Source organism: Ursus arctos, unplaced genomic scaffold (genome assembly GCF_023065955.2).
Source record: "Ursus arctos isolate Adak ecotype North America unplaced genomic scaffold, UrsArc2.0 scaffold_5, whole genome shotgun sequence".
NCBI lineage: Eukaryota > Metazoa > Chordata > Mammalia > Carnivora > Ursidae > Ursus > Ursus arctos.
Window position 1 is genome coordinate 37920676 of NW_026623067.1, and position 136798 is coordinate 38057473.

At 42.8% G+C, this 136798-nt stretch overlaps 11 protein-coding genes across 18 annotated transcripts; 8 read left to right on the top strand and 3 right to left on the bottom strand.

The window, feature by feature from the left end:
* The first annotated feature begins 1661 nt into the window (after positions 1-1661).
* On the top strand, positions 1662-7854 carry TMCO6 (transmembrane and coiled-coil domains 6). Of its 4 annotated transcripts, XM_026508147.4 has the most exons (12): positions 1662-2560; positions 2737-2849; positions 4561-4676; positions 4781-4964; positions 5205-5309; positions 5464-5549; positions 5781-5897; positions 6117-6228; positions 6343-6529; positions 6690-6784; positions 7176-7343; positions 7586-7854. In XM_026508147.4, exons 1-12 carry the CDS (start codon positions 2476-2478, stop codon positions 7697-7699), a joined length of 1482 nt encoding a protein of 493 aa, XP_026363932.2. In that variant the 5' UTR covers positions 1662-2475; the 3' UTR covers positions 7700-7854. The 4 variants fall into 4 exon arrangements, with proteins under 4 accessions (XP_026363932.2, XP_044243397.2, XP_026363931.2 ...); XM_044387462.3 differs by having other exon boundaries at positions 2356-2560; positions 6466-6529; positions 7176-7854; XM_026508146.4 differs by having other exon boundaries at positions 2359-2560; positions 7176-7854.
* Positions 7855-7920: 66 nt separating this feature from the next.
* NDUFA2 (NADH:ubiquinone oxidoreductase subunit A2) lies at positions 7921-9905 on the bottom strand. Its single transcript, XM_026508155.4, has 3 exons — positions 9730-9905; positions 9501-9607; positions 7921-8126 (listed from the first exon to the last, which is right to left on the bottom strand). Exons 1-3 carry the CDS (start codon positions 9828-9830, stop codon positions 8035-8037), a joined length of 300 nt encoding a protein of 99 aa, XP_026363940.2. The 5' UTR covers positions 9831-9905; the 3' UTR covers positions 7921-8034.
* A 91-nt stretch (positions 9906-9996) lies between these two features.
* Positions 9997-22239, top strand: IK (IK cytokine). Its single transcript, XM_026508145.4, has 20 exons — positions 9997-10160; positions 10692-10758; positions 12650-12742; positions 13233-13292; positions 14337-14504; positions 14675-14789; positions 15246-15316; positions 15414-15460; positions 16331-16494; positions 17856-17964; positions 18317-18356; positions 18517-18736; positions 18988-19006; positions 19684-19762; positions 20029-20109; positions 20358-20415; positions 21362-21450; positions 21649-21757; positions 21930-21964; positions 22052-22239. The coding sequence occupies exons 1-20, from the start codon at positions 10145-10147 to the stop codon at positions 22077-22079; spliced, it is 1668 nt and encodes a 555-aa protein (XP_026363930.1). The 5' UTR covers positions 9997-10144; the 3' UTR covers positions 22080-22239.
* Positions 22240-24382: 2143 nt separating this feature from the next.
* On the top strand, positions 24383-29295 carry WDR55 (WD repeat domain 55). The gene is made up of 7 exons (XM_026508157.4): positions 24383-24662; positions 27512-27612; positions 27695-27782; positions 27873-28052; positions 28149-28248; positions 28330-28499; positions 28584-29295. The coding sequence occupies exons 1-7, from the start codon at positions 24472-24474 to the stop codon at positions 28903-28905; spliced, it is 1152 nt and encodes a 383-aa protein (XP_026363942.2). The 5' UTR covers positions 24383-24471; the 3' UTR covers positions 28906-29295.
* Positions 29137-32178, bottom strand: DND1 (DND microRNA-mediated repression inhibitor 1). Its single transcript, XM_026508158.4, has 3 exons — positions 31608-32178; positions 30757-31218; positions 29137-30069 (listed from the first exon to the last, which is right to left on the bottom strand). The coding sequence occupies exons 1-3, from the start codon at positions 31879-31881 to the stop codon at positions 29618-29620; spliced, it is 1188 nt and encodes a 395-aa protein (XP_026363943.1). The 5' UTR covers positions 31882-32178; the 3' UTR covers positions 29137-29617.
* Positions 32179-32278: 100 nt separating this feature from the next.
* Positions 32279-45797, bottom strand: HARS1 (histidyl-tRNA synthetase 1). The gene is made up of 13 exons (XM_026508156.4): positions 45581-45797; positions 45212-45301; positions 39619-39738; positions 37437-37532; positions 36689-36814; positions 35912-36019; positions 35662-35760; positions 35337-35430; positions 35025-35152; positions 34689-34931; positions 33346-33462; positions 33025-33171; positions 32279-32683 (listed from the first exon to the last, which is right to left on the bottom strand). The coding sequence occupies exons 1-13, from the start codon at positions 45668-45670 to the stop codon at positions 32612-32614; spliced, it is 1530 nt and encodes a 509-aa protein (XP_026363941.1). The 5' UTR covers positions 45671-45797; the 3' UTR covers positions 32279-32611.
* On the top strand, positions 45794-52958 carry LOC113261837 (histidine--tRNA ligase, mitochondrial). Of its 3 annotated transcripts, none has more exons than XM_026508160.4 (14): positions 45794-45874; positions 45983-46133; positions 47346-47420; positions 47686-47805; positions 47931-48026; positions 49109-49234; positions 49340-49447; positions 49708-49806; positions 50096-50189; positions 50524-50651; positions 50745-50984; positions 51156-51272; positions 51479-51625; positions 52160-52958. In XM_026508160.4, exons 2-14 carry the CDS (start codon positions 46026-46028, stop codon positions 52217-52219), a joined length of 1518 nt encoding a protein of 505 aa, XP_026363945.1. In that variant the 5' UTR covers positions 45794-45874; positions 45983-46025; the 3' UTR covers positions 52220-52958. The 3 variants fall into 3 exon arrangements, with proteins under 3 accessions (XP_026363945.1, XP_048076821.1, XP_057163107.1); XM_048220864.2 differs by having other exon boundaries at positions 45798-45874; positions 50745-50849; XM_057307124.1 differs by having other exon boundaries at positions 45804-46133.
* On the top strand, positions 52259-61369 carry ZMAT2 (zinc finger matrin-type 2). 2 transcript variants are annotated; one of them, XM_048220866.2, is made up of 6 exons: positions 52259-52346; positions 54194-54287; positions 55558-55681; positions 57091-57164; positions 57622-57767; positions 58477-61369. In XM_048220866.2, the coding sequence occupies exons 1-6, from the start codon at positions 52308-52310 to the stop codon at positions 58618-58620; spliced, it is 621 nt and encodes a 206-aa protein (XP_048076823.1). In that variant the 5' UTR covers positions 52259-52307; the 3' UTR covers positions 58621-61369. The 2 variants fall into 2 exon arrangements, with proteins under 2 accessions (XP_048076823.1, XP_026363946.1); XM_026508161.4 differs by lacking the exon at positions 52259-52346 and adding an exon at positions 53751-53858.
* A 41870-nt stretch (positions 61370-103239) lies between these two features.
* LOC125282950 (protocadherin alpha-1-like) lies at positions 103240-119770 on the top strand. Of its 2 annotated transcripts, none has more exons than XM_057307127.1 (2): positions 103240-108124; positions 119570-119770. In XM_057307127.1, exons 1-2 carry the CDS (start codon positions 105734-105736, stop codon positions 119768-119770), a joined length of 2592 nt encoding a protein of 863 aa, XP_057163110.1. In that variant the 5' UTR covers positions 103240-105733. The 2 variants fall into 2 exon arrangements, with proteins under 2 accessions (XP_057163110.1, XP_048076819.1); XM_048220862.2 differs by lacking the exon at positions 103240-108124 and adding an exon at positions 112491-115933.
* A 61-nt stretch (positions 119771-119831) lies between these two features.
* Positions 119832-122352, top strand: LOC125282951 (protocadherin alpha-4-like). The gene has a single exon (XM_048220863.2). The coding sequence runs from the start codon at positions 119832-119834 to the stop codon at positions 122256-122258; it is 2427 nt and encodes an 808-aa protein (XP_048076820.1). The 3' UTR covers positions 122259-122352.
* An 8397-nt stretch (positions 122353-130749) lies between these two features.
* On the top strand, positions 130750-134871 carry LOC113261498 (protocadherin alpha-5-like). The gene has a single exon (XM_026507612.4). It carries the CDS (start codon positions 130987-130989, stop codon positions 133501-133503), a length of 2517 nt encoding a protein of 838 aa, XP_026363397.3. The 5' UTR covers positions 130750-130986; the 3' UTR covers positions 133504-134871.
* Positions 134872-136798: the final 1927 nt, after the last annotated feature.

Consider the following 136798-nt stretch of genomic DNA (forward strand, 5'->3'; position numbering starts at 1 on the left):
GTTGGGCATGCCCTGATACCCCTAGCCATGCCCCAAGACCAGCCAGGCCAGGTCACTGGAATATCCCTGAGGACCAAGAATGTGAATATAACTCAGTGTTAAATATGCTGACTCTGTGGTCAGACAGCCAGGCTTGGAATCCCAGCTCTACCACTGAGGTTGTAATACTTGGGCAAGTTCGTGGGCCTCAGATTTCCGGGCTCCAGATTTGTAAAATGGAGATAATGGTAGTACTTGTCTATGACTACAGAGCCATACCTATTAAGAGTAGTTCTGATTTTTTTGTTCTTCATCAATGCCTCTGCATTCAGAAGACTCAGGCCACTGAAGCGTGGCTCCTTAGCAAATCCCATTGTTTTAAGGGAGGCACTCAGGATGACAGTTGCAAGCAAAAAATGCTTCTTCAAGGATCCCCAACTCACACCTCAATTCAACAAATATCTATCATTTGTCTACCAAATGTCAGGGCTGGTACAAAGCCCAGGGATGCAAACATGACCATTACACCATCCCCCCAAGTACTCCAGTAGGTGGAGGAGGCAAACGCAGATTCAAACTACAGTCCATAGGGAAGAGGACTCACAGATGAGAAACTAAGGACTTGTGGGAGCTTTGGAGAAAGGAACAGCTAGCTCTGTGTTAGAGAGGACATGGAGCTGTTTTTTACAGGGTTGACAGTGTTGTTGGGCAGGTAAGTGCAAAAAAACAGAGTGGGCAGCTGTAACTGTCTGGGCAGACATTTTGCCTGGTGACTTGGATTACCTTCCCCATCAGGGGAAATATGTGGGTGTTAGAAGCAGCCTGTCCCATGACAAAGGAGATAAGACCCAGACTCTATCCCCAGCCAGAGCATTGTGCATAGCAGTTGCTCAGTAAATGGCTGTCCCAGAGCTGGGTGCATGCTGGACCTGGAGAGATGTAGGGGCAGGATAATGGTCTGCAGATATTTAACTAGGTGGTTTGTGCAAGAGATTAAAGGCAATTGACTCCAAGAGGTGGAATTAAATTCTAGGAAAGGAAGTTGGTTTGAAAGTGCTCAATCCTAACCACTAGACCACCAGAGGAAGTTGATTTGAAGAACAGTTTCCTTTCTTGGATTTGTTCTTACTTGTACATTTCCCTAAATAATAGCTTTCTAAAAATTAGAGACCTCCAATAATTTTTTTTTTGTTTTATTTTATTTATTAGAGAGAGCAAGAGCACAAGCGAAAGCAGGGGGAGTGGGAGAGGAAGAAGCAGGCTCCTGGCTGAGCAGACAGCCCGACTTGGGGCTCGATCCCAGGACCCTAGGATCATGACCTGATCAGACAACAGACGCTTAACCAAGACTGAGCCACCCAGGCACCCCCTCCAATAAAAATTCTTAACTGTTACCAGGACTCCCCACTCTCTTGGAGCTGTGAAGGGCATTTGGGGAGCAGAGGACATCAAACAATTACACTATAACTTCATGACAGTAAAAATGGTTATGAAGTATATGGTGCTATAGGCTCTCATGACAGGGACAGAGGTCCAATAGCTCTGAGTAGGGGACATTGGAATTGAGATCTTGAGGGTGGTGTTAATTAAGGGAAGGGTGCTGGTTGGGGGGGGCGGGGCGTGTCAGGCAGAGACAGGGCTCTAGGCAGAGCAATAGCCTGGCCAAAAGCCTGGAGGAGGAAAAGAGGAGGGCTTGTTCAGGGAACAAAGAGAAGATCCCAGGAGAGATGAATAAGGTAAGGTGCCCTTCCAGTGAACACTGAAGAGGTATGCAGGGATTAGACCATGTAAAGCTTATTTTGCCACAATTTGGATTTCAAGGGTGAGGAACACGGTTTTTTAATTCACCAGTGTTTCCCCAGTAGTTAGTGGCGCTTAAAATTTGGTTTAAGAATTACTTTATCCCCCAAATACTGAAATTCACTTTTATGCAGAACAGTGAAATAATTATATTTGTCTCATTTTCTTCATACACGCATAATGGGGATAATTATCGTTGTGGAGAACATTCAATAAGGTAATGCAAATCCAGCGTTCATCAGTGGGAGCTGAGTTTTTGATGAAATCTTCCTAGAACTCGGGGTAGTTTTGAATGTTCGTCTACGGTGTGTTAGGTGTAGGGAGGCTGTATTTGTTGAGCGCAAGTTGACGCAGCGGCAGTCCCGGTGGGGGTTGAGTTTCTTTCCTGGAATTGGGAAAGAGAAAGAATTGGGAAGGAGAAATACCAATCAGAGGCAGAGCGGATGCGGCCCTCCGCCGCCCAGGTCCAACCCCGCCTCTGGCTTTTGCCCCGCCCCTCCCTGCCCTTACCCCACCCCATTCTACTCTCCCTTCGCTCCGCCCCTCCTTCGGTCCGCCCGCCTTCATTTTGCACTGTGCTCCGCCCACTCGCCCCTCTTCCGCTCTGCGCTGCGGCTGCGCGGTCCGTCACGTCTTCTAGGCTCGCGGACTGGTTTCCTGGCTCTGGGCTCCGTGCGACTTTTTTTCGGCTCTGCCATGTGGAGCGGGCGGCAGAGCCGCCTCAGGCCGGTGGGCTGCGTCGTGGAGGAGCTACGGTGCCGTCGGCGGGAGCGGGAGGCAGGTGCGGAAGGGCAAGGAAGACGGGAAGATGCCGGCGGGGGCACCGTAGCTGCTCCACTATGGAGGAGTGGTGTGGTGTGGTATGGCGGTCGGGGATAAGATGAGGCCCCCGGGTCGCAGACGGGATTCAGGGTCCTAGATGCACCTCCTACGTTCAGCCGGCTCCTTTGCCCCCAGCACTGCGGAAGGCGCGGAGGGAGCAGCAGCTGATCAGTAAGAGGCTGCTGAGAGACGACGTTCTGGTGGAAGCCGAAGGGGGATGTGTGGCCATGATCCTCGGAGAAGCTGAGGTGAGGGGACCGGGTGCGCGGTGAGTTCTACGCCTACGGGCGCCAGATTCCTTTTGAGGTCCGCGCCAGACCTGAACGCGGCCCCTCAATACCTCCATTCATACAGTGGGCCAAGCCAGAAACCGGGGAATTATCCTCGAGAACTCTGCCCCTCATCCCCACATCAACACATCAAGTCCTAACCGTTTTTCACCTCCTGAAGAGCTCTGGCGTCCTTACGATGGTGAACATCGCGGCTACCACCATCCTCTTCTCCGTACACTCACAGTAGCCTTCCAACAGGTCACCTGCATCTATGCTTGCCGCCTTCAAGTTCGCATCAGTCAGATGTGTCTCTTAAAAATCCAAAAACCAGGGCGCCCAGGTGGCTCAGTCAGTTAAGTGTCTGACTCGGGTTCAGCTCAGGTGATGATCTCTGGGGGGTGAGATCCAGCCTCCCCCCCTCCCCAGTCAGGCTCCGTGCTCAGCATGGAGTCGGCTTGAGATTCTCTCTCCCTCTCCCTCTGTCCCTTCCCTTGCTTGTGCAGGCTTTGTCTTTCTCTCTTTCTTTCTCTCGAAAATTAAATAAATCTTTAAAAAAAATCCAAAATCCTTCCTTCCTAGACGGATGGCCTAACGTTTGTCTACCTCCAACCTTGTCAGTTTACTCATCTTAGCCAAAATCCTCCCTTTTCAGTTTTTCAAAGAATATACTAGGCTTTTAACTGCCTCAAGATCTTTACATTTGCTTCATCTAAAAGTGGGTCCCTTTTAATATTCTGTCTTGACAGCGTGCTTGTTTATCGTTTCTTCAACTGGACTTTAAATCCATGGGAATCTAGACTCTATCTTATTTGTTGTCATTGAAAACTCAGGTCCCCTATAGTATCTGGCATATAGTAGATAGGTCATTATTGAATAACTGAATGGCATGTTTAGTTTTAGCTGATTTATTCATTCAGCAAGCATTGGGCATCCCTTTTGTTTATTTTGTCTGTTTTGTACATGTTGTTTACAAAAGCCCTTATGCCTAGGTTATACCATTGGTTCATTGGTTCATTGTGTGCTTACTTTATGCCAAGACACTGTGCTGGGGACTGAGGTACACAAAGATGAGGGAAGTCCCTTTCTTTGTGGTACTTGCAGCGGCCCAGTGAAAAAGACTGGCGTGCTACCACCTGTCATGAAGGAAACATGAAGCACAACAGAAACCCCTAAGTCTGTGAAAGGAAGCCAGAAAGAGCTTACTTCCCAGAGGCAGTAATAGGAAGGGAATGGAGGACCTGGAGAGTATCCCAGGCAGAAGGAGTAGATTGTGCAAAAGCTTGGAAGCATTAAAAGACAAGTCATGTTATGTTGGGTGGTGTTGGAGTATAGGTTCGCAAGGGGAGAATGGCTAGGGGGTAGGTTGTGCCAGACTGAAAGGTTTAAATGTTATCCTTGAAATAACTCTGAAAGAAGGCAGGAAACATGTTATTCCCATTTTTCAGGTGAAAAACTGAGGTTTAGGTTCCTTGTAAAGTAAGTGGCAGGACTGGTATTTAACCCAGTTCTGATTCCCTCTTCTGTCTACTGCAAGATTGATGCTTATTAGCCATATTAGTGTGAATGACAAGTTCTAGGGATGGTGGGACATTAGAGTGCTCACAGGTGAAGTGGGCAAAGTAGGACTCATGCTTGCTTTCTGGCAACTTTGTGTTGCCATCGCTCCTCTCCCTGCTCTGCGCTCCAGATCCAACAGTTCCTCCAGCTGGCGCAGCGGGGGACAGAGGAAAAAGAGAGAGAGAGGGCTCTGGTCAGCCTTCGTCGAGGCTTGCAGCACCCTGAGACACAGCGGACCTTCATCTGGTCAGTATGGGTGGTGAGTGGGGGCCTGGGCCTCTGAGGGATGGACAGGAGTGTGGAGGGGATGGGCCACAGGCTGAGCAGGGCTCTGGTACTCACTCATGTAGGCTGGAGGGCAGCATGCGGACCTTGGTCGGGCTTCTGACCAGCAACCAAGCCCTGTTGCAGCTAGAGGCCGCTCGGTGCCTTCATGAGCTCTCTCATTCTGAGCAGTCTGCGGTGGCTGAGGCCTGCCTGCCAGCCACTTCCTACCTTCTCACCTACCTCTCCGGTCACAGCTCAGACTTTATAGTAAGCCCTGTCCCTTCCTACCTTGTTCTTGGCTTGGATTTAAATATTGTGCTTTTGGGTCCAGTTTGAGCTGGCACATAGGGGGAAGAAGAAAATTTGTTTCCCCTAATGTTCATAGCCATTATCTTCCGCTCCCTTTTGCCCAGAGCCTCAAGGGCAAGACTGTTCATCCTCTGCACTCCCACCCCCACCTTAGCCTGAGACAGTCCATGCCCCGTGCTTTTGTTGTCCCACTCTCAGGAGCTCTGTCTGTATACACTGGGTAACCTGATTGTGGAGAGTGAGGCTGTGAGAAGGCAGCTCCTGCCACAGGGCATTGTTCCAGCTTTGGCCGCCTGCATCCAGGTAAGCATCCGATTACTTTCTCCGTCCTTGGGCAGCACCCCCCCCCCCTTTGTTTAGGCAGCTCCAGCCTCTGCCCTCTGCTAGGGGGTTGAAAGTCACAGGAAATCTTATGACCCAGCTTCCAGAGTCAGATCTCTACCCTGTCTACTTCTAGTCCCCTCATCTGACTGTGCTGGAAGCCCTTGGATATGCCTTGTCCCAGCTCCTGCAGGCTAAGGAAGCTCCAGAGATGATCGTCCCGTAAGTAAAATTGTGTCTCCAGATGTGGAGGCAGGTGTGACCCATTTGCTAATGTAGTCCCTGGACACCTGATCGAGTCTTGTTTCCAAAACTGTTGAACATTTTAGCTCGATGTATCTGGTTGGGAAGAGCTGTGGATTTGGATACTTTCCCACCTGCTGTTAGGGTTTGGGAGGAATGTCTGGCATTCTTGCCTTTTGTGGTTCCAACTCACAACTCTCCTGTTGGCAGCTCCGTCTTGGGCTCCACTCTCCCCCAGAATATCCTGCGACTATTGCAACCTGGCCCAAAGCTGAACCTTGGGGTCGCTGTGGAGTTTGCCTGGTGCCTGCACTACATCATCTGCAGGTAACACAGACCATTTGCAGAAGTGCCACAGACTTGCCCTGGGGCTCCCTTCCAGACACTTGGGTTTTTGAACTTTGGCTTCTGGAACTGCAATGAGTTTTCTTCGTTCTGTGGTCTTCTCTGCTTGGACCCCAGGAAACCCACTGGTTTCCTAAAGGCCATTTACCATCCTAAAGGTGGGATTGACTGAGTAGTGACTACTTGCTTTCTATTGCCTAGCCAGGTCAACAACGCCCTGCTTATCTCCCATGGGGGTCTGTCCACTCTGGCGATGCTGCTATTGGACGTGGCTGGGGCTGTCCAGAGAACTGAGGATGCAGGACTGGAGTTGGTAGGTGAAAAGGACAGGTGAAGATCTGGGCTACCTTTCTTCCTTCTTTGCTCCTCCTCCACTATGTAGGTAGTCCCTTCCTTCTTACACTGTACTCCCAACTTGTCTCTGCAGCTGGCATGCCCTGTGCTTCGGTGTCTAAGCAACTTGCTAACAGAAGCAGCAGTGGAGGTTATGGGAGGGCCAAATCAGCTCGAAGATGAGCGTGTTGTGGTGGCCTTATTTATCCTTCTGCAGTTCTTCCTCCAGAAACAGCCCAGCCTACTTCCTGAGGGCCTCTGGCTCCTTAACAACCTCACTGGTACGTACCATAATGTGCATAGGCCTAGACTTTTAGATTCTGGGTATGCTTCTTCACTGCCTGGGCTGAGGTGGGTAGGATTGGGGCCAGGGGGAGGGGTGGGGGCAGCCAGGTTCGGGCCCCAGTTTGAGGGACTTTACCCTGACATTTTCCCTTCCAGCGAATAGTCCTTGTTTCTGTACCTCCTTGCTCTCTATGGATCTGATCGAGCCCCTCTTGCAGTTGCTTCCAGTTTCTAATGTGGTCAGCGTATTGGTAGGTATTGGGGTCGCTTAAGTCCAGGACCTGATGGCCAAAGTAAAAACACTGGGAGGAGGCTTTGTACTCAGAAGTACCCTTACCTGTGGACTCGCAGGTGGTGTGGTATGGACGGCTTCAGGGCCAGACCAATCTAGGTGTGAATCCCTAAACTGTTTTACTAGTTACTAACCTTGGGCAAATCAGCTTACCACCTTGAACTTTAGTTTCCTCATGTATAATTTGAGAATAGCAGTGCTACCCGAGGCCAGCTGTGGGGATTACAAAACATGCATGTAAGTGCTTGGCACAGTGCCTTACCATGTGGTCAGCACTCCTTGTATTGTAGCTATCATTAGCCTTTAGTTTTCATCCTCTGTGGGGACTGTGTATACACGTCTCTCTGCAGGTGCTCACAGTTCTATGCAACGTGGCAGAGAAGGGTCCTGCTTACTGCCAACGTCTGTGGCCAGGGCCCTTGCTCCCCTGCTTGATGGGCACGCTGGCCTCCTCTGAGACTGAAGTAGTAGGTCAGAGTTTAGAGCTGCTGCAACTACTGTTCCTCTATCGGCCAGAGGTGAGTTTTGGCCCTGGTACCCCTGTTCTGAGGCCTCTAGTCTCCCCATGGCCCCTTGCCTTCCTATCCTATAGTCACTTCTCTGGGCCTGGCAAGCCTGTGTGGACTCCAGGTCAGAACTTCCAGCTTCTTGTTGGGAAGGCACTCTTCGAAATAGAGGTGGGCTAACCTGTAAGGCTGTGGGAATCGAGTGTTGGGGCACAGGGACCCAGGTGTGGAATCCTATCCTTCCCTGTCCTCAGGCTGTGGAGGCCTTTCTGCAGCAGTCAGGGCTGCAGGTCCTAGAAAAGCATCAGGAGGAGGCACAGCTCCAGGAACGAGTGCATGCTCTTCAGCAGACAGCTCTTCACAGGTGACCTGGCTTCTCGATGTCACTCATTCAACTCATCACCTCCCCTGCTCTCAATTGCTTTGCCCCTGGATCCCCTTTTGAGGATTTAGAACCATAATGACATCTCGTGCTCTCTGCTCCTATGTCTGGGACAGAATAAAGTTTTATTTTTATATTAAACTGCTTTGCCTCAGTGGCTGCACGATAAGTGGCGGAGGGTAAAACGAGGACAAGAACATCCAGAGATGGCATTTTTCGGCACAAGCTTTATAAAGAACAAATGAACGCTTTTTTTATATTGTACTCAGTCCAAAAGAGGCCAAGCTGTAGGGCTGTTGCTGTTAACAATCAGTGGAGGCTTCAGGCCTTGCTACTTAGCACATTCTCCACGGCTCTGGTTACCTGATCAGCACTGAAGTTGTTCAAAGAGACATTCTTCTCTTGTCCAAATGCTGAGGAGAGAAAAAGGGGACTAAATATCTAATATGCACCGTGGGGGTTACCAAAATATTAAAAGATCTTTGTCTTCAACTTTGTCTTGTTAGAATGGAAAAAGTAGTATAGAGATATGACCGAGGTGTATTTGGGATGCCTAGAATTTATCCAGGGGGTCTCAAACACATCTAGGAAGCCCAGGTCCTAGGAAGTCTAGAATTGTGGCTGATTCTGGGTGGCAGCAGTGGGAAGGAAGGTGTTTCAGGGAAGTTTTTATTAAACACTATGAACAGTGCTTTGCGTGGGCCTAGCCTTGGCTGGGTGCCAGTTCTGTGGCTCCTGTAGTACTGGTATAATACACTAATTTGCGTCCATCTCCTCTAGTCTCCTGGCTTTTCCCTCCTCCAAACAATTTTTAATGCATACTGCAATTATCTACTGTTAGAACCAGACTATCTTAGGTATGACTTCTTTTCTCCCGGCCCTGACATTCCTAGAGGAAGGCCTACTATGTGTCAAGCAACATAACCGTAATTTTCAGACTGTGGTAAACTTGGAGGATATAATAAAAAGGAGCAAAGGGCAACGTTACATAATTTGCCAGGGAATGCCTTATTAAGGAGGTGATATATAATTTCAGACCTGAATAACAGCATAAATTCTAACCAGCTAGCCATGAAAATCTGGTAGAAGTACATCCTAGGAAGAGAGGACAGGTGTAAAGGCTAAACCCTGCTGTATCCTACCTACATAACATTAAGTATATTCCATAAAAAATTTTTTTTGGTAAGCTCTATGCCCAACGTGGGGCTTGAACTCATGACCCAGAGATCAAGAGTTGCATGCTCTACTGATTGAATCAGCCCGTGCCCCTGTTCCATAAAATTTTTGATTCGCCTTTCTAACCTCCACAATGAGAAAAGAAAGACTCCAGCCCCTCATATAATTAATGAAGATTAAATGACATTTAGGCAAGGAAATACTCAATGGAGACCTTAACATTAAGTGCTCAACAGAGTCATTATATGCTTGTATTATTGAGATTCTCACACTACCTGAAATGGCACTGTCCACAAATCATGTGTAAGAACCCGCTTCGATAGAAATTGAGCATCTCTTTCTTTTCCCTATCTGAACCCTGTTCTGAGTTATGAAACCGACAGCTCCTGGTCCCTATGCAGGACAGGGCCCACCTCCACATTGGTATTACTCGAGAATCAGCATTCTAGAACACCGCGAATGTAAGTTTATCTGAAACAACGTCAACAGCAAGGCCTAAGTTCCGAGTTCCAGTCTCCCTACAGGTTTTTCTGTGACCCTGGATGGCCCTTCATCTTCTCCAACCCCTATTCTCCTGCCGGGTTCCCAGATCGCCCGCTTCCCCGGCTTACCGTAGCGGGCCCAGAGTTTGGGCTGCACATCAGAACACTCGCGGATTAGAACGGGCAGGCCAGGGTTCGCCTTCTTCAGCTCCACATAGCGTTTCTCGATGAATTCCCTATGGGGCGGGAGAGAAAGCCGTGCGTGCTGTCTACGCGCGGGCCTCCCCAAACACCCGGAAGGTAGAGGTCATGACCTAGGCGCCCCGAAGCCTACCGGCCCTACCATCTTGCGCCTCACCTGACGCCCTGGCTGCCGGGCGAGCGCTGGCACAAATGGAGGCGAATCTCACGCAGGCCAAGTTTGGCCCCGATCCCGCGACTCGCTGCTGCAGCCGCCATCTCCGCGGGAGCCTAAGTCTCCAGCCCGGGACTTCCGGCCAAGCTCTCCAAGAAGACCAATCGCGGCCCCTCCTGTTCCCGCGATAGTTAGATGACGTGAGGGGGCGGGGTAAAGTTTAGCCAATGCCTTAAAATCATTGCAGAGGAAGCGCTCCACTTCTTCCCATTTTCTCCGCGAGCGGGTGGTAGCGGTCGGTCTACGGAGCGCAAAGCACTGTGGGCTTGTTCCTGAGGTGCATCGTGGGAAAAATCTTGTCCCGGCTGTGTTGTCTTTGGAGCGTCAGTCCCGCCGGCGTTGAAACACCGCAGGCGAGATGCCAGAACGAGACAGTAAGGCTCGGGTCATTTGTCCTTTATTACCTTCAGGACTTGGGACACTTGGCGCGTTGTTTTCGCTTCAGAGTTTAAGCCCTGTGTAGGTGGTGTGACGCTGGAATCTGGCGAAGCCGTTTGGTCTCGAAGCCGGGCAGCTCTGGACTATTGTCTCTAAGCTTTGTCCTTGCCCCAGTGACTACGGGTGTGTTTTGTCTGCGAACTACCCCCTACCGCCCGCATTTAATCTTGGGTTGCGCCGGTTTATCTTACTCGTAGTATCTTGGATGTCGTTTTCCGGAAGTATTTGCTGATCCTCCAGCGCTGGTTTAGGGGCCGCCTCCTCTGCACCCACAGCTCCTTGTGTTTTCTCACTTGGGCGCTTACTACTTTGTGTGGCCACTGTCGCTGTTTTTGCCTGTGAGCAGTTTGACGTGAAAACGTCAGTATTCACTATTATAGTCCCAACTTTCGCACAGGAACTGACACGAAAGAGCTTGATTAAATTAATGCCCTTTTTTTTTTTTTTTTTTTTTTTTTTTTTTTAAGGCGAACCTTTCTCCAACCCTTTGGCTCCAGATGGCCACGATGTGGATGATCCTCACTCCTTCCACCAGTGAGTATTTCAGCCTAGGACTACGGGCATGAACTGGGGGATGAATAGAGTGGTGTGGGAATGGTGAAGGAATTCTAAATGTCTTGTCAACAATGATGGTGAGAAAAATTGTACCACTTGACCCTTTATCTCTAAACTTTAGCTGGATCAGGTCAACTGCATAAGAGTAGTAGAGGGGGAAGTTCTGGCTGAGAGGGTGCTAGTTTTTAAAGTTAATGTTTAATTATACATGATACAGGAATTGATTCTTGTAGAAAATTAAAGTAGAAGTAAGGGTAACGTTCTTTTTGATAACATCCCCAGTTCCAGTCCCTTTCTTAGAGGTAACCACTGTTCGTTTTTTACATGTGTCTTCTTTTCCTACTTTAAAAAAAAATCCATTTATATACATACATGTATGTCTGAGGAAGATATGTTACTATTTAGTAAGTTGAAGTATTAAAATTAAATGGAATATATTTATATCATTTTGCCACTTGCTTATTTTCCCCACTCATTGTTTGGGAGATTATTTTCATGGCAGTGACAAGGACTCCATCCTTTTTTTTTTTTTTTTTTTTTTTAAGATTTATTTATTTATTTTAAAGATTATTTCAGAGACAGAGAGAAAGAGTAAGTGCGTAAGCATCAAGGAGGGACAGAGAGAGGGGGGAAGCAAACTCCCCACTGAGAGGAGCCCCGGGCAGGCTTGATGTCCTGTGCCTTGATCTCTGGATCTGGAGATCACGACCTGAGCCAAAACCAAGAGTCAGACACTCAACTGACAGGTTGCCCAAAGGACTGCTTCCTTGACTAGACTTTCATCAGGCTTCTCTGGGGCCCATTTTTGTCTAGGCCTGTTGGGTTCAGTTTTAGCAAAGAATGCTACTAAGCCATTTTATGGAGTGTCCCTTTAAGTAATCAAGTAGATCCAGTCAAGCTCTTTTTCCCCACCCTTGATGGCTAACCAAGTTCCTATTAGTAATTTTTTTATAAATCCTCAGTTGTCCCAGTTTTTTTTACAGTTGAGTTTCAGTCCTTCTCCCCTATGGCAGTAGTCTTTATTCCTATTACAGTAATCTTGAACAGTGTCTTTCTTGGGAACACTTAGCAGGATTCTTTGCTAAAACTGGGCACAGCAGGCCAAGGACGAGACTCAGTCAGAAAAGGGCTCAAAAGGGCGTGACTAAAGTTTGGTCAAGGAGTCTTTGTCACTGTACTGATGAAAATTGTATCTTATACCATCATTGCTGTTTGCCGCACATTTGGAAAACACTATCACAATCTAGTCTCTGGTTAATGGACATTTAGGTTGTTTCCAAGTTTTTATTATTTTCAAAGCTGAAATTGAGGGGTGCCTGGGTGGCTCAGTCCGTTAGGCATGTGCCTTTGGCTCAGGTCATGATCCGAGGATCCTGGGATCAAGCCCTCCGTTGGGCTCTTCGCTCAGCTGGGAGTCTGCTTCTTTCTGTCCCTCTGCCTGCCGCTCTTCCTGCTTGTGCGTGTTCGCTCTCTCTCTGTCAAATAAGTAAATAAAACCTTTAAAAAAAAAGCTGAAATTGAACCGTTTTTACATGCCTTTTTATACACCTATGCCAGTAATTAAGAAAGCTGAATATAGGTGAGTGGAGTTGCTAGGTCATAGGATATACACACTTAAATTTTGATATAGCCAAATTTCCTTCACATTGGGTATACTGACTTACGTTCCCTTTGGCAGAATATTCACTTTACAAATTCTCACACATACTTGATTTATCAGACTTTATAACAGTCAACACTCCGATGCATTAAAGGTGGCATGTTTCTGTTTTAATTTGTATTTTCCTGATTTCTGGTAAAGTTAACCATGTTTTTTACATATGCCTTTTCCAATTATTGGGGACTAATTTTTAAAATCTTTGCCTTCTAGATCAAAACTCACCAATGAAGACTTCAGGAAACTTCTCATGACCCCAAGGGCTGCACCCACTTCTGCACCGCCCTCTAAATCACGTCACCATGAGTAAGTTCTGGGGTCTTTGAAACTTTCTCCCATCTCCTTCCTACAGAAAATCTACTGAACTATATGTTGTAGGAACTGGAAGGCTACTTCTTTTTTGAAGCCTGTGATTCTGCTTCTCTTCACTGGAGATAGAAGCTCCAGTGAAGACTAGGGCATGCTAAGATCTCAGAGTATGTTCCACACACCACTTGTACTACTAGAGTTGCTGCTAGTTCTTAAATGGGCAGATTTCAGGTCCATTTGAGCCGTAGGGACTCAGATAGTGAGGTAGATATTGGGGGATATAGAATTTTAATAGTGCTTCAGGTGGTCGTGGTGCTTTCTAAAGCTTAGAGCCACCTACCTACAAATAGAGATCTGGATCTCTGCATGGTCAAAGCTGTTGCTTTGCTCCGTATTTTAGGCTTTTCTTCAGTCCTCAAGGCCAGTTGTTGGGGGTTTCTGGGGCTGTGGCAATATTTTGATATCACTGAATTTCTTTCTCTTCTAGGATGCCAAGGGAGTACAATGAGGATGAAGACCCAGCTGCACGAAGGAGAAAAAAGAAAAGGTGAAGGAAGGATGGAGAAGTGTTGGACTGTAAGGTGGATAGTGGTTTTTTGAAAGGAGTAGGGTCTAGGAGTTATGAGGCTGGAGATTGAGGTATTCCTTTATTATCTTGAGGTTCTCTGCTTTAGTGGAGAGGAGTGATAGGCAGAGTGGCCATTTAAGACTGGGGTCAGTGTGCAGTATTTTAATCTCATCTTTACCACTTCTTAGCTGGATAACCATGGGCATATTCCCTAACGTTTCTAATCGTCAATATACTCATGGGTAGAACAGAGTGATTTCATAACTTTATCAGGTTGTCATGAGGATCAACTGTGATAGTGTGTGTAAGCACTCAGCACCAGCGCCTGGCATGTTGTAACCACCCAGTAAATCTTGCCTGTCATTACCACCATCATGATCGCCATTATTTATAAGATACTAAAATTTCTGGACCTGGTATTTTGCTGTTCCTCTCTTCTGGGGGAAGACCAGCAAGGAATGATTTTCTTTCTTTCTTTTTTTTTTTCTTAAGATTTTATTTATTTATTTTTGCGAGAGAGAAAGAGAGAGCAAGCGAGTGCGTGCATGAGCATGAGTTGGGGGGAAGGGCAGGGGGAGAAGCAGACTCCCCACTCAGCGGGAACGTAATGCAGGACTTGATCCCAGGACTCTGGGATCATGACCTGAGCTGAAGACAGACTGAGCTTAACTGACCGAACAACCCAGGGGCCCAGGAATGAGTTTCAGTTGAAATTTGGAAGGTGATAAAAATTTAGATAACTTCCTAGTTGCGCTTTGGAAAAGTCTCATACCTCTTAGAGACTCGGTGATACAGAGTTGGGTGGCATTAAAGAATTCTGAAATGACAGATGGAGTGTTCTGAGGTGGCATTGAAAGTATATCTGGGAGCTGGAAGATGCTATAATTCTGATTTTGAGGACTATCCGGAGGTGGCCAGCAGTTCTATGAGGACATGTATGAGCTTTCACCAGGCAGGAACAATTCTGCTGAACTTGCAATAGCAGCTGGTGAGCCTTACACATTTGTTTTTCTCTGGTCACAGTTATTACGCCAAGCTCCGTCAACAAGAAATTGAGAGAGAGAGAGAACTAGCAGAGAAGTACCGTGACCGTGCCAAGGAACGGCGAGATGGCGTCAACAAAGATTATGAGGAAACTGAGCTGATCAGTACCACAGCTAACTACAGGGCTGTGGGCCCCACTGCCGAAGCGTGAGTACCCAGGCGGCCAGGGCACAATTCCCTCAGCATCCCAGAGTCCTACAGTCACAGTGTGAATTCTTCCTAACACTTTCCCCACTTTGGAACCCAAGTTGAGCCATTTCAAGAGGGACTTGGCACTCACAAAGGACTATTCTAATGTGGCTTCTTTCATTATACAGGGATAAATCAGCTGCAGAGAAGAGAAGACAGTTGATCCAGGAGTCCAAATTCTTGGGTGGTGACATGGAACACACCCATTTGGTGAAAGGCTTGGATTTTGCTCTGCTTCAAAAGGTGAGCTGTGGTGGGTGGGTAGAGAGTAATCCTAGAATGCTGAATCCTCTCGTATGGGCCTTTCAAGGTGAAGGAGAGAGACTGCTGTCAGTCCAGACCATATAGAAGGGCTAATGGTGGCTCTTCCTTAGGACTAATTGCTACTCATCCTTTAAGTCAGCCTCAATTTTAGTTTGCGGGGGGAGGGGGGAACCTTCCCTGATCACCCAGGTATGGTTAAACCCCATTCCTCATTTCCCACTTCTTGTACCATTGCATAGCTCTTTTATTTCACATATCATAGTTATCACATTTTGCTCGTTTGTCTCTTCTGCTGTAAGCTCCATTAGGGCAAGGACTATATTGTCTTGTTCAGTATTGAGTTCTTAGTTCCTGGCACAATGTGGTAAGTAGTGGTGTTAAGTAAAAAATAATGTAAAATGAATAAACGTCTAAATCTTCGTGCTTCCCTGTTAGGTACGAGCTGAGATTGCCAGCAAAGAGAAAGAAGAGGAAGAACTTATGGAAAAGCCCCAGAAGGAAACCAAGTAAGTAAAAACCGGGAAAAGCTTGAGAGTTTAGGTAAGTGGGACCTAAAGTAGGAACACATTTGGCAAAAAAGAAAAAACGTTTTTGTCTTTTCAGGAAAGATGAGGATCCTGAGAACAAAATTGAATTTAAGACACGTTTGGGTAAGTACAGAATTTCTACACTAGTGGTTGTGTATTTTAGGTGAATCGTAGGGAGTTTAATGCTCTGAGCAGGATATGCTTTCCCTTTCTCTCAAACTGCTTTCCTCTCTTTCTTTCTCCCAGATTAGCTGGTTCTCTTAGAGTACTCTACCAGAACTTAGATGTGGACTTAGTCATTTCCTGTATGTTATTAATGTCTCCTCAGGTTGGAAGCTCTTGCAGATTGTGGCTTATGCACTAAGGAAGGTAGCTTATAGCTTATGTGTTAAAAGAGGTAGCATGGTTGGTGATTAAAAGTTCAGAATTTGCATTCAGAGACCTGGGTTTGAGTCCCGGTGATGAAACCACACTAGGGATGTGGTATTAGGCAATTGACATCACATTTTCAGTGCCTGTTTGTCTGCAAAAATAGGGTTAATTAACCTCTTGGGATTATTGGAGCAACAAAAAATAGTATCTGCAACATGCCTATCATATTGAGCATGTAGCTGACCTGGGTTTTCCATCACTGTCAATATACCCTTAAACCTCATCGTTCTTGGGCCTAATACAATGCGAAGCCCATAGTGCCCTTGAGAAGACAATGTAAAAGAGTGGGTGGGAGCTCAGGCTTTGGAGTTAGACAGGCTGGGTCCCATTGTTTATTCTCTTGCTTAATAGCTGTATGTCTTTAGGTAAATCACTTCACTCTCAGCTTTAGTATTCTGATCAGTTAAAAAGAGATAATAACGTGTACCTTAGAGGGCCTTTGTGAAGATTGAGGCAATAGTATTTGGTGTGGTGGGTGGCACAGAGTAAGCACTTACTAAATGGCTGCCATTATTGTAGAAGTTTCTCGGTGGCTATGCTTGCTCCTTCCTCTTTTCATAGGCCGCAACGTTTACCGCACACTCTTTAGGAGCAAGGCGTATGAACGGAATGAACTCTTCCTCCCGGGCCGCATGGCCTATGTGGTAGACCTGGATGATGAGTATGCTGACACAGACATCCCCACCACACTTATCCGCAGCAAAGCGGATTGCCCCACCATGGAGGTAAGTGATCTGAGTCCTGAGAGCCTGTCATGTGGGCCTCAAACCTGGGCATCAGCCTGCATTCCGCCTGGACCACATCTACCACATTTGACCCATCACTAAGTCCTGTCCACTTTTTACTTCCTAATTTCAATTGAATCCATTCACTTTTACCTATTCTATCGGTAACATTCCAGTTGAAGCCATCATGTCTTGCTGGACTATTAAAAGATGCTTCTATTTTGTTTCCTCACTTTCACTCTGGTTTCTTTCCAGCATTTTATTTTATTTTTTTATTGAGTTGTAATTCATGTGCCATATAATCCACCTTTTGAAAATGTACAGTTCAGTGGCTTTTAATATATTCATAGAATTATGTAGCCATCACACAATTTAAAAAAATTTCATTCACCCCCCCCCCAAAACCCTCTGTACTCTAGTCATAAGCCCCACAATTGTCCTATCCCCTTTTCCATTGTGATTTTTACATATGGCCAGTGTGATCTTTTCAACATGGGAATTTTTGTCTCACCACACTTGAGAAGCTTTCAATGATTTCTCATTATTAGGATAAAGAGTAGAATCTCTGCAATTTGTGGCCTTCCAAGCCACTTTCTCACCACGATTCCCTGTTTGTTCTCCAGTGAATCCCAGCTTTCTTGAATGTGCTAGATTCACTTTTCTTTCTTTCTTTCTCTTTCTTTCTTTCTTTCTTTCTTTCTTTCTTTCTTTCTTTCTTTCTTTCTTTCTTTTTCTTCCTTCCTTCCTCCCTTCCTCCCTCCCTCCCTCCCTCCCTTCCCTTCCCTTCCCTTCCCTTTCCTTCCCTTTTTTCTTTTCTTTCTTCTCCTTCCTTCCTTCCTTCCTTCCTTCCTTCCTCCCTCCCCTCCCCTCCCCTCCCCTCCCCTCCCCTCCCCTCCCCTTCCCTTCCCTTTTTTCTTTTCTTTTCTTTTCTTTTCTTTTCTTTTCTTTTTCCTTCCTTCCTTCCTTCCTTCCTTCCTTCCTTCCCTCTTGCTTTTGTTTTAGGAGAGAGAGCATGAGCAGGGGTGGGAGGGGCTGAGGGAGAGAGAGAGTCTGGAGCAGACCTATTGTGGAGCCCAGCTCAAGGGGCTCAGTCTCATGATCTTTAGATCATGACCTGAGCCAAAATCAAGAGTCAGATGCCCAACCAACTGAGCACCCAGGGGCCCCTAGATTCACTTTTGACCCAGACCTTTGTATATATCATTCTGTGTGCCTGGAATGTCCTATGACACCTCCTTCCCTGTTTTTTACCTAGTTGGTTGTAATTTATCCTTCAGTTGGTTGAATGAATGAAGGAAGGGGGGAAGGAAGGAAGAGATTCTTGCTCTGTGGATAATATCCTTGCTGCTTCGGGTTTTCAGGCCCAGACCACACTGACCACAAATGACATCGTCATCAGCAAGCTCACCCAGATCCTTTCCTACCTGCGGCAGGGTACCCGCAATAAGAAGCTCAAGAAGAAGGATAAAGGTAACCTGGAGGGTTAGGAAGAGAAACCTGAACTCTGGAGGGGCATCTGAGGGTGGAACCAAGGTTTCCTGGAACTTTCTGTGTGTAGAACATTGGGAGGCTCTTGGGGAGCAGAAAAAATGGGAGCAATGGAGCATTAACAAGGAGATGGTTGCATCCAGGTTCTGTCTGCTTGACCTACCCAGGAAGCAATTGGTCAGCTTTAAGGCTTGAGAAGGGAGAGTATGGGGAGCTTTTGTTATCCCACCTTCTAAACAGATGTTTAAATGGGCATTCAGAGCTTGAGAGCACGGTTAGGCTGAGTGGGAATCAACTCAGGAATGTTTTCTTCACTACTCTTTTTATATTTTAGGGAAGATGGAAGAGAAGAAACCCCCTGAGGCTGACATGAAGTATGTATCCTAGCCCTGTCACCTCCTATGTGTGAGGAAAGGGTTCTGTGTTCCTTGTCTTTGGCATTTTGGGGAGGTCTCGATGTGAGAATCTGGAGAAATGGCCAGGGAAAATGGAAGTGTGTATGACTTTGGCAGCTAGTGATCTCTCTTTTTCTAGTATATTTGAAGACATTGGGGATTATGTGCCTTCCACAACCAAGACTCCTCGGGACAAGGAGCGGGAGAGATACCGGGAACGGGAGCGTGATCGGGAGAGAGACAGAGACCGTGACAGAGAGCGGGAGCGAGAACGAGATCGGGAGAGGGAGCGCGACCGAGAGAGAGAGGAAGAGAAGAAGAGGCACAGCTACTTTGAGAAGCCAAAAGTGGATGATGAGGTGAGATATGGCCCTGGTACCAAGTGGTGGAGCTGCCCATCCCTGTGCCTGCTCCGCCAGATACAAGACTTGTCATATAGGTGCCTGATGGTTCCGTAGCAGCAACTGGGTCCACTAATCCAGGGTGGAAAGCATCCTGAAAATGAGGCAAGAAGTGGGTAGGGAATTGAATCACAGATCAGTCAAGTGGGGGAGAGATGAGTACGAATCCCTCGTGGCAATACTCACTTCAGTTTCTGTTTTCTTTCCAGCCCATGGATGTTGACAAAGGTGGGTGATATGTGAGACATCTTGCATTCGCTCTGGCAGTCTTGGGCTGAGAGGCTGTCCTAGAGCTCAGAGCTGGCAAAGGTTGGGATTGTGGGACTTCCTGGTCTGAGTTCTCATTAAGATCCACGTCTTGCTCCGTGATATAGAAAGAAGATGAGTCTGGAATTACCTGCATCTTCCTGGGCGATGGCAGGGCGTATTTGCTGTCTTAGATAGAGTTCCTCCAGCTGGGGGTTTCTGAAGACATGAGGGAGGTCGAACTGGCAATATTCTGTGTACATAACCCCATCTCAACCAGAGTAGCTCATTATTTAAGGATTCATTTATTTTCGAGATAGTGCACGCATGCACACAGAGTGGGGAGAGGGGCAGAGGGTGAGGGAGAAAGAAAATCAAGCAGATTTCCCACTTAGCAAGAAGCCTGATGTGGGGCTTGATCCCACGACCCTGAGATTGTAACCTGAATGGAAACCAAGAGCTGGCTGTTCAACCCACTGAGCCACCCAGGCGCCGTGGAGTAGCTCACTATTAGTTGGAATTTGATTAAAATTTTGTTAGCTAAAAGTTTTTTCTGTTGCTTAAAAAAAAGATTTTACGAAAACAGGTTGGAAGTATGTGTGGGGGGCAAAGGTAAGTTCCTTGTTTTTCAGTCTGAACAGATCTGTCTTTCCCCCTAGGACCTGGATCTGCGAAGGAGTTGATCAAGTCGATCAATGAAAAGTTTGCTGGGTCCGCTGGTTGGGAAGGCACTGAATCATATCCTTTATTTCAGTATGTTGCTGGATTCTAGAAAACTGTTGTCCCGTTTTCTTTCTAATTCTACCTATCTCCCTATTTCCCTACAACCCCCGGCCCCCACCCTGCTTCTTACCTTTTATAGTAAATTTTGACAGGGTTGTGGCCATTTCTCAGATGACCATTCAGGTCCTTAAGAGTTTTCATTTTGGGGCTTCTGGCCCTTGGCCCTTCCTTCTTGAAGCTTTTCTACCATAGGTAGAATTATTTTCTTTAACATAGCATATGCTGAAGAAGCCAGAGGACAAGAAGCAGCTAGGAGACTTCTTTGGAATGTCCAACAGTTATGCCGAGTGTTACCCAGCCACGTACGTGAGACTGTTAAGGGAGGCTGGGATGGCTGGAGAACAAGTTGTGGGGAGGCATGAAGTGGAAATTCGATTACCTGGGACAGGGGTACTTCTTGGATGAACTGTTCTTTTAGGCGCTTAGTGGGAGGTCTCGGGTGGAGGGGGCTTGGTCATTTTTAGGCATATAGCATCTTAGTTGGGTAGGTTTCTGGATAAAGCAGAGGGGTCTGGGTCTGCACCATCTGTTTAACTGTTGTGTCCCTTAGGATGGATGACATGGCTGTGGATAGTGATGAGGAGGTGGATTACAGCAAAATGGACCAGGTATGGAGTTGGAAGGGTGAGTGGGGAGTCTTGGGCAGTTACTCTTTGGCACATACCCCCTTCCGCATTTCCCAAAAGATCTGTGTCTCATTTTCTGGGCCTTAACCTTCCGTCAGCTGCAACAGTAAGAGCAGCAGCATTGTGGAGTCATGGGAAGCTTAACTTTTAAAGTGCCTGTACAAAATCAAATGAGATAGGCCAAAAATAGATTTATTTTTATTTCCTACAAAGTGCCAGGCTTTGATTTCCACAGTAGGCAGTAAGCAAGCCTTTAGTGCATAAATAGAAAGGGTAGAAGGCATTTCAGTGTAGAAAATAATTGAATTGTATTCTAACCAGGATTGAAATATTCTTCTCTAGTCTTAAAAACAAAAATACTCTAGGGGTGCCTGGGTGGCTCAGTCAGTTAAGTGTAAGACTCTTGATTTCAGCTCAGGTCTTGATCTCAGGGTCATGAGTTCAAGCCCCACGTTGGGCTCCATGCTGGGTGTGGAGCCTACTTAAAAAAGAAAACAAAAAAACCACAAAAACCCTGACACAACACCATTAATGAAGAAATTTCATCTACTTTTTCCTTGTTTCTCTTTACTGCAGTGATTGAGCCTGGTTTAATTCCATCTTGGAGACTTGCTTAACCCTGGTTCTGCCACTTACTAGTTTTATGACCTTGCCAATTTATTTTGCTCGTGCCCCAGTTTGCTCATTCATCAGGAGAGTGGAGAGGAATATGGTTCTCTTTTAATAGAGTTTGAGAGAATTAAATACACGTTTAGTGTTCAGAGTAATGCCTAGTATGTAGTAAGTACATAGTAAGCATTTATTATTTATCAGGGTGGGATTTATGAATAAAGAAACAGGATAGTGGGAAACCTGGCTTTAGTAAGGGCTAAAACTCTGTTTTCACTGACATTTCTTCCTTCCCTATCCCCATTCTGTCCTCCAACAGGGTAATAAGAAAGGACCCTTAGGCCGCTGGGACTTTGATACCCAGGAGGAATACAGCGAGTATATGAACAACAAGGAGGCTTTGCCCAAGTGAGTCGGTACTAAATATGGCCAGAGAGTGAGGAGAGGGATGATGGGGTGGGCTAGCCTTCACCAGGTTAGAGGGTGTAGTCTGGCTGAGACATTCCTAAATAGATTGTTTAGTCACAGGGCCATCCGGGAACACCTTGGTACTGCTATGCAATCTCTGGTGCCTTCTTTCCCCCAACTGTCCTTTATTTTTCTCAGAGCTGCATTCCAGTATGGCATCAAGATGTCTGAAGGGCGGAAAACCAGGCGCTTCAAGGAGACCAATGATAAGGCAGAGCTTGATCGCCAGTGGAAGAAGATTAGTGCAGTAAGTGAGATCACCTCTTGGGTGGACTTCCGCTGGAGGAGACACTGGCCCACAGATGCAGGAACAGGCAGAGGGTTGGAGAGCCAAGGAAGTAGGAGAGAAGTCAGGCTTGTGCCTCAGGTGATCTTAGACTGACAGTGTAATTCTTGGTTATAACTGTTCTTTTTTGTAGATCATTGAGAAGAGGAAGAAGATGGAGGCTGATGGGTGAGCACCAGCATTCTTCTTCTGGGGCACTGTGGGAATTGCTTAGAGTATTGATTTTATGCTGACTCACTTCTCCTTCCATTTCAGAGTTGAAGTGAAAAGACCGAAATACTAATCTTCAGTTCCAAGTCCAAAAAGATTCCCCACAAGGATGGGCTCACCAGTGCTTGCTTTCTACAACGCCCCAAAAAAGTTGTAAGATCTCTTCTTGTGAATGTATATAAAATGTTATTGTATAATCATTTAGTTCCATTAAATCTGGTTAACCTACTAAATCATGTCTTCTCTGTTTGAGCATCATCCTTCCCGGGCCCCTGAAGCACTAGGAGGGCTACTAATTCCACTGATGTGTAAAACGCCCATGCAGAAAGTTAGCCCAGTCCTTCTCTGAGCTGTGGTTTTAGATTCCTAGACAGTAAGGATCCTAGCCAGGATTCCTAGTGGAGAAGGAAGTAATGACCTCACGATGGGCAAGAGGTAGATAGAGGAACGTAAGGATGATTGGTCTCCAATGTCAGTCATTCAGGCCCATTTGGGGGCCTGTTTTTAGCATAGAGATTCCAGGGGAATTAGGGTCCACCCAGTGGGCTGCCAGTCTGATCCCAGGGTTATGCAGGACTAGGCTGTAGGTGAAAGCAGCTGATGAGAATCACTTGGGGGAACGAAAGTGCATTTATGCCCTCCTGAGAGCTTTAGTAATTCTAAGCACAAATTGCTGCTTCTTTGGCTGAAGGGATAACCTTGGGGAAGTGCCTTGGGGGATTCCTATGCTAAGCCAGCAGGGTTTGGTGCCCTTCAGCACCCTGAAATGTTTGCCAAGGCCTAAGGCAGATCCCTTGGCCTCTGAATCATTCCATCCCCAACCTTTTCCTCCTCTCTGCTCGTTGCCAGCACTTTGGTCTAGTGCTCATAAGGGTCATCCCTTTTTTTCTGGCTGGATCCCTAGCTGCCACTGCCTGCCCTGAGCCTAAGACCTGTGGCATCAGCACATACAAGGGAAGCTAGAAGGCCACCTTAACCTTTGCCTTGCCTTTGGTCACTTTCAGCTTGAGAGGGCAAGAGAATTTGAGGAAGGCAGCCTTGTGCATGGCATGTAGGAGGTTGAAATTGGGCTCTGTCTGCAATAGCACCTAGAATGCTAATATCAGACAGTAAAGGACGCCCTGGTTTCATGGTTGTAGGCATTGGTCCCAGTTAACAAAAAGGTCACAGTTAACAAAAAGGCTTAGATGAAGATACCTAGAGGGTCATTAAATTTAAGGCCTGGAGGTTGGGGTGTGTGGCTGGCTCAGTCTGTAGAACATGTGACTCTTGATGTCAGGGTCCTGAGTTCAAGCCTTGGGCAACATTGGGCAGAGAGCTTACTTAAAAAACAAAACCAAAAAACCTGGAGTTGACTGTCCGTTTAAAAAATCTGTTTCTGCAGGGGAGCCTGGCTGGCTAGCTCAGTTGGCAGAACACGTGACTCTTGGTTGTGTGTTCAAGCCCCGCGCTGGGTATTGAGCTTAAAAATAAAATCAGTTTCTACAAATACTACCAAGCCTGTGGACATGCAAAAAGTCCTGTGGTTGGCCACATGGTGAATGACAAGGACCCCCAACACCACACGGCAACTTTTCCATTCACACAGGACATACAGCTTCTCTGAGGTTCCTCACCTCACTTTCACTTCACATTGATTGAGGGCGCTGGGCATCAGCATAACAGATGTCTTAGAAGGCTCAGAAGAACAGTAAAGTGAGTAGCTTCTTTTCAGTCGCAGGAGCTTGTGCTCCTTCTTTGCGGCACCAGAGCCCATCTTTATGGAACCTGTGATAACCAGAATGTTCAGAACGTCGACTGTTGTGGCCATTTTCCTCTTAAGCAACTCCTTGCCAGCTCTGAGTACTGCTGGCCTAGCCCACTGAGGGTCTGCCGCCAAACCTCAGGACCCGGCAGGGCGCTGTTCCTTTGGCCCGAAGATGTTGCGTACAGACCGCAGCAGTTGAGGCGCGTGCTTGGGCTGCCTGCTGTCCACGACCTCCACTAATCAAATTCTCGCGGTGTGGGCTTTCGCTGCTTCCGGACTAACCTGGAGGCTGCTCTTGGGTGTCACCAAGCCACGAAGGACTGGCGTCCCCCTTTCCTATCCTGAGGGCAGTAAATCATCCTTACTAGTTGCTGGAGGGAGTCTAAAACTGTCAGCATCGATCAGGATGAGGGGAAAGGACTTAAAAAGTTCCCAGCTTTACGTGACGTGCCCAAGGTCAGCACTGACAGTCGCGCCGTCTACCTAGCCCAGGAAAGAGCCACGGTAACGCGGACAAGGATAGGGGGCTCACCTTTAGGGCCCGGCCCCTGGGATCCACCGCACCCACTGGCCGCGGCGGACCCCGCCTTTTCCCCCGTCTGAGCGCCACTTCCGGCTCCGCCCACAAGCCGGAAGTGGCTCTGGGCCACTCCTCCAAGTCAGTGGGAGGGTTTCGGGTTCACCGCGCGACTGTTGAGCAGCTCGAACCCTTCGGTGCATGGACCGCACGTGTGAGGAGAGGCCCGCCGAGGATGGGAGCGACGAGGAGGACCCCGACTCCACGGAAGCCTCGGTCCGCATCCGAGACACCCCGGAAGACATCGTGCTGGAAGCACCGGCCAGCGGGCTTGCGTTCCATCCGGCCCGTGACCTCCTGGCGGCGGGGGACGTGGACGGGGACGTGTTCGTGTAAGTGCGGGGCAGGGTTCAGGGCTGCGGGATCTGGAAGCTCCCTAGAGATGGAGGTGGCATGAGGAGAGAAATGTGCAGGGAGACAAATCTTGCAAGACTCATCTGGTCCGATTCGTTCAGTAACATTTGGTTTTAAGTCAGTTACCACACAAATCTCTTGAAATAACTGAAAGGAAAACAAAGTGGCTGGAATATCCTGACGAAGCCCAGAGACAGGAGTAGGACAAGAAGGCATTCAGGACACTGTTATTTTTCATTGGATTATTATTATATTGAGCTTGAAACGGGCTGAACGCCCCCCACCCCCGCTTTGCTTCTTGCCTGCTTTTAATTGATCTTTCAAAACCACAAATCCAACCACCTTTCTTAAAACCCCTCACTAGTTTACCTTTGTTTTTAGGATTAAGTCAAAACTCCTTAATCTGGTTTATAGGGTTTCAGCCATCTGGTCCTCGCTCGCTTTCCCCTTACTTTCTGTGCTCATTCATTCTTACCTTTTTAATATATCTTAAATCCTCAACTCTTTTGCAGGTTATTTCTTCTGCCTAGAAAACCCCTTTCCCCCACTTGTACCCACTATCCCTGAGTTCTCAACATCTCTACACTCACCCTCCATTCCCCAGACTAAATTAGATTACCCATTAGATGCTGCTGAGTTGGCACCAGAGAGCTTTCCCTCATAAACTTCCTAATGATTTTTAATCCTACACCCATTTGTGTCATTATTTGAATGGTTGTCCCCTTCACTTAAAAAAATGTTTTTCAAACTTTTTTGACCTCGCCCCACACCAAAAGTAATTTTTATGTGTGATGCACCCTGATATTTTCTGGTTTATTACATTGTTATTGCAGGCACACAGACATAAAATGCTGATCGTAGTGATCGTAGCTCACTAATGGGTCGTGACTGGAGTTTGAAACACTTTTCTGTCGTCTGTTTTGTTCTCCTTTGTATCTCCTGCTTCTAGACGTCGGTCGTGCTCAATACAAACTTGATTTTGAACGAGAGAAGTAGGCTGGGAGCAGTAAAAAGTCATTGAAGGTTTCAACCAGAAGAGTTGTGCTGTCAGATTTACTTAATGACATTTAACCTCAGTCTCCTCCTTAGCTTCAGTCACCTTGGGCAAGTTAACTTCTATATTTTCATATTCAAAAATGGGAAAAATACAGGCTCTGAGATATTGCAGGTTTGGCTCCAGACCATCGCAGTAAAGTGAGTCACACAAATTTTTCGGTTTCCCAGTTCAAATGAGTTAAGTACACACTATACTGCAGTCTATTAAATGTGCATTAGCATTATGTCTAAAAGACAATATACATACCTTAGTTAAAAAATAGTTTATTGCTAAAAAATGCTAACCATCATGAGTGAGTCATAGTCACTGGGCACAGATCACCATAACAAATATAATGAAAAAGGTTGAAATATTGTGAGAATTACCAAATGTGACAGAGACACAAAGTAAGCAGATGCTGCTGTAAAAATGGCACCGATAGACTTGCTCCATACAGGGTCGCCACAGACCTTCAGTTTGTAAAAAATGCAGTGTCTGGGAAGCACAATAAAAAGAGATGTATCCGGATCTACCCTGCAGAGCAGTCAGGCGTATACGGAGTTCAACAAATGTGGGTGCCTTTCTACTACTGTTCATACTTACTTTACTTCATGCCAGACAGTTGGGAGACACTCTGGACCTCCACCATTACTCACATCGCCATTGCTTCGGTTTGTCTCCTCTTCCCTTCCCTCAGCCACTGCCTTTTGTCAGGCTTCTGACTTCTCCCATGATCATTTCAAAGAGGTTCCTTTTCCCATAGGATTAAATTCATACTTCTGCTTGGCCCATATGGTGCCAAGTCCAGTCCAACCCATCTTTCCAGATTCAGCCATTTCACTCTCCTGCCACTAGAACCCTCCTCATTCCCTGTCTCTGCCCTAGAAGGGACACTGATATCTGCCTCACTATCTGCCAGGTTAACTCCCCAACTCTTCATGACCTAACTCACATTTTGACCTTAGCTTTCTAGGGCTCTTTTCTCATGCTAGGCACTGGGACAGAGCAAATAAGCAGCCCAGTTCTGCTCACCTCAAACTCCCTGGCAATAAAGCACTTTGTCATCTGGCCCTTTTTGAAGATCTGCTCTGAGGTAGGCGCTGGGGATATACTCTGGACAAGTACTTGCCTCAAAGCTGAGCTTCCAGGCTGGCCCTTCTCTGTTCCACCTCCATTTTGATCCTGCCTCCTTTCCAGCATGTGACCACACTGTGCTGTAATGAGTTTTAACTTTCTTTAGCTCCTACAGACCTGGAGCCTTGTCTTATTTTTTGTTTGTCAGTTCAAACTCCTGGGGCTGTTTGTTTTTTTTTTTTAACATTTTGTTTATTTGAGAGTGAGAGACTAAGAGCACAAGCTGGGGGAGGGAGAGAAGGTTAGGGAGAGGGAGAAGCAGACTCCATCCCAGGACGCTGGGATCATGACCTGAGCCAAAGGGAGATGCTTAACTGACTGAACCACCCAGGAGATGCTTAACCGACTGAGCCAACCCAGGTTCTTCTGTCTTTAGCACGTATTTCATGCGCTCTGTAGTAGTCCAGACCTAATCTAATCTTTCCCCAGGCTGGGGCTTTTAAGGATGATGTGGGGTCAGTTCACAAAGAAGTCCTGAGCAAATGTACTTTGAATTAAAAAATGAACATTTGAAAATGGACAAATGGGATGGTAAGCTCTTTGGGTTTGGTGGTATACATGCAGCAGTTCCTAGATAGGCCGAACGTTGACTAGTTGGCTTTTATATTTCATGCTGGCAGGGTGTGGAGTCATTCACTCTCTTCCTCCTCCCCCTAGCTTTTCCTACTCATGCCAGGAGGGAGAAACGAAGGAGCTCTGGTCTTCAGGTCACCACCTCAAATCCTGCCGAGCCGTGGTCTTCTCTGAAGATGGACAGAGTGAGTATTGGGCAGGGCAGCCAGCAATTTGGTGGCAAGGGAGCAGTGAGCAGCACCATGACCTGGGCACCTTTCCCCCCAGAACTTGTCACTGTCTCCAAGGACAAAGCCATCCATGTTCTAGATGTGGAGCAGGGCCGACTGGAAAGACGCATTTCCAAGGCTCATGGGTAAGGGGAGCTAATTGTGTGTTGAGGTCAAGGGTAAGGTGGTAGGTTCCTCCCGGGACAAAGATGCTTCAGGAAGCTCTGTATCTCTAGTGCCCCCATCAACAGTCTGCTGCTGGTAGATGAAAATGTCCTGGCCACTGGGGATGACACAGGTGGCATCCGGCTCTGGGACCAGCGGAAGGAGGGCCCCTTAATGGATATGCGGCAGCATGAGGAGTATATTGCCGACATGGCTCTGGACCCAGCCAAGAAGCTGCTGCTTACAGCCAGGTACAGCCTCAAAGCTGCTTCCCTTTCCCTTCCCTGTTAAAGCGCCCTCCTTCAATGGGAGCTTTGGCCAAGCCTGCTGCTCTGCTCTTTCTACAGTGGGGATGGCTGCCTGGGTGTCTTCAACATCAGGCGACGCCGGTTTGAACTGCTCTCAGAGCCTCAGTCTGGAGACCTGACCTCTGTCACTCTCATGAAAGTACATCTGGGTATGGGGGTTTGGGAGTATGATAGGATCTATTCTGACAGGGCTCCACAAACATGGTTTTATTTCCTGCAGTATGGGAAGAAGGTGGCCTGTGGCTCCAGTGAAGGCACCATCTACCTCTTCAACTGGAATGGCTTCGGGGCCACAAGTGATCGGTTTGCCCTAAGAGCAGAGTCTATTGACTGCATGGTTCCAGTCACTGAGAGCCTGCTGTGCACGGGTTCCACTGATGGAGTCATCAGGTGAGAGAAGCCAGGACAGCCCTGAGATCACACGAGGGGCAGACCCAACCAGCCAAGATCCAACACTCTTTTCTCCCTGCCCAGGGCTGTCAATATCCTGCCGAATCGTGTGGTGGGCAGTGTGGGCCAGCATGCTGGGGAGCCCGTGGAGAAGCTGGCCCTCTCCCACTGCGGCCACTTCCTGGCCAGCAGTGGCCACGACCAGCGCCTCAAGTTCTGGAACATGGCCCAGCTGCGGGCTGTGGTAGTAGATGACTACCGCCGGCGCAAGAAAAAGGGAGGGCCACTGCGGGCACTGAGCAGCAAGGCCTGGAGCACAGAGGACTTCTTTGCAGGACTGAGGGAAGAGGGTGAAGACTCCACAGCTCAGAAGGAAGAAGAGGAGAGTGAGGATGATAGTGATTGAAGAGATGAGCTGAATCTCAAGATAGGTCCTCACTGGGCAAGTCTTGCTTCCAGGCTGGATACCCAGAGAGGCTACGAACTTCTAATCTCTTGCGCATGTGCGGAGATGCACAGCTGGAGGCTCAGGACTGAGGGTCCTGACGGGAGGAAGTACTCGCTCCGCGGCAGCCGCGCCCTCTGCCAGAGTCAGAGAAGCCCACAGCTGGGGCAAGACAGCACGGACACAGGTGTACACCAACCAGGGGTTTAATATAAATACAACCAGCATAGAAAAACCCAAAATCACACATACACTATAACCAGAATGTCAAGTAGTGGGGACAAAAGGCAGATTTCTGACCCTCTGGCTCAGCCAGCCTCCAAATAAAATCAACAAAGATGACAAACCAAAGTAAGAAGTGAGATTCATACTAAGCTGTGGGAGAAGAGGGGGTGTTTGTGTGTCTATCACACACAGAACGGCCAAGGAATCCCACGGGGCCAAGTCAGAGCCTGGGCCAGGAGGGGGAGAGCAAGGTCCCTCACCACAACTTAGCCAAACCCGAGCTTTCCCAGGTGTGCTGGGGCCCTGCCCCAGCGGGAGGCTGCGTCAGAGGTAGGGCAGGGCCCGGCTCCTCCTCTTCGAGATCAGGTTGTGGCTGCCTAGGCCTGCTGGGCTGGGGACTGACACAGGTTCTGCCAACTCGTTCAGGCTGCCTGTGAAGAGGACGGGGTCACTGCTTAACCATGGCACCCGCCTCAGCCGGCCGTAAAAGGCTGGCTCCGGACTCACTCAGCGCCTCTAGCAGCCTTGCAGACACCGCATCCTTAGCCACCTCGTGCCCATCCTGCCCATCCGGGGCCAGCACAACCCAGATGAGGCCGCTGAAGGGCACCGGATGCCCAGGGACCACCACCTGGTACCAGAAGCGGTGCCAGCCGGCAGGGCCTGTGCCCAGACACTTGGTGAGGAACACAGGGCTGCCCAGCTTCATCCGTTGGCACAACAGCTGCAGGGCAGCCCGAGCCCCCTGGGACTCTAGCTTGTCCCTGGCTGGGGCCAATCGACTGCCCTCTGGCTGTAGGCACTGCAGTGAGGGACCCACAAGCTGCTGGCGGAGTCGCTGCTTCAGGTCTGGCTTAAGCCACTCCACCGCCACCTGTTCTCCGCAGAGGCGTGACTGCCCTACAGGAAAGAGAGACAAGGGGAGGTCTAAGCCCTGGATCCAAGCTCCCAGGCCCTGGGAACCCTTTGGAGTCTACAAGGCCTGTTAAATTTCTAGCCTTCCCGTTTCCTGGTGGTGTGACCTTGGGCGAGTTAACTTCTCCAACCTTCATTGTGTTTCTTTGAAAAGGGGGTGTAGTAGCTGCTACCTTCTAAGTTTCCGTACTGGAGTGCTGGGGGATGCAGGCTTTGTCTACCTCATAACCATCATAATAGCTAACCTTTACTGTGATTACCTTTACTGTGAGCCCTTTTCACGACTCAGGCAATGTGCTAAATGTCACCTAATTCTCACAACAGCCCGAGGTAGGAAGTTCTATAGTACATAAAAGGTAGACTCAGTAGGACTGCCTAGGGCGGATTTAATTTCTCTCCAAACCCTCTCTTCATATCTAAAGAGGGAGATAATTCTGTTTCCTGGGAATGTTGGAGACTAAGTTATGAGATAATGCATGGGAAATGTTAACGTAGGTGGTACCTGGTGGCACCAGTGGAAATTAAAAATCTCAGGTCATATATAGTATGACGTCGAAAACTCAGGCATTCTTAACCCTACGATCTTGCTTTGCCCTCTATGCTGACGGGTAAAGTTCATGGCGAAATGTGTGCGGCCCCTACCAGCGGCCCCCCGCAGCCTCGCCCCCCTACCTTCCACCAGGGCTTTTTTGGCCATGGCGGCCGCGCGGTGCGAGTTGAACTTGAGCAGCGCAATCTGCGCGGGCGCCGGCCCGGGGCTGGGCATCAGCAGCGCCTCCTGCAGGCCGGAACCCAGGGGCTGCAGCGCGAGCAGCAGCGCGCGGCGGCTCAGACCCGGAGGCAGCCCGTCCACACTCAGCTCGCACTTCTCGGTACTGCGGCACACGAGCAGCGGGCAGGACGGCCGCAGCGGGTGGTTGTGCAGCGTGGCGATGGCTGCCTGCGCGCCCCTCCGCGAACTGTAGCGGGCGTAGGCGAAGCCGCGGTTCAGGCCGCTGAAGGTCATCATCAGGCGGAACTCGTAGAGGCGGCCCACGCGCTGGAACAGTGGGATCAGCTGGTGCTCGTAGACGTCCTGAGGCAGCCGCCCGATAAACACCTCCGACCCGGCCGGCGGCGGGCTGCCCACCCAGCCTGGGGAAGGGGCGGGAAGGGGCACCGTCATCCTACGGGACGGTTCCGGGTGCGGGCCCGGGAACCCAGCGCGAGAGGGCCTGTGCGCAAACGTCTGTGAAATGGGTGCAGCACTCGCACCCCGTGTCGTTGGCGTAACCGGGTGCCTGAGCTAACAACGGGGCTGGCACAGAGTAGGTGCACCTTAAGGCTGGCTCCCTCCCTTGAGGAGGCTAGGTGGGTGGGCGGAGAGCCACAGACAAGTTTCCTCAGCTGTTTGACTGGAGGGGGTGCAACGGACAGAGACTTCTGCCAGCAGAGCACTGGGACAGGCCCCTCCCCCAGAGGGTGCGGGTCGGGACCGTCGAGGCTGGTGGAGCCCGGCCGAGGTAGGGCTGGGGCTACCGTACCTGGGGGTGGCCCGCCATACTTCCTCTGCCCGTTCACCTGCACCAGGCGGATGCCCGTCTCCCTGACCCACGCCTCCAACGCCGCCTTGTTCTCTGGATTCACCCTCTCACACCACAGCTGAAGGCGAAAGGGCAGGTTGGAATGGCGGATCGCCGCGCCCGCCCCACCTCGCCTGTGCAGCCGGAGCCCAAGGGGCCACTTCTCCCTGCGCAGGTGGCACTTGTCGAGCCCCTCTTGCCATCCACTTACCTCACACTCCCGCTTGGACTGCATGGCTCTCCCTCCTGCTCGTTGGTACCCCCTTTATAACCTCCTCCGCATCTGCCTCTGGAAGCTTCCCTACTCCTCCTCCCCCCAAGCTCTCATTGGCTCTGAACGCGACCCCGCCTCCCAAGGGGGTGGGGGTATCCACTGCACGTGCGCCGCGGGAACCTCGGACCCTCAGATGAAAGCTGGAAACCTTAACCGGTGAGTGTGCCACAGCCCCACCTCCTAGGGCATGGATGTGCGCTGGAGCCAGGAACCTCGGCGGCGCCCTTGACCCTGGGCAAATGCCCGTGGGGCCTACTGTAAGTCTTTCTCCCCACTTTCCCACCGCTCAAGCGGTTGGAATGCAAGGCCCAGGCTCCCAAAGGGAAGGCAGGGCTAGGCAACAGCGACGCAGGCAGGCTCCAGTGATTGAGTCATTTTATTGGACCTTTAAGGATTGGTTGGGGGAAGCATTCCCTCCATCTGGTTAGGGTCCTGCAGGGGAGACCATCTTAGGCTCGGTCCCTGGAGCACAGCCTGGACTAAGCCTCCAGGACCTCCTATGGAAAAATGGTGTAATCCCTGGCCATTTTTGCCAGTGATTACCAATAAAATACTTATAATAAAAAGTCTCTGTTCTGACCACTGTTCAGGTCTTCCTGCTGGAACAGAAGTGTGCAAAGCTAAGTATATATGCAGAGTCTTGTCTTAGTCTCAAATAGTGCCAGTCCCACTTCCCGATAGTTTGCTCAACTCAGCAGATGCAAAGGGGCTGGCTTGTTCTCCTTTTGATTTCTTCCACAAGATCTTCTCTTCGGACGTCCACCTGGCCAGGATGGGGAAAGAAGGTGGTATGAGCATCTCAGACTCCATTGCTCCTAAGTGCCCATTCCTTCCTCTGGTCATCAGGCTTGGCTTAGCTGGGAGCAGGAACGCAGGCAAACACAGGCAAAAAGTAGATAGTCCTTCTTGGGGGAGCCAGAGACACAGGGTATAGATGAGGTGGGACTCCTACCCTACCACGACCATAGTAACAGGTGAACCCTTCAGTCCTTTCCAAGTGGGTACTAACATGAGTGCTAGGCTTTTGCTCGGGCCTTGATTGGGCATGGCCTGCCAAAATGCCATACACTCCCTCTCCCTAAGCCCTCCTGCCCACCTACCTACCTCTTCCCTGCTGGCCACTGAGCGGAGCTTGATGACCCCGTCCTTGAGCTCCTGCTCACCGATGATGGCCACCAGTGGGATGCCTGCCTCCTCACAGTATTGCAACTGGTTCAGCAGCTTTGGGTTCTTCTTGTAGAGCAGCTCTGCCTGCAGGGGATCAGGGCAAAAGATGAAGGATGGCTTCCACCATCCTCAGGGACAACTTCCTTGGGGCCCAACTGCTCTTAGTTCTCCTCCATGAAGTTGCTATGGATGAGCTTTTATTTAGTTTGTTCCCCTCACTCCCAAGTTTGCTGCCACCCTGGGGCTGGCCGCCTCTACCTTGATGCCAGCATCCCAGAGCTCCGAGACGAGCCTCAGTCTCTCCTCCAGCAACTTCTTCTGTGCAGATGCTACAAGCACTTGTGTCTCTGTGGTCCGCACCTTCTCCTCCAAAGCCTGGGGAAGGGGCAGGTAAGAGTCAGAGAGCTGGGCTACTTCAAGGAGCAAACAGAGCAGGCTGTTGTCAGGATTCTGAGACATCAGGCCCAACTGCATGAGCTCCGCCAGGACAGGGGCCCAGTCTTCTGCCCTAGCAACTGGGAGTAAGGTTGCTCCTGGAAGTGAGCTGACTGGCTTGTACATGACTTGCCAGAATGGGTAATGTAGGGCAAAAGCTAAGGTGGTTTAGGTACAATAACTTCAAGCTTGTCTCCTTTCAGTACCTTACAGGTCCGCAAGAACACTCACACAGAAGTGATACTGTGAGCTCACCCGGTTCCCACTTGCTGTCTGCCCAGTCAAGAGACTGTGCCTCTTACACTTCAGCCATAGGGCCCAACCCAGGGTGTGGGCGGACAGGAGGAAAGGGAGAATGCTGCTGCTGCCCCTTGTCTTTTTCTGGAAAACTATTTTCATAGTTCTTAAGAACATAAGATGCCTACTGGAACAGTGACCTCAAATGGAAAACATGGGTGGTTTTGGCTCCAGAGAAAAGGATGGGAGCACTGGGAAGATTACTGCTAGAGAATTCCCCAAGGGATGAAATGCAGCCAGCCAGATAAGAGCAGCAGCAAAGGAGGGCCTGAGCCATGAGGACCTTCCCTGGTGTTACTCTAGGGACCAGAGAGTCAAGATAGCCATCTGAAGGACCCCAAGGCCTCAGGTACATGCTTACCACTTAGAGAAAACATCAGAGGAGTTACGAGCAAGACTTTGGAGTTAGACTGCCTGAATTCGAATTCTGACCCTGCTACTTAAGAGCTGTACCACCTTGGGCAAATTATGACCTGGAATGCTTCAGTTCCCTTGTCTAGAAAACGTAAATAATACATTTACAGGGCTGTGTAAGAATTTTACTAGATAATGCATTAAAAGCAGTAAGCATTAGTAATAAAATATTAAGCATTCTGTATTCTGAAGAAGTTCCGGGTCTTTGGTTATACCAGCCATGACTTCTGACAGCACTGAGGGAAGCAGGGACCCAGAGGAAAGAATTCTGTGAAGAAAGAATGATCAAAGATCCATAAAGCTGGCCTACAATGGGGGTGGGAGTCTGTGAAAGACAGCAACCATCTTCTCTCCATTTCTTTCCAAAGACACTCCTTGACCAAAACACTACCATTTGCTCCCTTGATCAAAGAAAACAGCGCACATGCCCCCAGTTGCCCACGCCCAGAACGTACCTCTAGCCTCTGTTCCACAATGGAAAAGATCCGCTCCACCCCAACGCTGAGCCCCACGCATGGCACCTTGCGTCCTTTAGGGTCGAACATGCCCACCAGCCCATCGTAGCGTCCTCCAGCAGCCACACTGCCCACCCCCAGGGGCTCTTCCCCTGCCCGGACTGGGGTTTGTAGCAGCACCGCCTCATAGATCACCCCAGTGTAGTAGTCTAGCCCTCGAGCAAGGCTCAGGTCAAAGGAGATCTGTGGAGACAAGATCACAGTCAGTACCAGATGAGGATCAAGGATGTGAAACCCTGGAGCTCAGCTAAGGTGTCCACCCCCAGCCTGACTCACCTTGTCAGCGATGCCAAACAGGGTCAGGTACTCAAACAGTAGTTTAAGGTCTCCCAGGCCCTCCAAAGCCTGTTTGTTTTGGGACAGTTCAGGATCCTGGAGCAGCTGTTCCACCAGGGATACCCCACCTGGGGAGACATCATTTGTGAGCCAGACTGACTGACAAGAGCAAAAAGGTAGAGGCGCTCTCTACCTTTTTGCCTGGACTACACATGTATCCATGCGTGTATATACCACACACACACACTCAGTTTTGGCCTAAGATTTGAAGCCAGGTAGATGGCTGTTGGAGATGCAGGGTCTGTTCCTCACCATGCTGCTGGACATAGTCCCCAATGCGGTCAGCCACCTCGGGTGCGAGGCCCTTCTCTCCCACCATCTCGTTCTTTACTTCCTCCCAGGACACCTAGGCAGACAGATAGCAATAAGGGACCCCTGGGTAGTTCCCCACTGCAGAGCAAGTGTGGGCCCTCCTGAGGGGGCAGTTTTGGAGCAGAAGCTGCCTTTCACCCTATATTCTGGCGCTAATCTTCCTTTGGTGAGCACAGAGGCAGGCTCCCCCCTCCTGATCTTGTTTTACGTTTCTCAGAGCAGGGTGGGATCTGAGAAAAGAAGAGTGACGTGTTTAGGTCATTACCTTGTCCAGCTTGTCCACTGAGGAGCAGATGGTCCGGAACTTGCTGTCAGGAACACCACAGACAGCAAACATCCCATCTAGGATGCGCCGATCGTTCACCTGCAGGGACCCAAGGCACAGTGAGGAGAGAATCTCTTAGTGTGACCGTCAGTAGTCTTGGTCACTTGGGCTACTGGTCTCTCTGCACAAGGATCTTCTCCTATGAGAAGCTAGGCCCACCTGTGCCCTCGCAAACCCATTCAGCTCTGACCTTGACCAGGAAGTCGCCTATCTGAAGGGAACTCAGGATCTCACACATGATCTTCAGGCACTCTGCATCAGGGATCATGGGGTCAAACTGTCCAGCAATGTCGAAGTCCTGCAAGGAGATGGGTAGGTACAGTCCTCAGGGTTTTAACCTTCTTAAGGGTGGGGTGGGGAAGGGGGTGAAGACAAGGCCCTGGGCGCTCTGCTTTTTCCCTATAAAGGCCTGTCTGCACTCTTGCACACACCACCTTCTTCATTATCTGTGCGATCACCAACCTAGAGGAAACTCCCAGCATCCTGGGGTCTCTTACCAGTCTTGGTTTCCCTTCTGTCTACATTCCTTCATTATCTCACTCATCCACTTTTCCTTATTTTCTCCTAGCATTGTGGGGGCAAATATATGTGGCCTTACTCCTTAGCCATTTTCTCTATTTATTCAGCAGCTCTGCCACCACTCTGGATGATCTGCTACTTCCAATCCAATTTCACCACCCTTTGCTGTGATCCAATCACTGTGGTTTAATATAAAGAAAACTGGCCCAAGAGTTCCACTCCGGACTTTGGCTTTCTTATCCCTATGATCTCTTAATCCTGCTCAGTCTCAAGTTGACTGGTAAGTAAGATGGGGAGGATATGCCCTATCCTCTACATGAAAACACTCAAGACACCTGAGGGTTAGCACCGTGCGGTGCGTCCAGTTTGTTCAGTACAATATAAATACTCAGTAGATTCTGCTACATTGAGGGAGGGCCAAGTAGCCCATCACGCCTCACATACTCACACACTGATAGAATTCCCGATACCGGCCGCGGGTCATGGCTGGGTTATCTCGCCGATATACTTTGGCTATGTGGTAGCGTTTAATGTTGGTCAGTTTATTCATTGCCAAGTACCGAGCAAAAGGAACCTGATAACAGTTAAGGAGAAAGCCCCCTCCTCACACAGTTTTTCGGCGGTTGATTATCACCACCAACAGAAGCTGGGGTCTGTGTGTGTGAGTAAAACCACAACCTGTAAGATTAAGAGCATTTCTGAACATCAGAATCGACTTTGGCAGCACAGCAGAAGTCTCAAACAAGATTAGGGTTCCTCTCTCTTTGGTTAGTGTCTCCCCTGGACTATGCTGAGCACAGGAGGGGGCCGGGCAGATAGGCCAGAGAGCAGAAAAAGGTCTCCATGTAGGATTTCTGAGCAGAAGATTCTCTGACATAGCTTGGAGATAAAGGAAATGTTCTGTGGGTCAATTAAGGAGAACTCTGTCCATTGGACAGGGCAGGGGAGAGATATTCTGGAGCCAAGGGATTATTGAGTTGGAACTGGTTCCCACCATAAAGCTGAGGTCTCACTCAGGATTCTGAAGACTTTTAATACGTTCTGTTTGGCTAAAGTCCCATTTCTGGTTTAAAGAAATAAGCATCATATTTAATCCCACCTATGTGTGGCTATCCCCAAACCTGAGGCTAGAAATAGCCCCAGCCCAATGAGAACCACTGATCCAAAGTACCAAGAGCCCAAGTTTAGAAAGATACAGTGAGGTCATAGCGAAGGGACAGGAGCTCTCCACCCTGGTCTTTCAGGTCATAGATAAGCTTAGAGTCTTCTCCATACTTTCCAGTCAATGTTTCCTGGAGAAAATATAAAGAAAGGTGGTCACAGTGATAAATATAACAATTTAAAAGGAAGTTTTAAAACAAAAACCCACCATCCTAACATGACTGATCCCAACTTTCTATACTTCTGCTCTCTATCCCAGTGCTTATGTATTTGATATTAACTATAATAAATAGGAAAGACCAATTTCATTTTCTGCTTATCACATTTCCATTTTGTGTCACAGCTAAAATATTATTTTTAAAAGCTGCATAATACTTCAGTGAAAAGCAGCTCTGTATTTCCTTCCTTCCTAGTGTTACACTGTGAGTTGGTTAGGTTATTTTTTTTTAAAAAGTTTCCTAACATTTCAATAAATACACTTCGGTATATAGTTTTTTCTTTGGAATATACATTTTTTGAGGATTAACTCCTAAGAGTAGATTATTAGATCAATAAACTTAAATGTTTTTATGATGCCTAAAGTTTGAACAATGTCAAAAGGCAAAACTGAGATAGCAGTTCTTACCATGTGATGCCTTCAATAAGGTGATAACATATTTCACTTACCAGACTGGCAAAGTTTAAAAAGCCTGAAAATTCCTGGTGTGTAGAATTAGAAAGACTCATACACTGGTGTTATGGGCTGAACTGTGTCCCCTTCAAAATTCATATATTACAGTTTTTTTTGTTTTTTGTTTTTTTAAAGATTTTATTTATTTATTCAACAGAGATAGAGACAGCCAGCGAGAGAGGGAACACAAGCAGGGGGAGTGGGAGAGGAAGAAGCAGGCTCATAGCAGAGGAGCCTGATGTGGGGCTCGATCCCATAACGCCGGGATCACGCCCTGAGCCGAAGGCAGACGCTTAACCGCTGTGCCACCCAGGCGCCCCCATATATTACAGTTCTATTCCCCAGTAACCTCAGAATGTGACTGTATTTGGAGACGGGGTCTTTGAAGAGGTAGTTAAACTAAAATGGTGTCATCAGGGTGGGCCCTAATCCAATATAAGTGGTGTCCTTATAAAAAAGGAAAATTGGCCACAGACAGGGAAGATGATGTGAAGACACTGGAAAGACACCATCTACAGCCAAGGAGCAAGGCCTGAAATAGATCCTTCCCACATGACCCTCGGAAAGAACCATCCCTGCTGATACCTTATCTTGGACTCCTAGCCTCCTGACACTAAATTTGCTGCGTCAGCCACCCCGTCTACCGTACTTTGTTATGGCAGCCCTAGCAAACTAGGAGAATTGGTAAACATAAATGAGTACAATCTTTTGACCCAGCAATTTCATTTCTATGAATTCACCCTGCAAATGAATGCCCACCAGTACTAGACATTGTTCTAAGCACTGAATATATATCAGTGAACAAGACAAAGGTAGTCTATACCCTCATGGATCTTTCCTACTAAGGAGAGGAGACAGGCAGTAGATTAAGGCAAGGAAACAAATTAACAGATAATTTCAGTTAGTGTTAGCTCCTCTAATGGAAATAAAACAGGTCAATATGATAGACAAGGGATACTTTAGACAAAATAGCTGGAAAGGACTATTTGAAGAATGGCATTTTAGTTGAGATCTGAAATTAAAATCTTTAATCTCTACTTTAATCTGAAATTAAAGTCAAATAAAGAGCCTGGGGCAAGGGAGTTCAGGAAGAGGGAAGAGCAAGTACAAAAGCTTTTGTATAAATGGATTTTGTTATAAATGCAATGGTTTTTAACAGGGAGTGATGCAATCTGTTTTTTTTAACAGTAAAGAACTAGAAGCAATATCAGGGTCCATCAATTGGAGAACAGTTACATATTTATTTTTTATATGTATGGTCTGCATGTATCTCAAACCATCTCAAGTACAGGTACCAGGGAATTCATCGCAGATAGGACCATAACAACGTCCACTAACAAGGGCTCTCTTTTGGAAGCCACCAGCCATGACCGCGGCAAATAAAAAGCAGGGCCTCTCCTTCTAAACCAGGCCTGCCCTCCTTCTCATTGGAGAAAATACTGGTCTTTGTCCCCAACAGGAGAGACACCTCTCACTCTCTTGTCCTCTTCTTTGTTGTTTGTATATTCACTCTCCCACCACGCAGTTTCTCCTCACCCATCCCTCACCTTTAGTTCAAACACAGGCGTATCGATTACTTCTGCACCATGACGCTTGAAGCAGCTGACAATTACATCAAACACCTTCTCTCGAACGGCCATCTGCCGGGGACTGTAGTCTCTTGTACCCTTGGAGTCCAAATCAGCCAAAGAACCAGAGATGGGATTTAAAAACAAACAGGGAACATTAAGGTCTAGAAATATAAAAGCATGACCTCGAAGATAACAAATGCAAACACCACCCCAAACTTTTTTTTCTAGGGGCTATGGAGTTGTAAAGCAAGCACAACCAATTCCCTAGTAATTATCACACCCATTTGCTATCACCCTTCTAAATTCTATCCCCTTTTTAAAGATTTTTTTTTTTTTTAATTCGACAGGATAGAGATAGCCAGCGAGAGAGGGAACACAAGCAGGGGGAGTGGGAGAGGAAGAAGCAGGCTCATAGCAGAGGAGCCTGATGTGGGGCTCGATCCCATAACGCCGGGATCACGCCCTGAGCTGAAGGCAGACGCTTAACCGCTGTGCCACCCAGGCGCCCCTATCCCCTTTTTAGAGTGGTTCTATTTTCTAGAATTCTTAGGCTATTTTCTTTCTTTCTTTAGAACACTATTTTCTGAGAAGTTTTCCTAAAAACTTTTTCTGTGATACCAGAACATTTTCCTTCCTAAGAAAAAACGTCTACCTGATGACAGGTATATAACCAACTCAAACTGGCTTAGCTAGTTGAATTCCAAATTTTATAAGTAACACTTTCCCCCAGCATAACTTAAAAAAAAATTCTAATAAATACTATTTGTTCTCTAATTTGTTTCTAATAGGCCTATGACATAGGCTGGGCAGATGCCTTTTATGGATGAATTACAGGACACTGAGAAGTTACATCATTACCTAAGGCTCTCAGCAGGTTCGTGGCAGTCAGGACTAGAACCCTGTTCTTCCAGATCAGACCTTCTGATCTGGGTGTTTACACCATACTCTCAAGTCTTTGGTCTCAGGACCTCCTTAAACTTTTATTATTTATTAAGGACCCCAAAGTGGGTTATGCCTATCAAAGTTTATTGTATCAGAAATGAAAACTGAACATTTAAGAATATTTATTAATTCACTTAACAAATAGTAAATCCATTACATGTTAACTTAAATAACATTTTAGGAAAATGTAACTACTTCCCAAAACAAAAAAAATTTGATTTAATTTTTGCAAATCTTTAATGTCTGGCCTAACAGAAGACAACTGGGTTCTTATACATGCTTTATGCATTCAATTCTGTTGTGATATGTTGTTCTGGTTGCATAAAGAAAATCTAGCCTTACAAAGATGTGTAATTGTAAAGGAAGGAATATTTTAATAAACTTTTCAGCTAACTGTAGATATTCTTCTTAAACTACACCAAAATCCAACAAATGGTAGTTTCTTAAAGATTGGTTGCAAGGTGGAATCTGAAACTTCTTTATCAATGAACTTTTCCTACTGTTACATTAAAACCCATTACTTATATATGGTAACCAGAATTCAGAGAGACAGAAAGTAGAACAGTGGTTACCTGGGAGCTGGAGGGAGGGTAGAGGGGGGAGTTACTGCTTAACTCATATCATACCAGGTTGGTATGATAAATAAAGTTCTGGGGATGGGGGCGCCTGGGTGGCACAGCGGTTAAGCGTCTGCCTTCAGCTCAGGGCGTGATCCCGGAGTTATGGGATCGAGCCCCACATCAGGCTCCTCCACTGTGAGCCTGCTTCTTCCTCTCCCACTCCCCCTGCTTGTGTTCCCTCTCTCGCTGGCTGTCTCTATCTCTGTCAAATAAATAAAAATAAAATCTTTAAAAAAAAAAGTTCTGGGGATGAATAGTGGTAATGGTTGCATAACAATGCGAAACTACTTAATGCCACCAAACTGTATACTTAAAAATGGTTAAAAAAGGGACGACTGGCTGGCTCAGTCGGTTAAGCGTCTGTGCTCAGCCCAGGTCATGATCCCAAGGTCCTGGGATTGAGCCCCACATCGGGCTCCGTGGTCAGCGGGAAATCTAATTCTCCCAGCTTCTCTGCCCACCCCCCCGCCCAGTGCTCTCTTACATACGCTGCTCTCTCGCTCTCTCTCTTTTTTTTTTTAAGATTTTTATTTATTTATTTGACAGAGAGAGAAACAGACAGCGAGAGGGAACACAAGCAGGGGGAGTGGGAGAGGAAGAAGCAGGCTCCCAGCAAAAGAGCCCGACATGGGGCTCATTCCCAGAACTCCAGGATCACGCCCTAAGCCGAAGGCAGACGCTTAACGACTGAGCCACCCAGGCGACCCTGCTCTCTCTCTCTCTCTCTCTCTCTCAAATAAATAAATAAATAAATAAATAAATAAATAAATAAAATCTTTAGAAAATGGTTAAAATGGCAAATTTCATGTTACATATATTTTACCATAATTTAAAAAAATATCAATTACTCCATCTTGTACTTTGAGATTTTTTATTTATTTATTCGACAGAGATAGAGACAGCCAGCGAGAGAGGGAACACAAGCAGGGGGAGTGGGAGAGGAAGAAGCAGGCTCACAGCGGAGGAGCCTGATATGGGGCTCGATCCCACAACGCCAGGATCACGCCCTGAGCCGAAGGCAGAGGCTTAACCGCTCTGCCACCCAGGCGCCCCCCATCTTGTACTTTGAATCTTTTACCCATGCATGATTTTAGAACATTATACATTGGTCATGTGGAAAATATTGGTTCACTGATCAATTATACAGATCTGCCAAATATTTACACACTTCATTATATCCGAAAACACATTTGTTAATATCAATACAGATCTCACCTGGGAAGTCTTTAACTACTATATTGAGAAGCCGTCTAGATCATGGAGAAAGATACAAGTTCCCTAAAATCCTAACTTTCACTTGAATGCTTGAATTTTATCACTGGCAACAAATATTGTCAGATGTTTTCCTTGAGGTGACAAAGCTCACTTCATTTTCCTCAAGACGTCTGCCAAATACCCAAATCTTTAAAACAACAGTTTGTCTTTCAGTTTTTCTTTCAAATAAAAAATGTCTTCTGTGAAAAAGATAGCTAGTTAGCTTAAACTCATGCAACAGCACAAGCGTTTTTCCTACTTTGAAATGCAGCACAAGTGCTTTATGTATACTTACAATTACATCACACAGGATACTACAAAAGAGAGTACTCAAGGGTTGAGATTCAATAAAATGAGTAATTTTTACTGTTTTATCAAGGACATCCCTAAGTAAAACTGGTTTATTTTTATTTTTATTTATTTTACTGCGAGTGCATGAAAGTAAAGAACATAATGGCTATGAGAATAGTGTAGCGCCACTGTCATGTTTCATTCTAAGACACCAGCAGTTCTACTCGCCAGTGCTTTTGCATCTTCATAGCAAATGTGGTCACAAAGGTAAATAACGTTTCAGTTTAATCATAAAAATACTTTTGACCATAAAAACCTCTTGAAAGAGTCCTGTCCCCATGATACTAGGTTTTCTGTTAATATAAATCACGCATTAAGAAATGTGTTTCAACAAACTACAGTGGATATTAACTCTCCAGTATAACTTCGTTTTCTTTTAAAATAGTATAGAAATTTTCAAACACACATTATAGAGAATAGTATCATACACCACCACGTTATCGATTACCCAGCTTCAATAACCATCAGCATCTGTTATTTTTACTTTAAGCCCCAACATTTTTTTTTTTCCTGGAGTGTTTCAGAGTAAATCCAGACATCATATCAGTTTGCCCCTAAATATTTCAGTCTGATTCTCTAATGCACAAGGTTTAAAAATAGCCAAAACACTACAATACCTTTATTACAACCAACAAAACAAACAGCAACCCTTTCATATTATCTAATACCCAAGCCATGTTTAATTTTCCCCAATTGCCTCAAGAATACTTCTTTTTTTTTTTTTTTAAAGATTTTATTTATTTATTTGACAGAGAGAGAGAGAGACAGCCAGCGAGAGAGGGAACACAAGCCGGGGGAAGTGGGAGACGAAGAAGGAGGCTCCCAGTGGAGCAGGGAGCTCGATGCGGGGCTCGATCCCACACCCTGGGATCACGCCCTGAGCCAAAGGCAGACGCTTAACGCTAAGTCACCCAGGTGCCCCTCAAGAATACTTTTTTACGGTTGACTTGTTTGAATTATATTCTAAATGAAGCCCATTCACTGTATTTGCTCTTGCCTGTTTAATCCACAACAGCTTCCTTTCCTTTTTTTAAAAAAAATGTCATTTATTCATTGAGGAAATTGAATCATTTGTCCCAAAGAACTTTTCATATTCTAGATTTCATTAATAGTATATTCAATGTGTCATTTAATACATTCCTCCATCTCCCATATTTCTGGTATACTGGTAGGTCAGAAGGCCTGATTAGATTCAGGTTCAATTTTTCTTGGCAAGAATACTTCATAGGTGGTGCTGTGTATTTCTTATTGCATCACAGCAAGAGAAACATAATGTCTGGTTGCCCTACTTTTAGTGATGTTAAGATTGATCATTGGGTTTAAGTGAGGCCAGCCTGATGTATCACAAATTCCCCATTAATTTTTCACTAAATAGTTTGAAAAACTATTGATAATCACTGCTTTGTGATTTTACATGTCTCTTTAACCTCTGAAATTATCTGTGTGAGAAAGCAATAGCTCAATGAATTTAGGAGCCCAAAGAATGAACCTTAAAAGGCGACACATCAACACAAGGAAGACCTCTCTCCTTTGGAATCCAATTTCACATACAAATATTCATCGAATTATCTGTTCAGTTCCAGACATCCAGTCTCAGCCTCTCAGGGTAAATAAACCATGTGAACAACTAAAACTCACCAAGAAATGCAATAATAGAGATATATATGAAGTGCCAAGGGAACCCAGATGGAATGGTGAATAGTTCTGTTTACAGAACTTAAAAAGACTGACATCTGAACTGAAATCCTAGAGACTGGGCTAGTAATCTCCAACGTCATTCCACTCCATTCCACTCCACTCCACTCTCTGTATTTGGTTCTACTCAAACAGGTCTTTTTCTAGTTCCTGGAAATTACCAGGGTTCCTTTCTCCTTCAGGATTTCCATACTCTACCTGAACCTAGTTTCATCACACTCTTCCCCTGGCTATCTCCCATTCATCTTAGGTCAATTAGTGTATCACTTCTTCAACGAGGCTTCTTCAGACTCTCTAGTTCTTTCTTATTTGTCTCAGAGAATTCTTATTATTTCTTTATATCATTTATCACACTTTATAATTACATATTCAAGAGTGGGATTTTTTGTCGTAAGTCTGTTTCCTTCAGTAGAAGGTAAACTCCATGAGGGCAGGCCAAATTGTTCACCATGGCATACTCACTGCTTCCTACAGTGCTAGGCATATAGTAAGCACTCAAGAAACATTTACTTAATGAAAGAAGGAGTAGCAGTAGCTGGCATATTCCCTAAGCATCCAGCTGGTCTAGTTTCTGCCATCACTTTGCTAACCCAGAATGACTCAGACTCCAATTCAGCCCAGCGCCCAGAGCAACTGTTCAGAGAAGCAGGGGCATCCACCCTTGGGAGAAGGATTAGGGGCTTTCTCCTTAAAGGAATTATATTTACCTTGGGGGTTTTGAGCACAAACTTCTGTTTCCCTTCATCAGGGCCCATCTGCGCCTTCAGTTTCAGTAGTTTTGCCAACTCCTCCTCGATCTGTGGAGGTAAAGTGGGCGCTGAGCTCTCACGTCTGCCACTCCCTTCCCTCCTCAGCCATTCATTTAGTATCCCTCCCCCATCAGAATCTGGGGCAGATCTCTCTCCCCAGGCCCAGCTTCGCTTCTCTCGGGTCCTACCCCGGCCACCTGCTGACCCAGGCCCTGCCCCTCCCTACACGCCCGGTCGCTTTTACCACATCTTTCCTCTATGCAGACCACCCAGCTCTATGTTCTCCCTGGCCCTACTTTGGCCTCTTCCCTGCCACCTAGGTCGCACCTGCTCAGCGCTGGCCTTCTGCTGCTTGAGGCCCCGCACGCGCTCTCCCTGAAGTCGCACTAGCTCCTCCAGTGCTGCACGTTCTGCCATACTGCGGCCAACCCGCGCTGAGCGCTGTCTAGATCGGCCGTCGTTACCGCAGCCTCAGCTCGGACAACTTCCGGCTATAGAGTCACCGGTCCGCACGCCTAGAGAGCCTCCGCCGAGCACAACAACCACTTCCGTCTGCTACCGGAAGTGCTGAAGCTGAAACGGAGCCTGAGGGGTCCGGAGCTAATCCTCAGGGTTGGGAAGGTGCGGAAGTGACCACCTTTTCGTTGGTGCTACGGGTAACCTCTACAGTCCTCTGCACCCTTACTGGGGTGGGCTGAAATCCTGAAATCCGACCTGCCTCGTTCCCAGGTCCTTTGGCTCCTGTCCCGGAAAGGCGGCTTCCTGTTACACGATGCCCCCGTTGGGACTCCTGCACATGAGGGCCTGGGCTTCACTGTTTAGCCGGCTCCTGCGGCCGCCCGGTGTTGTGTGCATCAGGGAGGTCCATTTTCATAGCCAGGTGAGCCAGACTGTGTGTTCTGTTGGGGCAGGATATCCAGGTATGAAACATGGACTCGCAGCCTGCAGCCCTGTAGTACAGTCGGGTTTTTTGAGTAGTTTACCGGTCCTGAGCTAAGCATTTTAGATGCTTTGTCATTTAATCCTCATAGCCGTTTTGAGAGGTTAGGATTATTTCCGTTTTACAGTTTAGGAAACAGTCTGCAAGGTAAAATGACTTACGTACGGATACATAGTAAGGGAGCATTTTTAATAGAGGTCCACAATCCCTTATGTGAACCTTTTGGGGTCACATTCTTAACCAAAGTATATGAATATCCCCATTAAGTGAGATGACTGAAGACCCCAGATAGACTGAGTTCACATTAAGAGTTTACCTCAAAATGAGCTTCAAAAAGAAACCCCACAAGAAACCACTTTTCGGTTTTTAGAGATTTTTGGATTTTGGAATTGCAGAGGAAGGACTGTGGACTTGAACTGCCATTCTTTGGAGGAGAGAATCCCCCAAAATATGGAACTGCCACACCCTTTGTATCTCTGGAAGGGCATACAGCCTGCTGCTAATAAACAAAATTACCAATTCAGTTTTACTTTGGTAAAGACCCTAGCAGATGCTTTGTGCTATCATGAACAGCAGGCTTCAGATCTTTTGTTACTAATTTTCAGTTACAGCATCCTACCAGTCTGATTTTTTAGTTCAATTTGGATATCTGTTCCTGTTCACTCCACAAGTATGTTGTGTGCTTTGGGCTTGTTCTCTTCTGTCTTTAGATTACTTTTTCCATGTCTCTAAGCCTAATGACCATTGCTATCTTATTAAAAATTCATGTTTCTGCTCTTTGAGTACGAACTAAGAATTGGAGATCATACTAATCCCTACTCCTAGATGGTTGGTGGCGGTAGTGGTGGGTTGTTCTGTGCCTTCATTGTTCTCAGGTGCTTAAACTTTTCCAGACATTTAAAAACTCCAAATACAGGGTATACATTTAAAAATGCCAAGTATGATAAAGACCTGATCTCATGTGTATTAAGTATATAGTGCAAGTACGATGTATGTTTTGGAGGGAGGCTGAGATTGAAATAGATAAAACAGTGTTCAGGTTGACTGTTGCTCAGGGCCAGATGTCTCTGCAGGTCTGGCCATAGGGCCAGAGATGTCCCAGGTCTGGCCAGTCTTGTGACTCACATCTCACATTCCTTTTTCTTTTGCCAGGTTTCAGAGGCAGTGTTAACGTCCCAACTGAAACCACAGCACGAGAAATCAAATTTTATTATCAAGACGCCAAAGGTAATGCCCTTTTCCCCACCATGTCCTATTAGAGTGCCTTGGACGACTGCCCTCCTCTCTGCCCTCCACTCTGCTTGTCTCTTCCTAATCCCTTTTAATGTCTTTTAAGACTGACTTAAAAAAACTTAACTATTCTTGAGATACTGATCAGGCTCAGTCAACTGAACTCAAAGAGATTTCAACTTCAGACTTTCGATTATAGATGTTGTCTTAAATGGCCTTGTTTTGGGTCTGTGTTTTCACTATGGCTGCTTTTGGTTTCTAGGGCACCAGAGATCTTAGTCCCCAGCAGATGGTTGTGAGGGAGAAAATTCTTGATATGGTTATTGGCTGCTTTAAACGTCATGGAGCAAAGAGATTAGATACTCCAGCATTTGAGCTTAAGGTAAAAGGAGAAAAGAGAGTGCTGGAACTCCATTTCTTTACCTGCCTTCAGTTTCCCAAAGAGCTTTTAGCCTGTGTTCTGGGTTCCTCCTTTGAACTGTGGTGGTTTTTGTTTGATCCCTGCAGGAAATGCTCACTGAGAAGTATGGAGAGGACTCTGGGCTAATCTATGATCTGAAGGATCAGGGTGGAGAGCTGCTGTCCCTGCGCTATGACCTTACTGTATCTTTCTGAGTGTTAGAGACTGACATCTCTTTCTAAACCCAGAGGGCTTTCTTTGACAAAAGCAACAGCAGTGCCTCTGGGATCCCGTAGGTCTGTTTGCAGCAGCCTTTACTTCCAGTTCCTCCCAGAAGGCAGTTCTGCCAGCAGAGCTTGGCCTAGAGCACTGTCATTTACCTTTATTGTGTATCAGACTCCCTTGGCGAAGATTGCAGAAATACAGATTTCTGGCCCTTAGCCCCAGATATTAATTCTGTACGTGGAGTAGAGTTCAGCAATCTGCATTTTTTTTTTTTAAGATTTTATTCATTTATTTGACAGAGAGAGAGAGACAGCCAGTGAGAGAGGGAACACAAGCAGGGGGAGTGGGAGAGGAAGAAGCAGGCTCCCAGCAGAGGAGCCTGATGTGGGGCTCGATCCTAGGACTCCGGGATCACGCCCTAAGCCGAAGGCAGACGCTGAACAACTGAGCCACCCAGGCGCCCCAGCAATCTGCATTTTAAATAGTCACCAGGGGTCATGAAGAGGCAGGTGATCCTCAACCTATACTTTAAGAAACATTGACATTAAAAAAAAGAAGAAAGAAAAGAAAGGGAGGGAGGGAGGGAGGGAGGGAGGAAGGAAGGAAAGGAAGGAAGGAAGGAAGGAAGGAAGGAAGGAAGGAAGGAAGGAAGGAAAAGAGAGAAAAGAAAAGAAACGTTGACATAGAAGTTGCAGGCAAATCCAGGTTCTGAAACTTGACTGTTTTGAAGTGGTTGAGAATTGATCTGAATGGGAAGGAATAGCCCATACTTGGAGTTCTTGGGTCATTTCTGTCTCATTCAGTGGGCAGTAGGCCAGCTTCCCCTGCTTTTTTACTGAGCTTGCACTTTTGCTTGGTGGGATTCCTTCATTCCTTTATATATATTGAATGTCAAGCACTGCTAGGCCTTGGGAATAGTGGGAAACAAGGCAGAGAACGTCCTTGTTTTCACCGTAATTGGTTGAGATCCAATTGGTAATGGCCCAGTTCTCCCAAATGTCCGTACACTGGGCCTAAGCTTTGAATGCAGTATGCTTTCTCCTTAACCTGTTTATGTGAGGTCCCTTTTGCTCGTTATCTGGCCATGAATAAAGTGAAGAAGATGAAACGCTACCATGTCGGAAAGGTGTGGCGGCGAGAGAGCCCAACCATAGTCCAAGGCCGCTACAGGGAGTTCTGCCAGTGTGTAAGTGACCAGATGTGGGCGGCATGGTTTGATAGTTTGGGGAGTTACAACCTGGGAACAGCTTGCTCAGTGAAGATTTTTCTTTTCCCTTTTTCTTTGCTGTAGGATTTTGACATTGCTGGTCAATTTGACCCTATGATCCCTGATGCAGAGTGTTTGAAGATCATGTGTGAAATCCTAAGTGGGTTGCAGCTTGGGGACTTTCTCATTAAGGTGAGACCAGGGTTGAAGACTGAGGGGAGAAGTCTGGATTTGGCCTGACGCTCTCCTAAAACATAGGTGAGCCCGGCCTTTAAGCCTGTAGACCTGGGACTTTCTCAGTACAGCTGTTGTGTTTCATCTATATCTATATACTCATGCTATGATATTTTTTTTTTCCTGTCCTTTTTATGAGACAGGCTAATAGGGACTGCCATTGTTTTGAGGGAGAGGGCATTGACAAGGCACTTGGGTTATTTCCATTGAGTTCATAGGTCAACGATCGGCGGATTTTGGATGGGATGTTGGCTGTCTGTGGTGTTCCTGAAAGCAAGTTCCATGCCATCTGCTCCTCAATAGACAAACTAGACAAGGTAACTAAAAAGACATGCTTCAGTAGACGACATCAGAGTCTCTGCCCTGCCCTCAAATCTGTACCCCTAGAGAAAAATAAGGAGAAGGTGACTGGAAGTGAGCTTTTTCTGGGGAAGGTAAGGAGATATTCCAAAGCAAGACCTGAGATTCGTTGTGCAGTGGGTTGACTGTGGCTGCATTTCCTAAGCTGCCTCTGACTTTTTTGAGTATAGTGTTAGCTACTCGTGACATTTCCAGTTAGATGAAGAAGGATCTTGGAACTGGGCTAATGTTTGGGTGTTTGCACAGATATCTTGGAATGATGTGAGACATGAGATGGTGGCAAAGAAAGGCCTGGCTCCTGAGGTGGCTGATAGAATTGGTGACTATATCCAATGTCATGGTAAGAACCAGCATTTTCAGAGCTGTGTGATAGAACTGGAGTGAGGGGGATGTGTGTACAACTTCTACCTCTGAAACAGCTCCTTTCCAAAGACAAGCTAAGCGCCAGAGCCTGACCTGAATTTAATTTCACTTTTACTTAGTGTAATAACCACTTTATGTTTTCAGATGGCAAAGGCAGAGGAAGAGAGTCTGGTCATAAGAGATCAGAATTTTTTTTTTTTTTTTTTTTTAATAAAATGAGGAGGATTAGCTGGAGCATATTAAGAATAAATTTGGGTAAAACACATCTGTGTGAGAGCACAGACCTGATTTCTCCCCATATGTCTCCCCAGGTGGGGTGTCCTTGGTAGAGGAAATGTTCCAGGATTCTAGACTATCCCAGAACAAGCAGGCCATAGAGGGCTTGGGGGACTTGAAGCTGCTATTTGAATACCTGACTTTATTTGGAATTGCTGAGAAGGTAAGCTGAGTTGGGAGTGGACTTCCTGCTGAACTTTGGGATTCTCAGGGTCCTGAGTCTTTTTTTGGACTTACTATAGTCTTGTTCCCACAGATCTCTTTTGACCTAAGCCTAGCTCGGGGACTGGACTACTATACTGGAGTGATCTATGAAGCAGTGCTACTACAGACCCCAGCTCAGGCTGAGGAGTCCCTCAATGTGGGCAGTGTGGCTGCTGGTGGACGCTATGATGGGTTGGTGGGCATGTTTGACCCCAAGGGCCACAAGGTGCCATGTGTGGGGCTCAGTATTGGGGTGGAGCGAATCTTCGCCATTGTGGAACAGAGGATGAAGGTAGGTCCTAGGTAGGGGTGGATTGGGCCTGGAGACTAAAAACTCATGTTTGTGGATATACAGTTGGACTGTTTTTCTGATGATTCTTTTTGTCTTTTTTTTTTTTTTTTTTAATTACTGATGCACAAGAAGTTTTTTATTAGTTTTACTTTCTTTTCTCTCTTTAATCAGACTTCTGGTCAGAAGATACGGACCACAGAGACCCAAGTGTTTGTGGCCACACCACAGAAGAACTTTCTTCATGAACGGTTGAAGCTAATTTCAGAGCTTTGGGATGCTGGGATCAAGGTATTGTAGAACCTATATCCAGGTCATCTAGGTATGTGTAGCCATTTCAGGTGGCCATTTCTACCTAAAGTCTAAGGTGGAACTCAAGACCTTTCTAGTCTTCACTTAAGTGTCTTCTAGTAGGAGGGCTAGCTACTTATTTCTTTGGAAATGCTTGAGGAGTGTGGTTACTCCTAAGCCCCTTATTCTGACTTCACCCTTTTCAGGCAGAGCTGCTGTATAAGAACAATCCTAAACTACTAACTCAGCTACACTACTGTGAGCACACGGGCATTCCACTGGCGGTCATTATTGGTGAGCAAGAATTGAAGGAAGGGGTAATCAAGCTTCGTTCAGTGGCCAGCAGGGAGGAGGTGAGTGGGGGAAATAGAAGGAATCAAGTATTTTACCTTTCTTAGATTCTTTAAGAAATATGTGTCTTACGGCTGAGGAAATATCTCCAGGGTTAATAGTGTTAAAGATGAATGAAGACCCACGCAGGCAATCCTTTAACCAGTGAGTATTAGCGAGGTGGGCAGAAGGACCGATGAAATCTTAATGGGTATTTTGAGACCAGTCCAACAAAATAGACGTAGATCAGGTGTTTATAAACCCCTCTCCACCGCCCCCCCCTTTTTAAAGATTTTATTTTTTATGTAATCTCTCCACCCTGCTTGGGGCTTGAACTCACAACGCCAAGGTCAAGGGTCACATGAGCCAGGCAAGTGCCCCAGATGTTTGAATCTCTTTAGTGTTGAGGGCATACCTTCTTGAAGCCCACACTTCTTCCTACTGGTTATATAAGTAGTGGGAGCAGATGCAGGGTAAAATGAATCTGGAAAAGCAGTGACTAAGAAGCTAGTATCACTCTTTATAGTTTGCCACATGAGGGTTCTCTTATGTTACAGGTGGCCATTAAACGGGAAAATCTTGTGGCCGAAATTCAGAAGAGACTATCTGAGTCTTGATCGTTGCCTGCTTGCCATCTGCTGCTCTTTCTAGAAGATATTTCTTTTAGGACTAAGTTCCTGATGGACTTCACAACTGCTGGCCAGGATGGGTGACATGTTCCTCTGCCTCCTCCATCCTTTCTGGGTACAGAACTGTAGGAGGCCCTGAGGACTCCTGGGCTAGTGTGAGCAGCTATTCTGCATGGGTGCAGATGGCTGGTATGTGAAAGAGATGTGTTCTAACTGCAGAGACAGATGGCAGATTTGAAGTGCCATTGAATGCTGCCAAGAGGTGCTGAGATGGTTGCTTTGAGCTCAAGGCTCTAGGAAAGTTGCCTCAGGCTGAGACCATTGAGATCAGAAGTCAGATACTTGACCTTCCACTACAGCTTCTGAATCAGATTCTTGGAAGTTTGTCCACAACCTGCCCTTGGCTTGTCCAGGGAGTTTTGGGAGACAGCAGGAAAGGGGCAAATGGCTGCTTTCTCCTTTGTGAGGACGAAGATGCTATCCTAAGGGCATAGCAGTGCTCATTTTGATGTGGTATCTCTCTAGTCCATCTACTCTTAATAGAGTGAGGCTGTCTGTTTAGTAACCTGAATGTTGAATTTAGTAGGTGACTGACAAAATGGTCTAATCTTTTGAGATTTTGGAGACCATTTCCTGTGCCAGAATTACTGCTCGACTATATTCCGTGTTCTATGGAAGTGGCTGTTCTAGAAGTGATTGGATAATATATTAAATAAAATATTAAATGTAGTAGTTTGGGTGATTTGTTATCAGGAGATTGGTTTGCATAGGCCGTAGAAAACGCTGGAGTGTACACTGGAGAATTCTGAGAGCTAGGAGAAACCTCCCAGGGGTGATGCTTCTGTATTCAGTGAAGGGAGCAGTCACAGTTCCCCAGTGCTCCCCACTGCCCCCCCCCAACTTGGAGATACAGTCATGTTGAAGTCAGCATATAGTGAGCCATCTGCCATAGTTCTTCACCCTACCACATTGCTGATGACTGGCCTTTCCAAGTCCAATCATGTTGATTAAATTGTGCCCTATAGATTGAATGACTATAAAGTTCCTCACTGAAGGAAAAAGATGAGTTAAGCGAAGGGTGATAGCATTGCTTCCAAATAAAGAGACAATGTGCAAAAAATGATTTCTATATATGCGCTGGGAAGGCTGCAACTTAAAAACACTGGTGTTGGGGCCACATTTTTAGTGCATACAGGTAAATGGGGCAGCTAGAGGCTCCCGATAACCCATTCAGCCTCAAAGAAAATTTAGAAACTCTTGGCAAACGCACGCAAAATTGATTAGACTAGATCAGAGGGCACTGATTTGAACCGTTTCCTTGTTTGTAAAATAGACGAGTTGAAGCAGATCAGCACTTCGATGCTTGTTTAGAAAGCCAAGGCAAAAAACGTTTGTACGCGCCCTTACTTCCGTGTTGCTTCATACTCTCCGTGCGCATGCGCCATTTCCTCGGGGCAGAGGAGGGCCCAACAAGCCTGCTTTAGAAGCCCTCCAGTCCTTAGCTCGTTTAGAACGCGAGACTCTCAGCTTATTGGAGGGCAAGCTTGCTTTACGGCTCAGGGTCGCTTTTTACGTCATTTTCCGGCTTCCCATTCACTTCGCAGTGAAGATGGCGTCGGGCAGCGGGGTAGGTGTTGTGTGTGAGGAGGCTTTGGTCGGGGGGCAGGGGGGTGGCTTCTCAGCGCGGAATATCCTGCACCCGACTGGCTTCTCAACACCTCCTTGCGGTCCAGTGGCCCGGGTTCAAGACCTTCCCCGTGGAGTGCGGGCGCAGGGTCTGTGGAATCGCGGAGGTCTCTCGGGTTGGGGTCCTGAGGCCACCTCAGCCTCCTGGTGCAGTCCGGAGAGTCTTCGCTCTCTACAGGTCCGGGGGTCGCCTTGCCAGCGTGGACGCGGTCCCCTCCGTTCCTCTAGGGGTCGGATATGATTAGCGACGAATCTTGAGCGCTTTTCTCCTTACAGACAAAAAACTTGGACTTTCGCCGAAAGTGGGACAAAGATGAATATGAGAAGCTCGCCGAGAAGAGGCTCACGGAAGAGAGAGAAAAGAAGGATGGTGGGTGCCTACTCCATCAAGGGCTACGGGTATTGTAGAGGCGAAGTCACAACAGGAGAGCGGGTTGGGTAGTTGAAATGAGATGTCCTCGTATCCTGTGTAACCCCTGGCAGTGTTGCCTCCCTGGTTCTCGATTTCTTAATGTATAAAGTGAGAGCGAGGAAATGGAGTGAGGCGGTTTTGAGGTGTTCTCCAGCTCTGTTTCCTCTGCTTTCTTGCTCTCCTTTTGCTTAGCTCATTTCCTACTTTCCTCAAGTACAGAAAAGAGAGTAGAATCCTTAGTACAGAAATGGAGTATTTTGTTGCTGTGCATTACTGCTACTCTTTTCCTTGAAGTCACTTAAGGGGAAGTAGAACATGACTGGCCCAATAAAGACCTTCCCCTATAGTCTGGGAAGAGCAAGGGTACTCACCAAGAAATGTGTGATTGTGTTCAGCTGGTGGTTAGTAGTACTGTTCTCTGTGTTTTGTACAGTGTCAGGGAGTTGGTTCTCCTTTCCTAGATAGGGAGTCCCCTATACAAAAAGAAATTTTGTTTTTTCATCTGTTTTCAGACATATGCATTCTTCTTTCACTTTACTGTCACACCACCTTGTATACACTAATCCTTTTAGTTTTGATGTAATTTGTACAGTAGTGCCAAGTATGTAACAGGTATTTCCTGAATGTTGGTCCCCTTTTAAAAATTTTCCCAGCCCTCTGAAGATTCCTTTTCTGTTATGCTTGGGGTGCCTGTCTGAAAGTATTACTGAATATTCTTGATTTTATTTTAATTTTTTTTATCTTTTTTTTTTTTAAGATTTTATTTATTTATTTGAGAGAGAGAGCATGAGCGGGGTGGGGGCAGAGGGAGAAGCAGACTTCCCGCTGAGCACGGAGCCTGATGTGGAACTTGATCCCAGGACCCTGGAATCATGACCTGAGCTGAAGGCGGATGCTTAACCGACTGAGCCACCCAGCACCCCTCCTTGCTTTTCTTTTAAAAGTTTGCTTTTAACTTCAATTCAGTTAATCAATAAATAAAAATCTTTGCTTTTAGATTTGTTGGTTTTAAAGTGATAAAAGCCTCTAGAGAGTTTAGGGATTGCTTATCATTTTTCCTATGTTGAGATTCTCCCTAGCTGCTTCTAGAAGTAGTCATTGTGTCCCTTGGTTCAGGCTCAAGAAAGAAATGAGAGTAGACATCTGTATTTCCGGTTTCATGCATTTTTTTCCTTTCTGCTTAAGGAACTGTAATATTAAAGGGACTTCTTTCTCTATTATATTTTAGGAAAACCAGTGCAGCCAGTCAAACGGGAGCTTCTCCGGCATAGAGACTATAAGGTGGACCTGGAATCCAAGCTTGGGAAGACAATTGTCATTACCAAGACCACGCCACAATCTGAGATGGGAGGGTGAGTGACTTTTCGTCTTTCTCAGGAGCCAGGAATAGGTCAAATAAACTGTCTTCGTTGGTTTTAGCAAGTGTTGAGGAGGTTCTCTGGCCCCAGGAGAACAGCCATGTTACCCTATAATTCTACCTTTAGATTTGTCCCCCCACCCCTCCCCAAGGCCTCAACTAAACATTATAGTGTCTTTAGGAGGGACCACTCTGTAGGCCTCTTCATATTAGCACTGTAACTACCTCTTAATATCTTAAGAGGACGAAATGAAGGAAAGGACTACTGAGGACATTTCGAGGGGAGAGATTAGGTGGAGCTAGAATGGAGCCTGGGAGCTGTTGATGGTGAATAAAGGGAGTTGAGGTTCCAGATTCCCTGCAAAAAGTACATTGTAGTTGTTATGGATTGCTTGATCGTACACCTTCCTCCTAGACCAAGACCCATAACCCGTGGGAAGAAGTGTCCTGCAAGAACTGTAGTCTTTTGCCTACCAATACTTCTTTGTTCATTTAGGTTTTCTAGTAGGGCAAAACAGCAGTGAGTGACATGTCTCTGGGTTGCTTAGAAAACCCACTAACATCATTTCTCTCTGTGTTAGTTATCTGTTGCTGTGTAAATTAACAAATTCACCCAAAAGTTAGCAGCATAAAACAGCAGATAGCTTACTATTTCTATGGGTAAGTAATCCGGACAAGACTTAACCTCTGTGGTTCTGGCTTAGGGTTTCATAAAGCTTCACTGAAGGTGTCTGCTGGGTCTGCATTCATCTGAGGCATAAGTGGGTGTGATTGATTTGATTGAAAGCTCTTTCATGTGATAGTTCTTTGGAGGCCTCAGTTCTTTGCCTCATGGGCCTCTCCATAGTGATGCTCACAGTAAAGCAAGTGACATCCCCAGAGTAAGACATAGACAAAGACCGAAGCCACTTTTTTTTTTTTATAACCTAATCTTGAAAGTGCTATAGCATCACTTTTAAACTTTTCTTTTAAGATTTTATTTATTTATTTGAGAGAGAGAGCACGAGCAGAAAGAGGGGTAGAGGGAGAAGCAGACTCCCTGCTGAGCAGGGAGCCTGATGGAGGGCTATCGTCCCAGGACCCTGAGATCATGACCTGAGCTGAAGGCAGATGCTTAACTGACTGAGCCATCAGGCATCCTGAAATATTCTTTTGGTCACAGACCAGCCTTGGTACAAATTGGGAGGGGACTGCCCAAGGTACGAATACCAGGAATTTGGGGATCGTTGTGGGGCCATCTTGGAGGTTGGCTACCGTACTCTTTCAAGAGGTAATGCTTTATGAATATGAGAAGTGCCTTCTTTGTAAAAAGAAAATTTACCTAAAAATATGAGTTTGTTGGTTGAAAACATTAAGATCCTTACAGCTAGATTTGACACAAGTGGTGTTTCTTCTGTTTGCTAGGTATTACTGCAATGTCTGTGACTGTGTGGTGAAAGACTCTATCAACTTCCTGGATCACATTAACGGAAAGAAACGTAAGGCTTGGAGGTAGTTTGTGATAGGGCTGGGACTGGGTTTTGAAGGTGGAGTAGGGGAAAGGGTGGTTTCAGTTGGATCTTTTTTTAATGCCTGAGAATTTCTCCAGTGGCTTCAGTACGGGGCGTGCTTTACTTCATTATCTAGTGTTTCTGGAGGCCCTAAGATGAGACACTATTCTAGGCTCTCAACAAGCCCAGACCGTGGTCTTCTCCAAGGCCTAGCTGTCCCAGTTGGTGTGCATTTGCTCAGTAAGGGCAGTTGAAACCACTTGCATCTTGCTAACTTTAGCTGCTGCTTCTGGGAACAAGTAAAGCCAAGGGAGTTTTTTTTTCCAGTCCTAATTATTTTTGCTGTGTATTTTATGAGAAGTTTTTTTTTTTTAATATCAAAAACGTTTTGAGGGTCTGAGGATATTGTAATGCCATTACCTTTTTCACTATTGATCCCACCCAGATCAGCGAAATCTGGGCATGTCTATGCGTGTGGAACGTTCCACCTTGGATCAGGTGAAGAAGCGTTTTGAAGTCAACAAGAAGAAGATGGAAGAGAAACAGAAAGATTATGATTTTGAGGAAAGAATGAAAGAGCTCAGAGAAGAGGTAAGGCTCTGCTATCCTTCCATCTTTTGTCCCCCAGCTTTGAATTTTGTGTTACAAATCAGGAGGAGGCTTCTTCATTCCACTCCCACCCCCAGAGGATAGTTGTATCCTGAATTTCACTATATTGGGGGAAACATTTATTGTCTTTGTTTGGGACTGTTGTGATCTTAAGGATGTGGCTGTGAACCTATCCTTTTTTTCCTGGACTGTCTGGGCCTACTTTTTTTTTTTTGCTGCAGGAGGGATTAAATACACCTAGTCCCCACGAGGCACATGGAACCAGGCTGACTGGGTCAGAATTCTGTTTCCTTCACTTACTGGCTATGACTTTTGGGCGAGTTATATAATCTCTCCATGCCTCAGTTTTCCCATTAGAGATCTTAGTTTATAATCTCCATAAAGCGTTTAGATCAGTTACTGGCATGTACTGTGTGCCCCAGGGTGAGAGTTGTTATATGTGGTTTTGCTTCCGTAACCTTTTTAAGAACTAGAGATGAACTGGGATGTAGGACTGAGAAGTGCTCTTCACAGGCTAAAACTGCTGTTTGTTGTTTCTTAAAATCTTTACTGTGGCTTTTCCTCTGCTCTTGAAATTTTACTTGTCTTTAACTATTTTCTCCTAAAGATAGAAAGGAATCTTGACACTCACTTGTCTCTTTCAACGTTTGGCTCAGGAGTCTGAACTGATTCTGAGTGATTTCCCCCCTAGGAGGAAAAGGCCAAAGCCTACAAGAAAGAGAAACAGAAGGAGAAGAAAAGGAGGGCTGAGGAGGACTTGACATTTGAGGAGGATGATGAGATGGCAGCTGTGATGGGCTTCTCTGGCTTTGGTTCCACCAAGAAGAGTTACTGAGGCTTTCTGTGCTTGGCTCTTTGCTAACTTCGTTTGTGTGTGGGGGGGTCATTTTTTAGGGGGTACTTGGGAAAGTCCTTAAGAGCCGCAATGGGGAGGGCTAGAGGGTGGGTGTCTGTGGTTTCCCTCTACTTTGGAAGAGAGCACAGGATGCAGAGGTAATGCTGTGGCATATGCCTTCAGCCTCAGTATATCACTGGAGTCACAGGACCTCTGCCTGAATTCCCAATAAAGAAAAATCTCTTCTGAGGCTGCTTTCCCAAAACTCCCCCTGTATCTTTCCCTCTTCATCTCTCCAATCTCTTCTCTGAGCATCCTACATTTATCCTGTGTTTTCCCTTTGTTTTAATTTTGACTCTTGCTTAGCCTGCAGCAGAAGGGTTCTCTGGGTCCCCAGTGTCCAGTTGATGGCACATTTTTGACCAGCCCTCTTTTCCCCCCAACCCCCCTGTGGTTCTCTACCACCTGTGCATGCATGTGTATTTCTGCCTGGGTCAGTGGTATGTGCGGGCGTGTGTGCATGAATTTGTCACATAGAGGGAGCCTGAGCTAGAACCTCAGAGCTTTGCTGCCTTGGGGCCTGATGTTCTTGGCTCCCTCAGTGCATGTAACAGGAAATTAAATGGGATGAGTGTTTGGTGTGGTTTTTGTCTGGTGAATTTTTTAAACTTTGTTTTTCATGTGTAGACTGTTCAGCTTTTCCTGTTTGTTTCATTTCATTGAGGATTACTCTTTTTTTTTTCTTCCTTGTGAGCAGGCTCTTGGAAGAACCTGTTTGATGCAAAAAAGAAAAAGGAAAAAAAAAAAAACTTCATATGGGAGCCCTTGGGTCTCAGAGACTGTTCAACATGTATAATAAATGGCATTGACTGGGCCTATTCGCATTTGGTGGGAACATTCCATATTCTTCCCTGTGTATTGTTTTTTTTCCTTCCTACACTGAGTGTTTACATACAGAGTTGCTTCTTTCTTCTCCCTTCATTTGAGCCCTGTCACTTTTTTTTTTCTAGGTTCCTTCAGCACGAGTTGTATTTTCCTCTGATGGGATGTGTGTCCGGAGGAGTCTGAACACAAATTTTCCTATAATTTTAGCCGCCTTTGGTCTGTTTTTGGAACAGAATTTAGGGTTGAACTTAGTGTTTTCCTTACTATCTGCAGTTAGGCTAGGCACAGGGTTACTCGGTTTTGGCACTGTTGACATTTTGGGCTGGTTAATTCTTTGTAGTGGAGGTTCTCTTGTGCATTTCAGGATGTTTAGCAGTATCCCTAGCCTCTACTCACCAGAGACTGGTAGCACCTCCTCCCCGAGTTTGACAAATAAGGATGTGTCCCCAGGAGTTGGGGGTGAAATCCCTCCCCCGACCCCCATTGAGAAGCACTGATAAGCTCCCTTCCCTACTTTGGTCTAACTTGAGAACTGGATGGCGCAGACTGCTTAACTAAAGAAAAAGCTTTGATATTCCCTGGATTAGGTGCTGTGCCAGATCCCAGAAATACAGAGGAAAAAAATCAGTCTGTTGAACAAACCCAGCAATAGTTACACAAACTCCAACTAGGTGAATTCTATAATAACCTTCGGTGGTTCTGTATCCTGAAAAGTGGGCTTTATGTGGGTTAACCAGGCTGCCACCATATGGCTTATTTACATTCTCTGCCTCATTTAGCCCCTTGAAGCATCTGAACCACCTTTGGGTCCCTTAAAGTACTATACTCTTTCCTTTGGACTTTTGTACATAACTCCCTTGCTGCCGGGCATAACTTTTGCCTAATTTATTTCTGATGCTCAGTCTTGCCATTGGGATCACTGTGAATGTGTCTACTGGCTCGGAGCATTTCACATACAGTATTTGTTGGCCAGTTGCAGGCAGATTAGTGGGTTCTTTCCTTGACAGGATTTTGTGCTCTACAGGTCCTTCAAGTAATGCTCTACTCTAGTAGACTGGGCCCTTTTTCTCCCCCTTTCAAAGTAGGCTGGAGAAAGTGTCAGCTGAGTTCCTTCCATTTTTTACTATTCTTCAAGAGTACTAATTCAGCTTGTCTTCAAATGATTTCCCACCCTCCTTGGTACAGTGGAATCTTAACTTCGGTCACCTGTACTCTAAATTCAGACACCTGTCTCTAAATTCTCTTGCGACTGACAAGTAGTTTGGGTCTCTGAGGGGTTGGTCTAGGTCATGGGTGTGTGAAGGGACTCAAGGTGGTGACTTGGAAAGAGGGAAGAAGGAGATGGGATGGAAATTTAGGAGCCCAGAACAATCCCAGGTAACTCAGAAATCTCTGGAAGAAACTTCTTTGATATTTGTAGTCTTTCTAAAATCCATGGAAATTTTGCATTCTGGTTGAGGAATATGCCCCCAACTGGCCTACGTGTGTTCATTTATTCAGTGATTGCTGAGATGCTGACCGTGTTCCAGGCCCTGGTATTCTTTTCTGGGGTAAGGCATCAGGGTTCTAGCTGTCATGGAATTTACATTCTGGTGGAATTGCCTTTAAAGTACCTAGGGAACAAAAGATCTGATGGCTTCGGATGATTCTTTGGCTTCAGGCACCTCTAGGGACTCTTGCATCTCTCATAGCCCCCTCCAAAAATTTAAGTGTGAAGATTCTTTAATCCAGCAATTCTATTCTTAAGTGTCTGTCCTAAAAACATACCTGTGTATGTGTACATATACTTACAAGGATGTTTACTGCAGCTTTGTTTATATAACAGTGAAACATTTAAAATAAAACTGGTACATTTATTCTTGAATATAATGCAACCATTACTATATATGTGAATTAGATCTGTGTACTAACAAGAAAGATCACCAAGACATACTGTTAAGTAAAAAAAGCACAAAACCAATACCAAACTGATTTCCACACCCACCCGAACTCCTTCATAAAACTATGTTGTACATACAGTTAAATATATAGATTGAGGAAAAAGGGCTGGAAAGGCACACTGAGATTATAACTGGTTAATTGGAAGGAATTATGGGAAGAAAAAGGTTAGACGTTAAACTGTACAAAAAAGGAATAGAATATTCATGTGGGGCTATTTATTTATTTTTGGTGGTTTTTTAAAAATTATTTTATTTTTGGTGCCAAAACCCAGGAATGAATATACGTGGGGGTTAGAATAATGTTTTGTTTTTTTTTTTTTTAAAGATTTTATTTATTTATTCGACAGAGATAGAGACAGCCAGCGAGAGAGGGAACACAAGCAGGGGGAGTGGGAGAGGAAGAAGCAGGCTCATAGCGGAGGAGCCTGATGTGGGGCTCGATCCCATAATGCCGGGATCACGCCCTGAGCTGAAGGCAGATGCTTAACCGCTGTGCCACCCAGGCGCCCCTAGAATAATGTTTAAAATAGTAATAGAAGTAATACCATGTAACACCTATTATGACACTGGGGAGAGGAGCTGTGGGGTTTATCTGGTTTAGCTTCAAAAGTACCAAGGTAAGGCCTGGAGTACAGTTTGCACCTTGTAAAGATTCCACTCTTCTTAGGCACTGTGAAAATCAATTTGATCAGAGTGACTCCCTGTGGAGTCTGATGAGTGTAGAAGCTGGAGGGGGTGTCCAGAGACTTGTGGACTAGGTGACTGCTGTGTGGTAATAGAGAATAAGCTTGGAAGGCAACTGCTTGGGAGAGCTTGCTAGGGGTAAACGAGATGTGAGTCCTCACAGCAGTGTGTCCTTGGATGCTCCCTCAGTGTCTGGATAGGGCAGTTTTTTTTTTTTTTTTTTTTTAAGATTTTATTTATTTATGTGACAGATAGCCAGCGAGAGAGGGAACACAGCAGGGGAGTGGGAGAGGAAGAAGCAGGCTCCCAGCGGAGGAGCCTGATGTGGGACTCGATCCCTGAACGCCGGGATCACGCCCCAAGCCGAAGGCAGATGCTTAACAACTGAGCCACCCAGGCGCCCCTGGATAGGGCAGTTTTTTGGACGCTAGAATGTACTGGATCACTCCTGTTCTGGTTAACTTACTGTATCACACGTCTTTCTCACCATTCAAGATAATATAATCTAGAGGATGTGGCCAGATTGGCCCTAGCTGAGCAGTTCCTTCAAGTAAAGCATCTTCTAACCACTGGAGTGGTTCAGGACCTTCTAGCCCTTTTGCCACTATGCTGGCTCTCTTCATTTTCCCAATAATCAGTCTTGGAGAGAGTGTTTAAGACTCCTCCCCTGTCCAGAGCACCAGAGCCACAGGGTTTCCAGTGCATGTTCAGCTCCCTTTACACCAGGAACCAGGTTTCTTGGAGAAATGGTTGATGCTAGGATTGGGGAAGGAAATAAAGAGCTTTCTGGCATCATGTAGTGCCAGAAAGTAAGAAGTGCTAACAAACAAAAACCAAATAAATGAAAAACTCTTTTAAAATTACTTTTGGTGTTCAGTAATGTTTGTCGTTTTGTTCCAATGGTTACGGTTACACTTGTATCTTCTCTCAAATTTCTTTTCCTCATTCGGAATCTATATTTTAATTTCTCAGCTATATTTTGACTCCCTTCTATTATATAACCACAATTTATTTTATTCTGTTTTCTCCCATTTTTTTAGTCATGTTGTTTTTAGGAAACAAAATTTGCATACTATTTCCCACTCTTATCACCACCTTTATTTTAAAGATCTACAACTTAATATATTTAATGCTCCCCATCATAAGGTTTTCTGAATTTCCCCCCAGTTAGTCTTTATTTGGATGAAATTCCTTTTTTAGTAAATTCCTTAAGAGAGTTTCCTGAATATATTCTTGACTTCTTGCATATTTAAAACTGATTTTTATAGTTTTGGTATTTGAAGGACAGGTGGATATATAATCTTGGTTCATAGCTCTTCCCCTTGAGTTTTTAAAAACTTCTTTGCTGCCTTTCTTTGTATATTGTAGTGGAAATACCAACCTGATTCTTTAATTCCTAAATGATTTTGTCTTTGCCTGAGGCCTGGATGGTTGTTTTTTTTTTTTTTTTTTCAAATCTAACTGATTTTCTAAGATAAGTCTCAGAGTTGACCATTCCATATCAATTTTCCCTAGGTTCATGGAAAGACCCTTTTGATGTGTAGATTCACATTTTATTTCCAGGAAGTTTTCTTGTATTATAATTTTGAATATTACATCTGTTCCATCATTTTTTTTTCTTTAGGGACTATATAGAATATATGTTGGTTTTTTTGTTTTTTGTTTTTTTTTTGCCTCTGTATCTAGCACTTTCTCATCCTTCTTATTGATTTCTTTTATTTTTATTTCTTGACTGTTTTAATTCCTTTCCTTAATATCACTTATTATATTTTAAGTAAAGTCTGTTTCCCTTAGACATCTTATAAATTAGTCCTTATTTCCCCCCCAAAATGATTTGTCTTTTTCTTTAGTTTTTCCTGATTTTGAATAACTCTTGTCTTATATCTTTTCTTTTTTCTCCACTTCTGTTCTGACTTCTTTTTTTGATTCACAATATTTTTTCATAACACCAAATGACTGTTTAAGGTTATTCAGTTTGGGTTGGAATGTTGTGTTTGTTTTCATAGGTTTTTAAATATATGTATTTATTCTCCTTTTTGACTTTTTATAACATAAAACCTGCCATTTTTTATTCATTTTGAAATGCCTTTATTTTCCAGTTTCAGCAATTTCAAGTGAGGCAGGCAGTGTTTCTTTTTTTTTTCTTTTTTTTTTTTTGTAATTCTTTTTATTTTTTTATTTTTTTATGATGAAGTATAGTCTCTTTATTATTATTTTTTTAAATATTTTATTTATTTATTTTGACAGAGAGAGACAGCCAGCGAGAGAGGGAACACAAGCAGGGGGAGTGGGAGAGGAAGAAGCAGGCTCCCAGCGGAGAAGCCTGATGTGGGACTCGATCCTGGAACGCCAGGATCACGCCCTGAGCCGAGGGCAGCCGCCTAACGACTGCGCTACCCAGGCACCCCTATTTTTTTATTATTATTTTTTTATAATGATTTTTTATTTTATTATGTTAGTCACCATACAATACATCCCCGGTTTCTGATGTAAGGCTCAATGATTCATTAGTTGTGTATAACACCCAGTGCACCATGCAATACGTGCCCTCCTTACTACCCATCACCGGCCTATCCCATTCCCCCACCCCCCTCCCCTCTGAGGCCCTCAGTTTGTTTCTCATAGTCCATAGTCTCTCATGTTTCATTCCCCCTTCTGATTACCCCCCTTTCTTTATCCCTTTCTTTCCCTACTGATCATCCTAGTTCTTATGTTCCATAGATGAGAGAAATCATATGATAGTTGTCTTTCTCTGCTTGACTTATTTCACTTAGCATTATCTCCTCCAGTGCCGTCCATGTTGTAGCAAATGTTGAGAACTCGTTCTTTCTGATAGCTGAGTAATATTCCATTGTATATATGGACCACAACTTCTTAATCCAGTCATCTGTTGAAGGGCATCTCGGCTCCTTCCATGATTTAGCTATTGTGGACATTGCTGCTATGAACATTGGGGTGCATATGGCCCTTCTCTTTACTACGTCTGTATCTTTGGGGTAAACACCCAGTAGTGCAATGGCTGGATCATAGGGTAGCTCAATTTTTAACTTTTTAAGGGACCTCCACACTGTTTTCCAGAGTGGCTGTATCAACTTGCATTCCCACCAACAATGTAGGAGGGATCCCCTTTCTCCACATCCTCTCCAACAATTGTTGTCTCTTGCCTTGTCTATTTTTGCCATTCTAACTGGCGTAAGGTGGTATCTCAGTGTGGTTTTGATTTGAATTTCCTTGATGGCTAATGATTTTGAACATTTTTTCATGTGTCTGTTAGCCATTTGTATGTCTTCATTGGAAAAGTGTCTGTTCATATCTTCTGCCCATTTTTTGATTTGTTTATTTGTTTCTCGTGTATTGAGTTTGAGAAGTTCTTTGTAGATCTTGGATACCAGTCCTTTATCTGTAGTGTCATTTGCAAATATCTTCTCCCATTCCGTGGGCTGCCTCTTAGTTTTTCTGACTGTTTCCTTGGCTGTGCAGAAACTTTTAATCTTGATGAAGAAAGAGAAATTAGGGAATCCATCCCATTTACAATAGCACCAAAAACCATACGTTACCTTGGAATTAACTTAACCAGAGACGTAAAGGACCTATATTCTAGAAACTATAAATCACTCTTGAAAGACATTGAGGAAGACATAAAAAGATGGAAAGATATTCCATGCTCATGGATCGGAAGAATTAACATAGTTAAAATGTCCATGCTACCCAGAGCAATCTACACTTTCAATGCTATCCCGATCAAAATACCGAGGACATTTTTCAAAGAACTGGAACAAATAGTCCTTAAATTTGTATGGAACCAGAAAAGGCCCTGAATCTCCAAGGAACTGTTGAAAAGGAAAAACAAAGCTGGGGGCATCACAATGCCGGATTTCGAGCTGTACTACAAAGCTGTGATCACAAAGACAGCATGGTACTGGCACAAAAACAGACACATAGACCAATGGAACACAATAGAGAGCCCAGAAATGGACCCTCGGCTCTTTGGGCAACTAATATTTGATAAAGCAGGAAAAAACATCCGGTGGGAAAAAGACAGTCTCTTCAATAAATGGTGCTGGGAAAATTGGACAGCTACATGCAAAAGAATGAAACTTGACCACTCTCTCACACCATACACAAAAATAAACTCCAAATGGATGAAAGACCTCGATGTGAGACAGGAATCCATCAAAATTCTAGAGGAGAACATAGGCAGCAACCTCTATGACATCGGCCAAAGCAACCTTTTTCATGATACATCCCCAAAGGCAAGAGTAACAAAAGATAAAATGAATCTATGGGACTTCATCAAGGCAGTGTTTCTTACTTCAAGAATGTGCTCTTCTGTTGGCAGTATGAAGTGAAATAGAAGGCACTTTCTTGCGGGTGGAGCCCAGGCTGGCATTCTATGGGAAGCTGAAGGCCATCTCATTTTTTTCCTTGAAAAAATTTTTAATTGTGGTGAAATACACAGATCATAAAATTTACCATATTAGCCATTTTTATGAGCACAGTCAGTGGTATTTACATTCCCATTGTTATGCAACCATCACAACCACCCATTTCCAGAACTTCTTTCATCTTGTAAAACGGAAAGTCTGTATCCATTAAAACCTCCAATGCATACTCCCAGCCTCTGAAAGCCATCATCGTTATTACTGGTACATCAATCATCAATAAATTTGACTACTCTATGTTTCTTATATAAGTGGAATCACAGTATTTGTCTTTTTGTGATTGGCTTCTTTTTTTTGGTGACTGGCTTATTTATTTTACTTTGCATAATGTGCTCAAGGTTCATGTATGCTGTAGCATGTGATAGGATTTCCTTAATTTTTAAGGATGATATATAGTTATATATATATATAGATATATAGTAACACCACATTTTGTTTATTTATTCACTGATGGACACTTGGGTTGCTTCCACCCCTTGGCTATGGCGAATTCTGTTATGAAGATGGCTGCATAAATACCTCATCAAGATCCTGCTTTAACTGCACTTGCCCTGTAGTGTAGAGGTTAAGAGTCTGGGCTCTAGAAGCAGAGTACAGGGGTTCAAGCCCTGGTTCTAGAACCTCCACACTGTATAACCTTAGCCAAATAACCCTACCTCTGTTACAGTGCTTTCTGATTTCTAAAACTGACATTCATAGCACCTCCTTTGTATAGTTCTTGTGGAAATTCATTGGATCGGAATGCCTGGCTGCCCAGTTGACAGAGCATATGACTCTTGATCTCGGGGTTGTGAGTTTGAGCCCTATGTTGGGTGTATAGATTAGTTAAAATATTTTTTAAAAATTCATGATTTAATACCAGTAATATGCTTGGAACAATAACTGGCTCATGATTAGTGAATTATTATTACTGGTACATCAAATAACTTAGGCAAGAGAGTCATTTTACCATCAGCACATCACTAAGTCACTAAAAGTCACTGACATCAAGCCAGAATCAAGTACAACTACTAGGTAATAAAGAGGGCAAGATCCTGCTTTCAATTCTTTTGGATATATACTCAGAACTGGGATTGCTGGATCACATAGTCATTCCATTTTTAGTTTTTTGAGGAACCTTCATACTGTTTTCCATAGCAGAGCACTATTTTATGTTCCTACCAACAGTGCAGAAGAATTCCAGTGTCTCCATATCCTTGCCAACCCTTGTTGTTTTGTTGGTTTTTTGTTTATTTGGTAGTCATTTTAATGGGAATGACGTGATTCTTCTTTATTCTTGCGTGTTTATTTGTTATTATTGTCTGCATCCATAAAATGTTGGCATTTTATTGGGATCATATTAACTTATCTATTAATTTGGAGACAACTGACATCTTTATTATATTAAGTCAAAGGGAAGTTTTCCACTTGTTCAAGTCCACATTTGTGCTTTTTAAAGTGCATTACATTTTTCCACACAATGAGATTTTGTACATTTAACAAGTTTGCTTTTAAGAATTTATCTTGTTTTGTAGAAGATAGGATCTTCTATTCCTTAACACTAACTTGTGTTGATTTTTGTTGTGTAAATTTTATGTGCTGACACCTTACTGAATTGTTTTATACTTCTTTTCCAATTTATATACCTCTGTTTGTTTTCCTTTCTCTGACTGCATTGGATAATTCCTCCAATGTAATGTTAAAAAGTAGTAAAAATAGAAAGCATCCTTGCCTTGTTCCTGACCTTTATTGGAATTCTTCCATTGTTTCCCCATTAAGTAAGATGTGTCTCTAACATGATTATGTATGTGTGTATATATAATATCATAAGATGATAAAATATAATTTAATGTACACAACATGGTCAGGTTTGAGATATAGCCACCAATTCCCATTTTAATTATTTTTAAAAATCTGGAATGTGTTTTGAGTATTATTGAAGGGTCTTTTAGTATATAGGGAAAGAGTTATGACTTTTCTTCTTAAATCTACTGATTTGGTAAATTATACTATTGTAATTCCTAATATTTCATTCTGCATATCTGGGATAAATTCCACTTAGTTGTGATGTTATTTATATAATTTGTTGGATTGTGCTTGTATATATATGTATATATATAAATATGTATAGATATAAATTATTTATAAATTATATATACATTTTTTTTGCCTCAATAAAACAGTTGTAGGTTTAGAGAAAAATTCCACAGAAAATATAGAGAGGACCTATATGCCCTCTCTCTCCCTTTCCACCTTTCTATTATTAACATCTTGCATTAGTGTGGTAGATTTGTTATAATTAATGAACTAATATTGATACATTAATATTAACTAAAGTCCATAGTTTATTTTAGTGTTTACTATTTGTGTTTTATAGCTCTGTAGCTTTTGACAAATGCATAATTTCATCTTTCTACCATTAGAGAGAGTATTATATAGAATAGTTTTACTGCCCTGAAAAATGCTCTGTGCTCCATCTATTAATCCCACTTCCCTCATCAAACTTCTGGTAACCACTGATCTTTTCACTCTCTACATTGTTTTTCCTTTTCCAGAGTGATATATAATTGGAATCTTAGAGTATGTATACAGCCTTTTCACTTGGCTTCTTTGACTAAGCAATATACATTTAAGATTCCTCCATATTTTTTCATGGCTTGATAGCTCAGTTGTTTAGTCACTCAAAAATATAGGCACACTTTTTCTTTCTTTCTTTCTTTCTTTTTAAGATTTTATTTATTTATTTGACACAGAGATAGAGCCAGACAGCACAAGCCAGGGGGTGGGGGTACGATGGCAGAGGGAGAGGGAGAAGCAGGCTCCTCGCTGAGCAGGGAGCCCCATGTGGGGCTAGATCCCAGGCCCTTGGGATCATGACCTGAGCTGAAGGCAGATGCTTAACTGACTGAGCCACTCAGGTGCCCCCAGGCATACTTTGTTTTATTGTACTTCGCTCTACTGCACTTCACAGATAATGGTTTTGTTTTGTTTTTTTTCTAACAAATTGAAGGATTGTGGCAACCCTGTGTTGAGCAAGTCTACTGGCACCATTTACCCAGCAGCATTTGCTCCCTTTGTTTCTGTGTCATTTTTGGTAATTCTCACAATATTTCAAATTTTCATTATTATTATATTCATTATGGTGATCTGTGATCTTTGATGTTACTATTTTAATTGTTTGGGGACACCATGAATTGTGCCAGTATTAGACATTAAACCAGTAGTGCCTGGGTGGCTCGGTTGGTTAAGTGTCCAACTCTTGATCTCAGCTCAGGTCTTGATCTCAGGGTCATGAGTTCAAGCCCCACATTGGGCTCCATGCTGGGCATGGGACCTACTTAAAGAAAGGGGAAATATATATATTGTATTTATATTTATAAGACAGCAAACTTTATCAGCAAATGTTGTTTGTGTCTTGACTACTGCCCTGACTGCCTGTTCCCCCATTCCACTCCCTGTCCTTGGGGCTTCCTGTTACCTGAGACACAACAATATTGAAATTAGTAATAACCCTACAGTGGCCTCTAAGTGTTAAAGTAACAAAAAACATAAAGCTAGAAATGACTAAGCTTAGCTAGGAAGGCACGTTGATAATCAAGATAGGTCGAAAGCTAGACCTCTTGCACCAAATAACCAAGTTGTGTGTGAATGCAAAGGAAGAGTTCTTGAAGGAAATTGAAAGTTCTATTCCAGGCTGGTCCAAGGGTCGTGAGTTATCTCAGTTGACTGTTCACAATCAGTTACAAGAAGTTCTATTCCAGGGAACACATGAGTGATAAACTGAAACAGCCTTGTTGATACAGAGAAAGTTTTAGTGGTCTAGATAGAAGATCAAACTAGCTACAACATTCCCTTAAGCCAGAACCTAACCCACAGGAAGGCCCTAACTTTCTTCAATTCTTTGAAGGCTGAGAGAGGTGAGGAAGCTGCAGAAGAAAACTTTGAACCTAGCAGAGGTTGGTTCATGAGGTTTAAGGAGAAAAGCCATCTCCGTGACATAAAGGTGCAAGTAGACATGAATAGATGTTTTTCCACAGAAGACATACAGATGGCCAACAGACACGTGAAAAGATGCCCAACATCACTAATCATCAGGGAAATACAAATCAAAACTACAATGAGATATCACCTCACACCTGTCAGAATGGCTAAAATCAACAACACAAGAAACAACAGGTGTTGGCGAGGATGTGGAGAAAGGGGAACACTCTTTCACTGCTGGTGGGAATGCAGACTGGTGCAGCCACTCTGGAAAACAGTATGGAGGTTCCTCAAAAATTTTTTAAAAATAGACTTACTTGAGATGATGGGTGGCTCAGTTGGTTAAACCTATGACTCTTGATTTTTGGCTCAGGTCATGATCTCAGGGTCGCGAGATTGAGCCCCACATCAGGCTCCACCCTAGGTGTGGAGCCTGCTTAGGATTTTCTCTCTTTCTCTCTCCCTCTGCCCCTCCCCTTCTATCTCTTGGGGGATCTATCTATCTATCTATCTATCTCTTGGGGCATATATATATATATATATATATATATATATATATATATATCTTGGGGGATATATATATATATATATATATCCATTTGAGGCACCATATATATATATTTGAGGCACCATATATATGTGTGTGTGTGTATATATACATATATATATATATATATCACCTGGGTGGCTCAGTAAGGAACTGATTCTAGGTTTCAGCTCAGTTCATGATCTCAGGATCATGAGATTGAGCCCTGTACTGGGCTTCACATTCAGCAGGGAGTCTGCTTCTCTCTGTCTCTCTCCCTCTGCCCCTCCCCCTGCTTTTGTGCTCTCTCAAATAAATAAATCTTAAAAAAAAAAAAAAGATAAGAAAAGAAATAACGTATGATCCAGCAATTGGATCTACTAGGTATTTATCTAAAGAATACAAAAATGCTAATTCAAAGGGATACATGCACCCAAATGTTTATAGCAGCATTATCTGTAATAGTCAAACTATGGAAGCAGCCCACGTGTCCATCAACTGATGAATGGATAAGGAAGATGTGGTATATATACACAATGGAATATTACTCAGCTGTAAAAAAAAAAAAAAAAAGAATGAATGAAATCTTGCCATTTGCAATGACATAGATGGAGCTAGAGAGTTATGGTAAGCTAAATAAGCCAGAGAAAGACAAATGCCACATGATTTCAGTTGTATGTGGAAACTAAGAAACAAAACGAGCAAAGGGAAAAAGGCAAATTAAGAAACAGACTCTTAACTAGAGAGAACAGACTGATGGCTACCAGAGGAGAGGTGGGTGAGGGGATGGGTTAAATAGGTGATGGGTATTAAGGAGTGCACTTGTGATGAGCATTCAGTGTTGTAAGGAAGTGTTGAATCACTATATTCTACACTTTAAACTCACACTGAAAGTTAACTAACTGGAATTTAAATAAAAACTTAAAAAACAGTGCAAGTTGAAGATCTTGCTAACATAATTCATGAAGGTGGTACACCAAAGAACATATTTTCAATGCAGACAAAATAGCTTTCTGTTGGAAAAAGATGCCACTTTCATAGCTAAAGAGAAGTCAGTTCCTGGCTTCAAAGCACAGGCTTACTCTCTCAATAGGCGTTAATGCAGCTGGTGACTTTATTATTTTTTTCTTTTTAAAACATTTCTTTAAATTCAATTAGCGAACATATAGTACATCACTAGTTTTTTTATTTAAATTGAAGCCAATGCTCATTTACAATTCCAAAAATCTGAGGGCCTTTAAGAATGATTGCAAATCTACTCTGCCTGTGCTCTGTAAATGGAACAATAAAGCCTGGATGACAGCACATCTGGTTACAACATGGTTTACTGAATATTTTAGCCCACTGGTGAGATGTATTCCGCAGGAAAAAAGATCCTTTCAAAATACTACTGCTCATCGACAATGCACCTGGTCACCCAAGAACTCTTACGGAGAGGTACAGTGAAATTTATGTTGTTCGCATGCCTGCTAACACAACATTCATTCTGCAGCCCATGGATCAAGGAGTCATTTTGACTTTCGAGTCTTGTTATTGAAGAAATACATTTTGTAAGGTTACAGCTGCCACAGATGATTCCGTGGATAGATCTGGGCAAAGTAAATTGAAAACCTTCTAGAAAGGATTCATTCTAGATGCCATTAAGAACATTTGGATTCATGAGAAGAGGTCAAACTATCAACAGTAATAGAGGTTTTGAAGAAGCTGATTACAACATTCATGGCTGATTTTGAGGGGTACTTCAGTGGATGAAATAACTGCAAATGTGATGGCAATAGCAAGAGAATTAGAATGAGAAGTGGAGTCTGAAGGTGTGACTAAATTGGCACAATCTAATGATAAAAGTCCTCATGAGGACTTGCTTCTTATGGATGAGCAAAAAAAGTGGTTTCTTAAGATGGAATCTACTCCCAGTGAAAATGCTGTGAAAATTGTTGAAATGACAAAGGATTTAGAATGTTACATAAACTTAGTTGATAGAGCAGTGGCAGGGTTTGAGAGGATTGACTGACTGACTCCAATTTTGAAAGAAGTTCCTAGGTAAAATGCTGTCAAACAGCATCACATGTGGGGTGCCTAGGTGGCTCAGTTGGTTAAGCATCTGACTCTTGATTTTGGCTCAGATTATGATGTCACAGTGGTGGGACTGAGTCCTGCACCAGGCTCCATGCACAGCGGGGAGTGTGCTTGGGATTCTGTCTCTCTTTCTCCACCTGCCTCTCTCCCCCCCCCACACCCCACTCAAATAAATAAATAAATAATAATAATAATAATAAACCAGCATCACATACTACAGAGAAATCCTTTGTGAAAGGAAGAGTCCATTGATGGAACAAACTTCATTGCTGTCTTATTTTAAAAAACTGCCACAGCGACCCCAACCCTCAGCAACCACTGTCCTAATCAGTCAGCAGCCATCATTGAGGCAAGATGTTCCACTGGCAAAGAAGATTACAATTTGGTGAAAGCTAATCATCAGATGATGGTTAGCTTTTTTTTCCAATGAATTATATTTAAATTAAGATATGTACATTGTTTTTTAGATATAATGCCATTGCACATTTAATAAACTATAATATAATGTAAATATAACTTTAATATGCACTGGGAAATTCATATTCACACATTATTGTGGTGGCCTGGAACCAAACCCACAATATTTTCAAGGTATTCTACCAATGTACCACGCATTGTTTATCCATTCATTTATTGAAAGATATCTAGATTGCTTTCAATTTTGGACCGTTATGAATAAAGCTACCATAAATATTTGTATGCAGGTTTTTTTGTGGACAAAGTTTTCAACTTATTAGGTAAGTACCTAGAAACACAATTGCTGGATCATATGGTAAGCCTATGTTTAGTTTTCTAAACAATAACTGCTACAGTGTTTTACAAAGTGGTGTTGTTCTCACCAACAATGAATGAGAGTTCCTGTTGCTCCACATCCATGGCAGCATTTGGTGTTGTCAGTGTTTTGGATTTTGGTCACCCTGATTGCTGTATAGTGATATCTCATTGTTTTAACTTTCTTTTTTCTTTTCTTTTTTTTTTTTTAAAGATTTTATTTATTTATTCGACAGAGATAGAGACAGCCAGCGAGAGAGGGAACATAAGCAGGGGGAGTGGGAAAGGAAGAAGCAGGCTCATAGCGGAAGAGCCTGATGTGGGGCTCGATCCCATAACGCTGGGATCACGCCCTGAGCCGAAGGCAGACGCTTAACCGCTGTGCCACCCAGGTGCCCCTGTTTTAACTTTCAATTACTGAATATCTTGTGATGGTGAACATCTTTGTATATGCTCTTTTTGTTGTTCTTGGCCATTTGTATATCTTTTTTTTGGTGAGAGAGATGTGTGTTCCGATCTTTGGTCCATTTTTAAATTGAGTTTGTTTTATTGAGTTTTAAGAGTTCTTTGTATATGGTCTTCATGTGTTCGGACTGCTATAGAAAAATGCCATAGAATGGTGACTTGTAAGCAACAGAAATTTAGTTCTTATAGGTCTAGAGTTTAGGCTCATGGCACTGGCAGAACTATGGTTCGTGAAGGCTTCCTGGTTCATGGATTGCCATCTATTCACATGACAGAATGGTATTAGGGAGTTTTGTGAGGTTTCCTTTATAAGGGCACTAATCTTGTTTATGAGGGAGGACCATCATTGTGGGGAGTTAGGAATTTAACATCTGAATCTGGGGGAACAGAAACATTCAACCTCTAGCATATATTTTGGATACAAGGTTTGTTTTTTAAAATCAGATATATATTTTGCAAACATTTTCTCCCAGTCTGTGGCTTATATTTCCATTCTCTTAACAGTGTCTCTCATAGAGCAGAAGTCTTTAATTTTAATGAAGTCCAACAATTTTTTTTCTTTAAAAACATTTTTTAAAAGATTTATTTATTTGTCAGAGAGCACACAAGCAGGGGGAACGGCAGGCAGAGGGAGAAGCAGGCTCCCTGCTGAACAAGGAGCCCAATATGGGACTCAATTCCAGAACCCTGGGATCATGACCTGAGCTGAAGAGATGCATAACCAACTGAGCCACCCAGGCATCCCATAATTTTTTCCCCTTAAATTGTGCTTTTGGTGTTCTATCTAAAATGTGATCACCAGACCCAAGGTTGCCTAGATTTTACTATGTTATTATCTAGAAGTTCTATAATTTTGCATTTTACATGTAGATCTATTGATTCATTCTGAGAATTAATTTTTGTGAGAAGTATAAGGTCTGCATCTATATTTTTGTTTGTTTGTTTGTTTACATTTGGATGTCTAGTTGCTCCAGCATGGACATTTGCTGCAAAGATCCCCATCTCCACTGAATTGCCTTTGTTCCCTTGTCAAAGATCAATTGACTATATTAGTGTGGGTCTATTTCTAAGCTTTCTATTCTGTTCCACTGATTTATTTTTCATTTCTTCAGACAATACCACGCTGTCTTGAACACTGTAGCTTTATATGCTAAGTCTTAAAATCAGGTAGTATCAATCCTCTTTGTTTTTGTTCGGTATTGTGTTGGCTACCCTGGGTCTTTTGCCTTTCCATATAAACTTTAGAATCAGTTTGCCAATATACACAAAATAATTTGCTGGGATTTTTATTCAGACTGCATTGAATCTATAGATCATCTTGGGAAGTATTGACTTCTTAATAATATTGAATCTTCTTCTCAAAGAATATAAGATATCCCTCCATTTATGTAGATATCCTTTGATTTCTTTCATCAGAGTTTTGTAGTTTTCCTCATATAGATCCTTTGCATCCCACAAATTTTGCTGTGTAATATTTTCATTTTCATTTAGTTCAAAGTATTTAAAAATTTATTCTGTGACTCCTTATTTGACTCATTTAGAGGTCTGTTGTTTAATCTCCACATACTTTGGTATTTTCCAGCTATGTTTTAAACGTTTTGTTAAATTTCTACCTAAGTATTTCAGTTATTTTGGCACTAATATAAATGGTATTATGTTTTAAATTTCAAATTCCAGTTGTTCATTGCTGTTATATAGAAGAGCGAATGACTTTTGTGTATTAACTTTGTACCCTGCAACCACCTGGGTGTCGTTTCTTATTGGTTTCAGAAGTTTTTTTTTTTTTTTTTAAGATTTTATTTATTTATTTGACAGAGATAGAGACAGCCAGCGAGAGAGGGAACACAAGCAGGGGGAGTGGGAGAGGAAGAAGCAGGCTCACAGCGGAAGAGCCTGATGTGGGGCTCGATCCCACAACGCCGGGATCACGCCCTGAGCCGAAGGCAGACGCTTAACTGCTGTGCCACCCAGGTGCCCCTAGTTTCAGAAGTTTTTTGTTGATTCTTTGGAAATTTCTACATAGACAATGCTATCATCTTCAAGCATAGATAATATTCTTCCTTCCCAAAATATGTAAATTTTATTTCCTTCCCTTGTCTTACTGTATTAGCTAGGACTTCCAGTATCACCTTCTGGAACCACCCTTGCATCCGAGGAATAAATCCCACCTGGTTGTGGTGAATAATCCTTTTGATATACTGTTGGATCCTATTGGCTAGGATCTTGGTAAGTGTTTTGGCATTCATGTTCATCAGGGATATTGATGTGTAATTCTCCTTTTTGATGGGGTCTTTGTCGGGTTTGGGGACCAAGGTAATGGTGGCCTCATAGAAAGAGTTTGGAAGTTCTCCTTCCATTTCTAGTTTTTGAAACAGCTTCAGAAGAATGGGCATTAATTCTTCTTTAAATGTTTCATAGAAGTCCTCTGGGAAGCCATCCGGCCCTGGACTCTTGTTTGTTGGGAGATATTTGATTATTGCATTAATTTCCTTGCTGGTTACAGATCTGTTCAGGTTTTCTATTTCTTCCTGTTTCAGTGTTGGTAGTTTATGAGTTCCCAGGAATGCATCCATTTCTTCCAGATTGCCTAATTTGTTGGCATATAGTTGTTCATAATATGTTTAACAATTCCCTCTATTTCCTTGGTACTGGTTGTGATCTCTCCCCTTTCATTCATGATTTTATTAATTTGGGTCCTTCCTATTTTCTTTTGGATAAGTCTGGTCAGAAGTTTATTGATCTTATTAATTCTTTCAGAGAACCAGCTTCTACTTTCCTTGATCTGTTCTTCTGTTCTTCTGTTTTCTATTTTATTGATTTCTGCTCTAATCTTTATTATTTCTCTTCTCCTGCTTGGTTTAGTCTTTATTTGCTGGTCTTTCTCCAGGTCCTTTAGGTATAAGGTTAGCTTGTGTATTTGGGATTTTTTCCAATTTTTTGAGAGCAGCTTGGACTGCTGTGTACTTCCCTCTTAGGACTGCCTTTGCAGTGTCACATAAGTTTTGAATCAATGTGTTTTCATTTTCATTAGTTTGCATGAATTGTTTAAGTTCTTTAATTTCCTGGTTGACCCATTCATTCTTTAGCAAGGTGTTCTTTAACCTCCAACTGTTTGAGTTACTTCCAAATTTCTTCTTGTGATTGAGTTCCAGTTTCAAAGTATTGTGGTCTGAAAATATGCAGGGAACGATCTCAGTCTTTTGGTATCTGTTGAGATCTGATTTGTAACCCAGTATGTGATCTCTTCTGGAGAATATTCCACATGCACTCGAGAAGAATGATTATTCTGTTGTTTTAGGATGGAATGTTCTGTATATATCTGTTAAGTCTGTCTGTCCAGTGTGTCATTCAAACCCTCATTTCTTTGTTGATCTTCTGCTTAGATGATCTCTCCATTGCTGTGAGTGGGGTGTTGAAGTCCCCTACTATTAATGCATTATTATCAATATGTTTCTTTACTTTGAATATTAATAGGTTTATATAGTTGGCTGCTCCCGCCTTGGGGGCATAGATACTTACAGTTGTTAGATTTTGTTCAGTAGACCCTTTGAGTATGATACAGTGTCCCTCTACATCTCTTACTGCAGTCTTTGGTTTAAAATCTAATTTGTCTGATGTGAGGATTGCTACCCCAGCTTTCTTTTGAGGTCCACTAGCATGATAAAATTTTCTCCATCCCCTCACCTTCAATCTAGAGGTATCTTTAGGTTCAAAATGAGTCTCTTGTAGTCAGCATATGGATGGGTCCTGCTTTTTATCCAATCTGATACCCTATGTCTTTTGATTCAGCCCATTTACTTTCAGAGCACCTATTGAAAGATAGGAATTTAGTGCCATTGTATTGCCTTCACAGTCCCTGTTTCTGTAGATTGTCTCTGTTACTTTCTGGTCTATGTGACTCTTGGGGTCTCTCTTCGCTTACAGTATCCCCCTTAATATTTCTTGCAGGGCTGGCTTCATGGTCATATATTCTTTCAGTTTCTGTCTGTCCTGGAAATCTTTATCTCTCCTATTCTGAATGACAGCCTTGCTGGATAAAGTATTCTTGGCTGAATATTCTTCTCATTTAGTACCCTGAATATATCTTGCCAGCCCTTTCTCGCCTGCCAGGTTTCTTCGGATAGGTCTAATGTTATTCCGATGTTCCTTCCTCCATATGTAAGGAATCTCCCCTCCCAGCTGCTCTCAAGATAGCTTCTTGGGCTCTAAGATTTGCAAGCCTCACTATTATATGATCTGTTTTTATTGATTTTGGGAGGGGTCCTCTCTGCTTCTTGGACATGAATGCTTGTTTCCTTCCCCAGATTAGGAAATTTCTCATGGTTTGCTCAAATATACCTTCAAGCCCTCTCTCTCTCTTTCCAGCCCCTCTTGGATCCAATGATTCTGACATTGGTTCTTTTCAATGCATCATTAAATTCTTGAAGCCTTTCTTCGTGGGCTATTAGTTGTTTTTCTCTCTTTTCCTCAACTGCCTTCCTTTCCATCAGCCTGTTCTCTAGATCACTCATTCTCTCTTCTGCCTCATTGACCCTAGCTGTTAGAGCATCCAATTTAGACTGCATCTCATTCATAGCATTTTTAAGTTCAGCCTGATTAGATTTCATGGAGATTCTGTATTGTCATTTATGCTTTTTTCAAGCCTAGCTATAAACGTTATAATTGCTGTCCTGAATTCTATCTCTGACATCTTGCTTATATTCTGTGGCTGAGAACATTGCCTCTGGTTCTTTCCTTTGTTGTGAGTTCCTCCTTCTAGTCATTCTGCCCAAGGAAGGATGGATGAGCAAATGAATAGTCTAAAATATCAATCATGACCCAGGCAAAATGCACCCTAGAAAAAAATCTTAAGCGGTTGGAAGCTACCACAGAAAAGCAAGCAACGCCAAAATGAACACAGCAATAAAAAAAAGGGTGGGGGAGACTATAATCTCACAGGGTGGACAAAGCAGGGTGATCTGCTTGTTCCTGATTGAATTTTGATCTCTGTGTTAGAAGATACTACATCCCAAAATTGCAAAGAAAACAAAGTTTATGTGTGTATATATGTATGTGTATATGTGTGTGTGTGTATATATATATAATAAAATTGTGTAGAGTGAAAAAAGGACTAGAAATGAGAAATAAGTCTATAAAATGTAGATGTAAAAAAAAGTTAAAGAGCGACTTAAAAACATAAATTGGTAAAATAAGAATCTAGTTGAGCAATGCCTGGGTTGCTCAGTTGGTTAAACATCTGCCTTCTGCTCAGGTCATGATCCCAGGGTCCTGGGATTGAGTCCCATATTGGGCTCCTTCCTCAGCTGGGAGTATGCTTCTCCCTCTGCCTGCTGCTCTCCGTGCTTGTACTCTCTCTCTCTCTCTCTCTCATTCTGATAAATAAATAAATAAATAAATAAATAAATAAATAAATAAATAATAAAATCTTTTTTAAAAAAAGAATGTAGTTGAAATGAGGGAAAAATGTTTAAAAAAATGTAAGATTTTAGACTGAAGGAAAAATGAGTCGTGAGGAAACACCTGGAGCTCAATATATTATTTTCCACTGGTGCTGGGGTTTTATAGTCCTATGGGATCTATAAGCTTGTCATTCACCTGTTCTTCCAGTCTGTCTTCTGGGGGAGCGGTCTGCTGTTCTGCTTCTCAGGTTTCTTTGCCTGGGCGGAGTTGCCCCACCCCTTGTCAGGAGGATCAGCTCAAGGTAAGCTGTTCCTCTGTGTGGCTTTTGTTCCCTGGTGACTTTCCGCGCCTCTTCAGAGGGTCGGGGGAAAATGGCTGTGCCATTTTGTGCCCAGAGCCACAAAATCACCATCCCCCTTCTTCCGTAAACCCTCCAGGTCAAACCATCTCCACTTCTGTGTGCACCAAACCCGCACACTTGTGGTTCACCCCCACTGCAATTCTCCCCAGGGGGATTTCCCAGGGCCCGAAAACCACACTTAGCTTTGTCTTTGTAACTGCAAGCTGTTGTGGGCTCATGGGCACACTCTGCTCTGCTGCTCCCTCATGGCTGAGTGGCCTCCTACCGTCCTTTCCAGGGCCACCATCACCCTGAGATCTGTTGCTCGATGTGGGTGCAGCCATTTCCTCTCTCCCGGGGGATTTTAAACAGCCCACACATTCCAGTCCTTTTCAGGGTGCTCAGGCAGAGTGGTCTCCCTACCTGCCCCGCTCATGGTTTATGGCCACCAGAGCTGAGAGTCCCTTCTGGCTCGCTGACCATAACAGATTCCCCACTCCACTGCTTGGGCACTCTTATCGAATCAGACATCCCCATTCTTTGTGTGTCTCCTGGGATCCTGAGACCACAGTGACCACCTAGAATTCTGCTCTTTTCATCCCCTCTGCCCCTTTCAGAAAGGGATGTCTCTCACTGGAGCAGATTTCTAAGGGTTCTGATTTTGTGCTCCCAAGTTATATCACTTTCGAGTAGCTGGCTTATGGAGGATGCCTCCCCCCTTCCATTTATCTCCCGATATTTCTCTGCAGATTCATGATTCTGCACCTCCTACCTTGCAAAAAGCAGTTGTTTTTCTGCCTGTAGAGTTCCAGATATATTTTCTTACACCTCAGGCTGAATTTGTGTGTGTTCTGAATGGTTTCATAGATATCCAGCTAAAAGGGACCAGATAAAATGAAGTCCCTTAGGCAGCCATCTTGCCTCCCCTCTCTGCCTTCTCTAGTTCTGATTGAGCACTGTATGTGATTTCAGATTCTATCCTCTCTTATTTTTAAGTTTTTTTTTAAAAGCTTTATTTATTTGAGAGAGAGAACACATGAGTGGGGTGAGGGGCAGAGGGAGAAGCAGACTCCCTGCTGAGTAGAGAACCTGATGCGGGATGCGGGGTTCCAACCATTGACTCCAGGATCATGACGTAAGCCAAAGGCGGACGCTTAACCAACTGAGCCACCCAGGTACGCCTTTTTCTAAAGTTTTTATTTAAATTCCAATTAGTTAACATACAATGTTATATTAGTTTTAGGTATACTATATAGTGATTCAACACTTCCGTACAATACCTAATGCTCATCACAGCAAGTGTACTCTTTAATCCCCATCACCCAGTTAATCTATCCCCCCACCCACCTCCCCTCTGGTAACCATTGGATTGTTTTCCCAAGTTAAGAGTCTGTTTCATGGTTTGCCTCTCTCTCTTTTATCCCCCTTTGCTTTTTTATTGTGTTTCTTAAATTCCACATATGAGAGAAATCATGATATTTGTGTTTCTCTGACTGGCTTATTTCCCATAGCATTAATATTCTCTAGCTCCATCCATGTCACTGTAAATGCTTAGATTTCATTCTCTTTTATGACTGAGTGTGTCATCTATCTTTTTAAAAAAGATTTTATTTATTTATTAGAGAGAGAGAGACAGCCAGCGAGAGATGGAACACAAGCAGGGGGAGTGGGAGAGGAAGAAGCAGGCTCCCAGCGGAGCAGGGAGCCCGATGCAGGGCTTGGTCCCAGGACTCCAGGGTCACGCCCTGAGCCAAAGGCAGACACTTAATGACTGAGCCACCCAGGTGCCCCTCTATCTATCTATCTATCTATCTATCTATCTATCTATCTATCTAATCTGTTCATCAATTGATGGACACTTGGGCTGTTTCTGTAGTTGGCTATTGTAGATAATGTTGCTATAAACACAGGGGTGCATGTATCCCTTTGAATAAAAATTTGTTCTTTGGGTAAATATCTAGTAGTGCAATTACTGGATGATAGGATAGTTTGATTTTGAAATTTTGAGGAACTTCTGTACTGTCTTCCACAGTGACTGCATCAGCTGGCATTCCCACCAACAATGCAAAAGGGTTCCCCTTTCTCCACATCCTCACCAACACCGGTTGGGTTTTGTGTTGTTGAACCAAAGAGGTGAAAGACCTGTATTCTGAAAACTATAAAACACTGATGAAAGAAATTGAAGATAACACAAACAAATGGAAAGATAGTCCCTGCACATGGGTTAGAAGAACAAATATTGTTAAAATGTCTATACTATCCAAAGCAATCTACACATTTAATTCAATCCCTATCAAAATACCAATAGCATTCTTCACAGAGCTGAAACAAACAATTCTAAAATTCGTATGGAACCACAAAAGTCCTAAAAGAGCCAAAGCAACCTTGAAAATGAAAAGCAAAGCTGGTGGTGTCACAATTCCAGGTTCAAGTTATATTACAAAGCTGCAATGATCAAGACAGTAGGGTGCTGGCACAAAAATAGACACTCTCCCACTCCCCTTGCCTGTGATCCCTCTCTTGCTGTGTCTCTCTCTGTCAAATAAAGAAAATCTTAAAAATAAAAAAAAAGGAGAAGAAGGAGTAAATTTAAGGAATCAATGAAAGTTAAACAAGGTCCTGGAGGTGGAGAAGTGTAAGAGAAGAGTAGGAGATAAGTAAAGGAGTATAACAATTTTATGGATCTACAAATGAGGCAGGTTTAAGTTTCTCCTGTTTTTAATTTGCTAAGCAATTATTTAGGAATTTAATTTGCTAAGGAATTATTTAGGGAGGCAATTTTAAAGTCCAGTTTCAAGGTGGAAGACTACTAATGCCAATTAAAGAAAGCATGCCATTGAAAAGGTTTCTTCACATACTTTGCATTCACAGATTTTTTCAAATATGAATTCTCTGAGGTTGAGTAATTTTTTTTAAAGATTTTATTTATTTATCTGAGAGAGAGAGAGAGAGCATAAGGGGGGAAGTGTCAGAGGGAGAAGCAGACTCCCTGCTGAGCAGGGAGTCTGATGCAGGACTTGATCCTGGGACTCAAGGATCATGACCTGAGCCAAAGGCAGTCGCTTAACTGACTGAGCCACCCGGGTGCCCCTAAGATTGAGTAATTTGATAGCCATTACTGAAGGTCTCTCCGCAATATTTTATATTAAAATTCTCTTCCCCTTCTTCCCCTTCTTCCCCTCCTCCTCCTCCTCCTCCTCCTCCTCCTCCTCCTCCTCCTCCTCCTCCTTCTTCTTCTTCTTCTTCTTCTTCTTCTTCTTCTTCTTCTTCTTCTCTATCTTCTTCTTCTCCTTCTCCTCCTTCTCCTTCTCTTCTCCTTCTCCTTCTCCTTCTCCTTCTCCTTCTCCTTCTCCTTCTTCTTCTTCTTCTTCTTCTTCTTCTTCTTCTTCTTCTTTCTTCTGTTTTTTGGGACCCTCCTCTGTATTTGGAATGTTTTTCACATGTATGAATTCTCTTTCGCCTGTGAAGGTGTCTTCCTTGACTACAGGCTTTCTCACATCCCCTACATTCATAATAATTCACACCATATTAATTCACAACATATTTTAAGGTTTGAGTGATATTTAAAGCCATCCCACATTCCTTGCATTCAAAGAGCTTTTTAGCAATATTAATACTGTATTCTCAAGTAACTTGTTTTTGCATATTAATGGTTTTCCCATTTTTATTACATTCATAGGGCTGTTGTGGTTTTTATTTTATTTTATTATATTTTAAAGATTTTATTTATTTATTTGACAGAGAGAGAGACAGCCAGCAAGAGAGGGAACACAGGCAGGGTGAGTGGGAGAGGAAGAAACAGGCTCCCAGCAGAGGAGCCTGATGTAGGGCTCGATCCCAGGTCCCCGGGATCACACCCTGAGCCGAAGGCAGACGCTTAGTGACTGAGCCACCCAGGTGCCCCTGTTGTGTTTTTTTTAAAACAAGATTCACAATCTGATGTTGAATAAGTTATCTACCCACAGTAAAAACTTTATTAAATGTCTTATATTCATAGAGCTTTTCAGCAGTATGAATTCTCTATATTATAATAATGACTGAATTAAGTCTAAATATCTTCCCACATTTCTTACATTAATCAGGTATCTCACCAGTATGAATTCTCTGGATTGAGTGACTCGTCCACACACAATAAAAGCTGTCCCACGTTCCTTACATTCATAAAGATTACCATCAGTATGAATTCTCTGACGGTTAGAAATAACTCAATTAGGTCTAAAGACCTTCCCATATTCTTCATATTCCTGTGATTTCTCACCTGTATAAATTCTTTGATGTTCAGTAAGTTATCCATACATAGTTAAGGCTTTCCTCATTCCTTACATTCATATAATGTATCACCAGTATGAGTTCTCTGGTTTGAAAAAAGAACTCAAGCAGGTCTAAAGACTTTCCCACATTCTTTATATTCCTATGATTTATGACCTGTATGAATCCTCTCCTTGGATAAATTGTCCACACACAGTGAAGACTTTATTTCATATCTCCTATTCATTAAAAAAAAAAAATCTCACCAGTATGAATTCTCTAATATTTAGTGAGGACTGAATTAAGTCTAAACATCATGCCACATTTTGTACATTCACCAGGTTTCTCGTCAGTGTAAATTCTTGATGTTAAGTAACTTGTCCACACACAGGAAAGGCTTTCCTACATAACTAATATTCATAAAGCTTATCTGCAATATGAATTTGCTGGTTTGAAAAAAGACCTCAGCTCTAAAGACCTTCCTATATTCCTTATATTCACAGAATTTCTCACCAGTATGAATTTTCTGGTGGTGACTAAAGTATCCACAAAAATAATGATGTTCTCAAATTCTTAACATTTATAAAATTTCTCACTCTATGAATTCTCTATATTGGTAAGGAATGAATTAAATTAAAACATCTCACATTCCTTACTTTCACTGTGTTTTCCACCATTAAGAGTTTTCTTATGTTGAGTAAATTTATATCCATTACTGAAGGTCATTCCACATTCTTTATGATTATACCATTTTTAGAGAAATTTTTATTAGTTTTGAAAAAGGTTAGATTTATGATATTATTTATGCAGATGCTACTAGTTAAACCCTTCTAATAACATTGTAAGCACATGAATTACTTTTAAAATGTCTGTAAGTGGCAATTGTCATAGATAATAATTTAGGTAAAATATTCATTTTGAGTTACCTGACACCTCTCAAGCATGCTTTCACATATTCTGTCATTTCTGAAAATAGAGGATTTAAGGTCAACTGTATTACTTCTTAATCTGATTCCTTAACTGCTGGATCTCATACTTAGTGCACACTCTCCAGAATTCTGTGTTCATATTTGTTGTGGCAAATAGAAGCAGCTTCAGAAGTAGATTGGTATGCTTCTTTAAAAAAAGAAAAAGATTTTATTTATTTATTTGACAGACAGAGACAGGGAGAGAGGGAACACAAGCAGGGGAGAGTGGGAGAGGGAGAAGCAGACTCCCCACTGAGCAGGGAGCCTGATGCGGGGCTCGATTCCAGGACCCTGGGATCATGACCTGAGCCGAAGGCAGACGCTTAGTGACTGAGCCACCCAGGCGCCCCCTTCTCCTTTTTCTTAACTCACAAAGCCACCTTAGTGCGTCTTAAAATTGATATTCCCATTTGGGGAAGACTTCAAAATCTAGTCATATTTAGTCATCTAGTCATCTCTGTGCTATTGTTTGGACTTTCCATATCCCAACATGAAAAGAGAAGTGTCTTTCAAGATGATCATGAGGTATATGTCTTTTATTCACATAAAGTATTAAATTAATTGATTTTCGGATGATAAAACAATCTTGCATTACCAGGATAAATCACCATGAGTCATGATGCATGATCCTTTTTAAACATTGCTGAATTCAGGGGTGCTTAGGTGGCTCAGTTGGTTGAGTGTCCGACTCTTGATTTTGGCTCAGCTCATGATCCCAGGGTTGTGACACTGAGCCCTGAGTCAGGCTCCACACTGGAGCGTGAAGCCTGTTGAAGATTCTCTCTCTCCCTCTGCCCCTCCCCCCTTTCCTTCTCTAAAAAAGTAGCTAAAAAAACATTGGTGGATTCAATATGCTAGTATTTTGTTGAGTATTTTTGTGTCACTATTCGTAAGAAATATTTGTTTGTAGGGATTTTTCCTTGTGATGCCCTTGTCTGGTTTTGTTATCAGTAGCCTCATAGAATGAGTTAGGAAGCGTTCCATTCTCTATTTTTTTGGAATAGTTTTGTAAATAATTAGTGTTAATTATTCTTTAAATGACTATCTGATCCTGGGCTTTTCCTTGTTGGGATGGTTTTTTAAAAAATTATTGCTAATCCAATCTCTTAATTTGTTATGGGTTTATTCAGATTTTATATGTACTCCTTTTTTTTTTTTTAAAGATTTTATTTATTTATTTGGCAGAGAGAGAGAGAGCCAGCAAGAGAGGGAACACAGGCAGGGAGAGCGGGAGAGGAAGAAGCAGGCTCCCAGCAGAGGAGCCTGATGTGGGGCTTGATCCCAGGACTCTGGGATCATGCCCTGAGCTGAAGGCAGACGCTTAAAGACTGAGCCACCCAGGTGCCCCAGATTTTATATGTGCTCTTGACTTAATTTTGATAGTTTGTGTCTTTCTAGAAATGTTTCCATTTCACCTGCATATTTAGTTTGTTGGACTACAGCTGTTCATAATATAACCTATTGTTCTTCTTTTCTTCCACGTTTTTATTTAAATTCCAATTAGTTAACATACAGTGTAATATTAGTTTCTAGTGTAGGATTTAGTGACTCATCACTTACATACAACAGCTAGTGCTCACCACAGTAAGTGCCCTTCTTCATACCCATCACACATTTAAACCATCCCCCTACTCACCTCCCCTCCAGCAGCCCTCAGTTTGTTCTCTATAGTTAAGAATCTATTTTATGGTTTGCTTCCCTCTCCTATATCCCCAATGTTCATCTGTTTTGTTTCTCTTTTTAAAAGATTTTATTTATTTAATTTTTTTTTAAATTTAAATTCAATTAATTAACATACAATTTATTATTAGATTCAGAGGTAGAGGTCATTGATTCATCAGTCTTATGTAATACCCAAAGCTCATTACATCTCATGCCCTCCTTAATGTCCATCACCCAGTTACCCCATCTCCCCATTCCCTTCCCTTTCAGCACCCCTCAGTTTATTTCCTATGATTAAGAGTCTCATGGTTTGTCTCTCTCTCTTTCTGATTTCATCTTGTTTTATTTTTCCCTCCCTTCCCCTATGATCCTCTGTTTTGTTTCTTAAATTCCACATATGTGTGAGATCATATGATAATTGTCTTTCTCTGATTGACTTATTTCGCTTAGTATAATACCCTTTAGTTCCATCCACGTCATTGCAAATGGCAAGATTTCTTTTTTTGATGGCTGAGTAGTATTCCATTGTATATATACATTCTACATCTTTTTTAGCCATATCCATTCATTTGTTGATGGACATCTGGGTTCTTTCCATAGTTTGGCTATTGTGGACATTGCTGCTATAAACATTGGGGTGCAGGTGCCCCTTCTGATCACTACATTTGTATCTTTGGGGTAAATACCCAGTAGTGCAATTGCTGGGTCATAGGGTAGCTCTCTTTTTAACTTTTTGAGGAACCTCCATACTGTTTTCCAGAATGGCTGCACCAGCTTGCATTCCCACTAACAGTGTAAGAGGGTTTCTCTTTCTCTGCATCCTCGCCAATATATGTCATTTCCTGCCTTGTTAATTTTAGCCATTCTGACTGGTGTGAGGTGGTATCTCCTTGTGGTTTTGATTTGTATATCCCTGATGCCAAGTGATGTGGAGCATTTTTTTCATATTTCTGGTGGCCATTTGTACATCTTCTTTGGAGAAATGTCTGTTCATGTCTTCTGCCCATTCTTGATTGGATTATTCATTGTTTGGGTGTTGTTTGATAAGTTCTTTATAGATTTTGGATACCAGCCCTTTATCTGATTAGACATTTGCTAAGATCTTCTCCCATTCTGTCAGTTGTCTTTTGGTTTTGTCAACTGTTCCCCTTGCTGTGCAAAAGCTTTTTATCTTGATGAAGTCCCAATAGTTCATTTTTGCCTTTGTTTCCCTTGCCTTTGGAGATGTGTCTAACAAGAAGTTGCTGTGGTGGAGGTCACAGAGGTTGCTGCCTGTGTTCTCCTCTTGGATTTTGACGGATTCCTATCTCACATTAGTTCTTTCATCCATTTTAAATCTATTTTTGTGAATGGTGCAGGAAAATGTCCAGTTTCCTTCTGCATGTAGTGGTCCAATTTTCCTAACACCATTTGTTGAAGACACTGTCCTTTTTCCATTGGATATTCTTTCCTGCTTTGTCAAAGATTCATTGACCATAGAGTTGAGAGTCCATTTCTGGGTTCTCTATTCTGTTCCACTGATCTATGTGTCTGCTTTTGTGCCAGTACCATACTGTCTTGATTAGAGCTTTGTAATAGAGCTTGAAGTCAGGCATTATGGTGCCCCCAGATTTGGTTTTCTTTTTCAACATTCCTTTAGCTATTTGGGGTCTTTTCTAGTTCCACACAAATTTTAGAATTATTTGTTCCATTTCTGTGATAAAAGTTGATGGTATTTTGATAGGGGTTACATTGAATGTACAGATTGCTCTAGGTAGCATAGACATTTAACAACATTTGTTCTTCAATCCATAAGCATGGAACGTTTTTCCATTTCTTTGTGTCTTCCTCAATTTCTTTGATGAGTATTCTATAGTTTTTTGAGTACAGATCCTTTGCCTGTTTGATTAGGTTCATTCCTAGATATTTTATGGTTTTTGGTACAATTGGAAATGGGATCAACTCCTTAACTTCCCTTTCTTCTCTCTCATTGTTAGTGTATAGATATGCAATTGATTTCTGTGCATTGATTTTATATCCTAACACTTTGCTGAATTCCTATTTAAGTTCTAGCAATTTTGGTATGGAATCTTTTGGGTTTTTTACATAGAGTATCACATCATCTGTGAAGAGTGAGAGTTTGACTTCTTTGCCAATTCAGGTGCCTTTTATTTCTTTTCATTGTGTGATTGCTGAGGCTAGGACTTCTAGTACTATGTTTAACAATAGTGGTGATAGTGGAAATCCCAGTTGTGTTTCTGACCTTAGGAAGAAAGCTCTCAGTTTTTCCCCATTGAGAATGATATTATCTGTGGGATTTTTGTATATGGCTTTTGCTGTTGAGGTATGTTCTCTCTATCCCTACACTGTGAAGAGTTTTAATCAAGAAAGGATGCTGTATTTTGTCAAATGCTTTTTCTGCATCAATTGAGAGGATCATATGGTTCTTGTCCTTTCTTTTTTTAATGTAGTGCATCACACTGATTGATTTGTGAATGTTGAACAACACTTGCAGCCCAGGAATAAATCCCACTTGGTCATTGTGAATAATCCTCTTAATGTACTGTTGGATCCTATTGGCTAGGATCTTTGTGAGAATTTTTGTATCCATGTTCATCAGGGATATTGGTCTGTAATTCTCCTTTTTGATGGGGTCTTTGTCGGGTTTGGGGACCAAGGTAATGGTGGCCTCATAGAAAGAGTTTGGAAGTTTTCCTTCCATTTCTAGTTTTTGAAACAGCTTCAGAAGAATGGGCATTAATTCTTCTTTAAATGTTTCATAGAAGTCCTCTGGGAAGCCATCCGGCCCTGGACTCTTGTTTGTTGGGAGATATTTGATTATTGCATTAATTTCCTTGCTGGTTACAGATCTGTTCAGGTTTTCTTTTTTTTTTTTTTTAAAGATTTTATTTATTTATTCGACAGAGATAGAGACAGCCAGAGAGAGAGGGAACACAAGCAGGGGGAGTGGGAGTGGAAGAAGCAGGCTCATAGCGGAAGAGCCTGATGTGGGGCTCGATCCCATAACGCCAGGATCACGCCCTGAGCCGAAGGCAGATGCTTAACCGCTGTGCAACCCAGGCGCCCCCTGTTCAGGTTTTCTATTTCTTCCTGTTTCAGTGTTGGTAGTTTATGAGTTTCCAGGAATGCATCCATTTCTTCCAGATTGCCTAATTTGTTGGCATATGGTTGCTCATAATATGTTCTTATAACTGTTTGTATTTCTTCGGTTTTGATTGTGATCTCTCCTCTTTCATTCATGATTTTATTAATTTGGGTCCTTTCTCTTTTCTTTTTGGTAAGTCTGGACAGGGGTTTATCGATCTTATTAATTCTTTCAAGGGCGCCTGGGTGGCTGTCAGTTAAGCATCTGCTTTTGGCTTGGGTCATGACCCTAGGGTCCTGGGATTGAGCTCCGAGTTGTACTCTCTGCTTAGTGGGGAGCCTGCTTCTCCTTCTCCCTCTGTAGCTTCCCCTCCTTGTGCTCTCTGCCAGATAGATAAATAAATAAAAATCTTTTAAAAAATTCTTCCAGGAGCGCCTGGGTGGCTCAGTCAGTTAAGCACCTGCCTTCAGCTCAGGTCATGATCCCAGGGTCCTGGGATTTATTTGCTGTTCTTTCTCCAGGTCCTTTAGGTATAAGGTTACTTTGTGTATTTGAGACCTTTCTTGTTTCTTGAGAAAGGCTATATACTTCCCTCTTAGGACCACCTTTGCTACATCCCAAAGGTTTTGAACAGTTGTGTTTTCATTTTCATTTGTTTCCATGAATTTTTAAAATTCTTTAATTTCCTGGTTGACTCATGCATTCTTTAGTAGGATGCTCTTTAACCTGTATGTATTTCAGTTCTTTCCAAATTTCCCCTCGTGATTGAGTTCCAGTTTCAAAGCATTATGATCTGAAAATATGCAGGAAATGATCTCAATCTTTTGCTACCAGTTGAGACCTGATTTATGACCCAGTATGTGATCTCTTCTGGAGAATATTCCATGTGCACTTGAGAAGAATGTATATTCTGTTGTTTTAGGATGGAATGTTCTGAATATATTGTGAAGTCCATCTGGGGGCGCCTGGGTGGCACAGTCATTAAGCGTCTACCTTCGGCACAGGGCGTGATCCCGGTATTATGGGATCGAGCCCCACATTGGGCTCCTCCGCTATGAGCCTGCTTCTTCCTCTCCCACTCCCCCTGCTTGTGTTCCCTCTCTCGCTGGCTGTCTCTCTGTGTCAAATAAATAAATAAAATATTTTTTTAAAAAAGTCCATCTGGTCCAGTGTGTCATTCAAAGCCCTTGTTTCCTTGTTGATCTTCTGCTTAGATGATGTGTCCATTGCAGTGAGGGGGATGTTAAAGTCCCCTACTATTATTGTATTATTATTGATGTGTTTTTTGATTTTGTTATTAATTGGTATATATAATTGGCTTCTCCCATGTTAGGGTCATAAATATTTACAATTGTTAGATCTTCTTGTTAGATAGACTCTTTAATTATAATATAGTGTCTTTCCTTATCTCTTATTACAGTCTTTGGTTTAAAATCTAATTGGTCTGATGAAAGGATTGACATCCCAGCTTTCTTTTGATGTCCATTAGCATGATGAATGATTTTCCACCCCCTCACTTTTCAATATGGAGGGGTCTTTGGGTCTAAAATGAGTCTCTTGCAGACACAGATTGATGGGTCTTGCTTTTTATCCAACCTGATACCCTGTGTCTTTTGATTGGGGCATTTAGCCCATTTACATTCAGAGGAACTTTTGAAAGATATGAATTTAGTGCCATTCTATTAGCTGTACAGTCACTGTTTCTGTATATTGTCTCTGTTCCTTTCTGGTCTATGTTACTTTGGGACTCTCTCTTTGCTTAAAGGATCCCCTTTAATATTTCTGAGGCTTGGTTTAGTGATCACAAATTATTTTAGTTTCTGTTTGTCCTGGAAGCTTTTTATCTCTCCTATTTTGAATGACAGTCTTGCTGGATAAAATATTCTTGGCTGCGTATTTTTCTCATTTAGCACCCTGAATATATCATGCCAGTGCTTTATGGCCTGCCATATCTCTGTGGATAGGTCTGCTGCAAGCTTATTGTTTCCACCCTTGTAGGTCACAGACCTCTTGTCCTGAGCTGCTTTCAGGATTTCTCTTTGTCTCTGAGATTTGCAAGCTTCACTATTATATTTTGAGGTGTTGGCCTATTTTTATTGATTTTGAGGGGTGTTCTCTGTGCCTCGTGGACTTTAATATCTGTTTCCTTCCCCAGATTAGGGAAGTTCTCTGGTATAATTTGCTCCAATATATCTTCTGCTCCCCCTTTCCTCTTCTTCCGGTATACCAATTATTCTAATATTGTTCCGCCTTATAGTATCACTTATTTCTCAAATTCTCCCCTCATGATCCGGTAGTTGTTTATCTTTTTCTCAGCTTTTTTATTCTCCATCATTTTGTCTTCTATATCACTCATTCTCTCTTCTGCCTCATTTATCCTAGCAGTTAGAGCCTCTATTTTTGATTGCATCTAATTAATAACCTTTTTTATTTCAGGTTGATTAGATGTTATTTCTTTTATTTCTCCTGAAAGGGATTCTCTAATGTCTTCTGTGTTTTTTTCAAGCTCAGCTAGTGTCTTTATAATCGTTATTCTGAACTCTAGTTCTGACATCTTACTTATATCCATACTGATTAGATCCCTGGCAGTCAATACTCCCTCTTGTTCTCTTTTTTGAGGTGAGTTTTTCCATCTTGTCATTCTGTCCAGAGAAGAATAGATGAATGAGAGAACAAAATACTAAAATGTCAAGAACAACTCCTGAGAAATACACACTAAACAAATCAGAAGAACCCCTGAACCAAAAAAAAATTTTTTTTTTACAAGAGAGAATACAATCAGACAGGTGAACAGAATAGAGCAATACACTGGATCCTGGGTGTATTTTGGTCTGTTTGTTAGAAAACTAAATCCCAAAGTTGTAAAGAAAAACTTACATATGTACAAAAATAAAATTAAATACAATGAAAGGTTAGAATGTAACTGTAAAAATGAAAATTAAAAAAAGATTTAAAAAAGAGTTGATAAAATAAGAAATTGGTTGAAAAAGGAAAGAGAAAACAAATTAAAATTGAAAGACTAAAAATCATGGGGGGAAAGCATGAATTCTATATTTTCCACTAGCGCTGCAGTTTTTCAGTTCCCTATGATCGGTGAACTTGGTCTAAGCCAGATGTTCTTGCTGATATTTTGGGAGAGGGGCCTGGTGCGTTGATTCTCAAGGGTCTTTGCCTTGGGCAGAGTTGCACCGTCCTTGCCAGGGAGCCAGGCTAAGAAATCTGCTCCAGATTGTTCTATGTGGCTTTTGTTCCCTGAAGGCTTTTTGTCCTGCTTTAGAGAATGAGAATGAAAATGGCAGCCTCCCAGTCTTCAGCCCTGGAGCTGGAACCTCGGGGCCCTACTCCTCAGTCCTCCCTCAGAGAAAAGCAGTAAATCACTCCTGTCTCCCTGGTCTGCATCTGCACTCTGTGCTCAACCAGCCTGTAACTAACACATTCTATCTCAGGCACACAACCCAATTTCAAGTCTCCAAACCCTTCAGACTCCTGTGGTGTGCACCCATGCTGCTCCTCCTGGGGGAAGATGGGAGTTGGGGTATCTTGCTGATTCTGCTGCTGCTGGGCCCCTGCTCAGACAGCAGTCACCAACTGCACCATGCTTTGTGGTTTATGGCAATGCCAAGCTATAAGTCCACTCCTGGGCTCCCTGATAGTAGCCAGCTTCCCTGATCCGATGCCTGGGAACTCTGCCACACTCAGGCACCCCTGGTTTTCCTGTGACCCCAAGGATCCTGAGACCACACTGTCCCACCTAGGATTCCACCCTGCTTTGCCACCTGAGTGCCTTTCAGTCAGGGACATCCGTCACCAGAGCCAACTTCTAAAAGTTCTGATTTTGTGCTCCACTACTATATCACTTTCTGCTAGCTGCCTATGGAGGCTCCCTCCCCGCCCATGGTTTATCTTCCCATATATCGCCTCAGATTCTCTTCTCCACAGCTCCTACCTTGCAGAAAGCGGTCGCTTTTCTATTTGTAGAGTTACTGCTCTTCTTTTCTTAGATCTCCGGTTGCGTTTGCATGCGTTCAGAATGATTTGATAGCTATCTAGCTGAATTCTTGGCACCAGACAAAACTAAGGTCTCCTACTTCTCCGCCATTTTGGACTCCAAAAAACTTTTATTAATTAATTAATTAATTAATTTACTTATTTATTTATTTACTTATTTATTTATTTTGAGAGAGTGAGAGAGAGCACAAGCAGGGGAGAAGCAGAGGGAGAGGGACAAGCAGACTCCACACTGAGCATGGAGTCTGAGGTGGGGCTCAATCCCAGTACTCTGAGATCATGACCTGAGCTGAAATCAAGAGTCAGTTACCCAACTGAATTAGCCCCCCACCCCAGGGATCCCACGTTCATCTATTTTGTTTCTGAAATTCCACATATGAGTGAAATCACATGGCATTTGTCTTTTCATTTCTTTTTTTTTTTTTAATTTTGTTATTTGAAAGAGAGAGAGAGAATGAGTGGGGGAAAGTGCAGAGGGGAAGGGAGAGGGAGAGAATATCTCAAGCAGACTCTGTGCTAAGCTTGGAGCCCAATGCAGGCTTGATCTCAGGATCCAAGATCATGGCCTGAGCCAAAACCAAGAGTTGGATGCTTAACCAACTGAGCCACCCAGGCACCCCTGTCTTTTTATTTCTATAATGTTGGTGGTAATGTCTCTTTCATTTCTGATTTTAATAATTTCAATAGACTCTCTTCTTTTTCTTGGTCATTCTAACTAAAGCTTTGTCAATCTTACCAATCTTTAAAAAAAAAACTGTGTTTAACTTTCATTGATATTTACTTTATTCTTTTTCTGTACTTTTGTTCATCAATGTCCACTCTAATCTTTATTGTTTCTTTCCTTCTGATTGCTTCTGTTTGCTCTTCTTTTTTTTCCTCCAGTGTCGTAAGGTGGAAGTTTAGTTTATTGATTTAAGTTCATGCTATATTTTTATTTATTTCAGACTATTTTCTTATTTTTTCTTGAGATTTCTTCTCTCACCCATTGATTATTTAGTAGCATATTGTTTAATTTTAACACAAGTTTTTGCATTTCCCAAATTTCTTTCTCTTATTAATTTCCAATTTCCATTAAGGAGAAGCATCCTTTTATGAGTTCATTCCTTTTAAATTGATTGAGGCTTACTTTATGGACCAGCATATGGTCTAACCTAAAGAATGTTCCATGTGTACTTGAAGAGTGTATTCTGATGTTGTTGGATGGGGATCTTTGTAGAATTCTGCTAGATCTAGTATGTATAGACTGCTGTTCAGGTCTTCTATTTCCCTGTTGATCTTCTGCATAGTTGTTTTATACAGTATTGATAGTGGAATAATTGCCTTTGTTGTTGAATTGTTTATTTCTCTCCTCAGTTCTATAAGACTTTGCTTCATGTATTTGGGGGCTCTGTTGATAAATGGATATGTGCTTATCATTTGTACTACATGTTTTATAATATAAAACATCACTTTTTAGTTCTAGTAATATTTTTGATTTGTAGTCTATTTTATCTGATGTAAGTAACCACATCTTCTTTATCCATTCATCAGTTGATGAACATTTGGGCTCTTCCCATAATTTGGCTATTGTTGATAATGCTGCTGTAAACATTGGGGTGCATGCCCGGGGTGCATGCCCTTCAAATCATTATTTTTGTATCTTTTGAGTAAATACTGAGTAGTGCTTTTACTGGGTCGTAGGGTAGTTCCATTTTTAACTTTTTGAGGAACCTCCATACTGTTTTCCAGAATGTCTGCACCAGTTTGCATTCCCACCAATGGCATAAGAGGGTTCCCCTTTCTCTGCATCTTTGCCAACATCTGTTGTTTCCTTTGTTGTTGATTTTAGCCATTCCGACTGGTGTGAGGTGGTATCTTGTGGTGGTTTTGATTTGTATTTCCCTGATGATGAGTTATGTTGAGTATCTTTTCATGTTTTTGTTAGCCATCTGGATGTCTTCTTTGGAAAATTGTCTATTCTTGTTTTCTGCCCACGTCTTAACTGGATTATTCATTTTGGGGAGTCTTGAGTTTGATAAGTTATTTATAGATTTTGGATACTAACCCTTTATCAGATACATCATTTGCAAATATCTTCTCCCATTCCATGGGTTGCCTTTTAGTTTTGTTTAATTTAGTTAATTTCTTTTCCTTCACTGTGCAGAAGTTTTTATCTTGATGAAGTCCCAATAGTTCGTTTTTGCTTTTGTTTCCCTTGCCTCCAGAGATGTGTCTAGTAAAAAGTTGCAATGGCTGAGGTCAAAGGTTGCTGCCTATGTTCTTCTCTAGGATTTCGACGGTTTCATGTCTCACATTTAGGTCTTTTAACCTCTTTGAATTTATTTTTGGGTATGGTGTAAGAAAGTGGTCCACTTGGGAAGATTGGACAACAACATGGACTTTTCAAATTTTCTATCTCTTCCTGATTCAGTTTTGGGAGATTGTATATTTCTACGAATTTATCTATTTCTTCTAGATTGTCCAATTTGTTGGCATATATTTTTTCACAATATTCTTTTAGAATCCTTTGTATTTCTGTGGTGTCAGTTATTTCTCCTCTTTCATTTCTGATTTTCTTTATTTGAGTCACCTCTCCCTCTCTCTCTCTCTCTCTCTCTCTCTTATGAGTCTGGCCAAAATTTTATCATTTTTTCCTATGTTTTTAAAGAACCAACTTCTGGTTCCATTGATCTTTCTATTCTTTTAGTTTCTATTTTGGTTATTTCTGCTCTAACCTTTATTATTTCCTCCCTTCTACTGGTTTTAGGTTTTGTTTGTTCTTCTTTTTCTAGCTCCTTCAGGTATAAGATTAGGTTGTTCACTGGAGATTGTTATTGCTTCTTGAGTTAGGCCTGTGTGGCTGTAAACTTCCCTCTTAGGTCAGGTTTTGCTGCATCCCAAAGATTTTGGACTCCTGTGTTTTCATTTTCATTTGTCTCCATGTAATTTTTTATTTCCTCTTTGATTTCTTGACTGACCCATTCATTGTTTAATAGCATGTTATTTAACCTCCATGTATTTCTGCTGTTTCCAGATTTTTTTGTGTGTGGTTGATTTCTAGTTTTATAGCATTGTGGTATGACTTCAATCTTTTTAAATTTGTTTGACTAATTTTTGGCCTAATATGTGATCTGTTCTGGAAAATGTTCCTTGTGTACTTGAAAGGAATGTGTATTCTGCTGTTCTAGGATGGAATGTTCTGAATATAACTGTTAAATCCATCTTGTCCATTCTGTCATTCAAAGCCACTTTTTCTATGATTTTCTGTTTGGATGATCTGTCCATTGATGTAAGTGAGATGTTAAAGTCCCCTACTATTATTGTTATTACTATCAAACTTCCTTTATGTTTGTTATTAGCTGCTTTTTGTATTTGGTTGTATTTATGTTGGGTGCATAAATACCATTGGTATGTCTTCCTGTTGGATTGTTCTGTTTATGAGTATATAGTGTCTTTGTCTCTTCTTACAGTCTCTGTTTTAAAGTCTATTTTGTCTGATACAAGTATTACTACCCCAGCTTTCAGCTTTCTTTTTATATCCATTTGCATGATAAATTCTTCTCCACCTCTTTGCTTTTTTTTTTAAAGAAATTTTTATTTAAATTTCGGTTAGTTAACATGCAGTATAACTTTAGTTCAGGTGAACAATATAGTGATCCAACGTTTCCATACTTCATGAGGTGCTCATCACAACAAGTGCACTCCTTAATCCCCATTTCCTATTTAATCCACTCCCCACCTCCCTTCTGGTAACCATCAATTTGTTCTCTATGGTTAAGTGTCTGAGGGACACCTAGGTGGCTCAGTCAGTAGAGCATGGAACTCTTGATCTTAGGGTTGTGAGTTTGAGCCCCACATTGGGGGTATAGTTTACTTTAAAAAAATAAAATAAAGAGGCTGTTTCTTAGTTTGCTTCTCTCCATCTCTTTTTTCACCTTTGCTTCACATATGAGTGAAATAATATGGTATTTGTCTTCTGACTGACTTATTTCACTTAGCATAATACTCTCTAGCTCCACCCATGTCATTGCAAATCATTCTTTTCATGGTTGAATAATATTCCATTGCGTATATACATTTACATTCAAAGTAATTATTGATATATATGTACTTATTGCCATTTTATTTCTTGTTTTGTGGTGGTTTCTGGAAATTTTCTCTGATCTTTCCTTGTCTTTCTTTCCTTATGTTTTACTGGATTTTTTTAGTGATATATTTGGATTTCTTTCTCTTTATTCTCTGCGTGTTTATTATTGGTTTTGATATATGGTTGCCATTAGGTTTGTATATAAACTGTTCTGTGTATAGCAGTCTATATTAAGTTGATGGTCATTTAAGTTTAAACCCATTGTTTTCTCCTATCCTCCCCCACGTTTTAGGTATATATTATTATATTTTATATCTTTTTTGTGAGTTCCTTGACTGATTTTTTTTAACAGAAATAGTAATTTTCACTGTTTTTGTGTTTCTTACTGTCACTTTTGGTCTCCTTCCACTCAAAGTGTCCCCTCTAATATTTCTTTATTTTTTTAAAGTAAACTCTATGCCTGGTGTGGGGGTCAGACTCACAACCCTGAGATCAAGAGTTGCATTCTCTATCAACTGAGCCAGTCGGGCCCCACCCACACGTTTTAATATTTCTTGCAAGACTGGTTTCTTAGTCATGAACTCCTTTGGTTTTTCTTTGTCTGGGAAACTATTTATCTCTCCTTCTAGTCTGAATGATAGCCTTGCTGGGTAGAGTCCTCTTCACTGCATATTTTTCCCATGCAGTGCTTTGAATATATCATGCTACTGTCTTCTGGCTTGCAAAATTTTTGTTGAATAATCTCCTGCTAATCTCCACAATAACCAAATTATGGAAAGAGCCAAGATATCCATCGACAGAGGAATGGATAAAGAAGATGTGGTGTATATATACAATGGAATATTACTCAGCCATCAGAAAGGATGACATCTTACCATTTACATAGAAGTGGATGGAACTGGAGGGTATTACGCTGAGTGAAATAAGTTAATCAGAGAAAGACAATTATCATATGGTTTCACTCCTATGAGGAATATAAGAAACAGTGCAGAGGATCATAGGGGAAGGGAAGGAAAAACGGAATGGGAAGAAATCAGGGAGAGAGACAAACCGTCAAACACTCTTAACTATGGGGAAGAAACTGAGGGTTGCTGGCGGGGGTGGGGTGGGGGATGGAATAACTGGGTGATGGGCATTAAGGAGGGCACATGGTGTGATGAGCAATGGGTATTATACGCAACTGATGAATTACTGAAACTCTACATCTGAAACTAATGATGTTCTATATGTTGGCTAATTGAATCAGAAAAGAAAAGAAAAGAAAAATCTGCTAGCCTTTCGGCTTTTCCCTTCTAAGTTACTGACTTCTTCTGTTTGCTACTTTTAAGATTTTTTTCTTTATCACTATATTTTGCAAATATAATTACAATATGTCTTGGTGTGGTCCTGCTTTTGTTGATTTTAATGGGAGTTCTCTGTGCCTCATCTGGATGTCTGTTTCCTTCCACAGATCAGGGAAGCTTTCAGCTATTATTTCTTCAAATAAATTTTCTTCCACCCTTTCTCTCCCTTCTTCTGGTACTCCTTTTTTTTTTAAAAGATTTTATTTATTTTTTTAACAGAGATAAAGACAGCCAGCGAGAGAGGGAACACAAGCAGGGGGAGCAGGAGAGGAAGAAGCAGGCTCATAGCTGAAGAGCCTGATGTGGGGCTCGATCCCATAATGCCGGGATCACGCCCTGAGCCGAAGGCAGGTGCTTAACCGCTGTGCCACCCAGGTGCCCCTGGTACTCCTATATACAAATGTTATTATGTTTCATGAAGTCACTGATTTTCCTAAGTCTATTCTCCTTTTGTATAATTCTTCTTTCTCTATACTGTTCAGCTTTATTGCTTTCCATTTCTTTGTCTTCTAGGTCATTGATTTGTTCCTCTGTGTCTTCCAGCCTACTGTTCATTGCATCATGCATGTTTCTAATCTCGTTTCTTGCACCCTTCATCTCTGATTCTTTTTTGACTCTTCTATCTCCTTGGTAAGGGTCTCACTGATGTCTTCCCTTCTTTTCTCAAGTCCAGTGAGTATCCTTATGATCATTGCTTTAAATTCTCCATCAGACATGTCACTTATATCTGTTTCACTTAGATCTCTGGTTGTGGCTTTATCTAGTTCTTTCATTTGGATAAAACCCTATGTCCTCATTTTATCTAAGTCTCTGCTTGCTTTTCTGTGTTAGAAAAGCCAGTCCAGGGTCACCTGGGTGGCTCAGTCAATTATGCCTCCAACTCTTGATTTTGGCTCAGGTCGTGATCTTAGGGCCATGAGCTCCAGCCCTGTGTTGGGCTCTGCACTCAGTGGGGAGTCTGCTTCTCTCCTTCTCCCTCTCCTTTTGCCCTCCCCTACCTCAAATCAATAAATGAGTAAATCTTAAAAAAAAAAAAGCCAGTTCTGTCTCCTGCTTCTGAAAGTAATGGCCTTATGAAGAAGACGTCATGTAGCGCCCAGGATCTGGCACTTCCGAAAGTATCTCCGTTTTGTGCTATGTGTGCTCTGCTGTTGTTTTCTGACTGCTCTACCTTTCAGGCCAGTCATCAGAAGAGGCTCTCCTTCCTTGGCGTGGGCGGTGTTTAGTCCCTGTCCTGAATGTGGTGAGCACCACAATGCCCTCCAGGCTCTATTGCAGTCAAGTCCACTGACCTTTAAGCTCCACTAGTTGCAAAAACTCATGAAATCAACTCTTCCTGTTTTCCAAGCCGCTGGCTATGGGGAAACGTTCTCCTTGTGTGTTCTCCTGTGTTTTGCTCTTTCTTTCCTTCTCTATGTCTGTCTCTGCTTCCCCTCTATAGTAGCTAGGATCCACTTCTCCCCTAAACTGGGTCTCCGCACTTCTTACCTTCTCTAATGTGGCCTCTTCTCTCCCTTTAGTTGTGGAGTCTGTTCTGTCAGTCTTCAGGTCAATTTCTGGAGTACTTAGGATAATTTGATAGTTACCTAGCTGCATTGATGGGATGAGGCAAGCCTAGTGTCCTACTTTGCCACCATCTTCCTGTCATTCCATCACTTTACTTTCAATCTTCATGTGTCTTTAGGTCTGAAATGAGTTTCTTGTAGACAGCATATAGATGGGTCTTGTTTTATTATACTTTCCATCACCCTGTGTCTTTTGACATCACCCTATGTCTTTTGATTGGAGCATTTAGTCCATTTACATTCCAAGTAATCTGTTTGTTTGTTTGTTTTTTCAAATATTTCATTTATTTTACAGAGAGAGAGAGAGAGAGAGAGAGAGCACAAGCAGGGGGAGCAGCAGAAGCAGGTTCCCCGATGAGCAGGGAGCCTGATGTTGGGCTCGATCCCTGGACCCTGGGATCATAACCTGCTCCAGAGACAGTTGCTGAACTGACTGAGCCACCCAGCTACCCCGTCTGCTTGACTTATTTCACTGAGCATAGTACACTCTAGTTCTATCCACGTCATTGAAACGGGCAAGATTTAATTCCCTTTGATGGCTGAGTAATATTCATTATATATATATTTTTTCATTATATATATTTTTCATTATATATGTGATATTATTATATTATCTATTCATCAGTTGATGGACATTTGGGCTCTTTCCATGTCTGGCTATTGTTGATAATGCTGCCATAAACATTGGGGTACCTGTATCCCTTCAAATCTGTATTTTTGTATCCTTTGAGTAAACACCTACTAGTGAAAATGCTGGATAGTAGGGTAGCTATATTTTTAACTTTCTGAGGAAACTCCATACTGTTTTCCAGAGTGGCTGCACAAGTTTGCATTCCCACCAACAGTGCAAGAGGATTCCCCTTTCTCTGCATCTTAGCCAACACCTGTTTCTTGTGTTGTTAGTTTTAGCAATTTTTTTTTCTCTGTTAGTTACTGTGGGAATTGTGAGAGTCCTCCATGACTGCTTCCCCCTGAAGTTTTCAACTCTCAGACTTCTTCACACTGAGCCTCCAGTGTCTCATCAATTACACTTCAGATTTTCCTGCTCCAGCATTGATTATCACAGTGGTTTCTGCTCTTGAGTCTCTGTACCAGTAAGCTGTGACTCCTTGTATTTCCCTGTGATTCTCTAATCTTGGGGTCATTGGTTTGCCTTGTGTCCTCCCATCCTCCCATCTTTTACACATCCCAAAGAATTATTGGTTTTCCAGTCTATTCAGGTTTTTACTTGTTAAGATGGAGTGGTGATTTCCAAACTCCTTACATTCAGAACTAGAAACTGGAAGTCCTTGTAGTATCTTTTAATGGAAAATATTTTCAATTTTTATGAAGTCTAATTTGTCTATCTTTTCTTTTGTTGTTTATGCCTTTGGTATCATATCCAAGAAATCACTCCCAAACCCAGTGTCGTGCAGTTTCCCCCCTATGTTTTCTTCTAAGAATTTTATAATTTTAGGTCTTATATTTACATCATGGATTCATTTTGAGTTCATTTTTGTATGTGGTGATAGGTAAGGATATAACTTCATCCTTTTGCATCCTGTTTTCCCAGCACCATTTGTTGAAAGACTCTCTTTTCTCCCATTAGATGGTTTTGGCATCCTTGTTGAAAACAATTTGACCTTATATGTGAAGATTTACTTCTGGAATCTCTATTCTATTCCATTGGTCTACATGTTTGTCTTCAGCCAGTACCACACTGTTTTGATTACTGTAGCTTTGTAATAAGTTTTGATGTATGAGTCCTCTAGTTTTGTTCTTCTTGTTCAGGATTGTTTTGTCTATTTGAAGTCCCTTGAGTTCCATATGAACTTCAGAATGAGATTTTCTATTTCAGCAAAAAGCATCGTTAGGATTTTGGTAGGGATTACATTAAACCTGTAGATCACTTTGGGTTGTACTGACATCTTAGCAATAATAAGTCTTTCTCTTTTTTTTAGAGAGAGAGATGGGAGGGGGAGGGATAGAGGAAGAGGGAGAAAGAGAATCTTTTTTTTTTTTTAATAATGATTTTTTATTATATTATGTTAGTCACCATAGTACATCCCCGGTTTTCGATGTAAGGCTCAATGAGAGAATCTTTTTTTTTTTAATGGAGCTTATTTTATTTTTATTATTTTTATTTTTTATAGTACATCATTAGTTTTTTATGTAGGGTTCAACGATTCATTAGTTACGTGTAACACCCAGTGCTCATCACAACCTGTGCCCTCCTTAATAGCCATCACCCGGTTATTTTTTTTAAAAGATTTTATTTATTTATTAGAGAGAGAGGGAGAGAGTAAGTATGCATGAGCAGGGGGAGGCACAGTGGGAGAATCAGGCTCCCCACTGAGCAGGGAGCCTGGCACTGGGCTCTATCCCAGGACCCTGGGATTATGACCTGAGCCAAAGGCAGATATTTAACCAACTGAGCCACCCAGCCTCCCCTTAACAGTAATATGTCTTTCAATCCACGAACATGTGATCTCTTTCCATTTATTTATGTATTCTTTAATTTATTTCAGAAATGTTTTTGTTGTTTTCATCATACAAGTCTTTCATCTTGATTAAGTTCATTCCTAAGTATTTTCATAGTATTGTAAGTGAAACTTTTTTAATTTCCTGTTCAGATTTTTCACTTTTAGTGTATAGTAATGCAACTGATTTTTGTGTGTTGACTTTGTATCCTGCTACTTTGTTGAATTCATTTAATACTTTTAAGTTTTCTGTGTAATCTTTGGGGTTTTCTACATATGAAATCATATCCTCTGTGAACAGAAATTATTCTACTTCTTCCTTTCCATTTTGGATGGTTGTTTTGTTTTGTTTTGTTTTGTTTTGTTTTTTGGCCTAATTGCTCTGGCTAGAATTTCTAACACTATGTTGAATAGAAAAGGCGAAAACAGGCCTCCCTGCCTTGTTCCCATTCTTAGAAGAACAGCGTTCGGTCTTTCATCACTGAGCGTGTTGTTTGCTGTGGGTTTTTCAGAAATGGCATTTTATTATATTGAGGTAGTTTCCTTCTATTCCTAGGATTTCGAGTGTTTTTATCATGAAAGAGTATTGAATTTTGTCAAATGCCTTTTCTGCATCTATTGAGGTGATCGTGTGTGTTTTTTTTCTTCATTCTGTTAATGTGGTGTATTACATTGATTGATTTATGTAGATTGAGTCATCCTTACATTCCAGGAATAAATCCCACTTGCTCATGGTGCATAATCCTTTTAACGTGTGGCTGGACTCACTTTTCTAATATTTTTTTGAGGACCTTAGCATCACTGTTCATAAGGGATATTAATCTGTAGTATTCTTGTAGTATCTTTCTCTGCAGGGTAATGCTGTCCTCATAAAATGAGAGTGTTCCTTCCTTTTCATTTATATGGAAAAATTTGAGGAGGATCAGTATTATTTCTTCTTTAAATGTTTGGTCAGTTTCACCAGTGAAGCCATTGCACCAAAGACTTTTCTTTGTCAGGAGATTTTTAAAAATTACTGATTCATTCTCCTTACCAGTTATAGGTATATTCAGATTTTTTTAAAAAAAGATTTACTTATCTATTTTAGAGAGAGAGTATGTGTGCATGAGTGGAGGGAGGGGCAGGGGAGAGAACCTACAAGCAGACTCCCTGCTGAGTGCAGAGCCTGATGCAGGCTCCATTCCACCACCCATGAAATTATGGTCTGAGCTTAACTGACTGGGCCACCCAGGCACCCCAGGTCTATTCAGATTCTATAGCTATTTGCTCTGTGGTTACCATGGACATTGCGTTTAATATCTTAAAGTTATCACACTCTAATTTGAGTTTATACCAGCTTAACTTTAACTCTGCTATGTTAGCAGCTCTGATAACAAACTTTCCAGGCATTATACTCCCGTTTATTTTTCCCTTGAGAATAGTATTGTGTAGCCTTTTATTTTCATAATCACAACCATGATATTGTAGTCCATGATTAACTATTGTTTTAAGTTTCAGTTAAGTGTCATCTATCTGATCATCGTAAATGACATTTTTCTAATATTGAGAATATCTTCAAATTGAACGCTTTTCATAAAAATAAAAAGGATGAAATTATATTTAAAAATTGTAGTTCTCAGTATTAAAGCTTGATAATTAAATAGTTTTCAGTTAAATATAGATATGTTATAAAAGGTAAAATAAGTTTTTAACTGTAAAAAACAAAGTATATTTAATTCAACAGTTTTATGTTTGAACTATTCGAATGCTAGTAAGTTGTGGTTAGCACTTATTCCATGTATTCTTCATAGTAATAAAATGCATAAAAGGAAATTTATACCACTTTAAAGTACCTTGTACATTAAAATAAACAGTATTGTCTAAATCTACTGGTATTTTAAAAAGTTACAGATTCTGAATTTGCTTCATTTTAAGAATAAGTGAGATTTGAAGTGTACCAGTCTTTAAAAGACATACTTGAAAATGATTGCATTGAGTAAATTGCAAATGAATATATAAACTTTTAGAAATCAATGGATGAATCTAAAATCTACACCATTAGCCACATGATGTCGCTGTATACCACCAAGTCTTGTCACCAAAAACTAAAGCAGGAAGCTCCATTTTGTCACAGCCTGAGAGAAGACAAAAACGGCTGGGAGATATATTATTCAAGATATAAAGTAAAGAGAGTATGAGTTTGAAGTGAGAGAGCGGTACCAAATTTGTAGTGGTTTTGCGATGCTGTTTCCTAGGCAAGGAGGCAAGGGGGCCCTGCGTTTGCTGCTCTCCGTTCTGATCCTCGCAGCCTGGAAGACTGGGAGTGGTCAGGTCCACTACTCAGTCCCGGAGGAGGCCAAACACGGCACCTTCGTCGGCCGCATCGCCCAGGACCTGGGGCTGGAGCTGGCGGAGCTGGTGCCGCGCCTGTTCCGGGTGGCGTCCAAAGGTCACGGGGACCTTCTGGAGGTAAATCTGCAGAATGGCATTTTGTTTGTGAATTCTCGGATCGACCGGGAGGAGCTGTGTGGCCAGAGTCTGGAGTGCAGCATCCATCTGGAGGTGATCGTGGATAGTCCGCTGCAGGTTTTCCATGTGGTGGTGGAGGTGAAGGACATTAATGATAACCCACCCGTTTTCAGAGCAAGAGAACAAAGGTTATTTATTCCTGAATCTAGACTGGTGGATTCACGTTTCCCGATAGAGGGCGCTGCTGATAAGGACATTGGTACCAATGCTCTTCTAACTTACACCCTCAGCCCCAATGATTATTTCTCTTTGGATGTACAGGCAAGTGATGAACTCAGTAAGTCACTTTCACTTGAATTGAGGAAATCTTTGGATAGAGAAGAAACACCAGAACTTCATTTATTATTGACAGCCACCGATGGGGGCAAACCAGAGCTGGAAGGTACAGTTCAGCTGCTGATCACAGTGCTGGATGTTAATGATAATGCCCCATTGTTTGCCCAGGCTGTGTACAGAGTCCATTTATTAGAAAGTACAGCAAATGGAACATTAGTGACTACATTAAACGCCTCTGATGCCGATGAAGGTGTAAATGGCGAAATTGTTTTTTCCTTTGGCAGTGATGTTCCTCTAAACATTCAAAAAAACTTCAAAATTGATTCCAGCTCAGGAGAAATTAGGCTAATTGGTAGACTGGATTATGAAGAAACAAAATCCTATGAAATTCAGGTAAAAGCAGTTGATAAAGGAAATCCTCCAATGTCAAACCATTGCAAGGTTTTAGTGAAAGTGCTGGATGTAAATGACAATGCTCCACAACTGGCAATCACACCTCTGTCTTTGCCGGTCAGAGAGGACACTCCACTCGGCACCGTCATCGCCTTTGTCTCCGCGTCCGACCGTGACTCCGGTGTCTTCGGGCAGGTGACCTGCTCTGTGATGCCTCATATCCCGTTCAAGCTGGTGTCCACCTTCAAGAATTACTATTCGCTGGTGCTGGAAAGCGCCCTGGACCGAGAGAGCGTGGCGAACTATGTTCTAGTAGTGACCGCGCGGGACGGAGGCTCGCCTTCGCTCTCCGCCACGGCCAGCGTGTCCGTGGAAGTGGCCGACGTGAACGACAATGCGCCGGCATTCGCACAGCCCGAGTACACGGTGTTCGTGAGGGAGAACAACCCGCCCGGCTGCCACATCTTCACGGTGTCTGCGCGCGACGCCGACGCGCAGGAGAACGCGCTGGTGTCCTACTCGCTGGTGGAGCGGCGCGTGGGCGAGCGTGCGCTGTCGAGCTACGTGTCGGTGCACGCGGAGAGCGGCAAGGTGTACGCGCTGCAGCCGCTGGACCACGAGGAGCTGGAGCTGCTGCAGTTCCAAGTGAGCGCGCGCGACGCGGGCGTGCCTCCGCTGGGCAGCAACGTGACGCTGCAGGTGTTCGTGCTGGACGAGAACGACAACGCGCCTGCGCTGCTGCCGCGGCCTGGGGCGGGCGGCGCGGGCGGCGCGCTGAGCGAGCTGGTGTCGCGGTCGGTGGGCGCAGGCCACGTGGTGGCGAAGGTGCGCGCGGTGGACGCGGACTCTGGCTACAACGCGTGGCTGTCGTATGAGCTGCAGCCGGCGGCGGGTGGCGCGCGCAGCCCGTTCCGCGTGGCGCTGTACACGGGCGAGATCAGCACGACGCGCACCCTGGACGAGGCGGACTCGGCGCGCCAGCGCCTGCTGGTGCTGGTGAAGGACCACGGCGAGCCGGCGCTGACGGCCACGGCCACTGTGCTGCTGTCGCTGGTGGAGAGCGGCCAGGCGCCAAAGGCGTCGTCGCGGGTGTTGGCGGGCGCGGCGGGCGCGGAGGCGGCGCTGGTGGATGTCAACGTGTACCTGATCGTCGCCATCTGCGCCGTGTCCAGCCTGTTGGTGCTGACGCTGCTGCTGTACACGGCGCTGCGGTGCTCGGCGCCGCCCACGGAGGGCGCGTGCGGGCCTGGGAAGCCCACGCTCGTGTGCTCCAGCGCGGTGGGGAGCTGGTCGTACTCGCAGCAGAGGCGGCAGAGGGTGTGCTCTGGGGAGGGCCCGCCCAAGACCGACCTCATGGCCTTCAGCCCCAGCCTACCTCAAGTTCCAGGCTCCGCAGAAGAAAGACAACACTCGGAACAAGAACACTTAGGAAAGGTGAGTCTTTCCCGTCGGTTGTGGAATTGTTCTATTTCCTTTACTTATGATTCTGTTATTTTGATTCATAGCTTTACCCTTATTTTTTAAATCATTACCCTATTGTGCAATATATGGAATGAAATAGAGGTGAATTTCTTCATTGAGAACAATTTACTTAAATGGTTTTCTTATTTTCACATTTTTTTCATAATTAAATCTCTTCGTGAATAATTGGACTTTGAAGGACTGAAGAACACTTCAGCTAAATTTGAAAAGTTATTACCTGTAAATATTTTTTCTAAAATTAAAAAATCATAATTGGGAAAATTTTTAAGAGTATGAATATATAAAATGCACATTTCCAATTTATATCATCCATCCATTCTGTCATAATATTTTGGAATAAGAGTATATTATTTATCTGGAAGTTTTCTAAATTATTTTTTTCGATCAAGAATTATTTGTCTTTATCTGTTTATGCAACAGGTAATAACTTAGGTTTTCTTTTCCTTGTTTTTGAAAGCAGCCTGAATGGATCTTTTAATGCTAGGACTTCTGAAAGTACCTATCATAGGTCATTAGAATAGATGACATCACTTAGGAATAATTGCTAATATTAGGTATGTCTTTCAGTAGTCAAATAACCTGTTATTTGGAATAAAGATTTCACACTTGTAAAATCCATAGAGTTTTAAGGCATGATAGAGAGTTCACTGAGAAAAGAATCCCCTCTCTGGGGCACCTGGGTGTCTCCATGGGTTGCTCCATCTGTTGGGTGCCAGACTCTTTTTTTTTTTTTTTAAGATTTTATTTATTTATTTGACAGAGAGAGACAGGGAGAGAGAGAACACAAGCAGGGGGAGTGGGAGAGGAAGAAGCAGGCTTCCTGCTGAGCAGGGAGCTCGATGGGGAGCTGGATCCCAGGACACTGGGATCATGACCTGAGCCAAAGGCAGACGCTTAACAACTGAGCCACCCAGGCGCCCGGGGTGCTGGACTCTTGATTTCAGCTCAGGTCATGATCTCAGGGTAGTGGGATCCAGCCCTGTGAGGGGTTCTGCTCTCAGTGGGGAGTCTGCTTGTCCCTCTCCCTCCGCTCCTCCTCTCTGCCTTGAAGACAGTCTCTCAAACAAACAAACAAATAAAATCTTTAGAAAAAAAGAAAAGAATCCTCTTTGAACTTTGTTAAAATATCTTTTTTTTTTAAGAGAGAGAGAGAGAACAGGGGAGTGGGGAGGGGCAGAGGGAGAGAGAGAGAATCTTAAGAAGACTCCACACCCAGTGCAGAGCCCAATGAGGGGCTAGATCTCACAACCCTGAGATCATGACTTGAGGTGAACTCAGGAGTCGGACACCCAACAGACAGAGCCACCCAAGTGCCCTAAAATATTTTAACATTAAAAAAATCTTGGGACACCTGGGTGGCTCAGTTGCTTAAGGCTCTCTGCTCAGCCGGGAGTCTGCTTCTCTCTCATCCTCTGCCTGCTACTCCCTCTGCCTGTGCTCTCTCTCCGTGTCAAATAAATAAATAAAACCTTTTTAAAAGGAAATACATTAAAAAAAATCTTAACATTTAAAAAATTACATTGTGGGGTGGCCAGGTGGTGGGACTTTTTTCCCCCTAAAATGGTGAGTACTCTAGCCCAGTTGTTATGTTAGTGGGTTGCTCAGTCATCCTTCCCAGTCAGTATCTGTATCATTAGGCTAATGTGTTCAGGCCTCCCACTGTGCAGAGACTGACCGCCTCCCTCTGGCACCACACTCTATGCCTGGGATCACATTTTCCACAAGTGTGAGATGACTCACTTTCTCCTGGCAGCATCCATGTAACTAAGGAAGTTGAAGTTTTCCCAAAAGGTGAAGATTGATATTGAATGACTCCATGTTAATTAGAAAGCCCTGTATTGGGTCGTTAAAACATAAACTTGACAAGTAAATGTTACACTTGGAAAATAATTTTAAAACTTCAAAAGAAAATGTCTTGGTGTGAAATAACTGTCTAAAACTGTATTCTATTTGGTTCTTAGTTATTTGCTGTTTTTTCCCTGTATGTACGTGGGTATTGAATTGCAGAAATTGAATTGTAGAAATAACTTCTACCAAGTAGTCTGGCCTTAGCTGTTCAACAGATAGGCCATATATTCATTTTCAGATGAAAATGAACTTCTTGAGAAGTTAGGTGGGGAAATATTTTAAGGATAATCTGTTTCTACAGTCAACTTCTTAGCTCCTAACAGTTAATAAGACTCAAAATTCATGGAGTATATATTTCCTGGGAACCAGAAAAGTTTATCTGAGGCTTTACAGGGGGAAAAAGTGACTTGGGCAAATAAGGAAGAAGCTCTTTCTTGGGAGGAGTCATCCTACTTAGAGTGTCATAGCTACTCACCACCTTCTTGAGACTTGTATGCAGAAAGTATGAATGGTCAGGTGAAATCTGTCCTACTAGAAGTCTGGCCACTATGTTTGTACTACAGATAAATGGTAAGCTGTTAAAACTATATCCAGGTATACCCAGACCTCCAGGAGTCACAGTCTATCACTTAAATTCTTACTGGTTTCTTATTCCTTATTTACTCTTTTAAATTAAGTTACCTGAGGAGATGTCTAAGTGAGAGTAGGTATTATTCACTAATACTTTATCCACACAGTGGCTCAATCTTCTAAACTCATAGTTCCTTTAGTATTACCTTCATTGCCTAATAATCATTATGGAGTCTGCTATGTCATAAATTGCTGTGGTGTTCTACTTTGCAATTAGTGTACTCTTAAATGTCATGAAATGTATTATAATAACTTGTCAAAGGTATTCCATTAATATGGATTCCATGATGTTTTAAAATTTGTTTTTATTTTTAAAAGATTTTATTTATTTATTTGTCAGAGAGAGAGAGAGCAAGCAGGGGGAGCGGCAGACAGAGGGAGAAACAGGCTCCCCTCTGAGCAAGGAGCCGGATGCAGGATTTGATCCCAGGAATCTGGGATCATGACCTGAGCCAAAGGCAGACACTTAACTAACTGAGCCACCCTGGCATCCCATGGAGTCCATGATGTTTTAAAAATTTAATTCTGTATCTCATTTTAAAACTAGCTACTAATTTTCAAGATTCTTCAAGCACTGACTGACATACAGATATCTATAACTATTTCCTTGATTCACACTTTTCCAAAATAATTCTTAAAGGTTTACTTACTTCTTCATGAACTAGTACAATAGAATCACTTAGAAATTATGTAAGTTTGATATTAACAAATATCATTAATGTAACTTACCTCTTATGTTACTTGAGAAAGTTTAAAATACTCATTTATCCATTAAAACATTAATTGATAATTTATTCTATTCTAAATGTGAATGGTGAAATAGGAGTAAGTTGTAATCCTGGCATGCATTCAGTGACTGCATGGGGAAAAAAGCTGGTATGAAAACTTTTCTCCTAATATTTAAATCATGTATTTGGTTTTATTTCAAGAGGCTCTGACTATAAACAAAGCTTTGGACATCCTTTTACCTCTCTACATTCAACTTCTGTCAATGAATTTTCTCTGGTCAACTTTCAAATATTCAGAGAACTCATGTCTCTCACTGAATTCACAGAGACCTTTAGAATATTACATTGCCTCATCTTTCAGATATTGAATGGTGAATTATGTTCCAAAGTTATTTTTCTCTTTATTGATTGGTCAAATCACCAATACTTTCAAGTGACAACTTTTTAAGAAACTGGAATCCAGAAATTCATCTAGAGTGGAGATCATTAAAAACTTAATTATTTCATATTGTGAACATTTTAGGATATGCAGGTAAGTTGAAATGTATAAATGGTGTGGAAATTTAAAAAACAAATATACTCTGACTTGGTGTCATGAATGTAAGAAATATCTAAATCACACAGTCAAATCAGTACGGTCAAATAGTAAAACAAATGTATAACAGAATTGCACTATAAAAAACTGACTTCTGGCATCTTTATATAAATAATATTTAAGACAGACAATAAGGACACAAGAGTGTATAACAGAATTGCACTATAAAAAACTGACTTCTGGCATCTTTATATAAATAATATTTAAGACAGACAACAAGGACACAAGAGTGGGTTATACACAGTCCATAAATAAATAAGTAAATTTTGTAAATTAACATAATAATATAGAAGTAAATATGTGTGTATATATAGATATGTATATACACATACTTTTTTGTTGTTGAGTAGGATCCACACCCAATGTGGGGCTTCACCTCAGACCCTGAGATTAAGAGCCACATGCTCTACAAACTGAGCCAGCCAGGCTCCCCAATGTCTTGATGTTTTCGTGGTCACAAATATCAAAGGCCTGCTTTTTCTTCTTCTTCTTCTTCTTTTTTTTTTTTTACAAAAATCATCTTTCTGGCATTCTTTTTTTTTTAAGATTGTATTTATTTATTTGACACAGAGAGTACAAGCAGGGGAAGCATCAGGCAGAGGGAAAGGGAGGACCCTGGGATCATGACCTGAGTGGAAGGCAGATGCTTAACCATGAGCCACCCAGGCGCCCCCCAGAATTCTTTTTTTTTTTAAGATTTTGTTTATTTATTTGAGAGAGAGAGAGAGAGAAAGCAAGAGATAGAGGGGGAGAGGCACAGGGAGAAGCAGACTCCCTGCTAAGCAGGGAGCCCCAGGTGGTGGATCCTAGGACCCCAACCCAGAATCACGACCTGAGCCAAAGGTACGTGATTAACCAGCCGAATCACCCAGGTGGCCCTGATTTTTCTATGAAATGTAGACTTCAAGACCAAGTGGTAAAAGTTAGGGGTCCTGAATCAGATTGAGATCCCACCCAAATATCTCCAGTTAATATATTTAAGTTACTTAACTGGTATGTGTTTTCACTTCCTTGTTTGTAAAAAGTGAATTGTATTAATATCTACCTCGGAGAGTTGTTGTGAGAATTTAATGGGGGAAAAAAATTTAATGGGATAACCCAAAATAACCCCATGCTTATCACATGGGGAATATTTCCAGTAGATGTCCACTACTGTTATTAATCATTCTACTATATTTTACTGTGTCATGGATTGGAATATTTGGAAGTGGTGAGTTGGTATAAAGGATGTATTTTTATAAATATAAAGAATTTGAAAAGTGCTCGAAGGAAATTACAACTAAAATAGAAATTTTGGGAAAGATCAGATGCAAGTATACGGAGAAGGTAAGTACATTTATTTAATACTTACACATTTAGCCACATGATGTCGCTGTCCACCACAAGCTATTTCACCACAAAAGAAATGCGGCATGCGTTATGTACTCAGATGCTGCTTTTCCTCACCATCTTTGAGATACGGGCATGATAAGGTTATTGAAGAAAAAAATTAGGAACTCAAATTATTTTTTGAAGTTTGGATCGAGGCACGAACGACACAATATTTGGGAAAGGCTTGCAATGGTGTTTTCATGGAGAGAAGAAGGTTCAGGAGCCCGGCGTTTACTGCTTTCGCTTCTGCTCCTCACTGTCTGGGAGACTGGGAGCGGCCAGGTTCACTACTCGGTCCTGGAGGAGGCCAAACACGGCACCTTCGTCGGCCGCATCGCCCAGGACTTGGGGCTGGAGCTGGCGGAGCTGGTGCCGCGCCTGTTCCGGGTGGCGTCCAAAGGCCACGGGGATCTTCTGGAGGTAAATCTGCAGAATGGCATTTTGTTTGTGAATTCTCGAATCGACCGGGAGGAGCTGTGCGGGCGGAGTCTGGAGTGTAGCATCCACCTGGAGGTGATCGTGGACAGGCCGCTGCAGGTTTTCCATGTAGAGGTGGAGGTGAAGGACATTAACGACAACCAGCCGGTTTTCCCAATGGCAGTAAAAAAATTATTTATTTATGAATCCCGGCCGCTGGGTTCTCGGATTCCGCTAGAGGGCGCATCAGATGCAGATATTGGAGTCAATTCTCTGTTGACCTACAGTCTTAACTCTAATGATTATTTTACCTTGGATATTAAAAGAAATGATGAGAATATTAAATCCCTTGGACTCGTGTTGAAAAAAGTTTTAAATCGCGAGGACACTCCTGAACATCACTTACTAATAACGGCAGTTGATGGTGGGAAACCAGAGCTCACCGGCACTACTCAAGTGAAGATCACCATTCTAGATGTAAACGACAACGCCCCAGAGTTTGAGAGGACTGTATACAGAGTCAGTTTATTTGAAAATGCACCAAACGGTACCCTAGCAGTGATTGTTAACGCCTCTGATTTGGATGAAGGAGTAAATAAGGACATTGTATATTCTTTCAATACAGACATGTCAGCAGATACTCTTTCAAAATTCCACTTAGACCCAGTTAGTGGATACATCAGTGTAAAGGGTAATATAGATTTCGAGGAAACTAAGTTATATGAAATCCAGGTAGAAGCGACAGATAAAGGAAATCCCCCAATGGCAGGTCACTGCACGGTTCTGGTGGAAATTTTGGACACCAATGATAACGTACCTGAGTTGGTTATCAAATCACTATCATTACCGGTGTTAGAAGATGCTCCCCTCGGCACGGTCATAGCCCTAATCAGTGTGTCTGACCGCGACTCTGGTGCCAATGGGCAGTTGACCTGCACCCTGTCACCCCACGTTCCCTTCAAGCTGGTGTCCACTTTCAAGAATTACTATTCGCTGGTGCTGGACAGCGCCCTGGACCGTGAGAGCGTGGCGAACTATGCACTGGTGGTGACAGCGCGAGATGGGGGATCGCCTTCGCTGTCCACCACAGCTAGCATGTACGTTGAAGTGGCCGACGTGAACGACAACGCGCCGGCATTCGCGCAGCCCGAGTACACCGTGTTCGTGAGGGAGAACAACCCGCCCGGCTGCCACATCTTCACGGTGTCTGCGCGCGACGCCGACGCGCAGGAGAACGCGCTGGTGTCCTACTCGCTGGTGGAGCGGCGCGTGGGCGAGCGTGCGCTGTCGAGCTACGTGTCGGTGCACGCGGAGAGCGGCAAGGTGTACGCGCTGCAGCCGCTGGACCACGAGGAGCTGGAGCTGCTGCAGTTCCAAGTGAGCGCGCGCGACGCGGGCGTGCCTCCGCTGGGCAGCAACGTGACGCTGCAGGTGTTCGTGCTGGACGAGAACGACAACGCGCCTGCGCTGCTGCCGCGGCCTGGGGCGGGCGGCGCGGGCGGCGCGCTGAGCGAGCTGGTGTCGCGGTCGGTGGGCGCGGGCCACGTGGTGGCGAAGGTGCGCGCGGTGGACGCGGACTCTGGCTACAACGCGTGGCTGTCGTATGAGCTGCAGCCGGCGGCGGGTGGCGCGCGCAGCCCGTTCCGCGTGGCGCTGTACACGGGCGAGATCAGCACGACGCGCACCCTGGACGAGGCGGACTCGGCGCGCCAGCGCCTGCTGGTGCTGGTGAAGGACCACGGCGAGCCGGCGCTGACGGCCACGGCCACTGTGCTGCTGTCGCTGGTGGAGAGCGGCCAGGCGCCAAAGGCGTCGTCGCGGGTGTTGGCGGGCGCGGCGGGCGCGGAGGCGGCGCTGGTGGATGTCAACGTGTACCTGATCGTCGCCATCTGCGCCGTGTCCAGCCTGTTGGTGCTGACGCTGCTGCTGTACACGGCGCTGCGGTGCTCGGCGCCGCCCACGGAGGGCGCGTGCGGGCCTGGGAAGCCCACGCTCGTGTGCTCCAGCGCGGTGGGGAGCTGGTCGTACTCGCAGCAGAGGCGGCAGAGGGTGTGCTCTGGGGAGGGCCCGCCCAAGACCGACCTCATGGCCTTCAGCCCCAGCCTTCCACCTGGTCCCATTGGCGGGGATAGAGAAGAGCAGCTGAATGTGGACGTTGATCTTTCTGCTAAAGTGAGTACAGTTTTTAAAATCCTTTCAAAATGTCCTTGTTTTTTATTCCGCATTGTTTTTACTCTTTTTGAAACATGTTTTTGGTAATTGGTTTTCCAGGATTTTATGGTTAAAATGTTTGAATTTCTTTGACTCTTTTTGCACTAAATCATCAATAAGTCATGAGAACCATACTTGTAGTTTTTTGTCGTCGTCGTAGTTGTTGTTGTTAGTTGTTCAGTAGTGGGATTATTTTATTGCTAATGCATGAATAGAAACTAAATATGTTTTCCTTGATGAATTGTACTGTTAAGGATATTTGACTCCAACTGTGGTGTACTAATCCTTGCTCAATGCTTCAATAGCTTTTTGCCACTTTTCATTTGGAACTCTTACATATGTTAGTCCAAATGTTACTGACCCATTTTATGAGTTCACCATAAATCTCACCACTTCCTGTTTGTTCTTTATATCCTCAGTTTCAAATATTAGTTTATTAAGCCTGCTGTGTCTTTGAAGTCTCTTTTACTCACTCATTTATGTGAACTCTTAATTTTTTCTTTCTACTTGAACATGACTCATTTTAGTCCTTGTGTCACATTTGGTAATACATTGTATTGTTGCTAGTTTTCCAATTGGGTAAAGAAAACCACACACACACACACCATAATGATAATTTTGTTGCTTAGCATATCTTTGTACATCTTAAGTTTCTCACTACTTTTATTAGTAAGTGTTGAAAATTCAATAGGAAGTGAAATTTTATACTCCGGTATATCATCATTTAGAAAATATTCTTTTTGAAAGTATATTATTAATTTTGTTAAGAATTGTTTTCCGTCAGAACAATTGGTTAAGAATACTACTCTATATTTAATCTAAAAACTATCAGGGGTGCCTGGGTAGTGGAGTCCTTTAAACATCTGACTCTTGGTTTCAGCTCAGGTGTTGATCTCAGGGTCTTGAGATCTAGCCCCTAATGGGGCTCTGCCCTCTTCAGGGAGTCTACTTAAGACTATGTCTCCCTCTGCCTCTGCCCCCCACCCTGGGCTCTCTCTATCTAAAATAAATAAATCATTAAAAAAATTTCTACTAGCAAACTTATTAATCATTAAACTATTTTCCAAACAGTATTAAGGATGCTAATGACCAAAAACTCCAATAAGTTAGTGTTATTATTCGTGAGTGTTTTCCTTTGAGTACCATCCTGTCCATTAATGTGTGTTATATAGTACATAAAAGCTCCAAATAACTGGAACCAAATAAAACAAAATGAGATTATTTTGTAGTCATTTCCCTATTTGGCATTTGATAATTTCTCCAAATAGATGGACTTCCATTCAAGTTTCCTTGCCACTGGAAACTGAACCTTAGCCATATTAGAGACTAGAAAACAAGTGATTATTTCTAAACCATGAAAGATAAAAAAAGAATACTAACCTTCTTGTGGGAGGTCACTGGGTTTCAGTGTATACAGTTATATAGAATATTTTTCTACATGAATTATAACTACGACTTCCTACTTCCTGTACAAGCTTCCTTCCTGAAACCTGGTTAATACTCGACATCGTGGGTGAAGCTAACATATACAATAGAGAGATAATCCACCTTTTCTGTCACCATCCTTTGTTGATCCCTGTCCATCAAGTGTTAGCCACAGCATGTCCCACCTGAGTTCACATGTTATTTCATTTGGCCTGGTTTTCATCCTATTGTAATTAACAGGGTCATCCAAAGTTGGATGTGGGACTTCAGTCTTCAAATTGAGCTCTCCTCTTCAAATTCTCGCCTAACAAGATTCTCAGTTAATAAGACATTGTCAAGACTTTTGAGTTTTTCTCTTTAGAGATATATTGCTGCTACACCAGATGAATACAAATGGTTCTCACATAAATATCCTTTATATTTTGTTGCATTCCTCATCTATGCATATAATTATTTTCAAAATAAAGTAAGTAAACGGGGAGTCTTTTTTGGTTTCTTCCAGTGTGTTTGACATTTATGATCATTTTGTGCAAATCTACGGTTTGGGTCTTCAAACAGAGAAACTACTCTGATTCATGTTTTAATTCAAAAAAGATGTTTTCATGTGTGTGAATATGGCTTTTCATAAAATGGAAGCATAAAGCTATGTTCAGTAGATTGATTTTTTTTTGTTCTAACCAACCATGAGGGAAAGAGGTTTATGCATGTAAGAGGCAAAGAAAGTTTGAAAATAATTACCATCATGCCCTTTTATGTTAAGTTTCCTTATGTCAGGAAAATATATTGTGTTCTGTTGATTGAGAATTCTTCACTGAGTATTAAAACTCAGGATGTCTTTAAGATCATGACTACCAAGTACCAAGGTTTCAATATGGAAATTGAACTATATCTTAATTAGGGCCATGTCCAAGTAAAATATTTTTGTATCTCTGGAAAATTATAGAGGCTGTTGCTGAGACATAATATTTTCCTAACTAGGCTTGCGACCATCTTAATTTAATGCATTTTATTAGGCAATTGAAGAGAACAAAACTATTCTAGTAGGTAAATATTCAACAAATACTAGGTTTGTATTCTGAGCTCTTAAACTAATAAGACACAACTATTCTCTTTAAAAGTTTATATTTCATAAAAGAAGGTTCCAGTTACTTGGATCTTTGTGCTTATTACATGACACCCAATTCATTAGACACACATACCCAAATGCCTACAAAAGAGATATTAATGTAATAAATGACCCGAGTGATTCCATCTGTATGCTATATAGTATATAAAAGAAAGTAAAAATACCTACTCAACTGGGTTAATCATGAAACTCTTCATTTTATGAAGAGGTCAAGAAATTTTAAAATGGTTATAAAATGGGGGAAATTGCTTTGTGAATCATTTGGAAATGATGGATAGTACTTAGTGGATGAAATGAGTATTTTTTTAGTGAAAAATATTATTGGAAGCAGAAAATTGTCCACTTTGACTAAAATACATGAGCACTATAGAAGAAAACAGAAGTTTATGCATATTAGGCACTGGAGAACAGGATTTATAAATTTAAGAGACAGGATTTATAAATCTAAGAGACAAATTGAGAATACCAATCTTGCTTGTGGGAGGTGAGTGTATTTGTTAATAAAATTATTTGTAATACTTTCCCACACCAATTATGTACCACAACATCCTACTTCCTTTTTAAAGTTCCTTGCACTTTCAGCCCTTAGATGAATTAATGAAGACTTTCAGTTAAATGCTGGTGATTTTTGCTTCCTTTTTTAGGACATTTAAAAATGTCCCCAAATTTTTAAAGTTCTCTTTCAATGGCTTATTCTTGCCACTGGAAGTTTCCTAGATCAGAGGGTTCTCCGAAGTCTTCAACACCAGGAATATGAAATCCAAAGATGAAGACTGTGTCATCATTAATAACTACTTTCCCCCATTCTCAGGAACACATAAAATCTGTTGAGAATTTTCTAATCAACACTTAACAATTCTATGTTTACAAAGTGTATGCACGTTAACTATAGCTGGGTCTCTATAAATACTTAAAACCTGTGTGAAAAAAAGGATTTCCACTGAAGTAAAACTGCCCCCATGATGAAACTAAGGATCATAATCAACAGTACAAACCGTGGACCTTAGTAATATAAAATGTGCTTCTGTTTTCCAACGGCGTTAAAGTATGCGGAATGGCCGAAAGAAAAAGACTTACCGGTATCAGAATCCATTACTTACGGTTTGGAGCCACATGATGTCGCTCTGTACCATAAAACTGATGTACAGAGAAAGAAAAAAAATCCCTTCTGTTCTTGTAAAGAAGCTGCGTCTACCATCCAGATGCGGAGAAATGGAGGATACAGCGGCACTAGACTGAACAGTTAGAAAATTTTTCCTGATTTTGGAACAAGATCCCTTAGTGAAAACAAAGCACTGCGGGCTGGAGATGGAGTTTTCCTGGGGAAGCAGCCAGGAATCCCGGCGTCTGCTGCTCTCACTTCTGTTCCTCGCAGCCTGGAAAGCAGGGAGTGGCCAGGTTCACTACTCGGTCCTGGAGGAGGCCAAACACGGCACCTTCGTCGGTCGCATCGCCCAGGACTTGGGGCTGGAGCTGGCGGAGCTGGTACCACGCCTGTTCCGGGTGGCGTCCAAAGGCCACGGGGACCTTCTGGAGGTAAATCTGCAGAATGGCATTTTGTTTGTGAATTCTCGGATCGACCGGGAGGAGCTGTGCGGGCGGAGTCTGGAGTGTAGCATCCACCTGGAGGTGATCGTGGACAGGCCGCTGAAGGTTTTCCATGTGGAGGTGGAGGTGAAGGACATTAACGACAATCCTCCTATGTTCCCTGGAACACAAAAGAATTTATTTATGGCGGAATCCAGGCCTATTGACTCTCGGGTTCCACTAGAGGGCGCATCCGATGCAGATATCCGGGCCAACGCTATGCTGACCTACACCCTGAGCCCTAATGAGTATTTTTCGCTGGAAAAACCGAATGATGACGAGCGGGTGAAACGTCTTGGGCTACTGTTAAGGAAATCTTTAGACAGGGAAGAAGCTCCGGAGATTTTTTTAGTGCTCACAGCCACTGATGGCGGCAAACCTGAGCTGACTGGCACTGTTCAGTTATTCATTAAAGTGCTGGACGCCAATGACAATGCCCCAGCTTTCGACAGAACACTCTATGCCGTGAAATTGCCAGAAAATACTCCTAATGGAACGTTGGTAATGAAACTTAACGCCTCAGATTTAGATGAAGGCTCGAATGCAGACATTATTTATTCATTCTCAACTGATATTTTACCAAATGTGGAGTCCAAGTTTCACATAGATCCAATTACTGGAGAAATTATGGTAAAGGGATATATCGATTTTGAAGAAAGCAAATCCTATGAAATTCTTGTAGAGGGTATTGATAAAGGACAACCCCCACTCTCTGGACATTGTACAGTTATGGTGGAAGTTGAGGACACCAACGATAATGTCCCAGTAATGGAATTCAAGTCCTTGTCGCTCCCAATCAGAGAAGACGCTCCATTAGGCACGGTCATAGCCCTAATCAGTGTGTCTGACCGCGACTCGGGTGCCAATGGGCAGTTGACCTGCACCCTGTCACCCCACGTTCCCTTCAAGCTGGTGTCCACTTTCAAGAATTACTATTCGCTGGTGCTGGACAGCGCCCTGGACCGTGAGAGCGTGGCGAACTATGCACTGGTGGTGACAGCGCGAGATGGGGGATCGCCTTCGCTGTCCACCACAGCTAGCATGTACGTTGAAGTGGCCGACGTGAACGACAACGCGCCGGCATTCGCGCAGCCCGAGTACACCGTGTTCGTGAGGGAGAACAACCCGCCCGGCTGCCACATCTTCACGGTGTCTGCGCGCGACGCCGACGCGCAGGAGAACGCGCTGGTGTCCTACTCGCTGGTGGAGCGGCGCGTGGGCGAGCGTGCGCTGTCGAGCTACGTGTCGGTGCACGCGGAGAGCGGCAAGGTGTACGCGCTGCAGCCGCTGGACCACGAGGAGCTGGAGCTGCTGCAGTTCCAAGTGAGCGCGCGCGACGCGGGCGTGCCTCCGCTGGGCAGCAACGTGACGCTGCAGGTGTTCGTGCTGGACGAGAACGACAACGCGCCTGCGCTGCTGCCGCGGCCTGGGGCGGGCGGCGCGGGCGGCGCGCTGAGCGAGCTGGTGTCGCGGTCGGTGGGCGCGGGCCACGTGGTGGCGAAGGTGCGCGCGGTGGACGCGGACTCTGGCTACAACGCGTGGCTGTCGTATGAGCTGCAGCCGGCGGCGGGTGGCGCGCGCAGCCCGTTCCGCGTGGCGCTGTACACGGGCGAGATCAGCACGACGCGCACCCTGGACGAGGCGGACTCGGCGCGCCAGCGCCTGCTGGTGCTGGTGAAGGACCACGGCGAGCCGGCGCTGACGGCCACGGCCACTGTGCTGCTGTCGCTGGTGGAGAGCGGCCAGGCGCCAAAGGCGTCGTCGCGGGTGTTGGCGGGCGCGGCGGGCGCGGAGGCGGCGCTGGTGGATGTCAACGTGTACCTGATCGTCGCCATCTGCGCCGTGTCCAGCCTGTTGGTGCTGACGCTGCTGCTGTACACGGCGCTGCGGTGCTCGGCGCCGCCCACGGAGGGCGCGTGCGGGCCTGGGAAGCCCACGCTCGTGTGCTCCAGCGCGGTGGGGAGCTGGTCGTACTCGCAGCAGAGGCGGCAGAGGGTGTGCTCTGGGGAGGGCCCGCCCAAGACCGACCTCATGGCCTTCAGCCCCAGTGTACCTGACTCTAGGGACAGAGAGGATCTTCAACCAGCAACTGGAGAGTCCCTTTCAAAGGTTAGTTTTAAATATCCTTTATTTAATCTGAATTTTTAAGCTAAAATTTTATTTTACTTTATTCAATGTATTTCTTCCTAAAGTTCAGAATGAAATTTCTCTGACATTTTTTTCAGTTCTTATATACCCATTTTAACTAATGTCTTTTAGAATTATAGGACCCTAAGGATATATATCTTGTTAAAAATCTTCATTATTCAATGCATATGTATATAACTGTTATAAATTTTGTACTTACCATCTTCACCTATTTATTTTCAGTTGTAATCAACTTTAAAAAAAAGTTTTCCTTTTATTTTCCTATAATACATTGAAAAGTGCCCAGATGTAATAATATAACTCAATCATTTGAAAGTGAACACTTATGTTACTTCCATTCCACTTAAGAAGCTACTTAAATGGACCTCCAAAATCACCCTTTTTTCTCCCCAGATGTAGCCAGTTTTAACTTTATAACTGTTACTAAATTTTACCTGTTCACTGAACTTTATCTAAATAGAATTGCACAAAATGTGTTAGTGTGTGCCTGTGTTTGTGTATTCTTCGTATTTGTCATTCATCATTCTGTGGAGTCATCCATATTGCCATGTGTAGTTGGAGTTCATTTAACTTGTTTTCTCTCTGGTAGTTTATTTTCCGACTATAGTATGAATCATTTATTACACTGTGGAGGATTTTGCATTGTTTTCCTTATGTGTGTTTAGAATAATGCTGCCATAATTATATTTAAAATTTTTTCAGTGCCTATGTATGCAGTTTTCTCTATTATTCAAGTAGGATTGAAATTAATAGAACATGAAATATGTACATATATTCGTCTTTAATATATCAAACAGCTTTCTCAGATGTTTTTACCCATTTACACTTGTGCTGGCAGTGTATTGCTCTATGTCATCTCCCAAATTTGGTTTTGTCAGATTGTTTACATAGATGCCATTTTGCTGGGTTATGTTTGGTATCTCCATTTTATGTTTCCTGATTTATAAATGAAGTTGAGCCCCTTTATTATTATTGGCCATTTTTATATCTTATTTTGTACAATAGCTTTTCAAGTCTCTGCCTATTTTTCTATTGTGGTGCATTTTCTATTGTTTTTCAAGATTTCTTATATCCTGGATGTAACACCATTCTTGCTTATGCACTGTTCTGCTCTTCATTAGTGTTTTGGTGAATAGAAAATTTTAATTTAATTTAATTTTTTAAAAGAATTTATTTATTTGAGAGAGATATAGCAACAGAGATAGTGAGAGAGAGAGAGAGAGCACAGTGGGGGGGAGAGGGAGAAGCAGGCTCCCAGAAGAGCAGGGAGCCAACAAGGGGCTCAATTGCAGGATCCTGGACCAGAGCCAAAAGCAGACACTCAACTGACTGAGCCACCTAGGCACCCCTAAAAATTTTAATTTTAGTTAAGTTCAATGTAGCAATCCTTTTATCTTCATTCTATGTTATGAAGATAATTTCTTTGGCATTTTTTTCATATTCATGTTAAATATACAATCCTTTTCCAATTCTTTTTGTCTTTTGTGACATAGGAGTCAAGATTAATTTTTCCCCAATGACATTCAACTGAAGCAACATTTCTTAAAAATGAATTTCATGGGTATGCCTGGGTGGCTTAGTCAGTGAAGTGGCTGCCTTCAGCTCAGGTCATGATTCCAGGGTCCTAGGATCAAGTCCCTCACTGGGCTCCTGGCTCAGCGGGGAGTCTGCTTCTCCCTCTGCCTGCTGCTCCCCCTGCTTGTGCTCTCTCTCTCTCTGACAAATAAATAAATAACTTTTTTTTTTTTTTGGTGGGAAGCAAAGCAAGGTTTATTGAGCAATAGCAAAGTGGTAGTACAATGCCCCCAAAGAGGGAGGGGACTTGAGAGGGTTGCCCAAATAAATAAAATCTTTAAAACAAATGAATTCCATGTTTTTTACAAAATAATATTCCATTCTATAGGTATGATCTTTTTTGTCATTCTAATTTATTAGACCTAAAAAAAAAGGTTTTTTATATCAATGCCATGTTGCCTCTTTTATTTCCACCTAAATTTGTATATAAATTCCATAAGAATAACTTGGTGAGGTTTTTATTTGAATTACATTGAATCTATTTAGAAATGTGAAGCAAAGAGGTGCCTGGGTGGCTCAGTAGGTTAAGCATCTGATTCTTGATTTCAAGCCAAGTCGCGAACCCAGGGTTGTGAGATTGAGCCCCACACTGGGCTCTGTGATGAGCTTGGAGCCTGCTTAAGATTCTCTCTCCTTCCTAGTCCCCCTGCCCCTCCCACTCGTTCCTGCACTCTCTCTCTAAATAAAAGAAAAGGTACATATGAATGTATAATGTGTTTTTGTATTGACATATTATATAGCTAACTTGTTAAAATCACTTATTAATTCTAATAATTTACCTTTAAGTGCTTTGTATTTTTCAATATAGACAATAATGCCATCAACAAATGATAGCTGTAACTCTTTCCTTCCCAATTCTTATACCCATTATATGTTTTGTGTGCTTTAATGGTGTTGAGTTGGACAATTAGTATTATGGTAAATAGAAATGGCAATAGTGAGCAACCTTGTCTCATTTATGAAGTAAAAGGAAAATTTTAAATAATTTATCTTTGGGACTCCTGGGTGGCTCAGTTGGTTAAGCATCTGCCTTTGGCTCAGGTCATGATCCCAGGGTCCTGGGAATGGAGCCCTCCATCTGTATCTCTCTCTCCCTCTTCCCCTCCCCCTGCTGTGCTCTTTCTCTCTTCTCTCCAATAAATAAATAAAATCTAAAAAAATAATTTATCATTAATTATGTTAGGTGTAGTTTTAAAAACAATCCTTAAAAATTCCTTTCTATTTCTCTTCCTTTTTTGTCTTTATCTGGATTGGTATATTTTAATCACTCATTTTCTCCATTATCTTTTCAATTATACAGTACATTCTTTTACTGATTTCTTTATTGGTTTCCTGGATTTTATTTTTTTATTTTTTTATTTTTTTAATACTAATATTTTTTATTATATTATGTTAGTCACCTTACAGTACATCCCTGGTTTTTGATGTAAAGTTCCATGATTCATTAGTTGCATATAACACCCAGTGCACCATGCAATCCGTGCCCTACTTACTACCCATCACCAGCCTATCCCATTCCCCCACCCCCCTCCCCTCTGAAGCCCTGTTTGTTTCCCAGAGTCCATAATCTCTCATGCTTCATTCCCCCTTCTGATTACCCCCCTTTCTTTATCCCTTTCTTCTCCTACCAATCTTCCTACTTCTTATATTCCATAAATGAGTGAAACCATATGATAATTGTCTTTCTCTGCTTGACTTATTTCACTTAGCATTATCTCCTCCAGTGCCGTCCATGTTGCAGCAAATGTTGAGAAATCATTCTTTCTGATAGCTGAGTAATATTCCATTGTATATATGGACCACATCTTCTTAATCCAGTCATCTGTGTAAGGGCATCTCAGCTCCTTCGATGATTTAGCTATTGTGGACAATGCTGCTATGAACATTGGGGTGCATATGGCCCTTCTTTTCACTATGTCTGTATCTTTGGGGTAAATACCCAGTAGTGCAATGGCTGGATCATAGGGTAGCTCAATTTTTAACTTTTTAAGGGACCTCCACACTGTTTTCCATAGTGGCTGTACCAACTTGCATTCCCACCAACAATGTAGGAGGGATCCCCTTTCTCCACATCCTCTCCAACAGTTGTTGTTTCTTGCCTTGTCAATTTTTGCCATTCTAACTGGTGTAAGGTGGTATCTCAGTGTGATTTTGATTTGAATTTCCCTGATGGCTAATGATTTTGAACATTTTTTCATGTGTCTGTTAGCCATTTGTATGTCTTCATTGGAAAAGTGTCTGTTCATATTTCTGCCCATTTTATGATTTGTTTATTTGTTTCTCGTGTGTTGAGTTTGAGAAGTTCTTTGTAGATCTTGGATACCAGTCTTTTATCTGTAGTGTCATTTGCAAATATATTCTCCCATTCTGTGGGCTGCCTCTTAGTTTTTTTGACTGTTTCCTTGGCTGTGCAGAGGCATTTTATCTTGATGAAGTCCCACAAGTTCATTTTTTTCTTTTGTTTCTCTTGCCTTTGGAGATGTGTCATGAAAAAGGTTGCTATGGCCAATGTCGTAGAGGTTGCTGCTTATGCTCTCCTCTAGGATTTTGATGGATTCCTGTCTCACATCGAGGTCTTTCATCCATTTGGAGTTTATCTTTGTGTATGGTGTGAGAGAGTTGATTTCCTGGATTTTAAAACAAGCATCAATGACTTGTTAGAGTTTAAATTAAATTAGTGCTTTTGTCACTTTCAGATAATGCTAGGACCTTGAATAATAACTCCTTTTGCCTGCTTCCACTTTTGTTTGGTATTATGCCTTTCAGTTATAGATTTATTCTAGGCACAGTTTACATTATTATCATGTTTTATACAGTTACTTTTGTTTTTGTTTCTTTCTGGGATCATATTTCTCCTGAAGAAAATCTTTAATATTTTTTTTTAGTGGTATCAGAACTATGCTTATTTTCATCACTTTTGAAAAATAGTTTTGCTGAGTATCAAATTCTAGGTTAGAAGTGATTTTTCCCCCAAGCACTTTCAAGATTGTATCCCTGAAATGAATGCCATTCTTGAAATAAATTGCTGTCATGTTTATTGTTCAGGTAGTGTGCCTTTTTTCTTTTCCTCCAGCTGCTTTTTATACTTGTCTTAGTTTTTTATTTTCAGTGGCTTTATTATATGATCAGTTTTAGTTTTATTTTATCTTGTTTGCAGTGTTAAAAGTTTCTTGAATATGCGGCTTGGTGTCTTTCATTAGTGCAGAAAAATTTCAGCAGTCTGCCTTCAAATATCACTTCTGCATCACGTTTTTATCCTTTTCTTCTGTAACTCAAAGGATATGTGTGTGCAGCATTATCATCATATCTCTCATATCTTCTATGCCCCTTTCTGTTTTTTGAAGATAATTTTTGGTTTCTTTATTAATGCTGGATATTTATTCTGACCAGTCTTCTAATTCAGCAGTTTTCTCTTCTTAGTTCAATCTACTATTAAAATCATCAATGGAATCTAAACTTCAGTTGTGAAATTTTTTTTTCCTTTAGAATTGTAGTTTTCCTTTTGAAAAAATATTTCAGTTTTCTGGTGAAATTCTTTATTTTAGTTTGTATTTATTTCAGTATAGTAATCACAGTTTATTTGTGCTCTATCAGATCACTGTAATAAATGGATAATATGTTTGCCTTTTTTATTGTGATACTTTTTTCTCATAATCCTCTTGCTTGGTAAGCCTGATAATTTTGTAGTGAGTTTTGGATATTGTGCTTGAGAAGTTATAGTTATTGAAGATGTCATTATATTCCTTACAACATGGATAACATAAATATCTCACAGATACGGATTTAGGAATTTATGGAAAAGTTTTAATTGAAATAAATATTTTATTTCTTTTCCTTTTTATCTCCTATAATGATGCTTGTCATTACAAATCTTCTGAACTTTTTCCTTTCCCACTCACTCCCCAGTTCTATTTTGTGGTGTGTGAAATAAAGTTAGTAGAATAAAAATTTTGGACTTTATTTGAAATTTTGTTTCTTCCTCCTCACCACTAAATCATAAGAACCAAGCTTATTGATGTTTATTGATGTTTAATTACCTTGCTTTCTTCTTTTTCACCCTGGACACTGGCTAATGCTATAAGAATCTTGCACTTCAGTAAGTTTCTACTCACTTGACCTAGGATTTTAAAACTGAATATGACCTAAAAGATCATAATTTCTCTCAATTAAATGATGAATAAACTGTAGCTGAGACATAAAAAACTTGCTTGAGCCCATATGGATATTAATGTGAAAACAGATAATAGAACCAAAGTTTTAAATTTTAGCTCTATTGTCCCTTTCCACTTTTAAATGAGCCTATTTGGCAATAATAAAGGAAATAGGATTGTGAATAAAAAACTACATGTAATATACTTTACTTTTTCACTTAGAGGTACTTTGAAATTACTCTCAGATTTTTCTCCCCAGAGAAAATATATTTTAGCACAGTACTTTATAGGGAGGTTGAACCATTAAGAGTAATGTAAAGATATATGCCATATGCACAAATGTGCTTTCATAGGATAAGTTTTCATAATTAATTTTTTGGTCAAATTTGACACAGCTGCCTAAATTATTTATAAGTCTTTAAAAGATTGCTTCAACTTCACCTGTTATTTCTGGACAGTGTGGCAGACCAATGTAAATTTTTACAGATAGAAGAGAAATTATTAAAATTTTATTCTGGAGTTTTGTAGTGATGAAGGGCATCTAGACTCCAATGCAAAGTTAAATTTTCTAGTGTAACATCTTTTTGGAATGCTTCCCATTATATTAAGTACAGATGTCTCAAAACTCTATCTGGTTTTCTTAACCTAAATTCTGGTCAAGGAAGGAGTTTAATTTCTGTAACAAGGTTGAAATATAACTAAAATTTTTAAAGAAACTAGCAAATGAAAAGATCAGTTATTAAGGTAATCTATAATATTGATTGAAAGAATGGTTTGGAAAAAGATTAAAAGATTTTCTCTACTGATGGAGTTGTCTGTGGAATTAAGACCAGACAGCCTATAATTGTTGAGAACTTAACCTCCCCCAAAATAGTTGAGCATTGAAAAACAAATGCAGGTGATAATTCAAAAACTTAATATTATCCAACAGATGTGAAAATGGGTCAAATGTCAAGAGTCTTGTTTTCTCTTGAAATATCTATATATTTACATGAAAGAAAATACAAACTGAAAGAAGCATGTGATACTGTTGATGCCATTTTTTCCATTGTGTATATTTTCATAATGTTGAAATATGTGCTGAAAATATTCTGTAAATCACCATGCATACATAGTTAACATCACATTGTCAGTTTGGCTGTTAAATACTTGACATTCACTTTTTTCAAAAGTAAATTGGTTTATAGTATGGTTTTGGAGTTTCACATCAGTCATAGTTCCATAATAGAACGTAAATCAACCTTAACTGATGGTATTTCAACACATTTATTATCACTTTTGTTTTTTTAGCTGTTGTATATTAAAATGTTTTCAAATTGTCATTATCGGTAACAGATAAGTAATCTGGAAATTTGATTAGTGTTCAGATTATTTAGTGTTTGGGTGATCTGAGTGCCGAGGGGAAAGTCATGTTAGTAGAAAGAGTAAGAATCTTTGAAAAACTAAAGGGAATGATAAATGTACTGTTAAATATTATATAAGAAATGAATCCAGTAACATTATTCTAATTCTTTACTACTTTGAATACTGGGAAGCAAAAGTGTTTCAATTGATTTTGTATTTTCTAGTAATTTCTCATTTATCTTCTCACTATTCTTTATATTACTATTTTTCCACATTTGTTTTATACATTGACACAAAAATAATACTTCGAGTCTCACACGCAACTTAAACAAAAATTAAGGAATATATTTGTGGTTTGGCTTTACATGTAAAAGTGTCAAGTAATAGAATTATTGATCTCCTGGACCCAAGGTCTTCATAGGTAAGGAGGATTTGTTAATATTTAAGGAATTCTAGGTAGCATATACACAAGCAGAAGACTAAATTTCTTTTTCAGTGGAAAAAATTGATGACATTTTCTTTTGGCCATATTTATAAGTAAGTCTAACTGGTATCATGCAGTAAATCAAACAGATGATTAAAAAGTTAATAATATGGTTTATTTTCAATGTTTTAGTTTTTACTGGAACCCATTTTATAGAGTAGTATATCTACAGGAAAATATTAGTATTTTGATTTGCTGCATAAAAGCAAAGATATGTACTTTCACAGTTTATATGAACTGTGATTTATCAGTAGTTGAAGAAATTCTGCCTAGATGCATCTAATTTGAAAAATGGTGTCAAGATACTGACCAAAAGTGTTTTTACTATGATTTTGGCCTCTAGAAAATTTAAATCTCCACATATGATTTTTTAGTTAACATTAAAAGTAGGTGATATAGGGAGAAATTAAAGAAATGGATTTTTAGCAATTTAAATATTAGATTTCCAAATGGAAACTCACACAAGAATGCTATTCAAATAGTTTGTTACTTTAAAGATAACATCAACAAAAAGCAGATATTAAGTGCTGCAAATAGGAATATAAATTCGTTTCATGATTAACATAGAAGTAATGTACAAACATCCCATGAAAATAATAGAAAACACTCAAGAAATTTATAAGATATATTTTAGTATGGAAATAAATGAAAAACTAAAACCTTTAATTTCAGTTAGGAATTATATAAAGCCACTCCCTAAATAGAATAGACCAATACAAATTCCTCTAGTAAAGATTGGTGGGCACGACTAAAGTGTATTGATTTTGCGATATTTTAGTGAAAACTGATATCCTTTATTATAATCTTAACGATGTATTTAAATTAGAGATAAGGAAAATAAAGAATACTTAAAAGTCATTGAAATTGGGAAATATTTAATGAACTTAAGGCAAATAAAGCATGACAAAGTAAAAACTCACCCTTTCATCCACATGATGGCGCTGGAAACCGCAAGTTTGGTGGTTGGCTTTTTTTTTTTTTCCCCCTTTCCCGATAAAGGAATACAGTGAGTTTATTTTCCTTACACAGAAAGGAAAAGGCTACTCCGTTTTTTACTCTCCTGCTGAAGCTGAAACGGTGAGCAAACAAAAAATTATAGCAAATTGGGAATTAGGTTTCCAAAAGCTATCGTGTGGTGGTTCAATAGACATTTGAAAATTGCAACAAATTTGCGATGGTATATTCCCAGAGAAGTCCTGGTTCCCGGCGCCTGCTGCTCTCGCTTCTGCTATTCGCAGTCTGGGAGGCCGGGAGCGGCCAGGTCCACTACTCGGTCCTGGAGGAGGTCAAACACGGCACCTTCGTGGGCCGCATCGCGCAAGACCTGGGGCTGGAGCTGGCGGAGCTGGTGCCACGCCTGTTCCGGATGGCGTCCAAAGGTCATAGAGACCTTCTGGAGGTAAATCTGCAGAATGGCATTTTGTTTGTGAATTCTCGGATCGACCGGGAAGAGCTATGCGGGCGGAGCGCGGAGTGTAGCATCCACCTGGAAGTGATCGTGGACAGGCCGCTGCAGGTTTTCCATGTAGAGGTGGAGGTGAAGGACATTAATGACAACCCGCCAAGGTTCTTCCGACAGGAACAAAGATTATTTATTTTAGAGTCAAGAATAGTGGATTCCCGGTTTCCGCTAGAGGGCGCATCTGATATGGATGTCGGAGTAAACGCAGAATTGAGATACAAATTAAATCCTAATGAATATTTTGACTTGGATGTTAAAGCAAATGAAGAAGAAACAAACATTTTAGAGCTAGTCTTAAAGAAGGCAGTAGATCGAGAAGAAATCCAGGAACATCTTTTATTACTGACTGCAATTGATGGAGGAAAACCTGAACTAACAGGTACAGTTCAATTATTGATCAACGTATTGGATGCAAATGATAATGCCCCTAAATTTGATAAATCAATTTATAATATCAGATTATTAGAAAATGCACCGAATGGGACATTAGTTATTAAACTGAACGCCTCAGATGCAGATGAAGGCATTAATAAGGAAATAGTATACCTCTTTAGTGATCTTGTTCTTGACAACGTCAAATCTAAATTTATAATCGATTCCAATAGTGGGGAGATAACAGTTAAAGGAGAACTGGATTACGAAGACTGTAATTTATATGAAATTAATATCGATGCTGTAGATAGAAGTTCATTTCCATTAACTGGACACTGCAAAGTAATAGTAAAACTTCTGGATGAGAATGATAATATCCCAGAGATGGTCATAACCTCCATATCTCTGCCGGTCCAAGAGGACGCTTCAGTGGGGACCGTCATCGCCCTGATTAGTCTGTCTGACCGCGACTCCGGTCTCAATGGGCAGGTGACCTGCACCCTGTCGCCCCACGTTCCCTTCAAGCTGGTGTCCACCTTCAAGAATTACTATTCGCTGGTGCTGGAAAGCGCCCTGGACCGAGAGAGCGTGGCGAACTATGAGCTGGTGGTGACAGCACGAGACGGAGGCTCGCCTTCGCTGTCCACCACAGCTAGCATGTACGTTGAAGTGGCCGACGTGAACGACAACGCGCCGGCATTCGCGCAGCCCGAGTACACGGTGTTCGTGAGGGAGAACAACCCGCCCGGCTGCCACATCTTCACGGTGTCTGCGCGCGACGCCGACGCGCAGGAGAACGCGCTGGTGTCCTACTCGCTGGTGGAGCGGCGCGTGGGCGAGCGTGCGCTGTCGAGCTACGTGTCGGTGCACGCGGAGAGCGGCAAGGTGTACGCGCTGCAGCCGCTGGACCACGAGGAGCTGGAGCTGCTGCAGTTCCAAGTGAGCGCGCGCGACGCGGGCGTGCCTCCGCTGGGCAGCAACGTGACGCTGCAGGTGTTCGTGCTGGACGAGAACGACAACGCGCCTGCGCTGCTGCCGCGGCCTGGGGCGGGCGGCGCGGGCGGCGCGCTGAGCGAGCTGGTGTCGCGGTCGGTGGGCGCGGGCCACGTGGTGGCGAAGGTGCGCGCGGTGGACGCGGACTCTGGCTACAACGCGTGGCTGTCGTATGAGCTGCAGCCGGCGGCGGGTGGTGCGCGCAGCCCGTTCCGCGTGGCGCTGTACACGGGCGAGATCAGCACGACGCGCACCCTGGACGAGGCGGACTCGGCGCGCCAGCGCCTGCTGGTGCTGGTGAAGGACCACGGCGAGCCGGCGCTGACGGCCACGGCCACTGTGCTGCTGTCGCTGGTGGAGAGCGGCCAGGCGCCAAAGGCGTCGTCGCGGGTGTTGGCGGGCGCGGCGGGCGCGGAGGCGGCGCTGGTGGATGTCAACGTGTACCTGATCGTCGCCATCTGCGCCGTGTCCAGCCTGTTGGTGCTGACGCTGCTGCTGTACACGGCGCTGCGGTGCTCGGCGCCGCCCACGGAGGGCGCGTGCGGGCCTGGCAAGCCCACGCTCGTGTGCTCCAGCGCGGTGGGGAGCTGGTCGTACTCGCAGCAGAGGCGGCAGAGGGTGTGCTCTGGGGAGGGCCCGCCCAAGACCGACCTCATGGCCTTCAGCCCCAGCCTACCTCAGGGTCCCAGCTCTGCGGACACTGTGAGTCTCAAAAATATTTTTCACAATAATTTTCGTTTTAAATCTTTAATATTTCCCTCCATCTTTTTAAAGTACGGTTTTATACTTGATTATTATCTCATCATTTCAGATGTAAGTTCTGTATTGGTACTAATTCATTTACTTAAATTACAGTTATGCTGAGAATTCATTTTAATTTGTTGCAGATAATCACTTTGCAGTAATGAATTTACTTCAGTAGCATTCCCCTTTTTTTAAAGGTTTTAAAGTTGGCTTGAATGGATTACTTTTGTTTGCATGATAGAAATTGTTTCCCAAATGATATTTAATAAATATTTTAATTTTTCAATCTTTAGGAAATGTAGGGAGATACTTGTATGACATATTGGAATTATTTACTTTCAAATCTCATATTACCACTGCACTGAAATGTTTTAAGGTCGCTATGTTACTTTGCCTTTTCTTTTCCATTGATATCAGTTATTTTAGTGGGTTTTTTAAAAAAGATTTTATTTATTTATTTGTTTGTTTGTTTATTTATTTATTTATTTGACAGAGATAGAGACAGCCAGTGAGAGAGGGAACACAAGCAGGGGGAGTGGGAGAGGAAGAAGCAGGCTCATAGCGGAGGAGCCTGTTGTGGGGCTCGATCCCATAATGCTGGGATCACGCCCTGAGCTGAAGGCAGACGCTTAACTGCTGTGCCACCCAGGCTCTCCTATTTTAGTGTTTTTATTGCACCAATTTAATTTCCTTTTAAAATAATATTTGTACATTGAATGATTCTTTTAAGGTTTCTCTAAATGGTTGGCTTTCACATATTTATGATGAATTTGATGTTTATGATTATTTTTTAACTGTAGGGGCTTCATTTATTTTTGAATATGAAATACACTTATGTGGTTTACAATGTTTCCCTTCCACTTCCAATATCAAGACACTTAATATAACTTCTTGAACATTTCTAAGGTGGTTTTTTTTAAAAGAAATATCTATACCAAAGGTGTGGTTTGACTCACAACCTTGAGACAAGAGTCACAAACTCTCTACTGACTGAGCTAGCCAGGTGCCTGTCTTCCTTGACTATCTCAAACGTTGCAATTTCTTGGTGCTCTTTACACAGGTATTTTCTTTATGTACAAATAAACACCCCTCTTCTATTTTAAGACATAATAGTTATGTCACTTTTCCTCTGTTTTACTTAATATATCTTGATAATTATTATTTATCAGTACTTAAAGCTGTGTCTGTCACATTCCTTTTTCCAGATTTATGGTGCCCCACTTGGCAGATATATCATAATTTTCCCCTTACCCTAACATCAACATTTAGTGAAACAGTGATTAGTTTTTCTCTAACTTGCATTTTTTTCGACTGAGAAATTATTATATTGGTAAGAAGCAATTTTGAACTCTCACAGTTGGGAAAATCCTAACATATTTAAATTAGATACTATTGGTATCTTTTGTTTTTGTTTTTTTATGACGTTATATTTCAATTTAAAAATGCACACTAAATTTCAAAGACAGTACAAACCTAAAAACAAAAAAATATTTCATCAATACTTTCAAAAGTAATATTTGCATGTTGAAATGGTAGTATTTGGGATACATTCAGTTAAATAAAATATACTATTAAAATTTCACCTACTTGTTTTTACTTTTTAAAAATGTGGCAACTGGGGTGCCTGGGTGGCTCAGTCAGTTGTGTGTCTGACTCTTGGTTTTGGCTTAGGTTGTGATCTCAGGGTCTTGGGATGAGCCCTGCCTCAGGCTGGGCACTGATTGAGGAGCCTGCTTGGGATTCTCTCTCTCCCTTTCCCTCTGCCTCCTCTTCCTCTTCTCTGCCCGCCCCCTTGCATTCACTCTCTCTATTAAAAAAAAACGGGCCTACTAAAGGACACCCAGTTGGCTCAGTAGGTAGAGTGAATGACTCCTGATCTCACTGTTGTGAGTTTGAGCCCAATGTTGGGTGGAGAGATTATTTTGAAAATGTGGCTCCTTGAACATTTTATTTTATTAAGGATTTTATTTATTTATTTGAGATATATATATATAGAGAGAGAGCGTGAGCACGAGCGGGGGAGGGGGAGGAGAGGGGGAAGGAGAAGCAGGCTCCCCACTGAGCAAGGAGCCGAGTGGGGCTCGATCCCAGGACCCTGGGATCATGACCTGAGCCGAAGGCAGCCTTTTTTTTTTTTTTTTAAAGATTTTATTTATTTATTTGACAGAGATAGAGACAGCCAGCGAGAGAGGAAACACAAGCAGGGGGAGTAGGAGAGGAAGAAGCAGGCTCACAGCGGAGGAGCCTGATGTGGGGCTCAATCCCAGAATGCCGGGATCACACCCTGAGCCGAAGGCAGACGCCTAACCGCTGAGCTACCCAGGCGCCCCCGAAGGCAGCCTTTTAACTGACTGAGCCACCCAGATGCCCCTCCTTGAACATTTTTAATTGCACATTGGCTTGCATTATATTTCTTCCAGAGCTTAGCAACATGGAGGTCTTTCACAAACTTGGTAAGAGTAGACTGCCTGAGATTAAGTAATACCTCACAAATTGTTTATACTCAGATAAGACTGAATCATTATCTAATACTGTTATGTCTAAAATTCAATAACAAAATTCACCAGTAAAATTCTCCTAAACTTTTTAAAATCGTTCTTGCTTTAGAACACAGTGATGAGTTTATGTATGTGTATATGTATGTATTGACATACAGTGTTATGTTAGTTTCAGATGTACAATATAGTGATTCAACATTTCTATACGTTATTCAGGGATCATCATGGCAAGTGTACTCTTAATCCCCTTCACCTATTTCACCCATTCCCCAATCCCCCCCTCCACTCTGGTAACTATCAGTTTGTTCTCTATAGTTAAGAGTCTCTTTTGGTTTGTCTCTTTTTTTCATTTGTTTTCTTTCTTAAATTCCACATATGATTGAAATCATATGGTATTTGTCTTTCTCTGACTTATTTCTCTTAGCATTATACTTTCTAGATCCATCGATGTTGTTGCTAATAGCAAGATGTCTTTAGTTTTTAATAGCTGAGTAATATTTCATTATATATATATATATCTCACATCTTTATCCATTCATCTTTTGATGGTCACTTGAGATGCTTTTGTAATTTGGCTATTGTAATTAATCCTGCAATAAACATAGGGGTGCATATATTCCTTCAGCATAGTGTTCATATTCTTTGGGTTAATACCCAGTAGTGGAATTACTGGATCATAGGGTAGTTCTATTTTTAATATCTTGAGGAACCTGCTTACAGTCTTCCATAGTGGCTGTGCCAGTTTGCATTCTCACCAACAGTGCATGAAGGTTCCTTTTTCTCACTAACATCCTCGCTAACACCTGTTGTTTCTTGTGTTGATTTTAGCCGTTCTGACAGGCGTGAGGTGACATCTTATTGTAGTTTTGATTTGCATTTCCCTGAGGATGAGTGATGTTGAGCATCTTTTTATGTGT

Bases quoted from the DNA above. Each gene is read 5' to 3' on its own strand.
- TMCO6 (XM_026508146.4), top strand. From the start codon at position 2,476: ATGTGGAGCGGGCGGCAGAGCCGCCTCAGGCCGGTGGGCTGCGTCGTG. The intron at 4,965-5,204 runs GTAAGCCCTGTC...TCCCACTCTCAG, and splicing joins GTCACAGCTCAGACTTTATA to GAGCTCTGTCTGTATACACT. The intron at 6,229-6,342 runs GTAGGTGAAAAG...TTGTCTCTGCAG, and splicing joins AGGATGCAGGACTGGAGTTG to CTGGCATGCCCTGTGCTTCG.
- NDUFA2 (XM_026508155.4), bottom strand. From the start codon at position 9,830: ATGGCGGCTGCAGCAGCGAGTCGCGGGATCGGGGCCAAACTTGGCCTG. The intron at 9,608-9,729 runs GTGAGGCGCAAG...CCCGCCCCATAG, and splicing joins CCCGGCAGCCAGGGCGTCAG to GGAATTCATCGAGAAACGCT. The intron at 8,127-9,500 runs GTAAGCCGGGGA...TTCTCTCCTCAG, and splicing joins CAAACTCTGGGCCCGCTACG to CATTTGGACAAGAGAAGAAT.
- IK (XM_026508145.4), top strand. The intron at 13,293-14,336 runs GTGAAGGAAGGA...CTCTGGTCACAG, and splicing joins CGAAGGAGAAAAAAGAAAAG to TTATTACGCCAAGCTCCGTC. The intron at 14,790-15,245 runs GTGAGCTGTGGT...CTTCCCTGTTAG, and splicing joins ATTTTGCTCTGCTTCAAAAG to GTACGAGCTGAGATTGCCAG.
- WDR55 (XM_026508157.4), top strand. From the start codon at position 24,472: ATGGACCGCACGTGTGAGGAGAGGCCCGCCGAGGATGGGAGCGACGAG. The intron at 27,783-27,872 runs GTAAGGGGAGCT...CTGTATCTCTAG, and splicing joins CGCATTTCCAAGGCTCATGG to TGCCCCCATCAACAGTCTGC. The intron at 28,500-28,583 runs GTGAGAGAAGCC...CTCCCTGCCCAG, and splicing joins TCCACTGATGGAGTCATCAG to GGCTGTCAATATCCTGCCGA.
- DND1 (XM_026508158.4), bottom strand. From the start codon at position 31,881: ATGCAGTCCAAGCGGGAGTGTGAGGTAAGTGGATGGCAAGAGGGGCTC. The intron at 31,219-31,607 runs GTACGGTAGCCC...CCCCTTCCCCAG, and splicing joins GTATGGCGGGCCACCCCCAG to GCTGGGTGGGCAGCCCGCCG. The intron at 30,070-30,756 runs GTAGGGGGGCGA...TCTTTCCTGTAG, and splicing joins CAAAAAAGCCCTGGTGGAAG to GGCAGTCACGCCTCTGCGGA.
- HARS1 (XM_026508156.4), bottom strand. From the start codon at position 45,670: ATGGCAGAACGTGCAGCACTGGAGGAGCTAGTGCGACTTCAGGGAGAG. The intron at 36,020-36,688 runs GTGAGTATGTGA...ATCTCCTTGCAG, and splicing joins ATCGGGAATTCTATCAGTGT to GACTTCGACATTGCTGGACA. The intron at 34,932-35,024 runs GTGAGTCAGGCT...TTGTCTCCACAG, and splicing joins TGTTTGGCATCGCTGACAAG to ATCTCCTTTGACCTGAGCCT.
- LOC113261837 (XM_026508160.4), top strand. From the start codon at position 46,026: ATGCCCCCGTTGGGACTCCTGCACATGAGGGCCTGGGCTTCACTGTTT. The intron at 47,421-47,685 runs GTAATGCCCTTT...TTTGGTTTCTAG, and splicing joins TTATTATCAAGACGCCAAAG to GGCACCAGAGATCTTAGTCC. The intron at 51,273-51,478 runs GTATTGTAGAAC...CACCCTTTTCAG, and splicing joins TTTGGGATGCTGGGATCAAG to GCAGAGCTGCTGTATAAGAA.
- ZMAT2 (XM_048220866.2), top strand. From the start codon at position 52,308: ATGGGTGACATGTTCCTCTGCCTCCTCCATCCTTTCTGG. The intron at 52,347-54,193 runs GTACAGAACTGT...TTCTCCTTACAG, and splicing joins GCCTCCTCCATCCTTTCTGG to ACAAAAAACTTGGACTTTCG. The intron at 57,768-58,476 runs GTAAGGCTCTGC...TTTCCCCCCTAG, and splicing joins TGAAAGAGCTCAGAGAAGAG to GAGGAAAAGGCCAAAGCCTA.
- LOC125282950 (XM_048220862.2), top strand. From the start codon at position 113,438: ATGATAAGGTTATTGAAGAAAAAAATTAGGAACTCAAATTATTTTTTG. The intron at 115,934-119,569 runs GTGAGTACAGTT...ACGGCGTTAAAG, and splicing joins ACGTTGATCTTTCTGCTAAA to TATGCGGAATGGCCGAAAGA.
- LOC125282951 (XM_048220863.2), top strand. From the start codon at position 119,832: ATGGAGTTTTCCTGGGGAAGCAGCCAGGAATCCCGGCGTCTGCTGCTC.
- LOC113261498 (XM_026507612.4), top strand. From the start codon at position 130,987: ATGGTATATTCCCAGAGAAGTCCTGGTTCCCGGCGCCTGCTGCTCTCG.